The sequence below is a fragment of the Acanthaster planci genome, linkage group LG10, assembly GCF_054643075.1.
Source record: "Acanthaster planci isolate LZ-2023a linkage group LG10, COTS_SCS, whole genome shotgun sequence".
Classification (NCBI taxonomy): domain Eukaryota; kingdom Metazoa; phylum Echinodermata; class Asteroidea; order Valvatida; family Acanthasteridae; genus Acanthaster; species Acanthaster planci.
Genome location: NC_141786.1, coordinates 16439311 through 16580228, shown reverse-complemented (window position 1 = coordinate 16580228; position 140918 = coordinate 16439311). Strand labels below are relative to the sequence as shown.

At 42.6% G+C, this 140918-nt stretch overlaps 6 protein-coding genes and 3 long non-coding RNA genes across 10 annotated transcripts; 5 read left to right on the top strand and 4 right to left on the bottom strand.

Annotated features, from left to right (window-relative positions):
- The first annotated feature begins 1322 nt into the window (after positions 1-1322).
- LOC110988193 (ATP synthase F(0) complex subunit g, mitochondrial-like) lies at positions 1323-10186 on the top strand. Its single transcript, XM_022251499.2, has 3 exons — positions 1323-1461; positions 4042-4202; positions 8816-10186. Exons 1-3 carry the CDS (start codon positions 1377-1379, stop codon positions 8942-8944), a joined length of 375 nt encoding a protein of 124 aa, XP_022107191.1. The 5' UTR covers positions 1323-1376; the 3' UTR covers positions 8945-10186.
- Positions 10187-11091: 905 nt separating this feature from the next.
- Positions 11092-17002, bottom strand: LOC110988188 (uncharacterized). 2 transcript variants are annotated; one of them, XR_015426888.1, is made up of 6 exons: positions 16763-17002; positions 16232-16322; positions 15665-15751; positions 12812-14495; positions 12164-12229; positions 11092-11462 (listed from the first exon to the last, which is right to left on the bottom strand). XR_015426888.1 is itself a non-coding variant. In XM_022251492.2 (4 exons), exons 1-4 carry the CDS (start codon positions 16862-16864, stop codon positions 14269-14271), a joined length of 507 nt encoding a protein of 168 aa, XP_022107184.2. In that variant the 5' UTR covers positions 16865-17002; the 3' UTR covers positions 12609-14268. The 2 variants fall into 2 exon arrangements, 1 of the variants encoding a protein (XP_022107184.2); XM_022251492.2 differs by lacking the exons at positions 11092-11462; positions 12164-12229 and having other exon boundaries at positions 12609-14495.
- A 7174-nt stretch (positions 17003-24176) lies between these two features.
- Positions 24177-40755, bottom strand: LOC110988187 (uncharacterized). The gene is made up of 3 exons (XM_022251490.2): positions 39422-40755; positions 27239-27684; positions 24177-26478 (listed from the first exon to the last, which is right to left on the bottom strand). The coding sequence occupies exons 1-3, from the start codon at positions 39831-39833 to the stop codon at positions 26263-26265; spliced, it is 1074 nt and encodes a 357-aa protein (XP_022107182.2). The 5' UTR covers positions 39834-40755; the 3' UTR covers positions 24177-26262.
- Positions 40756-51956: 11201 nt separating this feature from the next.
- LOC110988178 (uncharacterized) lies at positions 51957-68396 on the bottom strand. Its single transcript, XM_022251472.2, has 15 exons — positions 68220-68396; positions 67227-67586; positions 66680-67057; positions 65030-65365; positions 61983-62102; positions 61522-61558; positions 60979-61031; positions 59941-60177; positions 59455-59565; positions 58742-58920; positions 58176-58298; positions 57008-57119; positions 56736-56832; positions 55939-56038; positions 51957-54931 (listed from the first exon to the last, which is right to left on the bottom strand). The coding sequence occupies exons 1-15, from the start codon at positions 68269-68271 to the stop codon at positions 54848-54850; spliced, it is 2379 nt and encodes a 792-aa protein (XP_022107164.2). The 5' UTR covers positions 68272-68396; the 3' UTR covers positions 51957-54847.
- A 3046-nt stretch (positions 68397-71442) lies between these two features.
- Positions 71443-86261, top strand: LOC110988186 (uncharacterized). The gene is made up of 5 exons (XM_022251489.2): positions 71443-71573; positions 73596-73739; positions 75200-75361; positions 78644-78877; positions 79530-86261. Exons 2-5 carry the CDS (start codon positions 73634-73636, stop codon positions 81326-81328), a joined length of 2301 nt encoding a protein of 766 aa, XP_022107181.2. The 5' UTR covers positions 71443-71573; positions 73596-73633; the 3' UTR covers positions 81329-86261.
- Positions 86262-88774: 2513 nt separating this feature from the next.
- Positions 88775-107987, top strand: LOC110988191 (uncharacterized). Its single transcript, XM_022251498.2, has 8 exons — positions 88775-89151; positions 89447-89537; positions 90915-90971; positions 91511-91570; positions 96910-96966; positions 97528-97587; positions 105816-105890; positions 107225-107987. Exons 2-8 carry the CDS (start codon positions 89462-89464, stop codon positions 107314-107316), a joined length of 477 nt encoding a protein of 158 aa, XP_022107190.2. The 5' UTR covers positions 88775-89151; positions 89447-89461; the 3' UTR covers positions 107317-107987.
- Positions 99656-105217, bottom strand: LOC110988192 (uncharacterized). The gene is made up of 4 exons (XR_002599387.2): positions 104944-105217; positions 104404-104494; positions 102415-102489; positions 99656-101251 (listed from the first exon to the last, which is right to left on the bottom strand). It is a non-coding gene; the product is annotated as an uncharacterized LOC110988192 (long non-coding RNA).
- Positions 107988-112701: 4714 nt separating the features above from the next.
- Positions 112702-118887, top strand: LOC147797873 (uncharacterized). The gene is made up of 6 exons (XR_015426829.1): positions 112702-112862; positions 113077-113164; positions 113886-113942; positions 114244-114297; positions 116175-116286; positions 118115-118887. It is a non-coding gene; the product is annotated as an uncharacterized LOC147797873 (long non-coding RNA).
- Positions 118888-121101: 2214 nt separating this feature from the next.
- LOC147797872 (uncharacterized) lies at positions 121102-131847 on the top strand. Its single transcript, XR_015426834.1, has 3 exons — positions 121102-121334; positions 128423-128547; positions 131672-131847. It is a non-coding gene; the product is annotated as an uncharacterized LOC147797872 (long non-coding RNA).
- Positions 131848-140918: the final 9071 nt, after the last annotated feature.

Sequence of the window (140918 nt, the reverse complement as noted above, 5' to 3'; positions counted from 1 at the left end):
GTTTCGCAAAGGTTAATCTCTAAAATTTCATACGGAGTATGTCAAAATTTACAGTTTGTATTTTGTTTGACGCTCCCTGCAATTGAAAAAAAAAACAACTGTAAAAAGAGGGGAGTTGTTTGTCCCCGAGCGCTAAAATGTGGCAAACCATTGAAGAATTAAAAGTAATATATGTATGAAAAGATAAAACTGGAGCAAACCCGAAATTACAGGCAGAAAGGCAGTCTGAGGAAAGATTCGATGAACCCGATACTAAGTGAGGATTGAGGAGCCAGGGTACCGTTTGCCTGCTTACAGGAAGGATTGAGCATCGGAACCTTGTTTGAAACCCCATGTAAAGGGTAACCATTGTCCGGAGTCGATGCCACAATTTCAGAACCTTTTAGCCTTGTGGATATTTACATTTACTTTTTTGTTTCTTTCCGAGAAAATTCTTTTTCTGGAAACCAATTACATATAAAAAAAACCCAAGCTGGAACCCTTGGCCCACGTGCCACGTGCTCAGACTTCAGCATTTAGTAACTTATTGTGGACGTGTAGTGTAATTCGTATGGAGCGTCAAACGTTGTCAACCTCATTTTCTGCTAGCAGATTTTCGGGATTTTGGACTTTGCCTAAAGCATTTTCAAAAAACGCAATTTTCCGCTAGGAGAAATTTGGATTTTACTTTAACAACTCTTCGTGGCGCGTCAAAAGTGGACAACTAAAAACTTCAAATTCCCACTTCTGGCAAAATTACTGTCATGCTCCAAAAGTGGACAAGACCATTTTCTCATTTTTTGCTAGTAGATTTTGGGTTTGGGGAATTCATAAAACCCTATTTTCTGCTGGCAGAAATTTGGATTTTACTTTGCCGACGGCGGGGTGGTCCAAAAGCGGACAAGTTGAAAACTGAAAACTGGGATTTATGAAAAGGGGTGGTGCAACTTCAAAAACCCGAACATCTATATGTACTTGCAGAAAATGAGAAAATAGGGTTGTCCTCTTTGGGAGCATCAAATAAAATTTGCTAGTGAAAATTTGAAGTTTTTACTTGTCCACTTTTCTCCTAGCGGAAAATTGCGTTTTTTGAGTAAAAATCTACTCACTGAAAATGAGGTTGTCCACTTTTGGTCTCCATAAGTAGGGACCTACGTGTATCTCCATCGCTGCAGAAAATTGCGGCTACAAACGGACTGGTGGCGACTTTATTGAAATAACACACTGCACGGGTACCAGTGTACACGTACATCGTTTAGAGTGATATTGCATGTACGGTATGCGTTACCAGCAAAAATTGCATTACGACGGTGTTTCCAAATTCCTACGTATGTCAGGGCTTGTCGCGCACAAACGGTACCCGGTAGGAAACCCATTAACGTTTACCGGCATCCAAGATGGCGAAGGCGTTGCAGAAAATCGTTGGATTGGGGCAAAGATTGGGAACTTCAGTGGTCACGCAGGGACCCAAAGTAGCAGGAGGTAAGATGTTGTCCATCCTGACTCAATAGACATAATGATAGTGAAGGTTTTAAGAGGGATTTGTTTTGTTTAAAGTGTTGTTTGTTGTACGCTTACGATGTTTTTCGTCAGGCCTGCGTAGGCCTACATGTGCTGATGTACATCATGTATGTCGAGTTGTCCGACATCTGATCTGGATGTACCTGTATATGATGTACTCATGTACTACATGATGTAGGATGTCGGACAACTCGACCGTTTGCCAACTCGAATTCGGATAGCCCCACTAGTGTGGCATGGACTCTCGCTACCGATCCATCCTCAGCTAAACATCCGTTTGTACGCAATTTGCGTGTCGGCGTGGTGAAAAATTTCGGCGCATTTCTTTTGCACACAGAAATGATCCTTGACCTCTCCGCATTCTAATTACATGTACCATTTAGGCCTAGGGCCTATTGAATGATTTCGCTCACGTTGAACAGGTATTTTCCAGTCTTTTTGCCTTCATCCATTTAATCTCACAGTTTCCGTTCTCATCACAGTCGCCACCTTGAAAATAAGGTCGTTGAACATTACGTCACTTGACCCCTAATCTTCTCGATGGCTGTTCCATGTCAAGACATATTACAACTGCTGCCCAAGTTTTGGAAGAGCCTGTTAGTATATGTATTATCTTATCGCACAGTCCTTGTATTAGATACAGGTATGTCTTGACATGGAACAGCCGTCGAGAAGATAAGGGGTCAAGTGACGTAATGTTCAACGACCTTATTTTAAAGATGGTGACTGTGAGCGCGTGCCCATGAGATTGAATGGGCGAAGGCACAAGACTGGAAAATACCTGATCAACGTGAGTGAAATCATTCAATAACTGGTTTTTAGAAAGCGGAGAGGTCAAGGATCATTTCTGTGTGCAAAAGATATTGCGCCTATGATGATAAGTGAGTGCGCCGAAATCTTTCACCACAATGACACACAAATTGCGTTTATGGATATATGGCTAAGGATGCAGCGATAGCAAGAGTCCTTGCCACTCTAGGGGGGCTAGACTTCGGACAACTCAACAGTTGAGACAACTCGACCATTTGCCAAGTTGTCCATTAGGACAACTTGACTTTGACAGAGAGACAACTCGACCAGTGAGATCTCTTCACATAATACAGTCGTTCTCCCAGTTCAAGATAGTGAAATTATTCAGTCAGATTGCAGCTCTATAAAAATCCTCAAATTCCAGTGAAATGTGGTCACCGTCCACCTTGTGTGATAAAAATACCACTGTTAACACCAATTCAGTTTCAAATTTTAAACTTTTAATTCGGACGTACAGGATCAACAAAAGTGGTGACACTTTTCCTCAGTCTGGATCTGTTTCCGGAAAGTAACCACGCGAGCGGCAAATCTATTTTCAGCCAGAACCATTTTAAAAATCTTATTTTCTAATGAAAAATTCCTCAATTCAGAAAACTTGGTTCATAAATAAGAATTCGTATGAATTTTTTAAAAATTGGATCTTGTGTAAATTTCGACTCAACTCTTTCAGCTGAACAGCGCGAGCCATCAACAATACTACTTTGTGTCGCACAGCTGACGAACCCATTGTGTCACCCACATTTCTGCAACGTCCGTATCTAGCGAGATGAGTTTGCAAAGTAGATTGCGTGCATACACTTAATGCGTGATCCAAAACTAGGAAACAATATGCATTCAGTTTTCAGCCAGTTTTAATAAAATGCAACTTTGAAAGTCATTTTGATTAAACAGACATGAGATGCAAGAGTTTACACGTATATGACTGTTGAGTATGAGAAAAAGGATTTGGGATCACTCGCAGTGAGTGACATATATCGCTCTAGACTATTCGTCATTTTTCCCCACACCGTTCCAAAATGTCAAAGTGCGAATCAGAATTCTGGCCAAAATTTTCCGAGAGCAAGTTTTGTTCAAGAAGAAGTTTACATTTCACTTCAAACCCAAACCTGTCTGAGAATGCAGAACTGAAGGACAACTCCAAGGAGGTAGGTTTTCATTTCAAGCTACCATGACTGTAATACATATCATACTGGCCATATACGTGCAGCGGGGGGTGCAAGATCGGTTGACTGCGCAAAGAATGACTTAATACCGACGACTTGTCTCAACGGTCGCACAACAATCCTGAATTCTCATTATATCTATGTACAGGTATATTTAGCATTATGTTTGCAAATCTCCAGTAGCCACGCCCTTACGTTCCATATTAGGCCAATGATGTCATCAATGGCCGTGCAAAAAGTTTGATTGGATACTGATCAGAGTAGGACTCATGCTCGCTCAATAAGGCAACTCCTGCACATGTACATGTACACGTACCGGTACATGTACTCCAAGCACACTCTAAATGTACATATACATACATGTACATTTACATGTATACATGTACCTCATAACATGTACGTGTACATGTACACTGTACATACATGTGTGTACTGTTTATATACATGTACATGTAGGTCTACATGTGTTGGCATGTACGTGTAAGGGTTAACTGCTTGACATGTATGTTTTTGTGTGGAATCGTCCTACATGCATATGACAGTTTTTGTCTCTGACCTCAATACGCAGATGCGGTGCAGTGGACAAGGCCCCGCCTGTCCAAGTTCTGGTACTACGCCCGGGTGGAGCTAGTCCCTCCCATGCCGTCCGAGATCCCCGCCATCCAGAAGGGCTTCAGCGAGGTGGTGGCTAGCGCACGCTCAGGGAAATTTATGAACCTCACCACAAGGGTAAATAGTTTTCCGGACTATAGGCAACGGGTGAATAGTCAATATTAGTGACCCAGGGTATTGGAAGTTGACAAACTATGTGAAGAGTTTATTTCTAAAATGCGGTAGGTGCCAATTTGGTATCCTTCAGAATCTTACCCTCTCTTAGTTGCCGGCCATCAGTTTCTGCAGCGTTTAGACAGCGCAACATAACTTTAATGAGTCTGTACAGTTACGAAGACGTTTAAGGATAAATGGTACACTGCTAAGCTCTTCGATCTTTCATAATTGTGGTAAAATTGCATGTTTTTCAAATGGATATATCTCATTTTGGAATTAAACCCTTCATGTGTTAGTTTACTTCGCTTTGCGTTTGAAACTATGCATACATAGTTTTATCAGCTTCCAATATGGTGGAGAGCCTAAATCGACTGTCCACCCAAAATGAAACAAAGTTATACAGTTTGCGCTCGTTATAACAAAGTTGCCAGGACCAATAGATCACTTTGTTATAACCAGGAACTTTGATGTACATGTACATGTTGTTAGATGATTGGAAAAGCAAAGAAGAATCCAAGAAATTGAGATTCTCGACATTCTTTGTAACAGTGGTTTTATTATGAGAGTTGACTGTATTTTGTGTCACTGTAATTCAGACTCAGCTGCCATTTCAATAGACCTAAAACACAATAAAGTAACGCAGTGTTTACTGTGGTGCATTGTGGGTGAAAGGTGGGGACAACAGTACACGTGTTATTGCTAGAACTTCATGCGCATGGAAAATTGTGAACAAGATCCTTAGATTGAGAAGGCCTGTGTTTTCCAAAATAGTTCCGTGTTAACTTGAGTGTGCCATTTTGTGTATCAAACTCACGGCGAATGCCAGGGCTTCACAAGACTGCAAGTTTGCTCCGTCTAACGTCAGGCAAAGGCTCGCATGGCTGACTGTCATGTCCGCCATCTTTGATTTCACCCACAATGCGCTGCAGTAAACATTGCGTTCATGTACAGTGGAACGCCGCTATAATAAACACGACGGGGTCCACGCTAAATGTTCGGTACAACAGTCATTCGGTATAGCAAAATTTACTGCTGAACGTTTCGATGCCATGTTGAATAGTGCCCTCTCTTGTCTAACTGAAGTGCGCCCTCGTGTGATACTGTGATTTGCTGTTTTCATGATGTTTTGCCGTTGCATTCACGTTTGAGGTTTCTAGAAATGTATCTGTTAATTATTTTTGTTTTTTATTAAATCTTGAGTTACAAAACTGAGATTTAGTTTATCCTAAAACTCATGAAGCTACCGCTCAGGATCGATCTCTGATACTGTACATGTACATGCTGTGGCAAATCTCGGTTGATTTGCAAAGAACTGCATAATGTTCGATAGGTTTTGTGCACAAAATATTGGGAGCCAAGGACAATGTTCGGTATAGCCGAATGTTCGATATTGCGGTGTTCGGCATAGCGACATTCCACTGTACATGTACCGGTATGTGCGCCATTATGTTTTAGGTCAATTGCAGGAGTGAAGGAACGGCATCATGTACATGTACAATGTACCGCAGTGTCAGTGTAACACAGCTACGGTACATGTACATGTAGGGCAATGCTCGTGCATGGGCACACTCACGTAACATGGTGGTAACTCGCGTTAAATGGTGGTAACTCGCGTTACATGGTGGTAACTCACGTTACATGCTAATTCGTGTTAAACTTTTTCTTGACATTTTTGTAAACTGATGGCACTGTATATTTTGGCAAACATCTTGCTCAGAGAATCAAGGTGTGATAAGTTTAGAAATTACCAAAGCCAATAAATTACCTCTCATAATTTTTCTGAATGAAAAAAAATTATTGTTTGGTGCAATGTAACTTGCGTTACATGGCCAAAATGCATACATGTACTGTACATGTAAATCTTTGTGTGATGATGAAATATTTTTGGAAGGTGGTGTGGAAATTTCCTCATAAGGGACTGAAGTACATGTACATTTACATGTAGACCCATTTTGCTTCTCTAAATTGAAATATAGAACTGCTGGCTTTTTTTTTTTCTATTTTCAAAAATACAAATTCAGTTAAGCATATACTGTAATTTAGCAGTTTGGATGACTAAAAAAATTCCTTCAGCATTTATAACTGTATTTTGCAAAATATTCCACCGATTGATGTACATGTAATTCCTTTGTTTCTTTGACTTTAACCCACATGGGTAAAACCTAAGTACAGGTACATGTACTCCTTTCTTTTGCCTTGTGATAAACTTGACATTTTATTGTCAAGTCTACCTTCCCATGGAATTGCCCTTCAGCTATCTGAAGTCGGAAATGGCCACTCTATGGTATAAATATGATCACATTAGGAAAAATGGGTTGCTTTTGTCACTGATTTAGGCGCTATTTAAAGCATTGGATGAACAAACAATTGATGATTTGACATGTAGCTGCAATGAATTTTTATCTTTGTACTCTTCTTCATTGTATGAAACTCTTACACACTCCTATTTGGTTAATTGCACTGAGAAGTGGATGCTTTTAAACAATGAAAATTATCCATGCTTTTCCGGACAACTGAGGGCGCTCTTGCTGTGAAATCATCTAAGGAAGACATGGTTCAGTGCATACATACATACATGTAGGTGTTTCTGTTCAAATTGTGAACTCGGAATTTACTAACTGAATACTGAAAACATTTCTGATAGAGGGGTTGATGCTTTCTTATTGCTATGCACATTTATAAACAACAGTGAATCAGCAAAGAAGAGAAAGTTTAGTCCAGGAAAATGACTTTTTTGTGTACAAACTAATTTAACATTAAGGCCTCTTCCTGAGATGACATCACAGTTTTGCTCATGAATATGGAAATGCTCATTAACAGAAAACCCAGAAGGCTTTAAAATACCATTTGAACTCATGAAACAAAGGTTGAAATAAGGTAAACTGAGGCACAAAAGTGCAATTCAGAGGTTTGTAATCACAAAAATTGATCACAGCTACATGTACCCTTTAATAGAGCATATCCAGCATTGGTGTTACTTGAGTCGAGGCGCTGCATCATTAATACCCCCAGCTCAGCTGGCTCATAAATACCACTGAGAACATCTCGGCTGCCCTTGCAGCGCAGCTCAACGCTGCCAGTTTGGGCAAAACGCAACTAATCCAACACAACCATCTCCTCCCTCATGGGTACCCACTTTACAGCCCTGGTCGGTGAGACGGACGAGGATAAACTGATCTAACATGTCTAACCAAAGTTGCAGCACGTAAACCAGGTGCCGGATTTGAGCCCCGGACCCAGCATGTACCGGTACATGTACATTGTACAGTGGAACTCTGTTAGAACAAGATCCTTGGAACTTCACAAATTACATGTACATGTAGTTACAGTAGTTTTGATACATGTACATGTACATGAAGTTACAGTAGTTTTGATACATGTACATGTAGTTACAGTAGTTTTGATACATATGTACATGTAGTTACAGTAGTTTTGATACATGTACATGAAAATACAGTAGTTTTGATACATGTACATGTAGTTACAGTAGTTTTGATACATGTACATGTAGTTACAGTAGTTTTGATACATGTACATGTAGTTACAGTAGTTTTGATACATGTACATGTAGTTACAGTAGTTTTGATACATGTACATGTACATGTAGTTACAGTAGTTTTGATACATGTACATGTAGTTACAGTAGTTTTGATACATGTACATGTAGTTACAGTAGTTTTGATACATGTACATGTAGTTACAGTAGTTTTGATACATGTACATGTAGTTACAGTACATGTACCTTACATGTACATGTATGTTATCAGTAATGGAAAACAAAGACGAACAAAGAATTGGGACCTAAAATTGTCCTTGTTAAACATGTGTACCGGTAAATATGACCTTGTATAATATGTAACAGTGCTCTTCTTACATGTACATGTACATGTATGTTCGACTGTACATGGGTAAATCCTGAATTTAGGCGTCCAAAAGTGTGACATGTTGGCATCCCAGTTACATCTGACCTTTGTTATTTGACATCTAAATATCATTGGAATCAATTTCAAATTATTGCTGCCCTGCATTTGTTTGGCAGGTAGTTTTCATTAATTCATCACTCTTGGAAATTAGAAAATGTGTTCTGAAATTACAAAATCACATGCCAGATGTGAAAAGGGCTCACGAAAAAAGATGGACACCTACATGTACATCTAATTTCTGGAATTGCCCACATGTACATGTATATTCAGCATGTTCAGGAGTAAGAGATCCAAATCTCTGGGCCTCATCCTTACTACAGGATCATGTACATGATCTTTATTTACTGATTTATGAGTATTTCTATTAATTTATTTTAGTTTATTTAACACCAATCACAGAATGAAATGGCAGTTGAGAAGACAGTGAAGAAATGTTAAGTTTTAGAAGAGTGAGGGAAACCTGGATAAATATTTCAGGAAAAACCCACGGAATCAGGCAGGTACTGAAAACTCAATCCACGTGGTGAGTTGCTGACCTTGGTGGGATTCGAACCGTGGCCGCAGGGGTGAAAGGAGAGGAAAAACCCACTGCACCAACCGTACTGTCATTACACATCTCATCTTGATCTTTTTTTTAATATATATCACCAGGAGGCATTCCGTAACACCCTTGTCTGCGTGGAGGTGGCGTTCTGGTTCTTCGTGGGCGAGCAGATCGGGAGGCGGAGTATCATCGGCTACAACGTCAAGTCTGACCACCCGGAGCCCAAGTACATTTAACGACAGCTGACAGCTGAAGCCTGCCAGTTCCAAGCCCAAATTTGTGCCGGATCACCCAGCACCCCTCTTTTAATAGTGGTGCTTCTGGGCGGTTTGCACGTTGAAGTGTGATTTAGGTTATTTTTCTTTTCTTGAAAGTTTGAGCAAAACAATTTGAGAAAGTAAAATTTAAATGATTGCATGTGTTTCGTATTTAAGACTGGTTTTTATTTAAAGAGAAATCTTTAGTGGCTTCGTTTTCAGTAAATTAATTGATGAACACTGTTTACCCTAACCCTTCTGGAGTATTTTGGCAAGAAACCTTGCTAGACAAATCGGCCTAGCCTGTGTCTCTTGTCAAAGTGCATGTAACTTCCCTGCCCAGTGTAGCAAGATCCAACAGGTCAACTCTCCCCAAGGCCAAGCAGCCTAGGAGTCTGTGGTTGCCAGACACCGCAAGATCCAGCAGTGGCATTGTTCCACGGGACTAGCTCCTATTGTCTCGACATCGCCAGTTTCACCGGCTGCTGTCGATTGCCTAGGGCATCAAAGCACGTCAGACTTTTACACCTGCTGCACTATGCTGTGTCTGGCAGGGCTAGGGTTAAGGAAGGATAAATTAGGCTTTTGATTTTATTTCCAACATAAATAAATACCGTTTCCTACGTGTACACGGTATGGCTATGACAGAAGTGGAGATGGAAATGACGTGTGTGGCTTTGCAAGTCATAACTCATTGACTCATTGCGTAGTGGCTGAAGACACATACATGTACATTGTACATGTATACTGTGTGTACATTTTAGCCACAGTCGGTTCATTCAGACATAGCCGTTGTGTTTGCCACACAGGAAGGCGGTGTCCACTTTTGTTGCCTACAGCAACAAGAAGTACACAAATGTGCGTAAGGTGTAAGCCACATGTAGTCGTGGCTTCATGCATTCTCCATACGTGTAGGTGCACTGATTACATCTAGCCACAGCCAAACCACTCAGACGCGGCGTTATACGTGTACGTCTCCCAGCCTTTACGGAAGAGTCCTAAAGACTACTGGTGTTTAGTCTTATTACTGCCCCCGACTCGACCTTATGTGGACAGCTTCCCAGTCTAGGCTTACCATGTATGGTAATCCGATTATTGCCTCTATGCATCAATACCTTTATTTCCAACACCATTTACTTTTTAGCATCAAGCGCATAGGTTGTGTTCCACGAATCCATTTGTGAATAAATTACTGTTGTTTAGAAAGTTGTTAATTTGAAACCTTTGAAGTTGAATTCAGTGTTGAGATTATTTCATGTTCAAGAATTGTGACGTGTTGCAGGGTGCTTTAAAGAGACATAATGTGACATGACTAAACATTACTGACAAAATAAATGAACAAGAGCCATAACCAAAGTCCACCCACATCCCCATACATGTACATGTGCATTAAGCATGTAGGCTTTCATGTGCCCTTTATACACAGAGTTGAGTGCAAGTGCGTGACTTCTTGTTTTAATGTTCAACAAAGTTATTACCAGATACATGTATTTCAAATTTACCAGAACCACACATACAAGAGAAATATTTTACATTGTGCTACCGAAAACCCATCACCTTTCCGTCAAATTTGCACTTAAATGCAGTCCCACAAACTACCAAAATAAATACATGTAATCAAAGGTATTTTACAGAACTTGTACTGCTTCGTATAGAACAGGGTTTTTTTGCAGGTGTATAATTATGACCTAATGACTAAATCAAATACAGGTGATTTATTGTTAGGGACCAGATAACTGTGGTCGTCGAGACATCACAAGACCGGACTGAAGACCACACACCAGACTTCACAAGACAAGTCGCAAGTAACAGTATGAACAGTCGCAAAGGAATGCTTTTGTTGCAGTTCAGGTGTAGCTTGTGACTTGAACTCAGACTAGAGGTCTTGTGTTGGTCTTGTTTCAATATTTTTTCAAGGTAGGTAATCGATGAATTTGAACTGTGAAGGGTGGTTGGTTGCTATACATGATATCAGAAATGGTTTACAACTCGATTTGTCAGTATTTTCTTTCGCAGCTTGTGGTTTCCCGTGGAGGATTGGACTTTGCAGCTGTCCCTTTGGTAGAGTCCTTTCTGAGAAATGAATGGACTACCGTGCTTATCTCCATGAGCAGCTAGGCCATCAACACGGGCCTTCATCGGGATAACTTTGTCGAAAAAGGGGGACCTGACTTCATAGATAAATGTATTTAATTGATATGTACTTGGTTGGTCTTAGACGTCGTTCCAGACCAGTTCGGGAGGGTGGATGCTTGTGGTGGCTCCAGCCAAAGGTGAGGGATGTTATCCGTGTGCGTTCTCCGGAGCCAGTCTTTAACGTCCAAGGCCAGTCCGGAAATATTCCCTACATTAGCCAAGTTGCTAGCAACGAGCTAGCCGCCGTTTAATGTTTCGTACACGGGCTGCAATTCGTCGGTAGGCGGTGTTAGTTGCCGTTCGAGTCTTGCGTCCGACTCCCCGTTGTGCTGGTCTGAAGACTGTTGGTTGTTTCCCGTATCTAAATAAAATGAAAAGTCGTGAATATTCAGACACTGTCGAACTATCATACAGATACGTGTAGGTCTATAGAACAGGCGCGGTTCTATCTACGGGGTGCAAGGGCGACTTTGTCTCCCCCCACCCCACTACCAAGAAAATGGGTATAGAACCCCCTGGTGTAGAGCAAAAACCCGGGGCTTGCTTCAACGCTATAATTGCGATTAATATAAGTTAAGCTTTGACTGGCTGAAACAGTAACACGGAGCAAGTAGTGGCATAATTTAAAATCTTTGAATAATCTCCGGTGTAGTGCAGCTGCAACTTATTCTCTAGAAGTGCCCCCCCTCCTGAAAATAATGTGTGCCCCCCTCATTGACCTCCACCCCCGGAAATTCGGCCCAAGTTACCGCATTGAGTGCAAGTGTCCTGCGACATCCCGGTACCATGCTGGAACCCATTGATATTATGCCAGTCATTTTTTAATGATACATATGGATGTAGGCCTAGATCCCAGTATAACAAACTATTCGTTTAAGAAAATGAATTAAAAAGGAAAATCCTCCCCCTGATACATTTAGCCAGGACGCTCTCATGTTAAAAAAATTGACAATTGATATATTTGATTTAAACGGTTTCCTCTCCAAGAAATCCAAGAAGTGTTCTCCTTTAAAACAGACTACAGTTTTTTAAAGCAAAACTTGAGTCGCGATCCATCCTCACCGGCAAGTTTCTTCTTTCTGCGCGTGCGGCATTTCCAAATCACGCCACCGCCGAATAACAGCCCCACTGTGAAAGGAAAAGCGTTGTTATAACGTTTGACAAAACAGAGAAGTGAAAAAAAAGTCAAACGCCTCTACTTTCACAGTCTCCTATTTCTGTCACACGTACGTGTACTTAGTATCCCCAGAAAAATATCCCCCTCCCTCGCCAGCTTCATCCCCGCCCCCAAAAGTCTAGTCTAGTGTGATGGCTTTTCACATAATCCAGTGGGCGACTTTGAGACGCTTAGTGGCGGCAGACAAGCCGGCCGTTTTCCCCAGTTGCGTGTGCGTGCTCGGAACTACGTGGAACCACAACCCTTGGCCCTTTTAGTTAAAATAATAAAAGCAACATAGCTCCTTGAATCACCCCAACAAATAAAATAAAGAAACAAACGCCACAGCAAAAAGAAGCAAACAGAAGTAACACCCCTAGCTCCCCAAGAGACGAGACAAAAAAGCTCATAAAACATATGAAAACCCACCTTCAAATAACACCCCAAAACAACCCCAAACAAATAACAAAACACCCCGACAGACACCTCGACAAGAGAGCAAAGATAAGGTAGATCCAGCAGAGGCAAACACCAACGACAATAACAAAACTTACAAACTACCACGAACGCCGACACGATTCCCGTAGCCAAGTTCACAATCGCTTCCGCGCCATGTCCGGGTTCGTTTCTTGGTCTTACAGCCAGCCTGAAAACCACGTTTATTTTCACATCCAAACCGTGACTATTAAACATGTAAGTCTGATCTTCTGTGATGTTATTAACTTCAAGCGCACAGAAAGTGGGCCTGTCAGGGGATTGTTGGGTGATGTTTCGCATTCACTGCCGCCATTTCCAAGGAATCGATCCCGGATTTGCTTCACTGGAAATTCCCAAACTTAACTGTACCAGGCATGGCACGAAAAGGGGTAGAAGGGTACCCCCCAACAAGTCCAATCCCTATACACACTCCAGCCTGTTGTCACTTTAACCCCCCCCCCAATGTCTGAAAAGAATTCGTGAGATACCAGTATAACTATGACCAACACAGAGGCGGGGGTCTCTCTGTCCCATGGCTGGCTTCATAATGTACCAAACACTGCCGAAGGGAAAGTTGTCATCAAAAGCCGACATGACAATAGTATCGCAACCAAACCGAGCTTGAAGAGGTCTTTGAAAGCACCCGTTTCTCATTTTACAGAGAAACGGGACTTCGAGTGTGACCGAAGTGTATGACGTAGGAACATGACTCCGTTTTGTTAAAAAGAGGGGCCGAGTGGGGGAGAGGACCTTCGACCTGAACATCGAACTAAATGCGGCACTAGGCCTAGTTGTAGCATTCAGGATCTTTTCGGCGCAAAACGGCTGAATCAACCACAGTAACTATCTCTGCCCCAGCTCACAGGGTACCGGTACCCAATTACTCCTGGGTGGAGAGAGGCAATGAGTGACAAGGTGCCTTGTCCAAGGGCACACTACCTATAAACAAAATGAGGTAACCTCCTGTCAAATCAGTTTTCACCCAATTTGTTGAATGATGATACGTAGCAGAAACAAGTTGTCTGCGGCTGTTTCGCTTTCTTTCAAGAAGAACCAGTGAAAATAGAATATGGCATTTTTTTGTGAAAGCAACCTGCTGTACTTTTTCAAAGTTGCTGGCCTGAACTATCTTACTTTGATGATTGGTTGCTGTGTAGATACCTAGCAATAAACTAATGAACAACCCTTTACAGGAATGTTTTCTATGAGCTAAATAATCTTGGTTTTACAGCTTTCATGAAAAACGTATTTAAAACGAACATGGTCGTCCATTCCCAGCAATAGCGCCCTCAGTAGTCAGGAAAAATCATTAATGTAAAATATAATATAAAAATGCACTTTCCGATACTTTCACCTCAATGTTTTTTTCATTTAGTTTTAATACAGCAAAGAGTATCCAAAAGTAGAGAAAAGTGCGTGGTAGAGAGTTGAAAGAAGTCTTTGTTGAAAATCTATCAGCACTTTAATTCCATTGCTATAAAGACCGGGATTCCAAGAGCTTCCCACATGTAAGAGGCCACTGTCGCTGAACAGCCTACGCCTGCTGGGGTAAGCAGTAAAGTGTTTGCAGACCGTTGATCTTCTCGTTGGCGAAGTGCGTGTCCATGCTGACGGTGACCACCGGATGGGAACAATCCCCTGGCACGCTGAGGGCGCTGAAGTCGTTGTCCATGCAGAGGGCGGCGCGCATGGGCAGCGGCAGCTCTGGGGTGGAGGACACCCGGACTTCTTTGCAGACACGGAAGGGCTCCGATGGATCGTCTGGAGAGTGGCAGAAACAAGATAACTACAGACGACGCCTTTTTCTAGACCTCTTGTTTAGCTCTAGAGAAAATGTTCAGCCGAACAGGTTTAACAGACTAGATGCTGTGCATCTTAGTTTTATTATAATGTCCCGCCCCTGACTAACGTGTCAGTTCGATTTTCCAACAGCGCATGCCCCAAATGAAGCGCGTCTGAGGTCGTTAGGACGCACGTGCTAGATCTGCCCTATCAGCGCAGCTTATGTGGACTGGCGCATATTGTGCCTTGTTTCTCAGTGACCGTGCTTTTTGAAATACTTAATTAACTAACCTGTTTCTGGCTTTCTACTTAAGAGCTCTGTAAAACCATGCCCTTGTCATGGAATATGCAAAAGTGCCAACTCCGGGCTGTAAAAACGGGAACATGTTTGCCACACTTTCCAACATAGATTCTTGAATGATTGTAGATAGTGGTGACGCAGGAAAAAAAATACACGTAAAGTGTCCCCACTTTTACATTGGTTCCGACAGGTTATGACCCTCATGATGTTTGGCAATGTAAATTAGCCGCCATCTTGCTCCCTCCGTTGGCAGCATCCAAGACCGGCTTGCGAAGCGTGATGACCAATCAAACGCTCCCGTGTATCCCTTACCCACATAAATCTGGTTCCCAGACCAGTAGATACCAGCTATTTAGTATAATAGGTCTGGCATCTGCCATGACAAAATTGGAACTCCAATCCTTTTCAAAAAATATCCGAAAACTGGCCATAGCTTGATGAACCAGGTGATTTCGGGATGTTATTGTTAATGTACTGGTCCTTTTTTCGATTTGTTTCGATTGGATATTATTTCTACTACTGTGTATCGTTTTTAAGTGGTTATTCTCAAAACCTTAAGAGGACACGCACTCTATTTATCCCAGACATAACGTCATAAATCTTCCACTGCTAAGTTTTCTGTATTTGTCAATTCAGGCTACCCACGCTGTACGTCAGGGAACCGTTGGATCCGCGCACCAGATACTTAAAGCTATAATCAGACGCATCGTGTGGTCTTAACGTCCACTCGTACGAACGCTTGCATGAAGAATTCCAGTGCTTAATTCCTGTAGGTCAAGACGCCTTTCCACAAATGCGTCAGTCTTAATATCCTTGCGTTCAAATAACCCCGAATTTAAGCAGTTACCTTGGACGAACGTCCAGTACCAATCCTGGACGCCGTCTTGGATGCTCGCTTCAAATTTGTAAGGCGCTGAAGTGTACTCAAACACATCTGAAAAAAAAAATCAAATATTCTGAATAGTATCTACGTAGAATATCAACTGCATCACGTTCCTGACAAGCCCAATGGATACCAATATAGAAATATTGTGTACATGTTCGCGTTTCTTGAAGTACAACAAGATAGAAACTGCGCTGCTGACCGATGAATTAAACGGGAAAATTAGGACGTCCAGTATGCAGAGAAATACGGTCTTGTAGTGCATGCATAGGAGACTGAAATCTATTAGAAAGTACTGGAAAAGTGCTTATAAAGTATCCCTTAATCAAAAACTCAGCTCCTGTAATAAAGTGATGTCTAATTTACAAAGAAGTCAACATTTATCTGGTATTGTTTGCGTGTGGAACCTTGTTCAAAACAGTCAGAAGTGCTTTCGTTAGTTCCCTAGCTTAATTGTTTGGAAATCGTGCCCTCCAAGTCGTACAAAGAGCTGGTGTCCATTATGGAAAACTTCCTGAGGGTATACCGTACTTAGATACACCAGACCGTGGCTACGAGCAGAGTAGCAATGGCCGCAGGCAGATCTGTTGTCGCTACAAATCATGTTCACCGCGACGAACCCCTGAAAATGTCAGAAACAAAACCAAACTAACCTCTAAAAACTAAACCTTATGTACGCGTACTTGCCCAGCCTGTGAGTCATGCGTCATAGTGAAGTTACAAATCATGTTTTTTTTTATTGTAATATTATCAAACGGCTGTTTGTGAAACTACGATTCTTAATCCTTCTGTTTGTTCACGTGGGACAGCATCCTATTGTAACTTTAACTCACAATTAAAGAAAGGCAAATTAAGTTTGCATTTTGGCCATCGATGGTTAATTAAAAATATCACTGATGTGTAGACTTGTCACCAGTCGTATTTCATTGTCCATAAAACCCAAAAGTTTGTAAAGTTTTTGCCATCTTTCTCCCACTAGCATCGCCTACCACTTTTAGCCAACTATTGAAATACAGTTCCCGAGGCTTTCAAGGCAGCAAACAGATTTCCAACTTTCCTTACCAAGTGCGAGTGATCAGGATCCCGACTTCCGTCGCCCCAGTTGGCCTCGGCTGTTCCAAAGAGCAACAAATACAGCAAACACAAAAAGGAAACCCTAAGCATGATGGCCTTGTTTTGTTTTGTTTTGTTTTGTTTGTTTGTTTTTTAAACGAAAACTTCCGGCTGAGTACAAGTCCTTCTTTAAGCCCAGCAGCCTAGAGCGATGGTATCCTAAGACGGTCTGGCGAATGGTGCTTTTTGTCAAGCATTGGACGACAATAAAATGAGGAGAAATGCATTATATGCATAAACACGTGTCTGCCCTGTCCTTCATGAATAATGTAACCCTCTAGTAGAACAGACCATCTTCAATCCACGCATATTAATATCAAGATGAGTTCATTACAGTCAACTGGAAGGAACGTTTTTGTAATAGATACCATTTGGAATCATTTCGATACAAGGACCAGTTTAAATATTCTTCGTTGCCCTGAAGACCGGGTAGGGAAAAATACAGACTGGGTAAAAACAATTTTGTTGAGTCTTCAATCCAATCCACGCAAAACTAAACTGACAACTAACGCTTATAACTAAACCACCCCCCCCCCCTAAAAAAATAAATCAACCTTAATCCAGACCAGACAAGAACATGCAAATGTACCTACAAAATGAACCCCCTCCATTTTTTATTGATTTGTTGTTTATTGATTTGTTTGTTGTTGGGGTGTTTATTGTCTGTTTGTTGGTTGTGGTGGGGTTTTTCGTTCTTTTGTCTGTACGTTGTTGCTTATCCGTTTGTTTTGTACTCTACAATGGCAGCTATACAGGAAAAATAGGTCCTCTCATGCAAGTGAGGTTATTTATTGCAAGAATATCTGGGACGTTTGATTTCAATTCTAAACACAGCCTCTGTTGTTTTGGCCACTCGAGGTTGAAGGCGTTGAAAGTCTCTGCTTGCTACCACTGAGTAAGTAAAACTAGAAAAGGAGCTTAACATTGGAATTTCAGGCTATTCGTGGTGAAAGACTGCAGTAAGTGGAAAGGCTTGCGGTAACACCATGCGAAGGAATGTATCTCTTATGAGTACGTGTGGTTCTGAGTATCATCCCGGTTCTTTTCAGAACCACACATACTCATAACAGATACATTCCTTCGCATGGTGCTACGATCCCGCAACCTTTCAACTTATAAGCTTAACATTTTGGAGGAAGTGTCTCTGATAAGATGAAAATGGCATGTCCGATTTGTGTAAGCTATTGGCGCCAAAATGATTACAAGACATCACTGCCGCAAAACAGCTTGACGGCTCAGTACATTTTTTTTCCTTTTTTACTGCAACAATATTGGAGAAGATGTTTGGGTAGTTCTGCCTCTGGCTCATACAGGATTGACCCTGTAATGAGCAGGTTTTTGGTATGTCCTAAAGCCCTGCGTACATTGATAATTATCCCATTAACCATATTCCAAATACGATCGACTGTAAAATCACTAATTAAGATGCAAGGCCTTTATTCAAGCGTGGTGATCCACTTACGGAAGTCACCATGCCGAATTGTATTTTAATTTGCATACCATGAATAATTCCACTATCATGAATAGTGCTATTACCATTACACATTACATAACACGTTTAGATTTGGGGGCCTACTCAGAAGGATTGTGACCCGTTACCATCCATTATTAGATTATGCAAATGAAACGTAGAATACATTCAATAGTATCTAGTACAATTAACAATTTAAATTAGCTCGTGGGACTGCTAATAAATGCAACCATATGGCTTTAAGGATAATCTTAAAACCATGCGCGTGTTGCAATGAGCCTCGAGCCGGACCAAGAGAGGGTGCAGTTTTTATTTTAGCTACTGAAGCTCCTTTGGTGGGAATTGAAGTTCGCTGGTTCACGAACGAGTTTCAAACGCACGCGTTTACGGTCGCATCGCTACCAACAATTAACACTCCTGACCAACGTGGCTCTTTTCAACCGATGAGGGGGAGCTTCTGATCGAGGCGGATAACCAGTCTTAATGCTATCATGATCAGCCTCGTGGGGTTGCCTTGTAATCGGTCTGACACACACACGCAAACAAAATCGCTGGAACATCCACAAGTAATCCGCTTTAGGGGCGGATCCAAGACCTCTTTCTTAGGGTTTCGGAAAAGTTTTATTTGAACAGGGTGTTACTACACGGACTTGTTACCGTTGGTGAAGCCATTTCATCTCTTTGTTTTGTCCGTATCCGCACAAGCAAATGAGACAATAGTAACTTTTAGACGTACCCCCCCCCCATGGCAATAAGAGAGGGAACTGACTTTTAAACCTCCTCGGATCCACGCCTCATTCTAGGATCCACGCCTGCGCTGACCACAGGGACTATCTGCAAAACACACGAGCCTGCTTAATTCTGGAGGAAAACAGCGAGTTTAAGTGCTTCCGCCAGTTCCAGTGTTGTTATTGATGAACTTGTAATAGTAATGACCGCGACGCCGCTCCAATTGGAGAATACCGCCTTAATTCGATAAGGTGGTAATTGAGATGAGCGCGGCCGGGCCCCCCGCCGGCCCTGCGGGCCGCGGCACGGAGAACTGGCCCCGACCCCGGCCCGTCCGCTGATTGGTCCTGACACGTTCAGGTGCCGCGCTGATTGGGAATTAGTCACCAATTGGCTGAGTGTGAGACACTCGAGCCGAGCCAATCACTATAGGAAGAGGGCTTCGTTGGCGGTAGGGGGACACAACGGCTGTTGCGTGGTCTGACGGTCAGCGCCGCCCGTGCGCAAGAGGAAAAGGCGATCAGCTGGTGGCGCTATCCACCGTGTGTAATTTGACCTAAAATTGTAGGTATTATTGTCAACTCACACGTGTTCTTTGCTTCGGCATGTAAACAGGCGGAACCTCTGGGCTCAGTGGCATATGGGGGGGGGAGCGACGCAGGAGGCAACCTTCCCCCACTTTTTGTTTAATTACTTCATAGGTGAGTAGGAAAGAAAGTAATCAGTATACTGTGTCTAATATAATTACTTTTCTTTTATCGTAGGTAGGGTTAGAGGCGTCTGTCCCCGGGAAAGATCGAGACATCACCGATGCCAGCAGGGTTAGGTTCTCCCTGTTGGCAGGGCAGACGTATCCCCATACTGCGGTTTGGGTACTAGCGCGGTGACATTCATTCGTTTATCCTTATTCATGTATCCTTATCCTTTCATTTCTTAAATTAATTAATTTTTACGTTACCTTGTACTGCGCCGTTGATCATTTTTTTATGGAAACGACGCATTATATTTTTTTCAATTATTATTACTATTATTTTATCAAATATTAGCACCAAAAGCCGTAGACAACAACAACACGGGAAAAAAAAGATGTCGGGACCGTAAGGCTTTTGATTATTTTTCTCCTCAACATCATGTTGAAAGAGTACAAAACCGCATTCGCTTTTGAATTTGACCCTCGTGACCAAAAGCTGGACGAAATGGCACAAGTGACCACACTGTAAGTGACCACTAATGACCTTAACCGCGGTTAGTAAACTTCGTGATATGTCTTTTAAGAGGGTAAACTTTCGAGGCATTTATAGAAAAAGGTTGATGAGTAGTCTTTTTCAAGCTCGAGTTTGTCATGTCAATAGAGTGTCCTATTTTACTGTATTTCAGTTTTATTGTCGAAAAATCCGACCAAGGATTGTTCATCTATTGTCAACATTTATTGTCAAAAATTAGGGACGGGGCATGCCCCCCTCAGTTGAAAAAGAGTGGGCCTCTGGCCCTCGAACTGTCTCTAAATAGACTGAGTTCCCAGCCGAGTTCACAGCCGTTCGACATTCGGACACGCAACAACCGTCGGCCCGGCCAACCTCGACCCCCGCGAACCTGTTGCGAGCAGTGTTACCGCGCCTGTCAGCGGCCGGAACCGTTTCAGCTGTTGGCTTGTTTTCCCTACCCGACACCGGATCCTGAGCGCGAGAGCCTGGCCTTTCTCTGGGATCGTTGACAACTGCTCTCTTCCCCTTTTTTTTCTTTCCCCTTCGAGCCTCGTTTTCCCGTGCCTAATTTGTTGCTGTTTCTGGTTGGTGGTTTGGAAAATGTGTTTGTGCAGCTGTCGTGGTTGACCCACTTTTTTTGTAACTCTCAGAGTTTGGAGAAAAAATAATGATGGTGGAGAGAAGCAAACTCAAGTCCGGAGCTTCTTCTTTAAAGATTGTATATTACTCTGTTGCGCAGGGATTGAAGCTTTTATGCGAAATCTCTCTTCAATTTCTTTAATTTCGTTTCAGATAATGCCAACGTGTGAAAGTTCTCACACAATCAAAGTTGGGGCCATGAAGACTGGGGAGTGGGGTTAAGGATCAAAGGCTCAAGGATTTCAATGTAATTAGTGTTTTATGCTTCAGGTTTTAATAAATTGGGGATTTGTAGACGCTGGAAATCGTAACAGAAAGGGAGTAATCATATTGTTGCATTAAAGTAAAAATGAACAGGCGAAGGAAATCGGCCTTTGGGGATAGATCTCTAAATGCTCTCCCCACACCTGTAGAAAATGTTGAAAAGCGTCGACAGAGTCTGCGGCTGTACCCATCACGTCCTGCTGGTGTGCAGTGGAAAGTGCCCAGGTCGACAATTCCAGGTGCTCCTCAGGAACATGCGCTTATTACGTCATCGATCAAAGCTGCCGGCAACCTCTTCAGTTTTGACCGGGAAACATGGCCATTTGACTGGGAGGCCCAACGTTAGTTGATATTCAAGCACTGCAGTTATCCATTCCGAAACCTAAGCTTTTGAAATTAAGTCTACCAGACCCAAAGCCGTGTTTTTTTTTGTTTTTGTTTTTTTTTACCTAGAACCAAGAATCGATGTGTGACCGGCTGGACCGAACATCTGTGACATTTCGCTCTGTCTGATGGGCCTAAATGGAGAACAGTGACCATGGAAGTGAGCAAGACTATTGAAAGGGTGTTTGTGAAATGATCGTGTAGTTCTTGTAATGTTTGGCCCAGGCGTGTGCTTGAAAGTGAATTAACAGGTTTCTCAGAACAAGCAGGAGTACAAATGTACTTCTCCCAGAATGGAGAGGCGTGGATATGCTTTTTCCTGTCGAAAGTATTTCGGTCACAATGAATGCATCATACCCTTGACCGGGGTGTTTGACGTTGACGGGCAGGAGCATGCGTGTCTCATGTCAGCCGGACAGTAATTACGCGGGGCTTGATTCTAAGCATCACCGCTGCTCGTCATGACCTGGAATTCCGACTGGGTCGGGCCGAGAACGGAGGGCAAAAAAATGACGACTTCGCCTTGGACCAATTCGCAACAACGCGAAAGGGAAATTGTAAAACGTTCGGGCTAGAATCCTGCGCCGTGGGGCTCACCGAGGTCGGGTGATGTTCCCGTCAGCGCGGCCGGCGATATGCGAACTGACTCGGCCGCGATGGAAGAACGGCAAAGACCTAAACGTGAAGCGTCACTGCCTAATTTGCCCTCCATATTCATTTCATAGATTTAGTAGATGCTGTGTAATTTGGTAAACAAACACGAGGCGAGTGCTCTAGATTGCTCCAAATGTCATAACGGGGAAGATTTGTAAGCCAAGCCCCGTCTACCTTGGAGCCATTGTGGACGATACTTAAAGATTGTCAGCGTCGTTTAAGGGAGGGTTTGATGGTAACAGGATAACGACACACTTTAATACGTTAATAAAGTCAAAGTTCTTTATGGCCTTCCCCACATTGTGTTAAAACGAGTCATGTTCTAAAAATGGTATTCCTCAGAGTAAAATCCCAAAGAGCCTTTTGTTTTCTACAAAGACCACAAAGCTCAAAAATCACTATACCGGCGAGAATAATAAATGTTGAAGTTTATTGTTTTTAATAAATAAGCAGGCATTTACTCACAGGAATGGAAGTTGGAACTTGACGTCAAGTTTCATATTTGGAATTGTTAGGCCTAGTGATGTAATATAAATATTGCAATGATTAATTGCAGGTATACGTTTGAGCACCAACATGGGAATTTCAGTTTGATTCTAAATTCTCAAGTCTTCCAGGTTCGAGTTGAGTCGAATCGGTTCAAATCGCCTCTGATTGAAATCGAATCAATAGAAAAGGACATGTCTTTTCCCCTGTACGCTGTCCTATCTGTATTAGGGAAGAATTTTTCATGGACTCTGCAGTGCAGCTCTGGAATATATAAACCAACGGAAACATCCCTCGCGGACACACTATTACCACAGCGAAGAGAAAATGTGAAAAGATTTATCATTCGGTGGTATAAAGGGTTTGCTTGACTGCCATCTTGCAGGCCAGTGCCTTTGTTTCACAGGATACGCACAAAGGAGGTTTCGCTGTGGAACAAAAGAACGGCCCTGCAAGATGGCTCCACGCCAAGGTTCTATTGACATCAGAAGTGATCCAATGACTCTCATGTCCAATACACCCATAGCTCGAAGAGGGCAGAGGGTTTTCATATCACGCCAGCTTCATGCTTCTTCCCGACAAAGACACTCAAGTGATGTGCGAAAAAGTTGTTTACTTACGCAGTGGTAAAACGTGAATCGCGACGGCAGGATGTTATGATTTTTTTTTTATATTAAAGAGAAGGTGGTATATGTGCCACACACAAAAGGCATAACACAGTCGTTACGGCCGTGGACAAATAATTCGATTTGGCCAAGCAATAAGTCCACAGCTTAAGGTTAATCTAATAGAGGGGCGCTTGACACACTTCCGTGCGTTGGGTCACGAAGCAAGGTCCATTGTCTGCCGGTGTCGAAGAGCACCTTTTTCAATTCCCCCCTCCGTGTGTTTTAAAATACAACCAGTGGAGGCAGATCTGGTGAAAGGACCGAGCTTAGAACACAGCAGAGGCGGGCAAAGAGAGTACTTTGAATCGGTTCAATTGCTGGCACATTTTCCAAATTCTGAACAGCCAGTCCCCTAAAACACGCAACAGGGTTTGAATTCGATATCTCTTGAAAAAGCTCACATATTGTTTTTACATGCCCTATCTGCCTCGAGCAGAAGCGCCCCCTATCGGTTGAAAAGAGTCGCGTTGGTTGAGGGTGGTCATCTTGTTGGCAGCGATGGGAGCGTGAAGAATGCATTTCTTGAGAAAATAGAGCTCTCTCTTGTCCCAGCTCGAGGCATATTATGCGGGCATTCCTTCGTTGCTGAGAGTTAAGCAACTCCGAGTGGGCAATTTTACTCTTTTTACGTCCACAGTAACAATTTTTCCGTCAAGTTGATTTTTTTTGTTGATAATATGACTGTCCCCCTTTGTTTTGCGACTAAATATAAATTCTAACCTAAGGTTGCATCCAAAACCGAAGTTTATAGAGTTAAAACACTGTATGGGCTTGGAAGTCCACGCAAGTCTTTGAAACCATCGACTGGTTTTGTTATACGTCCGCATCAGGTTTGTAAAACAAACTCAAATCAGCATGCAGAACTTTATTTATGGCAGAAAGTCAAAGACGACAAAGAAAATATCCAGAATTTGGTTACGGCTGTTGGTTCTCCCAGTTTGCATAAACTGTACACACCAGAAAAACAACAAATATTGGGCTCCAACCTCCGAGTTTCACACAAAAGCTGGAGAGTTTTTAATTAAGAAAATACTTTTCTTCTAACTGGCTCGACGGTGTTGGGTTACCTTCTGAATGTAACCGGTGAAATTTAATACCGTACATAATACGGACGTTTCACAACAGTGCGCCTCCAAGAGTTTGCATAGCGTTGGCCAATCACAGTGCGCGAAATCTGTCGACCCAGTACGCATTTGGAAAGGGTCGACAAATTTTGCGCGTTTTGATTGGCCAACACACTGCAAACTCTTGAAGGCGCAGTACTGTGAATCGCCCGTAATATGTGATACAGCGTCAGCGTACCAAGGTCAGATCCAGGAGAGAGGGGCAATATGGGACCCCCCCGGCAGATAAAATGGAACATAAATCAAAACCAAATATTTGCCTTATTTCGTTTCCCTATCACTCAAAAGTATATGTAATGAAAACGAAAATGTACCCTAATTCATCAGAAATGTTATAAAAGGCTACAAGAGAAACTTCCAATGGGGGAGGGGCGGCAAACTTGGCCCTTGAAATTGTTATTTGATCCGTAATTGCAACGTGTATTTCTCTGGTTTATCATTTTAATAATTCCCCCTAAAGCCGGTGTTTTTACCATTCCCGGGGGAGAGTTTGTCTCCATTCGAAATCTCGGTGGTCCAATGCCAAATTAATGTTTTCTTTCAATCTTGAAGTTAAACACAAGAATACGGTACATAATTGTGTTGGGTACATGTGTGAAGTTTCCGTTCAGTCAGCCACCACATAGGCATTTATTCTCATAGACTAATCCAACTAGACGCCCCAACTGCGGCGGCACCGCGCTCACACGCACATTCCTCAACTTGACGCGCGCGTGCACTTGGCAAATCACGACACCCTATTGGTCAAAGAGGCGTGTAAAACGCGCGCGTACCATCTGTCCACGAGCGTCGTGCCTGCCGCAGTAATGGCTTCTATTTCTGGTGGTCGAACTTCACTACAGTGAATTGAACTGAATGGAAAAGGTAAAAAGCTTCAGGTGACTGCCTTTAAAATGGATATTTTCACCAAGTGTCCAGTCTCAGAAAAAAGACGTCAAAATGATTACAAGAAATTACCAAAAAATGTTCTTGTCAGAAGAAGCCACTGTGATGAAATCGGACAGAATTTCGAGAATGGGGGTTCCTCTGGGCGTTTTAGGGTTAATTCTAAAGCACACCCTTAATTTCTACTTACGCCTGGTTTTTAATGGCTGTGTATGAAGTTTCCTTATGATGTAATACCTGCTAAGTTTGGGGGAATGGGTGTTTTACAAACATTCGCAATCATTATTACCACATATCAAAACTTATTCATAATTTATACATTTAAAATATTTACAATTGCTGAGTGCTATAAAGAAGACAAAATACGAAAAAGAAAATAACCCAAGCATGGCAAATGATACGAAGGATTTCATGTACGTAGAGTACAGAAGAAAATCAAATCCAAACTGCCGTAGTGACAAATGAGATCATCGAAACTGGTTGATGTACATAAGAATGCAATAATGTTCTTCTCGATATTGAAATCCGTCTTTTTCGCACTCTCTGTTTTGCATAAAAGCTTACACGTGTAGGGACAGACATGCCAGCAATCATCTGGAACGTTTTCCGTCTGGAACAGCTGAGAGTGTGCCCAGTCACTGGTTATCGTTCCGAGAAAACTCAACAGAAATATGAACGTTCCGAGAAAACTCATCTGAAATATCAAATAATGTATCTTCCTTTGGGGGAACGTTTCACATTTCCCTGAGGTATGCGGTTTGAGAACTCTGCACGAATGAGACAATCTCACCTCCTCTAAATTAGGGTTGTTAAGTGTTTCTCTGAATGAAGAAGAGGAAATTGTGCCCCAGTTAAGGAGGCTTTTATGAAACAAACAACTCTGTAATTGTTCGTAGTACAGACTTCGATCTATCCGCTCCTGTTAGGCCTAATATTTTTACTAGTCCGCCAATGGCGTGAGTGCACATTCGACCTGCGCGTGCGCACCATGGGACAGGTCGCTCGGTGATTCGCTACAGCAAGATGACGTAGGCGAGGCAGGCGGTGACGCAGGCGGCGACGTCATGGAGGGTGACGTCACGTGGTCCTGGAAGTCGGTCTTTTTAGGCCGACCTTTGGGCTTGGTGGGCGCTTCCTGGCTGCCGCCTTGAAGAACCTGCCGGGCGCAAAAATCAAAGACACAAATTGGAAACAGTTTCTTGATGATGTACAAAATCTGAAGGGGTGAAATAAAAGAAAAATCAAAAAAAAAAAAAAAAAACAGATAAGCCCTGAAACAAAAGGGCTTTTGGTTCCAAGCCTTTCACCGTGAGCCCAGAGCTGGACCAAGAGAAGGCACAATTTTCCCCGCAACGGAGGCTCGTTTGGTGGGAACAGCACTTTGCGGACTTGCATCGCCTCGCTACCAGCAGTTATGAACACTCCCGACCAACATGGCTCTTTTCAACAGATGAGGGGGTGATTCTGCTCAAGGCGGATACATGACTTGAATTTGCGTTTGTACATACAACAGCGTATACACAGAGCACTTGTACTGGAACATAGACCCCCCCCCCGGTACTCCGTGGACACCGGGCCGAGACACACCAATTTCATAGAGTCGTGTGTGTTGGGGCATTCCATTTCATTTTGATTAGAAGTTCTAGGACAGAATTTGTATCAAAAGTCCAACGAGAGACATTGAGCGTTATTTAACCTTGTTCGTGGTTGTTGGTGTTGTCACGAGTAGTGAACTTTAATGACAGACTGTGGGATTTTCGTAGGTCATCAATTCCATTGGTGGGTCCCAGGCACAAAATGCCTAAAGTCCTTATTGGATAACCTTGTGCTGTTTCAATACAATTTGCTAATAGACGTCAACACTTTTATCAGCACGGGAAGCGAGTATTCGAATGCATCTTGGGGTTAATCCTTACCTGCTTTTTCCATTTCATCCGGCGGTTCTGATACCACGTCTTGACCTGTAACTGACTCAGTCCAAGGGTGTCCGCCAGCTCCAGCCGGTCAGGCGTGGACAGGTACTTCTGCCGCTCGAAGCGCTTCTCCAGCCCCATCAGCTGCAGCTCGGTGAAGACGGTGCGGCTCCGCCGACACTTCTTGGCCGAGCGGCCAGCGGCGCCAGCCAGGCCGCCGGCGGCGGCGCCACCGGGGCCGGCCGACGGGTCGTGCGGCGAGCCGCCGGGGGATTTGCCCCGCAGGTAGACCGGCACTGGCACGGGCACGCTGAGGGCGGCGGCGTGCGAGAGCGGGGTGTGGTGGTGGTGGTGGCCGGGCGCTGAGCCGTAGACACCCCCGGTGCTGCCGATTGCAGGGTGGTGGTGACTGTGGTAAGCACTTGGGGTGAAGTGGTGTTGAAGGGGATCTACAAGGAGCACGGAAACACCAAAATCATATGCTTTCATCAATTATAGAATTACTAGCAAGCGACTGATAGGAACAATAACTTCATGGACAAATGATTTTTGTTCGTGTTCAAAACTTGTAAAATCTGTCATTTGTTTCACTCTCTGCAAACCAAGAACATTCAGAAAAAGAGCGCACACTTCAATACGAGAATAAATGTTAACTTTAATTCATTTAATTCAACATTTTTTTTTTCAATTCAACATGAACAAGGACTATAGCAACACCACTGTGAAAATAAAAGTAAAGCCAGAAACGATTTAAACAAGAAGAGTTCGCGGAGTTGGATCTATCAAGGTGGAATCGGTTAGTGTTTTGACCTTCAAACTCTGTGACTTGTTTATTTTGCGTAACTATTTATGCACCACGAACTTGCACCTTGCTGCCGCCCTTGCCTGTCTCGTGGCATCGGCGTAACAGTTGGACCGAATTAACTGACAAAATTGTCTGTGTTATAAACAACATTCACATCGTTTCCGCTTGTCAGAAACACAGTCAGCTCCCCCCAAAAAATATTTATACAAGCTGGACCCCAAACAGGTTTGCTGGCTCCCTCAAAACGCATTATTGTCAGGAGCGATTCTCGTCTGGACCGTCCCAGGGCCATTAAAAAACAATAAGTGCAGCCCGCTACCGATCTGCTACTGAGGAGAGAGAGAAAAGCCGCCCCCCCTCCCCCCCAAAAAAAAGTCCGGCCGCACGCTGACTGCTCCATCCACCGTGAGTTGACGGCCGGACCACCGGGGGAAAAACAGCGCGACAGGCCCGGGCGGCTTTGCGGTCCGCGATCCCGCTGACGGGTGGCGACGCGTGCAGGGCGCGCTCTCTGCCGAGGCCTTTACAAGGGGAAACAATGTCCCGGGTGAACCATCAGGATAGTGTCGGCCTACCAGAGTGCTGGTGACCCGAACAGGTTTATTTTTGAAGAAGGTCGACAGTTTCTTGTAGAAGTGTGTAATGGAACATTTGGTTCGAATCTGAGCCATTCTGTACCCAGTTAAGGGACCCTTGTGTAACACCTCCGATTATTAACGAACCTAGGAGGGGTTGTCGGAAGCACGTCTAGCCACTCCACAGCGCACTGTCACTATGTCAACTTAACTCGTCAATTCCTTTGGATATGAACCACACTTCTATAAACTCTGTCCAACAAAGTTCCCCTAATCACTCCAGTCGATGGAATGTACTTTAATTAAAAACAGCCAAAAACGACCCATTGCTGCACGTCCTGTTTAGTGTGCAGACGTTTATTTACGACAGCTATGAAACGCTTCCCACCGTAAGACTCATAACTCATAAATTTGACTGACCTAACACAAAGAGCTCATTTATTATGAGCTATCTTTTAAAAATATTTGTTTTCTTGTTTGTTTCTGTTGTCAAAACCGAACCATGGAACATTTTATGATTTGATGTTGATGTAGTTATCGTTATCAAATATCTTATGGCGTGCCTTGTTGTTACTGTAGTGTGATCTCCCCCCAAAAAGAACATTTTCTTTTATTTGACATTTGTATGTGGTTTTTATGTTTTAGTGATGGCTACTTCAATCAAAACTCCCTAACACTTATTTCTTGATGCAGCCGACAAACTTGTTACTGGAACATGCACCATGCGTTTAGCTTGTTTGTGAAAATTAAATGATTTTAGGGACCCCTTTTCCTATATGAAAAACTCATTCTGCCCCCCCCAAAAAAACCAGACTGATTTTTTCCGGTTTTGTTTGTTTATTCCGGGGGGGTCTTTGTTTTATTTTGTCTTCGTTGTTGTTTTATTGTGTCTTTTTCTACTCTTTTGTTTCCACAGTTAGTGGTTTTTTTGGGGGTTGTTTTATTTTTAACATGCTTGTTTCTGTTCCTTTGTTTGCCTGATTTGTATTTGATAACTCTGAGCAGTCAATTCATTCAATTTCGCTTTTGAAAAATTTACTTGAGTAAGTGTTTGGTAATAAATTACATCACTGAAAATGAAAACTTTAAACTTGAAGCCCCCCCAAAAAAAATTATTGAAAATTTCTGGAATTGTTTTGAGCATAATAGGAACGATACAGGGATAAGAACATAAAGACCAGCTTTGTGTGTTTAGGTGTCAATACATTTGTTGTTTGTCGTGCAGATTTCTCGCCTTGCGGAGAAAGCCCTTTCGCCATCGGTGCTGTAGCTTTTGAAAGCCGAATGTAAGCGGCCGTTGGCACATGCGCGGATTACCTGCACGACAAGCTCGTCCCGCTGTCTTCTCTCGCCCAGCCCCGGCCGGCCCGGCTCGACCCCTTCCCGAGGTGAAGGCCAGATTGTCTCGGGCGACCCGCATCGTGAAGGCTGGGTCAAATTATCGCCCTCTTACCGAGGGAAGAAAAAAACATCGGGAGCGCGCGGTGAAAAAAAAAAAACAATCGCTCTCTCACGCAGAGATAGTTGCGTTCAAAAAAAGTGTCCCAGAGAGGAAGATGGAATTGCTGATGTCATTGTGGCTTGCTGATCAGCAAGGACGACAAAAAAGCTGGTACGGGCGATATAACCAATCTGAAATGATGGTTGGGAACAGCCACATCGTTTAGCTTGTTAGAAAGTACTTATCGACTTGTCTTTGACCCAGCAATCACGCAGTGTCAGTAAGTGATCGCTAGAGGATTTAGCATATTGGGGTCCAGCTAGTTCTGTCTGAACGATCATCGCTGGCAAGCCGCGCACTGTTCACTTCGACGGACGAATAAAATCAACCAGATTCAGGTAAATTGAAACAAAAATCACAGAAAAACACAGCGGCAGGACATAGCATAAGAACGGAGACACTACATTTTGAAAAAGTAATGATGGATAAAGTGTTAAGCACTTTTTTTTACAGATTAGCGGAAGGAAATAACTAGTACATGCACAAGTTGCTAGGGCCAACATTGGCACAGAAGACTTCTATTTGACATCGGTAAATAAGCCTTTTGCGAGTTAAATTTGAATAAAATCTGGAACACTGACTTCTTTTTATTCACGTGAACATAATTTGAAATCTCCATACTAAATACACTGTTGCTATGCCTCATGATTCGGGCAAGCTTTTGCTTAGTTACATAAGAGATGCCTGGAGATTCGGGCAAGCCTTTACATTAATAAACTGTTTTTAATTAATGGATAAGAGGGGCACAAAGGAACCAGTCCATTCCAGAGATGGGGGTCGCAATGCTAAAGCTTGCCCCGAATCACGAGGTAGGGCAACAGTGTCTTTAGTCTGGGGAATTCAAATTGTTACGTTTATATGGAATCAGATAAACTCAGTGTACCAGATTTCATTCAAATTTAAGTCGAAAAAGGGCTTATTGAATGCATCTCGTGACTTTTACTTCTTGGTGCAAGATCATGCAAATAGGCTCAGAGATAAAGCAATGTTATAAAGTTGGCCTTGATGGTCTCCGCTTGTACAAACAGTTTCCAATGAATGCCGTAGACCACGCCAACAGTGCGCACCGGCGGGACAGCTCCGCCCGGCACTTAGCGCGCTGCGCGTCCGTGCTGGGCGGGCAGGCGGGACGCTCATAATCGAAGGCACTCCATTAAAATTGCTGGAGAGTCGCACCCCCGACCGGGGCTTGGAATTCCGGCCGACAACCCGATCCTTCAGCGAGTGCGATTAATGCGTCTTAATGGAGGAAGTTATTTATGCGGAGCTCAGTGTTTCCGTTTGTCAGATATCTGCAGTCTTCATTTTAATCGGTCTTCGACCCATCTCTACAACGCGCTGCATTCAACTTTGCCATTTGAGAAGACGAAACAGAATAATACCGATCACCGATTGTGACACTGTTGTGCCACGAGTTTCAATTCGGCTTTCAATTTCAATTCTGGCATATTCTTCTTTCAGTTTCACAGGCAGATGGAAGACGCATAGACTCAAAATCTTGTTTAAAACAGTAAAGAGAATGCGGAAATGTGGAACTTGTTGCAAAATTCAGAAATTTCGACGTAAATTCTCTCTACCCAGATCACCGATGGCGCCTTGCAGGCAGAGCCAGTATTACACTAAATTTTGAACATCAATAAAAAGACTAAATGGTGATGAAAATAATCCAGAAATGAATAGCATTTTTTAAAACCCTAAGCTATAGACTAATCTGATTAGACGCCATAGCCGGGGTAGCACCGTGCTCACACGCGCATTCTTCTGCTGGACGCGCGCGTGCATTTAGCAAATCGCGACACCCTATTGGTCGAAGAGGCATGTAACGCGCGCGTACCACCTGTCCACGAGCCCCGTGCCACAGCAGTAATGGTTTCTAATTCTGGTTGTCGAACTACACTGTAAGAGACGGGTTTTATCAGACCATAATTTCACTGCCTGGAAATGGGAGGGGGCAGATTCCACCCCTCTCCTTAGAATGTGGTCTTCCTGAAACTCGGTATGCATGTACAATCACCCTGAATAATAATCGTCTCTCGTCAAGTTCAATTGTCATAATTTCAGTAAGCACTTTTATGTACCGGTATCCACCTTGAGCAGAAGCACCCCCTCATCGCTTGAAAAGAGTCGTGATGGTTGGGAGTTTTCATCTTGCTGCTAGAAATAGGCTGTAACGCGTCACATTTGGACGCGCCGTTCTCGTAACATGCGACATGCTTGAGGTGCAGAAGATCTGCACGTGAAGAAGCCCAAACATTTCGCCTCATTCCTAAGAAAAGTCTTGGAGTAAAGTCATTTCCAAAAAATACCCACAAATTTACCCTCGGCGAAAATATTTTTGTATCCCTGGAATGGACTGGTTCCTTTATGCCCTCCTTATCCATTGAGAACAGTGTATTGTTGCAAGGCGTCTCTTATGTAACTAAGCAAAAGCTTGCCCCGAATCACGAGGTATAGCAACAGTGGTTTTAGTAAGGGGAATTCAAGTTGTTATGCTCACGTGAATTTAATGAACTCACTGTGCCAGATTTGGGTCAAAGTTAACTCTCAAAAGGCTTATTTGCAGCAGCCCAAATTACAAAAGTGTCGAAGTATTCTCGGCAACATTGCTTTACGTTTGGAATATGTGCAGCTTTTTCGAATTAAGCGCGCGATTTTCTGGTTTTGCTTTTTTGTCTTGCATGACCCGCTTCGCACCGAGCATAAGGAAGCCCTCAGTTTGAGCTGGTGCCCATCGAAAGTGAAAAAAACCAGATCTACAATCACAAAAATGGAAAGAAGAGGAGCCACAAATTGAACATAAATTTCAAATATAAGTCAAGAGAGACAAGTGCTAGTATTTTTTTTTCATATTTCTGATTCCAATCTAAATAAGAATCCAGAACTGTATGCTAGACATCTCTTTCTCGTTTATATGAACGCTGTTGGTTTTATGTTGGCTTTGAAACAGTAAATTGTGCTATACATGTATATGCATTTACATGTATAACAGCCTGTAACAATTGTGCAATAAAGGACTCAGGGGACATTCCCCTCTTTTGGATGGTCGGTTTGCTGCCCCCAGCTGTAAAGTGGGAGAATGTTATACCACAGGAAGAAACGGAAACATATTCTTCCGCGGTCTCTCCATTGGAATGACAGGTCAAAGTGAAACCTTCCCCGTGTTAGTCATGCGCAGGTATTTTAAACTTCGCTCGTGGCACCAAAAATAACCAGTGCCAAACGGTCCTCCTTTGTTTCGTGGAAACTCGGTGACCGTCTGTTTCCCCATTGCCACCGCGCGCACCGGAAAGTACGGCTAAACTTCCTGGCCAAATAGCCCTTAGCTTTGAGGGAAACGTGCCAATCCGGAAACAGGAATGCGCAATGAAATATCGTCAGAATAACAGTCACAACGTCTATTTATAGGCGTTGTTTAAACTAAGGTCTTTTTTTCTCGTAGTTGAGGATATTTCCCTCGGGTGTACACGGTGTTTGCTTGTAGGCACCCGTCCCAAAAATGGCACCTGGCCTTTCGTAGTCGGTTACAGATATCTTAGTGGATATCAGAGCATCACTTCTACATTCCACATGAGACTGGATACTTAAAAAATCTCACTGTTTGAAACTTGAAGTCGGTGATATTTGGAGAGCTTGTCACATTCTCCATAAGATGCGCAAGGTTCCCCACAGTATTCGTTATATTGTGCCCATTTCTGTGTGTGTTTCTTTCCTTTATGACAAGATCTCACCAAAAACAATATAAGGATTATTTCGTTCATATTTTTGTTTGCTTTAGAAAAAAACACAAAACCCTTTATTTTCATTGATTGTTTAAATCTGAATCCCTGTGCTAACTTCAAGTGATTGGAAACGACTAGCGTTGACTCTCGATATAAAGAGAGATGTTTCAACACAGTATTGTTATAGAGAGAGAGCAAAGTTTCAGAATCCCAATTTTCTTGAATGATTTAGTTTTTAATTGTTTTCCGTTCCTTTTATAGCAGTTGACTTTTATAGAGTTGACTGTAATGCCTATTCGATTTCAGTTCGAATTTTTTTTTCTCGGAACCCTGTGGCCGTTGAGTGGTTTAGCCAATCACAGACTAGCACTCTACCAAATTTAGCATTCTAGCAGGTGGCTGAGAGGACCAGTGTGAAAGTTCACAGCACGCGGCCGTCATGCACGTTACAAACGTCGCGTGCGTGCGTAAATTTTAAAACTTACTTGCTATTAGTGCGACTTATCTGAAAACCAAACCCAACTAACTAAGTGTAAGATATCTGCATCGTCTGACAAGGCCATAGATCTTCTTGCCCGTCCTCCATCGAGGGTCGCAACTGTAACAACATTAGACTCTCTGATTTCATTTTCACACGTAACCGGAGCCACTGTGGATATTTATAATCAGCGCCGGTTTCTGTTGTGCTTTCGGTCCCGATTATTCACCCAAATCTCTGCTCACCCCCGCAAATAAATTTCGCGAGCACCCAGGGCGCCAGTGTTTTACTCGAGTCCGTCACAGGTCCCTGCAAGTCCCTTAAAGTCCATCACAAGTCCACAAGTTATTCAGTCTTCAGCCAATTCACAGGCTATTCAAATGAGCTGTGACAAAAGCATTACTTTGTCGTTGTTCACCCTGTTATTAAAGGACTGACCCTGTGAAGGGACTTGTGAAGGGGCTTGTGACTGGTCTTGTGAAGGGACATTTGAAGGGACCTGTGATGGACTCGAATACATCACTGCACTGTGCAGTTGTGAACTTTGACGATGGAGTAAATGATTCCCTTATCTGACACGTGATCCCTTCCTGATCCCTCTGAGGACATTGTGAGTTTCCGATAAAACTTACTAATCGGCGCTGTGTTGCAACTCACCCCCCCCTTATAGCGACGCTCGAGCAAACACAGTGAAACCAGTTAACCATTCATCAAGTATGCTTGATCACGATTCCCGTTACACTCTTATTAAGGGTTTGCATGGCCGCCATCTTGCAGGCCGGTACTTTTGTCCCAAAGGGTGTGCACAAAGGAGACTTCCCTGAGAAACAAAAAACTACCCTGCAAGATGGATACCACGCAAAGACACGTATAGTGGGAGCAGAAATTTTAAAGGATTCGACTGCTGTGGCGACATCACGACGGAAAAACGATGAAGGATCAACTGTCGAAACACGTAACCTTGAATGCGTCCCTTGTTTGTCGGTAACTTTGTTTCCTTCAAATTTTGAGTCGACAGATTAATGATGTGATACCGTATCTCACTGCAGGATTGCATCAGTAAGGATGCTCGATGTAAGAACCGGGGATATATTTGTTCGCGTACAATCTGTTGCCAAGATTTCCGTGAAGAACCCCTTGCTTTTAAATTGAGATGTCATGCAAGGTACACCGTACGCATGTAATCCGCTCAGTTTCCAAAGAATACCGTTACGTGAGAATCTGCTATAATTTTAATAGTCTGATTCTATAAAATTCCGGTGAGTTTACGCACAGCCTAATGACACCATCGCATCAATCTTTCTTAGACCACTGAGAAAGCTGGATTTCCTCTGGCCCACAACTAAGTTACAGTGACACACAGTTGACATTTTTAGTATCGCTCAAAGTTTCCTCAATCTACTAACACCATTCAAATACACGAAAGTTATAATTGACACAGCATCAAAAGCCCACTGTGATTGGTCCAAGTGCTGCTCCTTTACCGCGACGCTAGACGCCCGCTGAATTGTCCAAGCAGGGATCACGTGGCCCAGGCCCAGTTATTTCAGGTGCGTCGTGTTCCCATCTCTTCTTCTTCTTTAGGCGCTCTCTGCTCACGCCACTGCTGTCGAGTCAAAGCAGGTACCTCGGCCCGAATTAGGCTGCGTTTGCCCCCAAACCCTGACCGGCTCGACAAAGGCGCCGCTGCGCGGTCATCGTCTCGCGCGGCACGAGACAACCTCGGGTTGTTTTATTGCCGAAATCGATCCTGATTTAAAATAAAATAGTGATTAAAAAATATATTGCTCCGCCGTCACAGGCCTATTGTTTCAGGGTCACCATTGTCCTGCGTGCTGGAAGCGCTAATGAGATTAATTAATCATTGTTTCGGGACGCGTGACAGGAGGGTAAGATTGAGAAACACCTGTTCACTCTTACCTCGGGGGTTCGAGTAAAGAAAAATCCGCTTCCCGGCGGAGCAAATTAATCACAATTTCTGACGACTCCAGGCCTGAGGTTTTCCCAACACGAAGTGAGCACGCGTGCTCCGAACAGCCGACCAATAGTGAAAAGGCACTGGTGAGAAAACATGGTCAGAGAATTTCACGTGACCTAAAATGTAGTACTAAGGTGGGACACGAACTTAATCTGGATTTTTTTAATCAGTTTTCTTAGCTATAACTTTTTAATTGCATTCCCTAATATAACAAAGATTTGACCAATGGTAGAGCTCGCATAATAAATGATATAAGGAGTTTGGATGCAGTTGAAGAAGGTAGCATCTCGCCAGTTGAAAATGAATCACTGTTATACTCGCAGACAAATGCTTTCTTAACATCGGCTGAAATCTGCCCAAAATAACCAAACAGTCGTGGTTATTAAACGCTACCTTTCCTTTAACAACAAAGCCCGAATATTTCCCTTATTCGTGGTTGGAATCTCGCTTCCCTCTGACTCCAAGAGTTGAATTACAATAAGACTTGGCCAAATCTTGGCAATTTTTCTGCTATCCGTTGCTGATCGGCCAGAACATCCATTTTAGTTACATTAGCCTGTAAATAAAACACTAGGGGTAGATTTTCTTCATTAATCCGATATAGAAAAGATACGGCTTGCAGGAATACATGTAGATTGTCCCATTTGCACGTATGTTATCATTGCCCGTGAGCGAGTTGGACCACAATAATTGCACGAGTCTCCACCATACAGCTTTTGCAAGCCGCGCTATAACACGATACTTCAATAATTCGAAAATCAGCGGCCGTATTTTGCGCATGTCTCCCAGCTTCAGCGAAAAGAGGCCGGAATTCGCAGAGGTCCGATCGTTCCATGACACCGACAAAAAGTTTGGGAAGTCACCGGTTCGAAATCAGCTCCCTGAATGATTTGTATTTTTTTTTTAAAGTTGAGCTGACAAACTGAATTTTTGAACTTTCTTTTTCAATTCCAGACAAAAGTTAACGTCACAATCAGCATTTGCTTTTCTGAACCGAAGGGAGAATTGACAGTAGGGGCGCTTTCAATGTTCAGTGCGCCTCATTTGCGACATGGCTGTCACCTATTCTCCAAAATTAGTTTTTGATTTGAGAAACAATCCGGAACACCTCTACACAAATCCTGCATCAGGTTTTGCTGCCAATACTGTGACTCAGGTTAGGGACGCCGTTTTGTGGGGTAAAGTTGATGCGGAGTGCATTTGACGAAATCAGTCAGACCTCTCTCAGCAGGGATTGTAAGTCGCTTTGTCCGTTAGAATTGAATAGCAGTTTCGACGTCAGGCTGTTTTCTGAGTCCCTAAACTAAATTATGCAAAATGAAGTAACGGGAATGAAACTGAAGTATCGAAGCTGTGTTACCTGAGTTACGTAGAAGACTGCGGGACTTGGGACACAATTGGCCTTATTACAAAAATATGGGAAATCCCTCTGTCATGCATGGCTTATTTGGTTTTGTTTTGCGCGTCCTTTTCGTGACTCAGAGTGCGCCATTTACTCTCAAAACAAAAGCCCAGTTACTCAAACGAAACATTTTATTCAAATTTTACTATTTTGGTAGACCTGTCGCCCGGACTCGTACTACAAACCCTCATGCCTTTCTTTGAGATGATTGGTGGGTTCTTCTGTGTAACGACCGAGTTGCACTTCGTACTTCCTTTCTTTATGTTTGGAGCTTCATGATTCGTCGTTCTCTAAAGACGAAATCACGCCAAAAAATATCGGACATACAATATTTTAAGAATGGACACTACTTTAGTTTGTTTGACTTTTTTTCATCATCTATTGTAAAAAACATGACACACGTAGGAAATACAAACGTAAGAAAGACCCTTCAGTTTGACACTATTCCACTTTAAATCGATGATAATCACTTTGAATTTAAGTAAGGCAAACATTTTCAATTCGCTCCAAAATTTCTTTTCAAGTGTTGTCATTCGAGGGGGCCAACAATATGGTATAATTTCTGATAATCTTCCAATTATTGAGTTGAATAGTGCTGCAGTTTTCCCGAACCTTCTTTCGTTTTCGGTGTGCGTCATCGGATGACCGATTCAAACCCTTCGGAAATTTCTGGGGCGAGTTGGCCGCCACGATAGTTAAAGTGTCTTCCTCCCGTGTGAGACCCCCATGCCCTTAAAAGGAAAGACCCTTTGAGAGTGCTCATGAATGTATGTACGCCTTGCCGGTATCATAGTCCTAACGACTTGTGACACTTCGCCCCACGGGAGGCTCATGTTGAATGAGGACTCAAGGACATAAAATTTCCCCAAGAATGCACGATTACCTTTACACGCTACGGTTCAATTTTCGTACAAGCCTCCGCAGAACGCAGCCCGAAATCCAGGTCTTCTCGAAAAGGAAATGTCACGCAGTTGTACATCAACTTCGATGTATTTGTTGAAAGATTCTTCCAACATTTAATCTAGTATTTCGCACTAATAAACCAAGAACATTTGCTCTCTGCAATCCAAGCAGTATACTTGCATTTTCAAGCGAGACCTTAAACTTTTTTGTGACTAGAGGAGATGGTATTGTGTGAAACGGCAAATCTATGTAGCACTTTGCAGAAAAAAATTATCAAAGGAAGTTTCCCGGTAGTTTGCACGACTTCAAACCATCAGTGTGTGTTTCTCTGAAACAAAAACGCAGGATATGACATTACCACTGTATACATTCGACCAATTTGACTTAGTTGTCGGTTCAAGTTTTCTGGGCTTAGTTGTCGACTGATTTTTGAACAAGAGGTCGAGTGCACACTGCTATAGAGTGAGGTAGTACATTCCTTGTAAACACTTTCCGCTTTGACATCCTTGATATACATGTCTCGAGTCCCTGGTTTATCCCACTACACATTCGAGAACAGATTTGGATTTGTAATAGCAATTATGACAGACGATTATCATCACAAGTATCCTACAGCAATCGTTGTCAAATTGGAAAGTTTGCTATGATTTTTGATGTTTGGATACTAATTTAACCCAACATCTTCAACCCTCCAATTCCAATCTGATTTTACATACACCTTAGGGGGTAAGGCTGATGTTAGTAATGGAGGTCGATTCACGGCCTCGACAAAGTGAAATGTCGAAATAACAAGCTATCACTAAAAGAATGACAACAGTTCTTTACCATTAAGACGAAAGAACGTTCGTGCGGCTGACGTTTGTAGTAACCTCGGTGATAAGATGCACTTGGCTCCCTCTGAGGCGGCGCCGTGCTTGGGTGTGTTCTCCCGGCGGACTCGCCGGCTGTCACCGCTGCCGGCGCTCGCTCCCGGCTCCCTGGAGGACGGATGATGCTGCAGAATGTCCTCGATGGAAAACCCGGTCCTCTTGGCCGAGGACGCGGCCGACGATGCGGCGGGGAGGAGCGCGGAAGCGGACGGCGGTGATCTCCGCTGCGCTCCGCTGGAGAGATGTGGCAATCCCACCGGGTAGGCGGCAGGCAAGAGCAGCGGATTGCCCCGCGCCGTGTCCATGAGCGCCACGCCGAACGGTCCCGCACGACCGGTGAAGTCGTACATGCTCGCTACAGCGTTCATATCACCCTTAATTCTCCACAAAGTCCGTAGTTTCACGGAGTCTCCTCTAAGTTTGTATGTGATATCAGCTACTACCACATAGAAATCTTGAAAGACTGTCGCTTCCAGAGCCAAGCAAAGATATGAAAATAGTGAAAATAAGTCGATTGTACGAACTAGGCTTATCAAATTGATCTTTCGACGGAATTTCTATCTTCACGAAAGGAAACACGCAATGAATTTGCAGTTCAAAGGAGTACAATTGGGCACGGCGATCATCCTGAAACGCAAATTATCACAGCTGAAGCGGCTCTGGGTAGGAAGTCAGTTACACCACTCTGCTCGAAGTGCAGCCTTCCTTTATCTGCAATGAGTTTTGTGAAGCGAGCGTGTGAAGTTTCTTGCCTAAGTGTGCACTTGGAACAATTGTGAGAAGAGCGCATGTAGAGTTCCAGGTCTAACAGTGGTGTGCGCTGGGGCAAAATAACTGAGCACACCGCATACTGTCGCAATCTCGCCGGGGAGAAGACCCCCACCGCTCCGGTAGCTACACTCGACACTTAACGGCACCGATTATGCGACCCGGAATGGAGACGCGAACGGTTCGATTCGCGAAACCCTGCTTACAAGCTTCGACTACGGCCCGCTACCTGCTAAGCACCGAATTCGTACTTATTGTTATCCGGCAGTCAGTGTATAGCAGCTGTAGCCATAAGCTGTGACCACTTTCCGCTTAGCGACTCTCTCCAAGAAGGCCTCCCGTGGTGGGCTGGTCGTGGTCACCACTCCTAACACTCCAATCAAGAGACCAATCATCGGCTACTTATCCACCCTGGCGACTGGGCTGGCATATTTTCCCAGCACAACTTCAAGGAGAACATTCTCCAGACCTGTGAGACCGTGAGCAAATCTTGGGGGCGCGCTTCAAGATGGAAGCTTACTTTCAAAACCCGGCAGTAGAATTAAGGTTGGATTCTTTAAGTGCGGGAAGGAATTTTACATAATGGCGAGTGCGTTTTCCTGTACTCGAACCAAATCATGAAAAGAATAAAAATCATCACCAGTCGGTTTATACTTTTCATAAGATGAACCCCGATGGAACGCCTCAATTTTTCACGTGTGGTAGCTTGTGAGTGAACGTTGTGGCAGGAAATTTTAAACTAGTGGCGTATCCAGTGGGGGGAGGGTGTCTGGGCCGCTGTATTCGCTTCCAATTCCACCTCCACACCTAAAGCAGGATATGCCGCTGGTGTTAAGTCAATTTGACGGACCTCTTACGGTTATAATAACTAATGTTCGGACAGGTCTCTTTCATCACAGAGCTGAAAAGCGTCCAACAACTAGAAGGAAGTTTTTTTATATTTCTTTTAATCAAATAGCCAACCTTATGTTTTGAAAGCGACTGAGCTGCTTCTTCCAGTCCGCATGTTCCAGTTGATCTTCAATCAATTCTGAAACTCTGTAGAAAGATGTTAGGCAAAAGTCCTTGTCCAGAGTTTACTAGATTTATACATGATTTATTCGCGACGTTGATGGCTGTAACTGCTTTAATCATTAGTGCTAGTCTCTAAACTTTTGAAAACTATCAGAGGGCAAAATTGGAAGAGCGGACAACTTAAGGGCTTCGCAGGACGAACGGACCGCACAGCCCCGCCTCGCTTGTTTTCACAGGTGGGAAGTCTCACGCCGGGGGAAGGCCGAGCAAGAGCGCGATTTGGCCCGGCCCCGCTGAAGACTTCGCGCGGCGGGACCGGGGCCCCGGTATCGATGGCCGCAGAACACCACGGGGGAGGGAGGGGGCATGTGCTTGGAAACAGTTGACTTATCCCAGGAAAAAAATCCTCGGGGAAATCTCTATCAGTTTGAAGATACAGGCCGCTCTAAGCACAAAAACTTTCTCTGCATAGACATTAGGAAAGTAAGAGTTGTTACCCGACACAGAAAAAAAAGACTCATATTTTTTCGAGAAGAGCTATATCCAAACTACGTTCCATGCTACAAAACGCATTTAGTATTAATTTAATGACATTTTACTCTGCGTGAATGTCCCAATTGACGAAAATAAACAGCTAAACAACGTTACCTATCACAGCTAAGAGCCATCCATACATGTGAATTTCAAAGGGTCCTGAAATATGATACTTTGGGGGGAAAAGGTCTAGTGACTGACGTTTGATTAGGCTATGTTTTTGGAATGTGGACAAAGTACTCGAAGATGACGCGACAGTTCGGTACTTTTTCTTCTTTTTTTAAACTATACCCCTGTTTAGCATTACCTCTCCAGAGTGATCAGCTACCCGGTCAAGGAGAGATCCTTGCTTTCAGGAACCTCTTTTTTTTCTTTACAGTCAAAATGTTGAGAATTTCTCCATGTAATCTTAAGTGTTTGACCTTTCCGGGGCGTGGCTGTATTTTGGGGGCACACACTTTGAGAATGAAGGAAAATGGTACCGTCCCACAAATAGCCTATCTATTAATTAATGCACATTTCGAGGGACCATAGACCTCTATCATGACGCTGCCATGTTTGTCTTGTTCCCTGTGGACTCATCGTCAATAGTAGTACAATCTCACATATTGATAAAGGGAACAGACTACTTCTCTCTTCCAGCAGCCTCAGTTTGTTTACATTGGTTTGCGTGGTGCAAGATCAAGATGGCTGCCCCATGACAGTTGTCTATGGCCTGCGTTGTCTTGTCCCCTGAATCCCCCCATGGGTTTGAACAGTCCGTCTGTTGCATACTTCCCCACCTGAGACATGGCTGCCCTTTCTTTCTTCATTTTATGACAACCAATAGATCACCTGGAGTGGTTTAAAATTTGCTGCGTACACAACGATCCCACGTTAGCACGTGCCACTGAGTTACACCATAACCTTATTAATGATCCTGTGAGATGTCACAGAAATCTTGAAATATCAAAATTTTTCGACCTGCTACATGAATATTCATTGCCCCGGCATTAGCTATTCTGGAAGCGTCAAAATCAGCTGACTGTGATTCCTCTTTGATTTCCAGAGCAATCAACCAATGATGTACCCCATCTCCTTTTAACGAGCCCGTAAATAGACCGCAAGCTGACATTTCTCACACCAGGCACCGGCACTGATTCAATCAGGGGTCCCCGGGACCCGTTTGCAGCGGGAACAGGCGATGCGATTTGACGGCGGCCCCCTGCCGACCTTCCCCCGTACACCTGAGCCGGTGGAGCAACGCCTCGAGGCCCCTTAGCACTGCTCAGGCTGCCTCGCTCCAGTTTCCTTGTTTTTAAGGGGGGGGGGAGTTGCTCACCTCCATTAAAAATCCCAAATTTCTCTACGGCAGTTGAGTTGTACATTTCTATTAATATAAAAAGGATGTAGAATGTTTGGATTTAAAACTGCGACAACGGGTCCTCTCTTACTTCAAGTAATGTAACTAAGGTCTCTACGATTTCATTCTAAAATTTGAACTAAACATGCTTCGTCGAAAACAAGACTTAAAGATGCAAACTGAATCAAATAAAACGCCAACGAAGGGGTACTTTTCAGTGGCAAATAAATTTCTATGGACATCCAATTTTTCAGTCTCAACTTAATTGATTTTATGAATTGGTTGTAAGGATCAAACAAGAACCAGAATTGGATCAAAAGTTGACGTCTTGCCGGGCGACCTATGGAATATCATTCTTTTCAGCAATACCTTCCAACAAACAGTCCATATAAAGACTCGGCTTGACCGGCCTTTGAAGAATGAATTATCCAATTACAAGGGCCAGTGAATGAAAGAATTGGGGAACATTACGTCCTTGTTCTTATTCTATAATTAAACATTTTGCTTTCTTTCAATTTTAAGCTGGCTTTAAGAAAGAAACACAGAGAGCCGCAAAGGGAAACTAATTGCCGGTCAAGTTGAAATGCGATCTTCCCGTCCCAGCGGGAGGCGCCGCTGGCCACCAATCACACTTGTACACCAAACTCCACCGCTGGCCTCGGAAGTCGGCCTGCACAGCGCAAATAACACAAGCGCTCACCTGTGCGTGTAACCCCCCAGGAAAAACAACACCCGGGGCCAGCCCTCGCCTCCTTTTTTTATTTTTAATATTAGGAAAAAAAGATATTATGATATTGCGAAGGCCGTGTATTTTGATTTGGGCGGCACCTCTGTTGGCGCGGGGTGTACAGCATTCTGCGGGGGTTACAACAATATTGGGATTTAATTTGGCTGTTGGAGACGCCGCGACTGCTACACGTGCTTGTTCAGCAGGTTAATTGCTACACGGTACTGGGCTCACGGTGAGGGAAGGTACCTGGTGCCTCGTTGTTGTAAGGTCCCGAGCGACCATTGGGTGTTTAATTTTTTGAAATTGTTATTTTTGGTCTTAGGATTATGATTTTGTAGTTTTGTTTTTTTTTAGATTGTGTCTCTGTTTTTGTCTTACTTTTAATTATAATTTCTGCTTTTTTGTTTGGTTTGGTTTTAGGTTTTTCGTGATTTTTGTTTTTTGTCAAGAAAAGTTTGTAGCTAATTTCACAGTCCTTCGTTGTATCATATTTCTCGGGACAGTCCAATTTCCATTAAGCCTAACTTAACTCAAAGCAGAAAACAGAACAAATCAACGGAACAGGTTTCAGTTCGGTTCGTCGTTGTAATCAGTGGCAATTTGATGTCACTTGCGCCGCTAGAGGATTCCTTCTGGTGGAGCTATCATGCCCCTTACCCAAAAGTTAGTTTGTAGGCAAAATCCCCCTACCGCCCTCAATTAGGAACGGACATGGACGGGGGAGCTTACGCAAGTGCCACGTCGGGGAGCCAGACTACAGTCACGATCATGAAGCCTGTCGACGGGCTGTCGGGAAATGTCGCACCCCTCCCATTAAAGTGGCCTGGCGACGCCCATTTTGGATTGCATCAGTACCATAGCGAAACGACCGTGGAGCTATAATTTATGTTAGTGATACCCGCATGTAAACTGAAAAAAAAATAAATAAATCAGCTCAGTTTTCTCTGCTCTTGCAAAAGTTGAACCCAATCAACAATGCACTGTCTAATACGGGCGACTCACACAATAGTGCGCCTCTGAAATCTGTCGACCCGAGGCGCATTTGGAAAGGATCTACAGACTTTGCCAGTTGTGATCGGCCAACGCGTTGCAAACTCTTGAAGGCACACTGTTGTGAATCGCCGGCACTGAAAAAAAAGAAAGAAAAATCAGCTCCGTTTCCTATGCCCGTGCAACACTAGAACCCAATCATCAACGCAGTTTCTAATTATGTTAGACACTACTGCACACTACATCGAGCGAAGAAGGCTTCTTCTCATGTCCAAGACAAAAAGAGGAATTTTAAGATTGGTCTGCAGTCCGTGTCTGAAAGTTGATCTATTTAAAACGTACGATAATTGTAGCGTAACAGTATCGTACAAAACAATACTACCGACATCTGATACTAATTGAATTCACTTTTAAATGAAAAAGGAGTATCGGAAGGCATCCCATCATGAATAATTCATGAGACTTGGCACAATGGACTGCGTCAGAAGCATAGCCAAAATTTGCATAATAATCACTAAAAAATATGTTTACGCAATGCATGCTTTCAATATCATTGAAGAATCACTGACGGAGTACAACAGTGTGGTTTAACTGAAATATCTTGCCTGTAGTACGTCGTCTGTTTGGACAAAAACATGTTGCCTCTACATTATTCTCATAAAATTCAAAGTGTGAAAAAAACAGGTGACAGGTCCGAGTAACATTTTGTTTTGGGAGGGTCCTTTCACGTTTAGTAAAATCCGAAAGAAAGCAATGGACAACCCTTTCAAAAAGTACCATTTTCCTTGCCCTCCGTCTACAAAACTTTGCATTTTACCGCACAAGAACCAGTTTCACATGTTCAACCAGTGAAACAGTGTTTGATGCACCAAATTACTTGTCTAGGAGCGGTAAGATATTTTATTTGAATTCTATGTGAAAACCTTTGGGTTTATTTTGTCAATGGATGTTTAGCGTAGTAGCCATCTTGCAGGGCAGTCCTGTTGTTCCTAGGGAAATATCCTTTGTGCATACCCTGTGAATCAAATACACTGGCCTGCAAGATGGTCGCCATACAAACCCTCTATATATATATGGATGTACGTGCTGATCCTTTGATTTCCCCCAAACAAACCCGGTCCTTTGTATTGAAGTGAAACCCACAGGCAACGGTCGTCTGCGCTGGGCTAGACCTCACCGCGTGCAAAGTACATCTCACCTTGTCCTCTTCACACCTGAATTTTTCCCCTTTACTTCCAGCTCACGGATGAGAAAAAAACAGGGCATTTCTGCCAGGGAGTTTAAAGCCTGTGTGGTCGGCCGCTGCTCGGTTGGCACGGCTGGGCGTCCCCCCTTAACTTCCCATTAGCGGCTCGGTAAGTACGGGGCCACTTCCCCTCCGCGCCGTGCGCGCTAAACCGTGGTCCTCGGCCTACCGCCGCGGCCGGGCTCCCGCGTCCCCTCGACCGCCACTCGCTTCAGTCACAACATCTATTCATTAGCCGGGGCAAATTGAATTTCCAAGCAAATGTTTTTCTCCGGAATTGCGACCGGCAGCGCGTCGTGGTAACGACGCAGGAAAAAAAAGTCAGCGAAAGAGAGCAGGGAATAAAAGTGTCCCTCCATTTTATGAAATTGAATTTATTGGTTTATCAAGCTGCTGCGCTGCGGCAAAGCACTTGAAGAAGCAGACCTGATTCCGGACCACCCTCTCATATATGCCTGCCTTAAATCATGGGACTAGTCTGGAAAACGGGACCTCACAAGTGCGTTGCAGATCGAGGGAGAGAAAAAGTGTTGATCTAAAGTGCATTTGATCGAGGCTCGGGTTAAATGTCCTCCCCAAATTATGTTTTGATGACGAAATTGCTCAACGAGAAAAATTATCTCCCGGAAAATTGCCCAATTTGAGTAAAGACAACCTCACGAAAAAATGCAACCAGCCACAGGGCTCTCGTGACGTACATCTGGGCTTAAAGGAACAGTAGAAACTTAGATCGGTAAGCGTTGGGTCTCTGGTCATCTTCAACACACTAACAAATTAGGATCTGTGTTGTATTCGAGTCCATCACAAGTCCTTGTAAGTCCGTCACAAGTCCATCACAGGTCATTCCGTCTTAAGCCAATTCACAAGCTATTCAAATGAGCTGTGACAAAAGCATTCCTTTGTCATTGTTCACCCCGTTGCTTATGACTGGCCTCATGACGTGAGGGGCTTGTGATTGAACTTTTGAAGGGACGTGGGATGCACTCGACTGCAACACTGATAAGGACCAAAGCATGTGCCTAATTTACCAAGTTTCTATCAGAACAGATGGATTATAGCCTTAAATAGCTTAGCATATTAGACCTCACGGGTCTGTGCATTTAATTAAAGGTTTGCCCGAGTTACGATTAATTAACGAGGTGTGATGGGTAGGAACAGAAGGGATTCCGGATACCGTAGAATCGCCACACCTCACTGAAGCAGCTGACGCGAATAGAAACTTAATTGTCAACTGGAACTTGCACTATTTTGGAGTTGTTTTTTCACTGTTTTGGAGTGGTTATAAAAAGGACTCGCTCTTTCTGAGTGTGGGTTTTTCACACTGTTGCATTTATAGAGCAGGTCTTTGGATTTCAAGAGAAATGTGTCATCATTTTCAGTACCCCGTTTAAAGGGAAACAACGCAATAAGGGACGTCCGAACAGGTGTTCAATAGTCCAAACAATTTCCAGAGCTTTTAACCTCCTGGATAACATGACGTTCAGTTGCAATGTATTTGTAAATCTTGTAAGTCTATCCCTGGTTTATATTGTGAGAAATGCTCTGTCGTTCGTTTGCAATTGTGCGGTTCCTTTAAGTCTACCAAACATTTAAATCCAAGTGTAATGCGGCTGGCCAGAGAGTGAGCTTGGCACGCATCAAACCCGGCTGTCGATATATAAGCTGGCATATATCGGGGGCAATCGGTTTCAAATCTCCGGCCCATCCGAGCGTCGTCACGGGGCCCGCGGCTTTTCCCTGCCGCCCGTTGTGGGCCTCTCTCGTTGTGCCGGGCCCGGAGATTCACAGGAGACGAAGATTTGTCAGTTTTGCTTTGGCTCGGGGTAGACGTGAAGATGGTGGTCTGGTGACCGCGGGTCGGCTTTCTCGTCTTTCCTTCGCGCAACCCCGTCGGCAAAACACCAAGAATTTACTTGCATGTCAAACAAAAATCCTTCATATTTATCTGTTTCGTTCAATAAAGAGGGAATCTAGGGCATTCCACGGCTGGACTTTATCATCAACGTGTCATCCATTGCTAATATGACATTCGGAGGTTCTAGTTCTGGGAAGGTGTATTTGTTGTAAAAATCTTTTTTTTTTGGTTAGGTTTAATTTACAGAATACAGATACGAAGCAATAATAAGACAATTTCTCATTCTGGACTTTCAGTTTCATATCTGTAACACAGCATTCGAAATTCTCGTTTCCTGTCCATGGTCTGTTCTGTCAGCACTCACGATTCGGTCCATTTCCGATCCCAATTTTGCTTCTCCCAGCGTTTCGGTATGTGTCCATCATTTCGCAGGTCCACTGTTACATATGCGTCATATAGTCTTTGGACCCCAGACCCAACCAGTATATTTTCGCGGCTCACCTCTAAAGTCAAGCTAGAGAGAAGCGGGTCTTACACACCTCCACACTGTTTTTGCGAAAACAAGGTACTCAGCAGCTTTAGATTTTCCCTTGTTTATCCCCCTCTTGCAAAGTGATCTTCAGTTGGGCCGACGACTTTAGCTCCTGTGTCTTTCGGTGAATGAAGATTTCAGACTCATCAAATTGTACCAAAATCAGTTAGTTACAAGATATTGTTATGGTGGCCCTGGAGGGACGTCAGACATTGCAAACAGCTTTGCAAATATGTGCTTAAAAAATTGCGATGTCGCACGTTCTAGCCTCCGTTTGTTCTGTGCGTGTGTACGGGTATTTGTAGTCTGGTACTGAGCGGACGCATGCACATTAATACACTGAATCGAAGATATAAATTAAATTTGGCGCGATTAACTGGCGGCGCCGCTGACGCTTACCCTGAACATATAAAAAGTTGTTGAGATCAAGATGAACTTGGAAGATTTCTTACTTCTTGGCCCATACCAAACGTACCAGACTACAAATTCCCGTACACGCACAAACAAAACGGAGGCTAGAATCTAAACAACTCCTCTACCCCCAGGCTCTTGACAAAACAGCCGAAAACAAATACATGTAAGCAAACTATGCGACAAGGTATGCAATACAATGTGCAACATCGCAAATTTTATCGCAATTATTTGGAAAGATATTTGCGATGTTTGATGTCCCTCCAGGGCCACCATACATTGTGCTTTTATTTTGCAGTTGGAAAAAAACTGATTTTCTCATAGGGCGCAGCCAGGATTTTTTTTTGGAGAGGGGGAGCAACTCCCTATTTTCTACGGGAATTCCAAAGGGGACAAATCTAAAAACCATTTTTAGTGGAATGGGTCAACTCTTTCACTTTTTAAGCAAATGCAGAATATTTTTGTGACAAATGAGGGTCAGAGCAAACGTTGACTGAAAGGCAAAAAGTGTATAAGTTACACTGTGCGATGTGACAGACCCGCTTCAATGTCATAATGTCTCTCACGCATATTTTGTTTTGGACTTTACTCAAGAAATCCGGCCATTTTAGATCGTGTTCCCTGAATCCACATCGTTTATTGAAAACCCTGAAATAGCAGGGAGCCTGGCTTTGTAGCTATAATGGGAGGTATAGACTCCTCATTTTTTAAAAATTTGCTTGTATTTTTTGTCTTCATTTGGAAAAAGAAGGTGACATGACTTTTTATCCATAATTTGGAAGTACTCATCGAAGTACAAGGTTAGAAAGAAGTTGTCCATAGTGAATGACATCAGGACGAGTAACTGACCAGTAGGACACTGCTCCAGGCCCTGTCCCGACCACAAGCAACAACTGACCGATGGAAAGAGACAAAGATGGTCATCGTCCCGGCGTGACGTCTGAATGGCTCTGACAGGCTGTAGTCCCCGTTAGGCTTGAGAGCCTCGCTCTCGCTGTTTATTGCCCTCTCGTGCTCCAACATTCGGAATTCCTGCCGAGGTCGATGGCTGATGCGAGTACAAGCAGTCGCTTTGGTACAAGTATAATACTTAATGTGTTTTCATATTAAGTTTATTTTTGATTTGTATATACAAATCAGATTAATCAGAGTGAAGTTTGAAATCGTGTGAATCAACTCTTCCTTTATTTGGTTGTTGAGATTTTTGTTATTCTTTATTATTTACTCTGGTTTGTGTTTGTTTTGGGAGGGTTTCCTGTTCAGCCTTATTCTTTTTTGGGTTTGGTTTGATACTAGGTTTCGTTAGGTTTGGTTGGGCTTAGTTAGGTTTGGTTTACGAGTAAATATTACTGGTCGTTTATTATTGCATCATTGCATTATCTGGAGGCTGACATCGCCCTCTGACTGCAGCATGTCGAAGGTCGATCACATTCGAACATGCACAGCACGACTCTTGTCAACCTGTCAGAAATGTTTCTACACGCCGCAGCGCAAGTTCGTTCATATCATGCACCGCTGCACCGTGTCCAAATGTCGCTTCACCGAAACACATCCACCTGCATTATCTTGACGCGGTGTGCCACCAATCATGTGTCATGTACTCGACTCTGCACCGATGCACAACGCAATAAACCACTTGAGGCCGTCATGAGTTAGCACAGCGCCACGGTTCACTCGTCAAAGAGTCGCCGATGAGGACCCGCCCGCAGGGACGCTAACCCGAGACAACACCAACAGTAGCCGCTTCCCACGTTGGTTGGCTGACTCACGACGACTGATTTATGTCCAATCGGTACTCTCAATTCTGAACAAATTAAATGCCAAACGAGCAGTCATAAGTCGTACCTTTTCTACATTGAGCAAGAGGAATCAAATTTAACATTTCCCAAATTAATTTAATTAATTAAGCTGTGTAGCATTTCATGAAAAGAATACAATGCTGAATTGTAATTATGTATAACATCAGATATTTTATATTGTCGCTTTCTTAAGCCCATGTTTTGCCAAAGCATTTGTTTGTATATTCTGCTGAGAGTTGGCTAAACAGTTACGGATGAAATAGGTATGTGCGTTTGAAACGAGGTTCCTACACTCATTATGCCGAGTAAGAACAAATCCAGTGGTTCATGGTCGAATTGTAAACAGAAAATTGACCCGAGGGGACGTCTGTAGTAGTCGCTGACGAATCTTCCCCGATATTAATGAAGATCGTTGTAGACCTATGGACTTATTTCTCTTCTAAGGTCTGCATGGTCTGCCTGCAAGCTGCAAATTAGCGTTTGCTAGTTGTCAGCACTCGTAGCAACCAGAACCAAAAACATGGAATATCACAATCTGAGTTACGACAAAAAAAGTATACTCACAATCCCGCTGTTGAATAACTTCAAGAGTCTTTGCTTATTAACTTATAATTACTCCCAGGACCTTTGGTTTATTATGAAAAGGCAATAAAATGAAGGTCTTCATGTCACGCAGAGAGCAGAGAATTACTTGAAAATGTTTTAAAACTGGAGACGTTGAGGTTTAGGGTATTACGCACTGTCTGTGTACAAGTTGTTTTCTGTTTCAAAGTTTTGCTCTTTGTCAAACTAACACCATAATCAAAGGCTTGTGGTTCGATGTTATTAAGTATATTGTGTTAGATCCCTACGGTAAAAGTTTCAAGCCTTTATCAAAATTTCATGATTCCATTTTACATTATACTTTTGGTTTTGGTGTGTGATTACAGGACTTTTTTCTTTCTTTTTAATAATTAAGTTACATTGAACATTTCTCGCAATTAGCAGCCGACAAAGGAACGGAAACATTCCTCTGTAGGTATGAATCCTTGAAAAGCCCCTTGGGTGCCTTTCCGCCCTTCCATTTGCAAATAATTTTCTCAAGCACACGCTTCACAGGCGAATGGAAAATCAATCTTCCGGCCTTCGTCGGAATCGTGCCGCGAACCTGATACGAATTACCGGGAACGCGAGTCCCGGCCGGGCTATCTACCGCAGTACCGGGGGACATGCCCCGCGGGCCCCGCCGGCTCGTGCCCTTCCACGCGCTCGGCTCAGCAGCGCCGTGTGCTCACCCCCCAATACCCAGGCGGGGGAGGGACCTTGCTCGGCCCGGGGAACTGTTGACGAGTCATTGAGCGGGTGTTAATTGTTATTATTCTTCCCTAATTTCTTGTTGACGGAAGAAGGGCGACGGCCGGTGCTTGTAGCCGGCCGAGTTTATTCACCTCCTATCAGGGAGAAACAAAGACAAACGAACCCGCCTGTACCTGTTACGCCGCAGTTTAGCGTCCGGTGCTTTACACTCTTCAACGACTGCCCGTGAAATGTATGTACTCAGGAATAAAAGTGTTTCTCTTTCAGGAAGTAGGCTACCGGTACTTTGTAACATCATAAGGCAATTATCAAGATCACAAGTATTGCTTCGCAGAGGCGATTGAAATCAGCAAGCTACGAGCATACTGTTCACCGGATTTCTGTTTCGAAGTTTTAAAATGAATGCCTCAATCAAGGACGGAGCATGAGAGGCACCAGTGTTCATTACTGACTATCTTTCAGGAATCTAAGCTCCCACCGCGGGAGATAAATTTCCTAAAATAATGTCACCTGCGAAATGAAAACAATATCAAAATGCTAAACTGTTGTGTTTAGCAAACGTTAGGAGCCATGTAAGAAATTATATCGCCCCTAATGTCTGTTTATGTAGGCAAGGATAGTACTTTTATTCGTAAGAGTTTCACAACATGAATGCAATATGTAAAGCACCATACAATTATGGAACAATTATTGTACACGTTACAAGGTATAGCCTACTTTTAAAACTATCGAGAAATCGTTGATAAAATTTTTAAGTGCTTATTATAACTTGCATTATTATCCAAAGCACAAGTCAAATTGATTGACGTAATATTTACGTACAAGTGGTACGTGTGAGTTTAGCCTGAACTAGCATTCGCCGTCACTACGTTCGAAATCAGGAGGAACGAGTTAACGCCGGTTCATACTACGGGCGAGTGTGAAAGCGAAGCAATTTTTGACGTCACAAAAAATTGCAGCGATTTTTCGTTCGAGTTCAAACGTGTTGAACTTTTGCAAAATGTTTGATCTGACGTCACAAACTCGCTGTTCAGTTCGCTTTTGCGCCAAGTATTGGCCGGTCTCTATGCATGTTACAGTTTGCAGTCCTTTTTTTCACAGTGATTGCAATGCAACTTGCTTGCGATCGGTGTCATGATACAAAGGGTGGAAAATGACAACCAGGGGATGTTGAACATTCGACCTCAGCTGTGTTACAAAACAAGCGATATCCTTGTCGTCTTCTCTCGCTACAAGTGTCTTGGAACAGGGAGCAACAGTGCTGACTGCCTGTAGGTTGTGCCCTACACTTGTACGTACAGTGCCATTCAGTGTCGAGCAAGACCTGAGCTCGAGAAACCATTGGGCCTGTCGACGCAATGACCTACCGGTACAGAGCCAGAGTGTTCACGAGGTAGAGAGGGTATACGCATTGTTAACGCTCCCGAGTTACAGCAAAGGTCATCCCTCCAAACACTGTCATTCATTCATTTCCTCATTCAGTCAGTAAGGTCTATTGAGACACTTTCTTCGCGGCCAAAAGCGGAATTGCTAAACTTAACAAAAATCGTACATTCTGAATCATAATCAAAAATACAATATAGCAATTATCATGCACATGAAATGAAATTAGATTCGTATGGTGAGAATATTCTTTTTCCTGTGATTTCTGGTGCTGCTCAACAAGAGGATGGAGCTTATTACACCGAGATAATTTGAATGTGTGCCGGATCAGACACTAAATAATGTACGGAGTCTGAAACATGACAAGAATTACAATGTGCAGTTAACATAATTATTTATGCATATAGGATCCACAATTATTTGTAAACCCCAAAGAATTATTTATACAGAAGTCATTTCTATTGCACTGGTAGCTTATCCAGAGGATGTAATCGCAAAAGTGATACACAATCAACAACTTTTGATTTAATCGTGCCAATTGTAACATGGTATCGAAATCAGAAAATGAAGATCGTGTTTACGAGAAACTTTATTTAAAGCCTACTGGCCGACGGGGGAGATATAAGCTGAGGCGTTGAAGCGCCTGATTCCTCAGAGCCAGAAAAGTCTGACCGTGAAAGGACCATTCCTACAAATGTTGTCCTTTAAAAGTGCGCAGCAAAGAAAACGTTAATGAGTGAAAAATAAAAATTACAGCAGTGCTCACCGGAAGGTAACTCTGCTTTCGCTTTACAACTGTCGATAGACCCTTAAACGTAGTGCTAAAGGAAAAACAAACGCATTAACACAAACATAACAAAGGAAAACACATATTTATGGCAGTGTTTTCGTGCCGAGGGTATTATGTAGTTGGTATTGCATAATCCAGAAAGGTGGCCAGAAGCATTCATTTGTACACGCATAGCTTGAAACAATGAGCAAGCTCGAGCGACAACTATAGTTAACTATATACATGTAGTTCGACTAACACCGCCCGAGCGTTGAGTGGTTTTGACTGTCTAGTCGACCATTTGGGACCAGGCCGAAGGGTACGGTCGCAATATCAATAGCCGATTTCATTTATCATTGCAGAGAGAACCATAGGCCTACATATGAAAATAACTGCAGTAGAAGTGTTTCTATTCCGAATTCCCTGAAACCTAAGAAGCCCTGAGCGGGACCAAGGGCTGGAGGGCGCACATTACCGGGCAGCAGAGGCTCCTGCTGTGGTAACATGCGGTCTCCTTGCTACCAGGATAAGGAACAGTCTCCAGCAATATGTCTCTTTTCAACCAACGAGGGGGTGCTTCTGCTCAAGGGGAATAGCCAATGGAACAAAGCAACAGTTATGTGAACACTCTGTTTGAGGTCAAATGTACTATTTGCATACAGCATCTAAATACCAGTGATTTTGACAAAACTGCCGTCCCCATGCCTTCTACTTTAAATCTTCTCGTGGTGGTTGCTATCAAAGCCAGTAGGCAACAGATACAGACCTTCCTCGTAAAGCCCAACGTCAATATAGTCCTGTCGAAAAAAATACAGCGAAGCAAACAGACTGTAAAGTAGGAGTGGAGACTAGAACACGACTAAAAGTAAGGCCGTTTCAGAATCATCTATTTGGGAGCTGCTTTGGCCAATGGGAGGCTGCTACAAACAACGTCTTGACTTCCATGGACACTTATAGAGGGATCCAAATAGGACGCTTTTAGCATCGATCTGCGTGGTTACAACTGAAGTGTCACACTTACGAACAGGATACTGCATGTACTGTGTCGACTCCGCGAGCGCGCGCGATAAAGTTCAACACAGAGAGCCTCGGTTTCGATGCGGATATGGGCAGAAGGCGCTAATGTGAAGTCCCTCTATTGTCTTAGTTCAAGCTGAAGCAAACCATTGCGGCATTGGACAAGACTGATTCTTCAAACAACTTTGCGGAGGTTGGCGATATCTAACTATTGCCTTTACAGCAACTTCAGCAAAAAAGGATCCATTTTTCTTCGACGAGTCGGAAGCAGGAGCTTCGACTCTTCCCATTGTGACTAAACGTTAAAGGCTTTTAACAGGATGCAAAGGCTGGTGTTGTCACAGACAAATACAGGTGATAATACAGTGCAGGTTTGCAAGGGGCGCCATTTTGTTCAAGTTTAAGGTCGACTTCCCACAATTTGCACAAGTGGAAATCAGCACAAAACCTGACGAAAGTTTTGATAGATGGTTGTATTTGGAATATTAACGGAAAGAAGAAAGGATTTATTAAAACCTATTCTCAACGCGCACTTACGAATCTTCTACTGAGACGAATACCGGGAAAATCAGGAATAAGTAAGGTTTCTAAGCGCAGCTAACGAAAGTGTCGACATAGCTTATGTCGACAGTTTTCCTTTTAGGCCATTCCTTAGCATACCGATTGGCGGTGCTGTCTATTGTGGTTTGACCGGATTGAGATCCGAATTTGTCGCAACTTTGAATTTGTCTGTATACGGCTGTGACCATGACTCAACTCTGGAGGGTCGTCAAGTGGTATAACGTACCGCTTCTGTTTCCAAGAATTTCTCCAGCGAATTCAGTAGGTCTTCGAAGCAAGGCCGACGATCCGGCTCCACGTCCCAGCATGACATCATTAGGTTGTATCTTTAGAGCAGATGGGAACGAGAGCAAGGTATGATCTTTGCCAGTTAAGTGGTGCATGAATGTCGTATGTTATGAGCTTTGTTTTCCACGTTATCACCTTGTCTTCATTTACCCAGACCCAGTGCCTTTGTTGGGATGACGGTTTATGGACAGTTAGAGACAGGTTCCTGTGTTATTCGTAGCCCACTTTTGTGAGCAATGGAAGAATTGCAACGAAGTTGCAGAAAAAACTATGCGTCATTCATGATAAAATTTCCAACATAAGGGAGACATCGGTCATTAGGGAGACATTTCAATGTCTCCCTAGGCTCCAACTACCAAAAGGAGGAAAATTGTTATTGTCCACATTTTGAGAGATAATAGATTAGGATCTGAAAGGAAAACATGCAAAGTTTGGTTAAGATCAGATTAGGGAATATTGAATTATGGGACGGTAAAGTTTGAAAAATTTCCTATGGGAATGTCTCCCAAGTGACCCATCTTCGGTGAATCTAATAACATTGATCATAATTTTACTAAAATTTCTTGGTATGTACTAAGCTTTATTGAACGCTGACAATACACAGCTCATGACAGAAGAGGGACTATCTGCCAACGAAAGCCTGGCTAAAATCTTTTTTAAAGAATTCTGGGAACCGAAAAAGCAAAAACGGAAAAAAATACAAAGTACGAAATTTTGCAAATGACCACGACGTACAGTTTGTCATCACAGTGCTTCGGTTTAGGCATTCGGTAACCTTCTCGAAGTTTGCTTATGACGTCACGGACTGTCATACTGGGGAACGGCTGGGCACCTTAAAGCCGTAAAACAAACAAAAAAGGTTCAGTTAGAAAAAGGTATAATGTTAAGATTGTGTAAAAATGAATAAAATCACTGAAAATGAATTTTAATCTTTTCAATTCATAATTTATGTTCTTTAAATAAAGGTACTAATTTTCGTTGAGGAATTTACTCTAAAATAGGAATACCAAAAGTGACAATTTCCCAGAGGACGATTCCAAACGACCAGACGTCGCTCTTAGTCGAGAAGATATCCTTGTCAATTGACTCAAGGGCCATCCAACGCAGTGGTAGAGCATTCTGCCATTAAATTAACAGTTAGATGAACTATATGAACTTGAGTGTGCGACATGAAAAAGCCTTTTGTACTGATGAAGTTTTTACCCCAGTGCATGGTGGGATAGAATGGTGGTCATCCGATGTAGACATCGCTCAGCGCTGCAATGGTCATACGCTTCACGAGGATGTTTCTAAAAGGCACGTTTTCTGTAACCATCGTTCAAATCTTCTGGGGCTAGGGTTAACGCTTTAATAACATATCTCCCGCAACTGGATGCAGCAAAACAGCACCCTAAACCTTCCCTGTGATCGACTTGTAACTCGCATGTCTGCCGTTTCCCATAACCATAGCATGCGGCAGCCGAGTAGACTGCACTTCATGACCCTTATTCAATCCCATCATTCACTGCGGTAAACACTGTGATACGTCATTGGGCCGTGGAGATATTTCTATTAAGTCATTTTTAAATCAACGCATCGGTACAATTCAGATTTAGCTGTAGCAGATAGAATGGTTTGGGAGTTGAGCTGGGTTCGGCTCGACTGATCAGTACTAATTGGAGTTTGGTCAGGCTGAGTTGTTGGCTAATGCTCGGGCAGATCAGGCTGTGCGCGTCTGGGGCTTTTGCCATGATGTATCGGGATGCGTTGGCGGTTGTTGCTATTTGCTGTCGTTACTGTTGTAGCCTTTGTTGACGCTGGTGGTATATTTGCTGCTGTTCTTGTTATTCGTGTTGTGACTTTTGGGGTTGTTGAGGTTGTTGCGGGTACCTTTGTTGCTGTCGTCGTTGTAGTTGCGTTGTTGCTGTCGTTGTGTTGCTGCTGTCGTTGTTGTAGTTGTGTTGTAGTTGTCGTTGGTTTGTTTGTGCTGTTGCTGTCGTTGTAGTTGTGTTGCTGCTGTCGTTGTTGTAGTTGTGTTGGTAGCTGCTTTTTTGTTGTAATGCCGTCACATTTGTACGCGAGGACGATATTGAATCTAATCTTGTTAGGCCTAACTAATGTTGTTGCGGTTGTTTGGTTCCAAGAGTTCTTTAGTTGCTTTGATGCCAATTTTGTTTCATACATATGATTACTCACATTGGTGCGTTTTTGTGACGCACGAGAGTTTCTGATCTCCTCGGCGAGACCAAAGTCAGATATCTTGCAGGCTCCGTCGGCAGTAACGAGCACATTACGGGCTGCCAGATCCCGATGAATGCACTTGAAGTCCACACAACAGAAAGATTAAAAAAAAACCGAAAAATCTCAAGCGCTAACAATTGTTTTTTTCCCGAAAAACCACAACCTCAAAGTATCCCAGATTGATATACAGTTCATTACAATATTGTATTCAGTAGTTACATTACAGCTTTAACATTGAGCTCAGATAGATCGAGCACGGCTCCAAAAGTGTTTATTGATGGATTGGAAATAGCACGAGTACTTTTACTGAATCAACTTGCCAGTGAGTGCTGCTTGCTACTTTCCCAAGACAGCCATTATCAATTGAAACACCACCTTCATCTGTGCCCCAAAGGTATGGCTGCGGCTTCAGACGTACGCGGGCGAAGGAAAGTCAGTCAATAGTGGCTGCAGTAACTCCGTTACAGTGCGTGTCTAGTCCCAGCTGCAGTTAGTGCATCCGGTGCAAAGGCCTCACATACCTTGTTGGCTGACAGGAACGCCATGCCCTTGGCAATGTCCCTCGCAAACTTCATCAGGTCGGTGCCGCCGAGGGCCTCGTTGAGCACGTCAATGTACGTGTAGTCCTGGGAGCGGTTCTGCCGCAGGTACTGCTGTAGGTTGCCGTTGGAGAGGTACTCAAATATTACATACAGTGGATCTAAGCGAAACAAGGACAGTGGGAAGTCAAATATATGCTAAAAGAAGCAAAACATAATTGTGTGTTGGACTCATTGTTTCAAGTGGCAACAATAGAGGGCGTGCTTTCATGTAGCACCAACGCTCTTCGGTGATAACTCGCTACGCATGGACAACCGATTTCTGTTTGTGCACAGTTTAAGCATGCGTGCTGCCCATGTGCACGAGGACGGCTGAAATGTAGGGGCGGAGTGACAGATGAAAAACGACTGAGAAGGAACACGTCTGCGACATTTGCCACGATGCTTTTTCACGCACCCAAATACTTGAGGATTCAGCATCTTTTACAGAAAATTCTGAGCAGAGACGAATCATTTATGAAGTGGTGTTGCTCTTTCCTTGCGAACTTTGCAAGCCTGGTTTGAAGCCCAAAGCTCCGCCCTTGCACGAACTAATGCTCAATATCTGGTAACAGAAAACAAAAAACTTTTACATCGTGGATGAGCGTCTCAGACAAAGGGTCCGTAAACCAATTTTCCGAAGGAACACACATCACCTTTCTCCAAGCAGCTGCCAAGGTAACGCACCACGTTAGGGTGCGATGACATTCGGTTTAGGAGGTCTACTTCCCGGAAGAGATTTTCGATGACATCCTTCCCGGCGTTTTCTGAAGAACAGGGAAGAATAGATGAATATTCCTCAACTTTGCTTCTAGACAAGAGACACAAACCACACTGGCCCCCAAGAAATGTCTACCAGTGGCCCTTTGAGGTGTTTTGCGGGAGTTAGGGAGGTACAGTGCATGCTTTCTGTTGTTATTGATCGGAGTTCTATGCATTACACGTGACTTCACGTCACTTGAAAGATCCTGCGTACAAAAAATGCTTGATCGGTTTGTAGGGAAAATTGAATGAATCCTGAGCATTTATGACGGTTGAAGTCAAACAAGCATTGAAGGGGTGAATATACTCAACTTACATTGGAAAACAAAAACCACAGAGGTGACCTTCATGCAAACAGAAACAGAGGCAAAGACACTCGCCTTTCAAGGTCTTCAGGGCAACATAGGTCTGGTTCCCTGTGCTGAGGATATCGGTGGCAGACGCCAGGTAGACCACACTGAAGTTGCCCTGACCAATCACGTTCAGGATGGTCAGCTTGGAGCGGGGGAAGGGCTGGGTGGCGGGCAGGGCGGCGTAGCGGGAATTGCCGTCGGTGGTGTCGGGGTATATGCGCGGCCGCTCGCTGACAGGAGGACCGATACAGGTGGAGAGGTGAGCTGGTCTCGGCAAAGTGCATGCGAAGCGTAAAGATGTGAGCTTTGCCTAGAATTTTATAACAGGGTGTCTGGGTACCAAACAGACTCACGGATCTTGCCAACAACTCCTTTGCTTCTTTCTCGATGCAGTGGGCAATGTCATTTATTGACAATCAACTGCAAACATGTTTTTCCTAATTTTTGTCTTTGTGTTGTGCTAACAACTCAGTCAGCCATCACTTGTAATACCTTAATAACTCTTAACTCCTAAACTAGTTCCGTTGTGTTTTCTCCTCATGGCACGTCCAGTGCAGGATTATAATTGATTTCTTATGCTGACGTGGACTAGGTCTTCCAGCCTCGATTCCGTAAGTAGAAAACTCAATAACATCAAATTATTATGCTGTGGTTCGCAAGTTTTGTCCTCCCAAAGAGTCAGTGTACAATTTTTTAGTCTGTGCCGTTTAATGTTATTGACATGAACCTGAAAATAAAGCCATAAGTACAGTGGACATTTTGATTGATCAGCTATATAAGAGGAATTAATGGTTGGTCTTGTAACTTTCAATTAAACACGTTCAGCCTATTTTTGCGTAAGCTTTAGTCCACAGCTGTATAACAGTGGGAGACTTTGAGATGCTGGTGGCAATAGACATACCGGTCCTTCTTCACAGTATTGCGCGTGCTCATAACTATGCATGCCTGCTGAGAACTGGTTAATTTGTTAATTTGAAAAAAAGACCGTTATGTTTGCCGCCACCAAGTGTCTCAAAGTCTCTCATTAATTAAAGGTAAAAGAAACAAGAAGGCTTTGAAGCTCACCGCACGAGTCGCTGGATACATCGCATAGTTTGGGAGCAGGTGGTATTTGAATCCTTGGGCAAAGAGAAGAAAATAATGCAAAATATACATTTCTATGACAATGATCATGCCCAAATAGCACCAAGTTAGGTACACATAAAAATGTGATGAATTTGGTACCGGAAACAGTTACACGTTACTAAGTTACAAATGGAAAAGGACACAGTGTGCCTGAATTTCCTGTTTAACGGATAACGGTTCTAGTATAAGCAGACACATCATCCTTTTTTTCCTGAAATGACTAATGTTGTGTATAATTTCAATGGACCGTCCTCAAAGTATCCATGCGCCGATTTCACCAGGTGACGTCGTGTGTAGTATTTTAATTAAGTGTCTGTGTCTTGTTGTTACAGTTAATTTAATAAACTGTACATGAACTGTCGAATCGTGGTACTTTTGGAGCTGGGCAAACAGACATCAGAGCAGGACACTTATACCAAAGGATTGAATGCATCTACTTGATCAAACAAAATCGAAATCATTTCTTGGCGTTGTTATACTGACCTGCTGTCCAGACGTATGAATGATACTGGCTCGTCCACTGAAATAAAAAAGAACAAGTGTTAATTATCAGTGCAAAACCTATTCCTATGCACGCATTGACACTTTGTATACCACGCGAGTTACCTATGACTAACTGACTTTAAGTCTAACCTCGTGCCCAGTGTTATGGGCACATTCATTCTTCAACCGGAACCGTTTGTGGAACCGTTTAATGGGGAAACCGATGGCGTCTCCGAGGTCGTACCCAGAGCCATGGGGGGGGGCTCACGTAACCTTTTATGGCCTTTTTTAGTGATAAGGTTACATATTTGAGGTTTTTGGATGCTTTTTGATATGTATAACAGCCCCAAAAGGTCGCCTTTCATTGTTTTCTGGATGACGATTTTTCACTCACTGGTAAGAAAAGCAGTGGAATTTTGTCCTAGGAAACACCGCTCACTTTAATCCACAATTCCAGCTACCTTCAGGTCTGTTTCGAGTTTTCTTCCTCTTCCTGACGACAACGAGGGCGACGAGAGAGAATGCTACACAGCCCAAGACGCCAAAGATCACACCGACGATGACCCACGCAGACAAAGCTCCTTAAAAAAACCACACACACACACACACTTAGAGGTTGGAAGACATGCTATCTGCCTTGGTTGAAAACAGCCAATGGTGGGCGGTAGTGCTCACTTTGTTGGTAGCGATGCAACAGTAACGTTTGCATTTCATAGGCACTGTGAACCAGCAAAGTGATGTTCCTACCAAGGAGCAGGCGTTGCTAGGAAAATTGCACCCTCTCGGGTCAGGCTCGAGGCGCATAGAGTCCGCCATAAGAGTGGCATAAACATACCACACGGCGAACAAAGGTATTGCCTTTTTCACCTCTTTGCGACCTGCAGCTCGTACGAAACAATCTTCCATCTTTGGTTCTTGGTTTACACCTGCCACACAAACTTAAGTCAACAGTTTTCTGAATATTAGGTTTAACCATGTACGGAATGACATCTTTATTACCTACAAATTAGTTACAACGCCAGCCAGTCATCACGTTTGAGTATCTATTTCTTTGTCACACTGTGTAAATTTGGCGGCGGCGTTGCACTTGTCAAATAGGGAAATAAATGTGCGCTTTCTGGTAATAAATGTTCGTTTCACATTGGATCAAGAGGATGGATTGCGGTATTCCCCAAGCTGAAGGCAATGGATATACTTGGATATAATGAATAGTCTTTCCTCTTTGCCTGGCCCTTAAACCGTCCGATCCTACTACCCACCACTACTTATAAGTGCAGCGAAATAGCCTGCAAGAACTGTGATGTTAATACATTTTCGTATGACACAATACCATAGGCAAACTTACAAGTGAGGCAAGTCAGCGTCACGAAAGTTTGCAAGCAGAAGGCTCGAACAAGCCTCAAAACTAACCTACTGTATTGCATCATACGGTAATATATTAGCATCAAAGTTGGAGAGTGGCTGTTTTGCTGCACAGGCCTCACTTGGCGATGGGTAGTCGGATCGGGTAAACAAAGCATACAAAACAACTTTTCAAAATTAAAGATTTCCAACGATATTGTTTAACAACTTTACTTCAATTTTGTTCAAGAGCAATTTAACCTACTTTTCGGTTTGTTTTTCTTGAGAGTGTTCGTGAACAGTTTCCTCATATAGAGAATGATGCCCGAGTGATGCGCACTTTGTAAGATTGGGCACAGCAAGCCGGTGTTTCACCAAACGTTTAAGACTGGCCACGTGACAGGTTCATGACCAATATAGCAATGGTTAACATGTCATACGTATTCTCGGATGTGAAATTGTGACGTAGAACAGTTTTCTTTCATTGCCACTGCTTTTCAGTTTTGCACTTCTTATGTGAAGCATTTTTCTTCATATAGTTATGGTGTAAGGAACCGAATTATCAATTATGTGGTACGAGTAAACTTTGCCTCCTCTGCAATGCTTGCATCTAGCTTGATCAGTTTGTTTTTTGTCATAAATTTTAAACATGCTACTCTGCCAAAACCGCAGGAAACGCAATGCACCGCATTCGCCACAAAGTGTCACTTGATTCCAGTTTGGTTCTATGCATAAACCAATTCTTTTAAAAGCCAAGATAGAACTCGACTGTACCCAGTGGAAAGCGTATATAGATTGTTCCACCTTAAAGGAAGACAGCGCATGCCCGTTATCACAGGGTGCAAAACCCAGTTAGGATTGAACGATTTGCCAGTAGTACGTTGTCTTTTTGTTCATTTTTTGTGATATTTTGGCAGTGTGGATAACAAACAGGTGAAATGAGCTCACGACTTTTGAAACTGAAGGGTACAAGATTAATGATTACAGAAACGACAGAAGATGACTACGTTAATTGCCATAGCGACTTCAAGAGTCCACCAAGACAAACAGTCATGCGATAAATTACTGTCAGTAACGAGAGTACACCGCCCTCCCTCTCCATAGCTGGAGCGCTTAATGTCACAGTCTTGATTACATCGTTTTGACCAATTCGTCTTTGTGACGTTTAACGACGTTGTACCACAGCCCACTATGACTGATGTCAGTGATGCATCCGGTACCTTTTTCATTAAGCCTTCTAAGAGGTCTGTAGATTGCATTCTGTCTCTTTCATGTCGTTGACACCTCTTCAGTTTTTGCTCATTAATTAAATGTCGGCCGATTTGTAGTGTGCAAATAAATTTACAAAGTGGACTTAAGGCATTAAGAATAAAGGGAAATTATTGTACACGATGTGAGTTTAACTGATATTCAACACAAAAGCCATAGTAAACGCTCAAAGTGTGTTCTAAAGTAATGCAACCATATTTTGACTGATAACTAATGCCGTATGCAATGTGATGTTTCATATGTACACTCATGTAGCGTGCATTTTATTGACTTACCACAGACCTCCATCATGCAAAGCAGCATCACCAAAGGGAGGCTGGATAGGAAATGGTATGTTCCCTTTCATAAATACGTGAAATTGAATGACAATACCCGATGGGTTTACGGGGAACACGATAGCCATGGCAGCATCATGAATAAGGTCTTTACATGTATAATTACACAACCTCGGACGACCGCAGGTACGGGGCTGAAGCATCGAACTACACCAGTCATTGCGTGACGCAATGCCTAACGAGACCGCTGATTGGCTCAGGATTTGTAAACACTCTTGTAGTCGAGATCACCACAACACCGTCCACAAGACCAGACATAATGTCGTACAAGAGACTAGCCACAAGTAACGGGCGACAAGAACACGGGAATACTTTCGTTGCAGTTTGTTTGACTAGCGTGCGACTTGAATTCTGGCTGGAGATGTTATGTCGATGTTGTTATGGTCTGAAGGGGTCTTTCAATGGTTAAGAGGTCTCGACCCCAACCTAGGTTTTAACGGCATAGATACATTGTCCTCTGGTGCGGTTGTCCGTTGTCAACTTGAACAGTCAAACAGGAAACCAAAGTGTTGGATTTTTTCATTAATATAACAACGACCCTCCCAAGATAAATCCCCACCTACCTTTCTTCAGTACCAAGGACACTTCAATGGTCGACCCCTGTTTCATGCCGAGCGTCTTGGCGTCACAGACCAGCTTCTCTAAGTCCATATCCTCCTTCACAGCTAGTTCCAATGTCCCAGTGGTGTTGTACAGTCCCCCAGAGGCCTCCACCGCCTCCACCTCGTCACTATTGTGACGGGAATTTGCCAGGATCCAGGTAATGTCTGCGGCGGGCCGGGTGCCGGTAGCGCGACAGCGGACCGTCTCGTACTTGTCACTCCGCACTGACAGGACGTCACCGGAGTGGTATTCCTTTCCACTGTGCAAGATTGCGAGTTCCTTTGCATGTGCATGTACTGTGAGGGGCAAATCAATCATCATGGAATATTTCAGACAATAACCAATACCTTCTCATTGTCTTGTCCGTCGCAACAAGTCCCTCCACGAGTCTTTGAACAAGACCAACGATGAGTTAAGAGAAGGAATGAACAGTGACAAAATCGATGTCTTTTCACAGTTCTCAGCAGATTTACGGGCCATTTAGAATGACGTGCGCCACCAAGAGGTTGCCACAGCGGGACTTTTTGCGGTGCATTGAGGGAAAACGGGAGATAAAAGTTCTTTGCGCGGAAACTTCCGCTGATTCGGAAGTGCTCAAGGCGCTGTTTTATATGCACGTTTTTGTGTTTCAAGGCGTACACGATGAGATCACGCGCTTTGCTTTCACGAACACAAAACTCGACTCCATTAACATAACACACGTACGTGTGCGTACGCGTTGGGCCGGGAAAATTGCCCTGGGAGTGATTTTGACGGATACATAATGCTTGGCGTCAGTGCTGACATATGGAAAGACACTTTTTACTCGATTGAAAGAGTGTTTTTGTACAGCATGGAAAGCCCCGATTAATCACAATTATCTCACTTTCCTCAAATTGTCTATTGGGATTTGCTCTTGAAATGCAAATCGCGGCAGGTCGACCATTTTCTGTCGACCATATTAACTTGACCATACTAACCGCTTGGTGGCGCACTGTATCGTGAATCCCCCCGTATTGAGTCTGTAAAGGAATTATTTGTCGTTTTGTATCACTTCTTAATTTAAGCTTGATGTTTTTGCTTCCACTTCTGCTGGTAGGTTGGAGAACAAACCATAGAGGCTGGCGTGCTTCTTTGTAGAGCTGCCATATTTTTGGTCGTGTTTTATCGGTTTTGGATATTGTTTCTGTGTACAGTGTGTAAATGTATGTGATGCACTGCCGGCTTGGTGTATATTACTGGTCTCTACATTACTACATATCACGAAGAGCAATCAGTAGTAAATATGCATGCACAGACCAATGCGTATCTGTGAGAGCCAGGGCTGTACGCCCCCAAAGAAGTTGAGTCTAACTGTATAAAAAAAATGAGTTACCCTTGCAAAGATACTTGTTTTGCCTACCACTATTCATGGGTACATTTTATGTTTTTTAAATTAATGACTTATTTTGAGGAATCTGTTCTATTTTGCTAATATTAACTAAACTTAACATTCATCAATTATTTCCTCTGCGGGTTCTTGCTGTTGTCACCAGAAAACAAAGGCAGGCGATCTGTTATGAAAAGGCTTGTGTGGATCATAGGTTATTTTCTCGGCACCAAGTATGAAATTATCCGAAAACGTTACTCACCATTTACATCCAACCTGAAGCCCACCACCAGCCCTCCAGTGGCATAGCCCCGATTGGACGCATTGCAGGAGAGCGTCAGGTGGTGGTCCGACGGCGCGGGCTCAAACACAAGCCGGCTGGTGCTCACAAGCAAGCCCGTCTGCGGGCACGCCTTGTCCGAGCTCGCCTCGACAGGGAGCTGGCGGTCCCCCACGGCCCACTGGAAGACGGCCGCTGGCCGGATGCAACTGAGCGTCACACAGGTGAGCTCGACAGCTGTGCCACTGACCACTGTCAAGTCGACGTCAGCATCTTCTTCACTGTCAGGACTGTCTCCGCTAACGCACTGGCTAGAGCCGCTAGATTCTTTGCGACAGAGCTGCACTTCGCGGAGAATATCTGCAATGAAAAATAAAGAAACAAAAACAAACAAACAGTGCATAGAAAACCTAACAAAAACAGACCCAAAAAAGGTCGGTTCGAATCAAATAGCGGCTACACTTGTTTGGGAAGTGTAGCGCCTGATACATTTGTCTTTTACATAGTGGAATCTCTGAACTCTGCTTACTGTTTATCACAGGCTTCACGCAACCGTTCGAATACGACTGGTGAAAGCCTTGTTGATAGGAGAACTGTCCATCGAAGCAGAAGTCAATCTCATCGTCCAGTGACACGTCGTGTATCGTCAACGAGCCATCGGTGGTGTCCAGCACATACCGACTGTCCCGGTAGCCCGGACAGTAGTTTGGGCCAGAATTGTAACCGCCGGATACGATGAGATCTCCGTTTAGGGAGTTCTTGTGCCAACTTATCCTTATGATCGACAGGTTGGCGTCGGGCGAGTACTTGGCGCGAAGCAGCAGGGCGCAGTTCTCCCCCAACCAAACCTCGCAGGGGACAGCCTCCACGTTGTTGCTGTAACAGACAACTACATGCGAGAACACATTAGACAACAATGAGAAACTCATCCTCACTTTACCTTTCAGTGGGGAAGAACTGTACATAAAAGTACTTCTATTAATCATTAGATATTGTGACCATATACTGCGCTGCACCTGTCTTCCAATTAGGTACCTTGCCACCTCAAGAGCCAACCTGTTTGATTGGAAAGGGAAAGAGGGTTCTGTGGGTTGGGATGTACAATAGCAAATCCTGTTGAACATGCAAGTCTCATTTTGGTTCAGGTTGAAGTTGAAGAGGCCAACTTAAAGCAAAAAACTAAATCTTCATAGCCCAGCAGCTGTTGAAAGGTTGTCAATTAGTACATGCAGAGGGGAAGAACAGGCAGAGAGTGAGTGCGATACGCTATTAAACAGTGTGAGGTAAATTGTCTGATTCCTATATAGGCTCTAATGCGTTGTTACGAGTTTATGTCTTGCTGTATCACTTCAGAGGGAAACTTTGCAGCGTGTTACTAACTTTGCTAAAACAAAATACGTATAATATTTAAACGTTTTGAATTGTAAATAAATCCTTCGTCCTTGAATGTTCCATACTGGTATTAATTTTACACGGTGTTTTTTGCACAGATGCAATATAGCAAAGAGAGAAATATACACACCTTGATACTGCAGTAGCATAACAGCCGAGATCGCAACCCTGACAGAAATCATGTTGACGACATCAGCGGGCAATGGTCCTCCGGCTCAACACCGACACGATGCGAGCCCTTTTAATTTCTCTGATGAAATGGGCCGATATCTCTGTCCTTCGCCGAAGCGGTGGCTACTCGCTGACGTGGGCAGGTGGTGATGCATTACTCTCCTTGCCCGCTCTGCAATCGCCCCAATCCTGTCCCGTACCAAACATGGGCGTTGCCAGGTTTTTTTCCCGGAGGGGACCATTTTTTTCCCAGGGGGTCACCAACGTGATGCAGAGTTATCAGCTAGAGGAGGTCAATTTTGATATTATTCAAAGCAAATTGGTACTTTTCATCCCCATTCATGTATTTCTTTTCTTTTGCCCCACCCCCCCCCGTTTTTTTTTCCATTTTTTAATCTCTCATTTGTTCCTGAGTCAAACGCTGCTGTGTCTCCCCGATGACCAAGGTAGTAAATCCGTCATAAATCAAGTAAATTTAATAACAGGTGGAACTCCTGTCAAGAAATGACATGTTATTAATCAGTTGCATCCGCTGATTTTGTGTGTGTGTGATTTACTACTTTAATTGAAGCTCGCCATCGGTCAGTCTGCCTGGGTTTTGACTACTACATAGCCATTAAGAACTGCTATCTGTTGTGGTCCAAACGATGCGGCTCTTTTGTTGGTGTTTAGCACCCATCCCAAGATTTGACAAGCCGCTGCTAAGTGATGTTAATCGCACGTTTCGTAGACACTTAAAATAATGTTATGTTATGCTACGTTATATGTTAAGTTATTCCACCATAGGAACAACCCCAAGCCTTAGGAGGGCTAGAGCAATACGGGTTTAACACAGTCTGGATTGCATGGCGACGTTTTTAGTAAGAGCATGAGAGCTATGTCATACTTGATAATTTGCCTCTCCGTAGCGTTATTTCGCGAAAAATATATATTGTTACTTTCGTCGACGGATGACATTAAGAAACTGATCATTTTTAGTCCAATCATTAAAAGTACACACATTTTGATGAAAAGGTCCTTTTCTCAAAATAGGCCCTATCCATTTCAGCTTGTTCTTTGATAGTTTTTCGTTTTGTATTTTAATGGATGTTTGCGGTCTTTTATTAATTTTGGTTAATGATACTAGTAACTTCGATTAATCATGCTTATCGTTAATGTTAGATACTTGAAACTTCCCGCACGTCTGATTAATTCATCTTATCCGGTCATTCATCTGTCTATTCCATTTAGAAAATGGCATGACTATCCACGTTTTGTGTTCTTAAATTGACTTACCTTGCACAACTCGAAAGTTCAGAACATGTGTGAAGATATCGCACGGCATTTGAGATGACAAATAAAAACATTTCATCCATCCTATATTTAGTGCAAATTTTTCTATCCTGATAAAATTTATATCTGACCGAAAAAAAAACCCAGAAACAGGAGTGTTAAAGGTTATATACAACCTTGTGAAGATAGTTTCTTTCTTTGGGGCATTTTAATAAAATTTTGGACTGTAAGGAAGAAGGAAAGTAATTAAAAAGTGCGTAATTTTCTTGGATAAAGTACAAACAGAGAGAGTGCGCAGTCAGGGTGCTTTTTTCGGGTGAGGGGTGGGACAGAATTTTTTCTGATTTGTTTAGTCTTAAATCTAATGCTCTGAAGCAACTGTTTTTCGGTTTCTTTTTTTTTTAACTTGCACGGTACGCTCAAGACGCACATTCAGACAGCACGTGATGGAGTTTAGACGCAGATTCTGGCACGGTTTGGACGAATGCAAGATACAGTTCTCCCCTCTGCCATTAAGGTTGATCAGAGCTGTACCCACAATTATCCAATTAGACGACATAACTGCGTAGGGACCGCACTTACATGCACATTCTTCAGCTTGACGCGCACGTGCATTTGGCAAAATCACGACACCCTATTGGTCGAATACGCATGTCGCGCGCGCGTGTCATCTGTCTACGAGCTTTGTGCCAGCGCAGTGACGGTTTCTTGTTCTGGCTGTCGAATAACACTATAGAGAAGCGCCAACTTTAGACCTTGGAACCAAAACGGCTGTTCATATATTCAATAAGCCTTTTGCGAATTAACTTTGACCCAAATCTTTTACACTGAGTGAAAATCACAACTTGAATTCTCCTTACTAAAACCACTGTTGCTATACCTCATGATTCGGGGCAAGCTTTTGCTTAGTTACATAAGAGACGCCTTGCAACAATACACTGTTCGCAATGGATAACAAGGGCACAAAAGGAACCAGTCCATTCCAGAGATGGCGGTCGCTATTCGAAAGCTTGCTCCGAATCACGAGGTATAACAACAGCGTCTTTAGTCTGGGGAATTTATATTTTATTTTATTTTATTCACAATTTAACTCGCAAATGGCTTATTATTGTACAGTAAGCATGCAGCTACTGTGGGCACTGACGCATATGGAACCAATTTGGTTCCAACAATTTTAAGACACTCATGTCGTAACTCTGTCTGTTCAAAACAACCATGAGTGTGACGGGGTGAAGGCGACCTCTGGCGTCCATGCACCCCGTGAACTCCTTCCAAGAATTATTTGGAAGGGTCGTTTTCGGATGCTGTCAATCGTCTCTTCCTTTTTCTTTGCGACACCCCCCCCCCACCCATAAGGGAGTGCGGGTACCAAAATCCATTACAGGTCAGGCGATGCCGCGGTTGAGGGTCAGTTGGTGGTAAATTGTGGCGTGTCGCGGGCGTCGTAAGATGTACCGAACACTACTGGCTTACACAATCATGAAATATCCAGCAGTTTGACTACGTCATTATACTCGAGGGCCCAATCGTTGAATTTGAGGACAGTTGGTGTCGTTTTCTGATTAGTTTTTTCCCACTGACGCTAAGGTGTTGGCGTTATCGAATCAAGAAATCTTCATGCTGTTATCGGAAATAAAATCAAGTGTATCTGCACATAATAATGATCCCTTTCACACATGTTTATCGTCTGGACAATTTTGGTAAATCTCAAGAGATCGGCTGAAATCGTGTTTTTCTTTGTCGGCGTCCCATGATTTTGAGTGCGTGTGGGAAAATACACGTACACTGGCAACTGTTTACCTCATAAAGTAATGAGAGATCGAGATCGAGTTTTGTGCACTCACTACATCAGACAATGTACTAGCGTGCAGTGACACATTGCAATCTTGGAACAACAGAGGGCGCCAAAAGACAGACGACAACCAGACAATCAACAACAAACCAATTCTCGGCACGTCGTCGGGTGTCTGGTAACATTTGTCCGCACGAGTCTAGTTGCGACAGAAATTTGACGGCGTCTCGGCAACACAACGAAACTTGGGTAAGGTTTAATTCTGGTCCTTATGCTGGACAATAACAAGAACATTCAAATTATGGACTTCCGAGCACTTTTGTGTTGAGACAAGTTTTATTTGAAGCTTTGAACTAGGCCTAAGTGACTCTTGAAGTTGAAAGTCAACGTTTGGTTTAGCCAGGCCAGGTTGTCGTGGTCGTGTAACTTACCGGTCGTTCATGTTTACCAGGGCCTAGGTACGAAAAATGGTGTCCTTTTTTGTTTTTGTATTAACTACGTGTTCACATTGCACGGTAAGGCGTACAAAGAGTTTGTGTGCAGCATATACAAGTACATGTCTGCTCAACTACATTACATGTAATTAGGGTTGTTACGCCCCAACCAGGCCTACAGCATCAGTCCCAACTACCTGTAGTATAAAACATGTACATGTAGTTGGCCCGTCCCAACTAGAGTGTTATAGTTGGGCCAGCCCAACTACAGCACAGGGGTCCAGTATGCATGTGCCCAAGTTATGCTGTTGTTTACAATGTCATGTCATAGATGAAGTGCCATATTTTTAGATGAATTGTGTCAAGTTTAAGATGCATAAACTTTAATAACGTTTAAGAAAATTTCTCCATAAATTGGTCAACAATAGTTGGGCCAGCTCAACTGCAGCACTGCAGTTGGGACTGTCCCAGCTATAGTTGGGACTAACGCTATAGTTGGAGCATAACAAGGTTCATCTTGTTTGTCGTTGCCAGTCGCTGGGTTGCTGGATTTGTCTAGAGTCAAGTGTGATGTTTGTGCCCTGTTGTATTGTACGTCTGGCATGTCTGAGGGTACAAGTACATGTACAAGATAATGTGATATTTGAGTGCAAACGAGCATAGAGGGTCTGTGAAGAGTGCCCTCCCAGAGGACATGTTTGTTACGTGTATTTAGATTTAATGACAATGAATGCGCAAAATCCTAGAAGAAGAAAGAAATGCCCTCCAACGGGATGATAAACGGAGAGGGTCTATTGGCAAGGTTCAAGGGGGCAAGATGCCATGAGCCTGTGTTGAATAGTACATACATGTACCTGACCCTAGAACTATCAATATCCCAGGATTCCTCGTTCCACATCTCCAAGGGGCATCTCAAGGAGCCCCTGCCAGTAAGTTCCAGGGGTTGTCTGCATAACATACATGTACATATAGGCCCCCTGTGTATTTCTCAGTATAGATGTACCGGAACATCGTGGTCTGAACTGTGTGTTTGTGGTTGAGGGGGGTGATTTCAGTTCAGTGGCGTACATGTAAATGTACATGTATGTCACATGTTGGCGAGGGGGCAGGGCAAGAGAACATGAATTTCCCCCCCCCTAAAAAAAAACAAATTACAAATTTTTGAAGAATCGTCACCTCCCAAAGGATGGTGCATGTACAAGGATATGCGGTAGGCCATATCCTTTCGAAAATAGTCCCTGAAATTGAAATTTAAAAAAAGGAACAAAAATAGAACATGTCAGAGATTTACAGGTATGATGCTGTTTCCTGGAACTTTGTTAGGAATTTACATGCAGGAATAAAAAGGAACTGTACATGATGTTTACATGGACATTTGCTCATTTTACTTGGTTTTTCTACCCTGTAAACAAAAACGTTTCTATTGCATTTCTTATTCATGTACATTGCCATCTACACTGTACGTGTGCCTCCTAGCACATGTTTATACATGTAAGTTGAGCTGCAGTCGGCCAAACCAAAGAAATCACTGTTTTTGCATTCCCTGACTAGAGGGCTTCCAATGTTTACAGCTGCATGTATCAAATCCGACGACCAAAAACAGAAGCCATTACTACGGGGCCATCCTGTTTGCACGCAGGTGGCACGCCCGTGAGATATTCCCCCTTAACCAATAGGTTCATGTTGTAATTAGTTGGCAAAGTGCAGATGCGCTTAGGTTGAGACCGCCGTGGGAGTCTCATTGCCCCTCGTAAAGGCATCTCATCAGATTTGTCTATGTATGCTCTCGCTTTCCCCATTTTAGTTTTTAAATTTTTATTTCAATTGATCTATTTAGACACCAGCTGACGGGAAACATGCAGTAAGCATGATACCATGACAACAGCCAAACGACAAGGTGAGCAGCTCTCTGACGTCGGTGTTTATGAGAAGGACAGGCCTCCTGAGGTGAAGGCACACAGTGACCTGCTGTCAAAATCAGGTTCGTTAGGACCTCGTTAGGGCTGTGACGAGTGACCAGGATATATCCGATACCCAACCAAAAAGAGTGGGTTAGTCGGTGCCCTCTGTTGTGGTAGTTGGCGCTGTCATGTACAATTCCCCACACAATTCAAGTCACGAGACCAGTCATGCTTTTGTCACAGTTCATTTGTACCGCTTGCGACTCGGCTTAACACTGGATGACATGTGATGGACTTGAGGTGGCCTTGCAGGGACTTGTGATGGACTCGATCACAATGCCGCTGTTTTAAGGTTCATTACCAAAAACCATACTTGCAAAACGTCTGCAACAATATACATGTACATTTATAGCTGAAAACAGAGTCTAAATGTTCATCGCTCAGTAACAATTGCTCCCTCTCAAACCTGTTCAGAATTCGTCCAAGTGACACAGTGTACAAACTTTCCTGTGTGTATGAAAGGAATGTTTGCGAGCTTGTTAAGAATACTTTTGTGAGGTGACAGATCAAATGGAATATTTAATTAGGCAACAAAAAAAAATGATTATTTCTACTGAACAAAAATGAAATTTTCAATGTTTGATGTAAAGCCTCAATGATATTGAAAAACTCCCTTGGTTTGGTTCACCTAAAAATTCAGATATTTTCAGGCTCTCGTTGATTAATTGTGTTTATTTTTAGTAAATAGTGATCTTTATGAATGGAGCAGTCTGAACAATATCATCAAGTGATAAATGGAATGTACTGTTCCCCGAGGCAAAGCTTTATGAAATTGAGCATTATGTCTATTGTCCAATGAACTTATTCTCTCCATTGCAGTGGTGAAACAAGAATTAATTTTTTCTTCTTGTACAAAATTGCTGAAGATTTGCACATACTGTAAATTACCCATTAATTAAACATTTTAATCTGGTGTAAAATTGCACGTCAAAGTTACGAAGTCCTGATTCAGGTCATACTTCAAAAGACGTTCCTTCTTATTTGATAAATTGTGTTGATCTTTTGACAGCACATTTTATTTGTCTCTCTCTGTTAGCATAAATACATTCACATGGAAAAGAACAGAAATTTCTTGATGTCATGATGGGCCAATGTGGCATAATATGCATGTTAATCATACCAGTCCAGGTGTGCATGCATTTTATGAGAGAACCGTACACAAGACCAGTCCTACGTTAGATTAGACAGCTCTTGTGACTTGAATTTAGACTAGAGGTTGTGTGATTTTCTTTCGGGGTCTCATGATGGTCATACAGGGACCACAAGATTTGCACAGCTTTGTGAGCTTCTTTTGTGCATACTGGTAGCTTGGCAGAAGTGTCCGTAGGTCGGCAGAAGTGTCCAAAAAGCCTGATAGAGAAAGCTTGGCACGTACAATGTACATGTATATTAGCCACTAAAGTAGTTGAGTTTATTATGTCGAGCAGAGCTGCAAAAAATAGGCTTAAGTCTCACTTCTTCATCTTCCCCTAAACTCCAGGTCTTACCATGTCCGGGGATGAGCAGGCATCGTCGTCAATACCCACAGCTGGTGGCGACCCTCACCGACACAGGAGAAAGAGAAATCGCCCCGTCCAGTACCGCCCAACAGATAGCTTTGATGTGGTTCAGCCAAGCATAGCTACTGGAGGCTCCACTCATGGTAAGATTTCTCTTTCCAGCGATATGATTAGTTAGCACACAAGCACAAGTGGCACACAGGATAATGTAGTGTGTCTGTGTCCCGTATACCAGGAGGCCAAAGGCACTACCATTGGAACATAATTCCATATTCTAGGAGAACGAGTGCGATTTATGAATTTAAATCCTCGAGCAAGCTTCTGGCACAGTAAAGATATAACATGCCACCTTTGAATTTACAGTAAATTTTGCAGATGTGTGTTTTGCCTTGAGCATGAATATAGCAGAGTGCATTGAGTTAGAATAGCACATTATGCGGGGTTTGATATGAACTGTGCAATACAGTTACATCACACTGTTGCCGTGCATCAACCGATCATAATTGAGAATTCAATTTTGCTCGAAGATAATGTTAAAATGTGGCACCTGAAGCACTGCATAATACTTTGTGGTCAAAACGCTTACAGGCGACACGTAAATACTATTTATAAAGATAAATTTCTGAGAATCCCAATTTCCTGAATTCTTGTGTTTTCTTTGTGTTTCCACTCCTGTTATAACCAGGACCTTGTTATAACAAAGTCCTGGTTATGACAATGTTACATGGTTTTCTCTAGTTCCTTATCTTCATTGTACATGTAAGAAGAGTTCACTGTAAATACAGTTGTTAAAACTCCACGTGTTCCAGGCTGCGATGATTTTCTGTAGCTGATCAATAAAGCACGTACTACTGGAATGGGAAGCCAGTCTGTGCAGTAATTCCATGGCTTCAGAAAAGAATTGTAGCCAAGAAAAGGTCAAGTCTTATCCTCCTCGAGCAGAAACATCCCCTCATTTGAAAAGAGCTGCATTTGTCGGAAGTGGTTTTTTTTGTTGGTAGGGACGCGACTGCAATGCTTGCATTTCCTAGTCATTCATGAACTACATGTAGCGATGTGCACTTAGTGCCAAAAGGAGCCTCTGTTGCTAAGGAAATAGTGCCCTCTGTTGGTGCAGTTCACTGTACTTTACTTTAGACTTACATGTAACTGACTGTACCTGTACTAGACTAGACTGTATTGTACTTTAGATTGGTTGCTTCCTCCTCCTATTGCACCATGTTCAAGCATTGGATACAGGAAGCAGATCATCAGTCCTTCTCGGAAAATCCTCCATTGCCACATGTATGAAGCCATCCTAAAAAAGAAACAAGGCATCTGTGGTAATTAAACATAGTATATGATTGAAGAAAAGAAAAAGAAAACAAGGAATGATCAACTACAAAAATTCATGATCACAGGATTGAACCCGGGACTACTTAGTTCCATAATTTGGAACAATGGAATACCTGGATGATTTTAAAACAACTCTATTTGGGAAATGTGGAGTTTTACCTCAGTAGCCCAAAGCCCCCATGGTGCTTTAGAAACAGTTCCCATCCTAACACATTTCAACAGATACAAGCAGTGTAACCTTTTGCGCTGCAGATCGTCAAACAGTGTGACTCAGCAATGACACGCACCAAGATTAGGGCCATTTTCCAATGATCAACTTCGTCTCAGGCTTCGTCCCCGAAATCAATCCCCGATTGTGGGCCTGACGCATTTAAATAAAATTAGATTTTCCGTAATTTTTGGCTCTCTTGCATCCTATTTGATGTTTTGTGGCACTATTAGACAAAATATCGCACTTCCAGCTTCAAAGTCAGGTAGAAAAAAAACAGCTGAAGCCTGAGACGGAGTCGCAGTTGAGTATTGGAAAACAAATTGAAATCAAATAATGTCCGTTACATGTACATGTACATGTAACTCAAATGTCACTTTATTTGCTGGAATGACGTGGCAAGCTTGGGTGGCAATACAATAACAAAGTCTGAGGTCGGATGATAATAATCTGTGATTCAGTTATGACCAGATGACTTCAATCAAATAGTAGCACAGAAACACAGCAGCGTGGCATCGTAGAGTAGCAGTAGTAGTTGAGTTTCACAGTAGGAAGCTGCTGTGCTGGTGGTGGTAGTGACGGTGACAATGGCTGTGATGACAATGGTGACAGTAGTGACAGTGATGGTGTTTCAGTTTGCTGAGCTGGCAAGGTTTTCACCCAGCACCCTGCACTTGTGAACAAAACAAAATACAAAAACGACATTCTGGCCGCTTCATGCAGGTGGGTCACTGTACTTAGTAGCACATGACTGGACAGAACCCATGAAATGAATCAAAACAGTTAGAGTATGAGTCATTTGGTACGGAAGGGTGACTTATGCGGTGGTGGTACCAAACTTTACAAAATTAAGCAAAGTCCAACATTCGGTTCCACTGGCCAGTCACTTTACATAATGACCACTTGTGTGTTCCCAGTCCAAATCTCACACCTTCACACTGCGCCCATGTTCTTCAGTCCAACAAAGTTCAACAAGTTCATGATAATCAGCCACCATTTGACAAAACTGCTTAGATTTGAGGGGCTTGGAATAATTAAGGTTGAAGTGCAGCTGCAATAAATTTTTCTTAGACACAGTTTTTCTTCAATTTTGCATCCTTCTTCAATACAGTACAATGTATATGAAAACTCGTTTACATGTTCTTTCCTGTTTGGTTTAATGCTTTGAAAATGGCATGCTTTTAAACAATTAAAATTCATGGTTTCCTGGACAACTGAGGGCACTGTTGGTGTGAGGTTACATGTAAAGGAAGAAATGATTGAGTGCATGGGTGTTTCTGTTCAAATTGGGAACCCAGAATTTACTAACTGAAAGCAATTCTGAGAGAGGGAAGGATGTTTTTGTTGCTATGTATGTACATGTGTTTAAACCCTGACTCAGCAAAGAAGGGAAAACTGAGTCCAGGAAAATCTACAAAAATGCACGACTGTTTTTGTACAAGCCATTGTAACATTGAGGCTTCTCCCTGAGATGACTTCACAGTTTTGCACATGAATATTGGAATACTCATTAGCGTTAAAAAAAACAAAAAGGCAGTTAAATCCCCTTTGGAATATTGTAAAAAGCTGAAAATAGGTTAACTGAGACGCAAAGGTTCATTTGGAGGTTTGTATTGAAAAGAAATTATAACAACTACTCTTTACATGTAAGTTTGATATAGGGTGGGTGAGTCAGGCACTGATGTCGGTAGTTGCAAAAAGTGTGATTGGTTTATTTTCTTTGGACCATACCTGCAGTTTTTCCCAAAAGACCGGAGGATATGATTAATTTTGATTAAAACAAAACTGTGTCCAACTGATACTAAAACGTGGACTTTTGTTTTTCGTTGTTTGTTTCTTGTTGTTTGAACATACTCTTTGGTGGATGTCTTCCATTCACTAGGTTTATCAACACCACCATCAAACTTCCAACACCACTGCATTACATTACCCTCTGAGATAACATCGACCATACGCCAAGCAAAGAAGCCTGGATCAGGAGTTAATGATCAGGGGTGTGAGGGCACAGTGCCCTCTGTTGATGACCCTGACCCAGCGAAACCAGTAAACCTGATGGGCATTATGGACATCCACAAGACAATAGCTAGGCAGCTTGAACAAGCGTCTTCGTTTGCAAGTATGTATACATCCCAGGTACTCAATGCCATTAAGGAAGTGACCCGGTATTACGGATTCTGTTCCACCACGCTGGAAATGGTTTATATAGCCAGTTAACGTCAGATTAAAGGCTGCTCGGACGGGTTTGTTTACCCGCAAATTCTTCAACCTTGCTATTGTACCTTAACCCAGCCGAGCACGACGCATTAATATGGTACATTAACCGCAGAAATTAGAAAGGAATTCTTAAACGAGTGTACACGTCCTCTGTGGAACAAATAAGGAAAGTTGTGTGTCTTTTCACATCATCCTGTGTCAGGTGCTTAAAAAGCCCCCACATTTTTGTCAGCAGATTTTTATACCTCTCTTCCCAAACAAATCTCGGTTTTTCCTTGTCGAAATTTATTCCAGGAAAATGAATTGACTTTATTTGTTATAATCTGAAAGCTACATATACATTAGCTTGAGTTTGGGTTCCACAATTAAATAAACCAGAACATGCAATAAGCTATATTTAATGTCACTGAAGTCAATTTTTACAAGTTCACACTGTGTATTCCTGTGTGTGCATTTGTGTGGTATTGATTATTTGACAAAAACTGCCACACTGCTTAATACAAGTTGATCAATTTGTCTTGTAATCCATTGACATGTACTTTCTAAACTTGCAGACAGTGAGCATCAGCCCTGCCCCTTCTGCTCCTACGTCTTCAGTAGCGTTGCTTTCCTTGCCAGACATCTCAAATACAGACATGGGATCAACTTGGAGATGCAGGTTGACTTGCCACCAGATACCACAGAACCATCTGGCCAGACTCCGTATCAGCCTACCCCAAATGCTGACCAGGATCCTAGCCTGAACCTTGTTTCTGCCTCTGCTAGCTTAAACTGCTCAAACAGAGGTCAGAGAAACACTGAAGAACTACTTCAACCCTCTCTAATGAATGGTGATGGTAACATAGAATCGTGGAGCAATCTCTCAATTCACACACCCGAAGTTAGTAAATCAGAGGTCAAGGGTCAGAGGTCAGAGATCTCAAACAAGTTGCTGGACCGACTTGGGCCACCAATGTTCAGGCAGGTCGCTGTGGACAGCCAGCCTGGGCAGCCTATCATTGTCTGCGACAAGTGTACCCGGGCTTTCACTACCCAGGAAGACCTGGAGCAGCACCAGCAGGTCCACAACGTGGCTAAGGCCTACCAGTGCCAGCATTGCCACAAGCTCTTCCAGAACCCAAGCAGCCTCAAGAAACACACCAGGCTGCACACCGACGGCAAGATCTACGCCTGTGAGTACTGCGACAAGTCATTTGCCGCCGCTGCCTACCTCAAAACCCACCTGCGACTCCACACCAAGCAGAAGCCATTTGTCTGCAGACACTGTGGAAAGGCATTTGCTGCCAGCGGTACCCTCATCAGTCACGAGAGAATCCACATCAATGATAAGCCTTATGGCTGTGAGTTTTGTGGGAAACGCTTTAGGCAAGGTAGCCATCTCAACAGGCACAAAATCATCCACACCAACCTTAAACCCCACGTGTGCAGTAAGTGCAGCAGAGCCTTCGCCGATGTGGCAAACCTCCGCCGCCACGAGCGGATCCACAACCAGGACAATCCCAACGTCTGCGCGGAGTGCGGCAAGAGCTTCATTAACCTGAGCAGCCTCAAGAAGCACGAGCGACTCCACACGAACGAAAAGCCCTATGTCTGCCGGCACTGCAGCAAGCCCTTTGCCTCTAGTGGGAACCTCATCAGCCACGAGCGCACTCATACCAATGAGCGACCCTACGTCTGCAAGGAGTGCGGAAAAGCCTTCACCCAGAGCAGCCACCTGAAGGCTCACATGGGGACCCACTCCATGGACACCCTCTACGTTTGCAAGCACTGCGGACGGGGCTTCACCCAGCGCAGCACCCTTTGTGTTCACGAGCGCATCCACCTAAATAAGAAGCCCTACACCTGCAAAATCTGCGACAGGGCTTTCACCCAGAGCAGCACCCTAAAGGCGCACATCCGCACCCATACCAAGGAGAAGGCGCATATCTGCAAAGTCTGCGGAAAGGCCTTCTCTGCCAGAGGCAATCTGAGAACTCACGAGCTCATCCACACTGATGAGAAACCATTCAAATGTGAGATGTGCACTAAGGCTTTCAAACAGGGAAGCACCCTCCGTGCCCATGAGCGTACCCACACAAATGAAAGACCCTACGTGTGCCGAGCGTGTGGGAAAACTTTTGCTGATGGAAGCAACTTAAAGGCTCACATATTAAGGATTCACTCCAGGGGTAATAGCCCTGGTCTTGGACTTGTCCCTGGAGGTTCCTCCTTGGTACAAACAGATAATGAAACTACCAACACAGAAGATCCATGTTTAACAAATCAGTTCCTTGGTCTCAGTGCAGACCTTAATGCTTCGCAGTCCCCATTCGGAATCAATACCACAAAAACTTCAGGATTACTTCAGCATTAAGAGTCAACCCGGGTGGAAACAATTCTTAAAAAGTGATTCAGTTAACAATGTATCGCGAGTGGATTGTTCAACGGATTTGAGAGGAGAAGCAGACCCGAATGATCATCAGAACTCTGCAGGTATTGTGCTTGATCTTTCAAGAGGGCTGGAAATCCTGAGCAAAATCCTGAGTGAGGTGAATGCTGTTGTCCGAGCTACACATAGCAAACTTGCACCCAAGGGTGATGGATCAGTCGATCACTCAAACACTTTGCGAGCTCAGGAAGCTTTCCGTGGCACAGGAGAGCATGCCAACTTCAGGCAGAGTCTCGTAGACGACCTTGAGCTTTCAAGAATTTTACCACTGAACTGAGGGCCTTTGTCAATTTCGGTCAATTTTTCTATGTCAGTCCCCAGTTTCATCCGTATGTGTTTACCCTTTTGTTAACGGATGGCCTTTAATTAAGAGGAAGAACGAAAACTTGTACTGTACAAGTACGTGCTTAATGTTAATCGTAGAGTGCCTGCCGTACATTACGTGTGTACCCGAAAGGGGTCTTTACATATGAAAGGCACAATAAAGTCGGATTATCATCTAGAAAGCACGTACATGTAGAGCGCCCTCAAGTGGTTACAGTAGCTATATATTTTACGCCCTCGTGGTAGGGCCTAAAGTAATCTGGCTAAAATTTAGGATCGAAAAGTGTCTATATGTATTTTAAAACTGTCATTGGATGGCGCTCTGCTGTTCTGGAGTTTCTTTATTTCCTAGTCGCTAAAACATTTTCACCATTTGACCCACACGACTGAGTCTCTCAACAGAGGGGAGAATTAATGGGGCGTGTTTCATAACGACAAGGCAACACCATGTTGTAAAGTTGACATCTCTGTGATACAGACATCTGTCATGCGTATGATCCGCCCACTTTTATTGAACCTGCACGGTATTGTTGTCGTCATACGTGTACCTTTCTGAATATGACACTGTGAATGATTACGATTGGTTAGAGGTTTTGGGTGGAGAGTGCACGAGAAGCGAGGTCGGTGCAGTGGTTCGTTCCTCGCATTCCAACTCTGTGGATTGGGTTTTTAGTCCCTATCGTATTCCGTGAGTTTTACCTGGAATATTCCTCTACATGGGGGTTTCCTCCCACCTCTTAAAGTGTGATTGCTTCTCATAGTGTCCTCTCTACAGGTTTTGGTTTTTTTTTGTTGTTGTCGAGGTCGCTTTTCAGGAATCCTTGGTGTCATTACCAGAAAACGATTCATGATTTTAATAAATGTTGTGCAACCATTTAGGATTCAAAATGGATACAAGGCGTTGTGTGCCAAAATTAAATTGTTTTCAGCGCAGGAATTGCTTTAAATGCTCTTGTGTTAGTCGACACTAATACAAGGCGATGCTACAAAGTGCTAATGTATTTGAGGTTATCACCCTTCGCTCAACCACCGTCTTCACGGGCGGATCCAGGACTTTTCCTGGGGGATTAGGCCGTAGATTTTCCTTTTTGCGGACTAAAGACTCCTATTTGTATTAACACTCACCTTGTACACATTAAGAATCTATGGAATACTATATTGTTTTACCTTCTTTTTTATTGATATTTTTAAAAATTATGTTCCCTATTTTTGTTTTTCCTTCTTTTGTCACTCCATCCGAGCCTGATCTCTTACCCGTTATTGAAGCAGCAGTTTAAGCGATCAGTTTGAAATGAATGGCTGGAACTGTTTTACTCATTTGTGCCCATTGGTGTTGGTATCTTGGTACGTCCACTGCTGAGGAGGGGGTCTGTAGTTCGTGACAGAAGGTCCCAGTGATGGTTTCACTCACGTCTAATCGTCGACTGTCACGAGAGTGCGATCCTATCAGCCATCATTTTGTGCATTAAGAAGGCTTCATTGTCACTTGGGCCTTTACTCAAGGCGCACCTGTCTACCTGGACACACGACGCACACTCTGGCTGCTCACGTGCCATGGCAGTCTCCCCTGAATGAGAGAGAGGGGGGTGAGAATGAGAAAACGCATTCGTAAACCAAACGAGAGGGAGGCAGTAATTCGGGCTTTAAGTGTTTAAGCTTAATATTCGTTTGTTTGTTTGTTCTGTTTGTTTGTTTTTAGGGTTTTTTGTGTGCGTGTTTGTTTGTTGTTTGTTTTTTCCTTTTCTTTCATTTACAAAATGGATGAAGTTCTTTTCACTGTGAAAGTTTTGAAAGGAGGCCCTTTCAAAACTTGGCTATGTTCACCGTAACATGCTAGAAAAACGTTCTTTTATGTGTGTGGTTTGAGATTTTTTGGCACTGCATCCCAGCCAATCATAACCGTTGAGCAGAAAGGCCGTAAAACTGCAAATCGAAAGCAGTCATGATCAGGGATGAGTGTATTTAGTTTACCGGTCATAACCTAGAGTCGGTTTCGTTGTTTCTGTCCGATAAATTTTATAAACCGCTTCGAGGATTTGACTGCAAGATCATCACGTGAAAATCTCCCGCGAAGAACGACCGGTCCTCTCTTTTATTATGACCGCCAAAACGCATCCCCAGCTGACCCTTTCGTTCACCCATACCTGTTTTACAAACAAAGTGTGGACATTAATTTATTCTCTTGTGGCTGAGGAAACTTGAGGAAAATGCTGCTTTTTCTCCAAACTGGGATAACTCCTTCGAGCTGCATTTTAATGGTGATTTCCTAGACTGGTCCTCTTCATTTTGCCACAGATGACCTTGACCCAAAAATGCCTCTGAAACTGTTTTTCTGAGAGGGTAAAAATTGTGTGGACCTGTGTGAGTCCACACAACGTCATCATACTCTACATTATGTGGACTTCCTTTGTGCAGAGGTCCACACAGTGTATGTCACGCTTGTACGACCACGTGTGTAGAATGGGCCTCGAGTGTTCAGGCGTCCTGTCATGCCTTCGGGTTGACAGTGTTGTAGCTGGGTGCTTGACGAGCCAGTCCTGCGGCCTCCGTTAAAAATGGTTAGCCCCGAAATAAAAATAAATATAAAACTGAAATAAATACAGTCTGTATTCTATGCACCCCAAATGCACTACGTGGCTTGAAGGTGGTTTAGTCCCGATCAAGAGTGCATTCGCCCCCTCTTAGCTTTGGATGATCATGTAGACCAATGAGTGGTTGAAATCATTTTATAACCTCCAATAGACCTTTATCATGATGCTGCCATATTTGTCTTGTTCTTTATAGACCCGTTGGCAATGGTAATACAACTTCACTTATTGACAAAAGGGAACGGACAATTTTTTTCATCTAGCCTCACTTTTGTTGCGTTGCTTTGAATGGTAGATACAACTAAAACATCTCGTTTTGTCTGTAGATTGCCGATGTGGCCGTCGCATCACTGTCAAATTCAAAAGTCTTCATTCAGCTGCGAGTTTCAACTGAGGCACTGCATATCCAATCATAATTGCAAGGAATACCATTCCTCACGAAGCACAGCGGGGATTAAATTTCAGGGCAGCCCTGTTTTCCAGACAATTTGCTTACGGATTCTAGTAACTAGTTACTTGTGACCATACTTTCAAGGTCATTTTATCGTCAAGCTTCAGAAGGGCCGCGAGACACTCGACAACGAGAGACTTTGAGACGCTGATGGCAGCAGACATACCGGTCCTTTTTTAAGATATTGTGCGTGCTCAGAACAACGCGCGCATGATCAGAACTGATACAAAGACCGGTATGTTTTTCGCCACCCAGTGTCTTAAAGTCTCCCATTGAATATCATCACTTTTACTCTGATTTTACCTTTTTAGCATCGCCAAAGTTGCCAACTTCATGATTGCAAAAGAATGCAGGTGTTTATCCAAAACTGTCCTCCATAATCAATTTCAACCAATACCTCTCCACGGGACTCGGAAAACCGGGATTTTGTTTTGCTGCTGCTGTTGTTTTGTTTTTGTTTGATAGTTGGGTTAATTGTTTGTTTTGCTTTAGATGACATTTGAAGCAAGATATGGGACGGAGAGACCCCCCCCCCCGCCTTTGTGTTGGTCATTGTTTGATAGGAATCTCAGGATTTCTTTACAGAGTTCTAGGGGGGATGTGTTTAGGTAACAAAAGTACGGTGTGCGTATAGGGATTGGACAGGTAAGGGGGGTACCCCTCCGTCCTATATCTTGCCTTGTATATTCGATGGAGCTTGGAAACTCCTGTGAAAGTATGTAAGCAAATCACGGGTACATTTCCTCTGTCCGCCATTTTCTTGTTTACCACCGATATCGGGTCCCTCTAGCCTCAGGTCTATAAATTCCGTTCCAAACATCCCAAGCAAGTCTTGTGACAGATTGACTTTCCAAATTACCGCACAGCGACTGTAATTCTTTTTTTACGAAGAGACAGTTGGGAAGAACTCCGCACAAATATGCATGCAGTGTATTGTTCGTTTGGCATGCGTGAGTGTATTTTGCATTGTTCAGTGAGTTCAAAAGCAAAATGAGATTTTGCTTCCACACTTGGCATTTCGTGATTTACTGCAGCCACGATACCGTCAAGGTTGATTACCTGACGGCATTGATCTTTGCAATTCACTACAGACCTGTTTTTAGTTTGGTAAAGACGCAGCATGCAACGAAGTATTTATTGTCGTGAGACAATTTATTTCAGATACGAAGCGACTGAATAGGGTTACTGACTTTATGGGCTATTGTATTTCAAAGACCGATCAGTCTGGCATTCTGTTTTTTGCAGTTATCCTCAAGCGTATAGATCGACGTGTTGGTCGTCGATTCTGTCATAGGTTCGCTTGTAGGGGATCAGCATTTTGCTAAAGTACCAAAGGGATGTATTTGTAATGCACCCTGCCGGTTCGAGCTCGGTAGTGGTGCTTGTTGTAGTGAAAACTGTTTTGATTTTTTGTAGTTTTCGGTCAGGTTTTCTTTTTCAGGACTGGGAGAAACGTCGGGCGTACAACGAATAAAGATCGATACACTTATTCTCATTTGGTCTTTTCCTAATTTCCAGATCTGCAAATTTACGAATTTGTACGGTGATGCATACAAACTATTTCGGAGGGACAATCGGAAAACATTTTCCTTGGAAATCAATCTGTTATCGACGTGTGTAAACAAAACAAGTGTAAATCTCCTACATCGCATCAAACCACCGCGGTGTAGTTGAAAGTTGAAACAAACTGTTCAACTGTTTTATTGTTTACTGCCATTTGGTCCAGCTAGCCAGAATTTGAAATTCCATTCACAACGTCTAGAGCATATCATGCCTTGTGGGTCTTTGTTGTAATGGACAACCAGAATTCTCAGCCACAAGACGAACTGCTGGTTCAAACTCATTGTTCTTTTGGAATGCATGGGTTCAGTCCCTGGATATGGCTATAACTACCAACCACTTTCAAAATGGACGTTTTGACATCTCATAAATTAGCCTTCGGCGTTCGACACCGTGGATACCCATCCAGTAGCACAAAAACATCATTGCGTGCGGCGATGCCATTCAAACATAAAAAAAAGACACCAGTGTGAGTAGGGAGCTACTCCGTGTTTATTTTTTAAGTTATAAGCGCTGCAGCAGGCGGCGCGGTTAGTTATGCAAACATTCAAATGCCGCCACTTCGTGCGCATTAACTCGGCGCGCAGCACGCGCACGCGTAACTAGTCCATGTTGATTGGGTATCATCATTCCATGCGTGCGCAGAAATGCTCAACCAGTGATTCAATGCAAGATATCAACGTTCCCCTTCGCCCTCCTCGCGAGTGAGTGTGACGGCAAAATTGTTTCAGGGAAATTCTGCATTCATTGGATTATATCCACAACATGTAATGCATTGTTCAAAACAATTTCTCTACCAAATCGGCAGAAATGTGGAAAGAAAAATAGAAGTATATTCTATATGATATAGTAAAGCTGGTCGTGGCTTCGCCAATCAAAATTGCCTTTTACGTGTTACTTCTTACCTGGTACTACTATCTGGAATGTCATTCGTGCCTTGAATGAAGACTACACAAACTGTTGGATCAAGATTGATTCACTTTGCTGTCTGGTGGATTGCAAATCACAGACAGACTGGCGCCTTGCCCAAGGGATCATCTTAACTCCAGCATCGCATGACGGTCAGAATAAGAGAAGTTGAAATGGATAAAATAAATTGATACTGAGAACTGATGTCAACGCTCTGTAGGTGTTCTTGGCCAATTTCGGAAAATGCGCTGTTCAATTTGTAAAATAAAACTTCAATTTGGCGTGGATTTTGAAAACGACTTAAACCCTGGTTTCATATTCGCAATACGAGCATTGGACTTCGTTTTTAGAGGTTACATGTAAGTTTTACTTCATTTAAGGGGTTACAAATAAGTGATTAGGATTTCGATTTGACGTATTCTTTGCCAATTGCGACCGATGGGTAATCTTATTCACCAAAAAAATCTGTCTTTTACCGTAAACTGTCGGGTTATGAGTTTTCATTTTCATTTGCTGTAAGTCGAATTCACAAAATTTCAGTTCAGTTTGATAAGAAATATACAGGGTCACAGAAATCATGACACCGCTTTGATAATGAATACAGAGATAATGAAGGTGAAGTTACCCATGAAGGATTATGGCGTGTTTGTTATCAAACTGTATACACCAATCAATGTCTATGATTTTCCTGTGTTTTCCCGTTCAACCATTGCAGGAAGGCCATTTGTGAAGTTTTATGTGATTGTGGCAAAAACGTAGTAGGCCCTACAAGAAGGAAACCTGAGCGTCGGTGTTTGTGTAGGATTCGTACAATAGTCGGCACGGTTATAAAACATTAAAGCTCTATTTCAGTCACGAATATTCAAACATTTAACCATTTAACTAAAAACTTCTAATAATAACTTCTTAATATAACTTCTGTCAGCACAAAAACAAATTCCAATTCTTGATCAGGCATACTTTAAACACATACCGCGCAAAACTGCCTGCACAGTTTGCGAAATAGATTGAGTTCAAATTAAGATGAATGCAGGATTCCAGAGGTACATTCGATTTCGCACAAACGACATGAATGTTAACATTCTAAACTTGTACATCATCGAGAACTGAACGCTGACTTTAGACGACGCAATGCACCCGCACTGAAACAGAATTTGTATTTGTTAAATAGAAACTGGGTTCGAATGTTCGTTCCATTTCGCTTAAAAAACGAATGCTGCCATTGCTAATTCCTTTACACAGTTTTTCGAAATTGGCCGGGAAAACCTACAGTAGCTGATATACCCAGCAAGAAATGAGACCGAGGGGTACCCCCCCCAACATGTCCAATCCCTATACACATTCCAGACTATTGTTACTTAACACCCCCCCCCAAGATGTCTGAAAGGAATTCCCCAGATTCCTGCGAGACAATGACCAACACAAAGCAGGGGGAGTTCTCTCCGTCTCATACCACGCTGCATTTGGTAGCTGAAGGATAAAGAGGTGTTTAAAGTAGGGCACAGACGAGCCATGCAACATTGTAGCTATTGGCGCGTTTCAGACACAACACGACAAAGCAGGGATTATTGGAGGCCGCCGACATTTTCGTGCTATTGTATTGCAGACAACAAAGATGAAGTATTTTGCATTTTTTCCAAGTGTATATCTTGCTGTTAGGCAGAAGGGCTTTTTAGGGTTCGTCTGTTCTCGGTTTGTTTGAGTGTAAAGGTTGCCTGCCAAGCGAAAAGAATTAAGGGTCGATTTGTTGGGTCAAATTGGCCCGGTTACCTGCACTGCAGTGCCGTACGTGAGGCAACTGTGCCGTTAAGACCAGTATACGTGTACGCCAAACACGCATCCGATCTGCTGACTTGGCATCGATAGGAACAACGTGAACCTAGCCCTGAAGGATTAAGGAAGTTCGAAGCTCTCATGTGAGTTTGCAAATGCCTGTGCATAGTCGTCTTTCATGGTATCTCCGTGTTACTTAATATAATACTAACTAATAATAATACAAGGTTTTGGAAGTTGTAACCTGTCGTTGTACTTCCACCCCTTACGGATCGAACATGGTAGTCATTTCCAGCTCTGCTAACTTCTAGAGGTGACCATGGAGCTAAAGTATAATATGATGCACTTTGCATGGCCCCTGGCTTCAAGCTTGGGGATGGTCTCCCGGAAGCTTGTTTGAATACAGATTGCTTTCTTCTTTGTTTCTCATATTCTCAGTCTACTGCAGCAACCATGGAGGGTTACACCACTCTTATTTTGCTGATATGCCTTGGTTGTGTCTGCGCGTATGACTTTAACAAGCTATCAGGTAAGCATTCGATTCTTTTGCAACAGTTTCGAGCCTGTTGCGCCCATCCGGAAACCTCCTGCAGTCACGAGATTCTGAATCATACCTCAGCGGGGTCAATATTAGAGGCTTTGCATGGTAGCCATCATGAAGGGCAGTTCCTTTTGTTCTACGGAGAAACCTCCTCTGTGCATACCCTGTGGAACAGAAAAGCATTGGCCTGTAAGATGGCAGCTCTGCTAACCCTCTATATGCCTGTACACGCACAAGTCAGTTCCAAAGTGTCTTTTTTCATCTAACCGACATACCCACCCCTTTTGAAGATAGCAGAATTTTCGGATTCCAGTGGTTAAAGCTGTACAACCTATCCCAAAACAAAATTCTTTTTTTTTTTTTACACAGAATTAGATCATTTTTTCTGGGCGCAACTAATGCATTCGAGAAATGGGAGGTTTTTTTGTCATTGTTTTCACGATAGGATAGAATGCCAAAACTTACAATAAACTTCGATTTCGAGTGTTGTTTTTTCACAACTTCAGTTTATATTTTTATCAAACATTTCCATGAGACCTAAGTAAATCAAAGAAGTTTCAAAATAAAGCAGTTGTTTTACTTTATTCACGATCTTGTCAGGAAAGAGACTTTATTCATGGGTCGGCTATATTGAAATCGAAAACGAGGTTAACTCTTCATTTCAAACTTTAAGAGTAGAAATGAAAGTAATAACATGAGATATGTTCACGGCAAAATAGTATCTGCCTATACTCTGATTAATAATTTCATATTTGTGAATAAAAACTACGAAACTGTGGCTTAGTGTTTGCATTAAGGTTTGAAAAATACTGCAAGGAAGGCTTGCGACGCATGCAAATCAGAAAATAGGCTGGTGCCATCCTAATCGACAGTTCGCAATTCATCGGACTGATTCAGGCATAAGATCTTAAATGGCGTCTGCGTGAATAAGGTCCATTACTCGGTGTGTAAATCAAGAGACGATCTGGGGCGCCTGCTCACCATAATTGTGCAACTTAATGGCAGACGGTAGCATATGCAGTATTTATTCGTATTTGGTTAACACGAAGGAAGTTAAAAATCTATCTTTTCACTTGTCTAAAATCTTAAAAAATAAGTCATTTCACAACGAATCATTGATGTATTATGCAGTTTTCTTTTTTTTATTTAGTGTTATTTGCTCATTTTTTTCATCCATTATTTGTGTAATTACTTTTACAAACCGCCGTTCCTTAGAGACCAAAAGACTTAATACCCACAGCATTAAAAAGGAAACACCCACTCTCAAAATTTGTGTGCCCATCGCATCCAAGACGGCGGGTCACAGGTCTCCGAACTAAAGCTGACATTTACCGGCATGTGTCACAAATGGCCTTTTTTTTCAAGGTGAGGAGAGAAGGCTGGCTCTTCGCAATGAGATATACAAGTTGGTGGACGACCACGGTGAGCATTTCGTGTCAGTAAAAATAATCAATGGGTTTCACACATTCTTGTGGGGTATTTCTGTTGTTTAAGTGTAAACTAAAGATTTAGTATGTGAAGCGCAGTTTCCGAATCGAACCAGATTGCTTTTCCTGAGTTGACATTTCAACCATTTGTCCTGATGTAAAAAAAAAATCAATTTGTGACAATACACCTTGCAAATTCCTCCTTTTTTGGGGTAAATCCACAAATGTTTTTCATGAAATTCTTGTGTTGTATCGTTAGTACCTTGCAAGGGCAACGGATGTACTTATGAAGGTACTGTAAAGACTCTCACACCAGTGTGTCTTTGCCTGCAATAGGGGGCCCCAAGTTTTTCCTCGCTTGTTCTTTTGCTTTGAAGACCTCTCGTATGTTTTGTGCTTCACGATTGTCAGTGGGAAACCCTGAGTCGAATCGGAACCCTTTACCCTCTTTTAATCGGCCCCCTCCCCCACTTGATGGCAAAAACCAAACACGCTCACACACAGAAAATAATGCTTGGTCATCATTCGATGCAGAGAATCGAAGAGGCAAGGCGCCCGCACCGCAGGAGCTAGAGAGAGGGACCGACCAACGTGGTAAGCTGAACACATTTCCTCTGCTTGTTTGCGTTACAGTGGGAAGCAACAGGCACTACATTGGATTTTAGTGAAAGTGTGTCTTCAATTATTTTGTTCGTAAATGTAGTCCATGCTGGCATATAAACCCGAGCAAGGCACGAATTGCACGTGAATTTTGAAAGCTTTTAGCCTGCCGGCCCTTTTGGGAATACCGATGAAGGAGTAATTGGAAATTGGAAATACTCCAAATCGATTTTAACGTAAGCAACAAATTCAATGTACAGAGTTCCGCCCCTGGAATTCAGAGCTGTGGACGTAAATAAAGAGATCAGGCACTGTTCGGGGAACTGAACAAGTCTGTAATTTTGCAATGAACTCAAGCAGACATGCTGATTTGTTTAACGGTCATTTGGAGTTTAAGAAAATGTGCATGCCAACCCATGTGCTTTGATATTGTAGGGATCTGGGAATTCCCCATTTAATTTAGCGAATTGTGTGATCTTTGAAGCTTGTGCACGTCTTCAAGGCGTGATTGGCCCACGTGGGTGCACAGAATGTACAGTACAAGTATTTTCTGTAAGTCTTGCCTGTCGGCCGGAAGTGGCCTACAATGTGATACTTTTTGGCGGCACTGAAGTTGGGCGAGTTTCCAAGTTTTTTGGGGAAGAGCGGGGTGTGCTGTGTGAGTCGACTGGGTGGATGGACGTTGTTATGGCTCGGCCGGGAATCACATAGATTAGCACCGGTTTAATTATCCAAGCAGTTGTGATTATAATAGAAATCCAGTCCGCTTGAACACCCAAGTCTTTCAGTGTCTGCTGAACTTTTCTTTTTGCCTGCCTGGCCTCCAATTCCCCCTTCAGTGGCGGACGGACCGCCGCCCCCGAGCGATCGGCCAGGGGGCCGGACCGCTACAAAAATGGCGTCGTAGACAGGATGGAGGCTACTGTTTTGGCAGGCATGTGTGCTTCATGTCCCACCCTGCCTGATGTCTTGGACAGTTACGGTGGCTTCGTAGTGAGGTTACACGATTTTGACCATGGAGGTTCTTCCGAATCATCAGTCCGGACAGTCCCCGATGTCCATGTTACGGCTGCTTTGGTGTTGCATAGCTGTGGACGGGAAGGAGACACGAGGCTGTAGTTTTTCCGGTCTTTGCCGTTTGTAGTTGGCGGTGATCAAGCCCAGCTAAGTTGAACTTCAAGCTAAATATTGGACTGGAACACCCCGGGAAGCCGGAGTCTGCAGCAATGGTCAGGAACCAGGAGATTCCCCTTCTGACGGAGTTCTCGTCTGTAACACTCAAGTTCGAACTCATAAATATTGTAGTTCTTGTTAAGCTGTGCACGAGTACTTATTTAGCCTACAACTGTTATTAGTTTAAAGGAAAATTCCGTCTTACTTGTTATTTGTGAATTTCAAGATAAGCTTTGTGACAATGTCATGATTTATTCCTTGTATTTTGGGGAAGATTTGTGAAGTTTTTCAATGTGCTATCCATGTAGGTCTAGGGCTTTTGCTTTAGGCTGTTTTTTGTATTGCCATATGTTTAATGGCGTATGTTGAGCACATTTTTAGAAGTGCCTTAATGTTAGATTTGCACTTAATTTCCCCATTTCTTGTCATGGCGGTTAGCATTTTACACTCCAGTACTGTGCTTGCCTTATCAGTTTATATTTATAGAATAAGGTCCTTGTGTGAGTAGCCTATGTACATCATGTATTACCAGTGTGTGCAGTATGTTAGCATGTATTCCCTTATTGACGGCCTTGTTGGTTGGGCCATTGTACCCTGCATGTGAAGTTTGACTTCACCTTTGTAATCATGGCTGCACTTACAGTGCTTAAAGATGCACTTGCCATTCGTAATGAAAGGCTTGTGGCAACAGTGGTCCATGCAGTCAAAGATTTTGCTGTAGAAGCCACAGTTGGGAATTTGTCAACTCATTCTGAAGTTGATTTTGATAAGGTCATGGGGGACATTTTAGGCATATTTGCTGATACTAATAAGTTAATTATTGAGAACATGTGCCCCCTATTTGAGCAAGAAGTTGCAACTGTTATACCCACTCCAGCTCTCAGTGAGCCATGTGATAACCATGAGGTTTTGGAGTGTAACGTTGATCTGTCCACTGTAGAGTTTTTTAGAGATGATGATTTTGAGAATGTGTCTTTTGAGGGAGATCGTTCTGAGGACGAATTTGAAGATTCTCCTGTGTCTCGTGATATTTCAGAGGAGGGGTGTAGTGTTGTATCTCCCTGTCCTCGTTCTGTTGTTGAAGAGGGAAACAGTAGTACTGAAGACCCTCATTGTTTCGAGAAAGAGAGTACAGTTATTGTTGAATGTCCTCAGATTGTTGTTACTCCCATTGTTTCTGAATTCGATGGTGTCGTTTTTCAGAGTGCACCCTGTGAGTTGCAAAATAGTGCACCTTCTTGTGAAGACACAAAATGTTTCGCATCTCTAGAGCTTACTGCAGATGGGCATAAGTGTTGCAGTGAGGTTTCACCTGTCAAGGTGGTGAACCAATCGTGTTGGCCACAGTTTTCAGTAGGATCAGTGGATTCCAGTTATGTTCTGTCATGCACAGACACTGAGGTATGGATACCTTCCCTTGAGGATAGGACCCAGGAAAAAGCAGGGAAGTGGTATCCTGGGTGGCCAAATGCTATAACTTAATCCCTGGCCTGACAAGGGCTGCCTGTATAGCAGGACATGGTGATGACCTCCCTTTGTCAGTGCTGTGTAGAGTTGTGATTGAAAACCGAGTTGTGTTGTACTATCACTTTACTTGTTTGAACTTTAATATGTGTAGCAAATATCCATCTGTTTGAAAATTGTGTGGGTTTGAAGTATTTATCTCCCATAAGTCAATTTTGAACAACTTTCGTGGTTACCACACGTAATATACAGTGTAATGGAGAAATGTCGCTAAATACTTGCAAGTCCTTACTGTCACTGTTATTAGGAATGGGAATCACTTGACATTTTCCTCTTTTGACCCTACGTACTGTAAGTGACCGGTTTTTGCATTGAGGTGAATTGTATGCCATTATTTGTGCAGTTGGTAAATTCCAGCTCACTTTCCTCACTTTTAAATAAGGGGTTGTTTACATTCCCTAGTCTGATGTGAGACTTTGTTTGGCTTGTCACCATCTTTTTATAATGCCAGTTAAGGAAATGTCTTATTTCCCTATTCCATTTGTCCATTATTTAACCCTGTGTGCTATTAGTGGCAGATGTTCCAGGAGTGCTCCAGTGCAAAGTGCAAAATTATGTTTTATCTGAACAGTTGATGAGTTCAGCTTGCTTCTTATTATTGAGCAAGATTTGCAATGTTCTCCTTGTATGAGAGACTGCCACACAGTACCGTTGGTTGAACATTTTTGGGGTGAGCGGGATTGTTTGCTAGTTTCTCCATCTCATTGTTTGTCATGTGTATTAAAGCACTTTTCATAACCCTGTAATTACTAGGATTGGGACCACTCGGGTCGCGTGGTCTTCAAGCAGGGAACATGTAGGGATCTGGGAATTCCCCATTTAATTTAGCGAATTGTGTGATCTTTGAAGCTTGTGCACGTCTTCAAGGCGTGATTGGCCCACGTGGGTGCACAGAATGTACAGTACAAGTATTTTCTGTAAGTCTTGCCTGTCGGCCGGAAGTGGCCTACAATGTGATACTTTTTGGCGGCACTGAAGTTGGGCGAGTTTCCAAGTTTTTTGGGGAAGAGCGGGGTGTGCTGTGTGAGTCGACTGGGTGGATGGACGTTGTTATGGCTCGGCCGGGAATCACATAGATTAGCACCGGTTTAATTATCCAAGCAGTTGTGATTATAATAGAAATCCAGTCCGCTTGAACACCCAAGTCTTTCAGTGTCTGCTGAACTTTTCTTTTTGCCTGCCTGGCCTCCAATTCCCCCTTCAGTGGCGGACGGACCGCCGCCCCCGAGCGATCGGCCAGGGGGCCGGACCGCTACAATATGGTATCAAAACGACCGTACAAATTTCCTTAAAAACTCTTAAAGGTTCGGTACCTGGAAAAACGAGATTCTGAATCATACCTCGGCGGGGTCAATATTAGAGGCTTTGCATGGTAGCCATCATGAAGGGCAGTTCCTTTTGTTCTACAGAGGAACCTCCTCTGTGCATACCCTGTGGAACCAAAAAGCATTGGCCTGTAAGATGGCAGCTCTGCTAACCCTCTATATATATGTACACGCACACGTCAGTTCCAAAGTATCTTTTTTCGTCTAACCGACATACCCAGCCCTTTTGAAGATAGCAGACTTTTCGGATTCCAGTGGTTAAAGCTGTACAACCTATCCCTATTTATTTTTTATCTATTTTTTTTTTACACGGAATTAGATCATTTTTTCTGGGCGCAACTAATGCATTCGAGAAATGGGAGTTTTATTTTGTCATTGTTTTCACGACGTGATAAAATGCCAAAACCTACACAAAACGTTTCCATTTCGAGTGTTGTTTTTTCACAACTTCAGTTTATATTTTTATCAAACATTTTCATGAGACCTAAGTAAATCAAAGAAGTTTCGAAATAAAGCAGTTGTTTTACTTTATTCACGATCTTGTCAGGGAAGAGACTTTATTCATGGGTCGGCTATATTGAAATCGAAAACGAGGTTAACTCTTCATTTCAAACTTTGAGAGTATAAATGAAAGTAATAACATGAGATGTTCACAGCAAAATAGTATCTGCCTATACTCTGATGAATAATTTCATATTTGTGAATAAAAACTACGAAACTGTGGCTTAGTGTTTGCAGCAAAGTTTGGAAAATACCGCAAGGGAGGCTTGCGACGCATGCAAATCATAAAACAGGCTGGTGCCATCCTAAACGACAGTTCGCAATTCATCGGACTGATTCAGGCATAAGATCTTAAATGGCGTCTGCGTGAATAAGGTCCATTACTCGCTGCGTAGATCAAGAGACGATCTAGGGCGCCTGCTCACCATAATTGTGCAAATTTATGGCAAACAGTATCATATGCAGTATTTATTCGTTCTGGGTTAACACAAAGGAAGTTAAAAATTTATCTTTTCACTTGTCTAAAATCTTAAAAACAAAAGTCATTTCACAACGAATCATTGATGTATTATGCAGTTTTCTTTTTTTATTTAGTGTTATTTGCTCATTATGTTTTTCATCCATTATTTGTGTAATTGCTTTTACAAACCGCCGTTCCTTAGAGACCAAAAGACTTAATATCCACAGAATTAAAAAGGACACACCCACTCTCAAAATTTGTGTGCCCATCGCATCCAAGACCGCGGGTCATAGGTCTCCAAACTAAAGTTGATATTTACCGGCTTGTGTCACAAATGGCCTTTTTTCAAGGTGAGGAGAGAAGGCTGGCTATTCGCAATGAGATATACAAGTTGGTGGACGACCACGGTGAGCATTTCGAGTCAGTAAAAATAATCAATGGGTTTCACACATTCCTGTGGGGTATTTGTGTTGTTTAAGTGTAAACTAACAATTTAGCATGTGAAGCGCAGTTTCCGAATCGAACCAGATTGCTTTTTCTGAGTCAACACTTCAACCATTTGTCCTGATGTAAAACAAAAATTAATTTGTGACAATACACCTTGCAAATTCCTCTTTTTTAGGGGGGGGGGTAAATCCCAAATATTTATTTCATGAAATTCTTGTGTTGTGTTTTTAGTACCTCGTAAGGGCAACGGATGTACTTCCTATTTAGGTACCCATGAAGGTACTGTAAAGACTCTCACACCAGTGTGCCTTTGCCTGCAATAGGGGGCCCCAAGTTTTTCCTCGCTTGTTCTTTTGCTTTGAAGACCTCTCGTATGTTTTGTGCTTCACGATTGTCAGTGGGAAACCCTGAGTCGAATGGGAACCCTTTACCCTCTTTCAATCGGCCCCCTCCCCCACTTGATGGCAAAAACCAAACACGCTCACACACAGAAAATAATGCTTGGTCATCATTCGATGCAGAGAATCGAAGAGGCAAGGCGCCCGCACCGCAGGAGCTAGAGAGAGGGACCGACCAACGTGGTAAGCTGAACACATTTCCTCTGCTTGTTTGTGTTACAGTGGGAAGCAACAGGCACTACATTGGATTTTAGTGAAAGTGTGTCTTCAATTATTTTGTTCATAAATGTAGTCCATGCTGGCATATAAACCCGAGCAAGGCACGAATTGCAGGTGAATTTTGAAAGCTTTTAGCCTGCCGGCCCTTTTGGGAATACCGATGAAGGAGTAATTGGAAATTGGAAATACTCCAAATCGATTTTAACGTTAGCAACAAATTCAATGTACAGAGTTCCACCCCTGCAATTCAGAGCTGTGGAAGTAAATAAAGAGATCAGGCACTGTTCGGGGAACTGAACAAGTCTGTAATTTTGCAATGAACTCAAGCAGACACATTGTTTTGTTTAACGGTCATTTGGAGTTTAAGAAAATGTACATGCCAACCCTTGTGCTTTGAGCACCGCAGTGGAAAAAGTAAAATCTTCAGCTGACGGGTCTCGGAAAAATTGGAGATGAGCAAGAACGGTGTTTGATTTTTACCAATATGGTATCAAAACGACGGTACAGATTTAAAAACTAAGTACCTGAAAAAATGCCCTGCAGCGATATCTGAAGAAAAGGTGAGGGGCGCAATGTATTAACATTAATCAACACTTGAAGTTAATCCATACAAATTCTCTGTTTATAAAGAGTGACTCAACTTTGAAAATTGTTTTCTCGGCTGTTTGTGGCATCACAATGCAGCATATCCTCCTCGTGTTTCAGTTCTTGTGAAAGAAAATCCTTGTTTCAAAGAATCGTAAAAAAATAAAAATCCGTTGAAAATATGTTGAATTGGGTTCTGCAAACAATATTGTTTGAGGGAAACCTACTGAGATTAAGCGCATAAAGTGACAAAGTGACAAAAACCGATAAGCGGTTGCTTTCACTGAATTCTGGGCTTAAATTCACGCTTTCTTTGGTGATCACTAATAGACAAGAGCATCATCTCCAAGAGTTCGTTCCTGCAAATCACTACCGTAACCCTCCGGCAATAATTGAATGTAGTGCATTGAAATTATTGAATTAATTCGACAAAAAGTTCAACAATCTTGGCTGTCTTCTGTAGCCTATGTTAGCATTGATTAGTTTAGACATTATTGGCTCGGGAAAATGGCCACCACACGAACTCTGGTGGCTTCAACCAATCAGGAGATTGGTTACCGTGAATAATTGCGCATGCGCGCCAGAAGGGTGCCAATCTGCATGGCCCACGGGATTCAGCAGTGCGCATACTCAGTAATCCATAGTAACTTGAGCAAGTCAGGTGTGCTCGGAATTTTTTGGGTTAGCCTGCCAGATTTTACAAGACTGGTTTTGTGGCAGTTCGTCTGTTGTGAATTTAGAGCCCTCTACTGGTACTGTTATTTAGCTGTACTCGCTAGCGCATGTCGCCTGCAAGGTGCACCGGCCAAAACAGTAAAACCAGTCTGGGGTCAAGACTTCTACAATTCCTTAGAACACAACGAGGCATGGGTAAACACTTTCTTTTGTTCTGATACTGAATTCGTTTAATGCATGAGCCAGTCACCAGGGAAGATATTTCAATTATTTGAAATTAAATGACTGTGGAATAATGTGCACAATCTGGAAACTAAACATCTCGTAAGTCTTCATTTATATGCCTCGTAGCTTTAAGTCTACTAATGCTTACGCCACTGCACGTGAACAACGCGCTCCCTCAGAATGAACCAAGTTGCGGTTTGTCAGCACTTCATTCCATCTTAATGCATGTACAAACAGTTAGGCACCGCCTTCCTCTATCAACTCCTCCACAATTTAAGATTTTTTGTTTAAATTTCGTCAAAGACATTTTGTAATCTTGGCCAATAAAGACGAGGTGGATGGTGTTATTCCACTCCGACCTGTCGGTGCTATTTAAACCTCTGAACATCGTTTGGAGAGGAATGGTTTGGCATGCCTTCTTGTCGATTTTTGCACCATCCAGACTGACAGATTTCCATTTGTATAATTTGGGAAAAGCTTGGTGTCATCTGTGTCCTGTACCATCATACATTTTACAACACACAATAAGGCAAAGACACAGACTTCGTTTTGCTTTGATTTCGACATTACTTTAATGTATATACCATCACCAAAAACATTTCCGATAATACGGGCTATTCGCAGTAGTGCGCCGCCAGGAGTTTGAAACACGTTAGCCAATCACAACGCGCGAAATCTGTCGACCCTTTCCAAACGCACTGCCAACTCTTGGAGGCGCACTAAATCAAATGACGGTGGAATAGTGTGCATTGTCAAAGTACCCTTCAATAATACTTAAACGAAAATATGCAAAGTTCAGAAATGACTCGTGCGTACCTTAAACTTGACTAGTTTGACTGCAAGAGGAGACTTGACTGGCAAATATACACCAACAAAGCTTCTTCATCGTTTTACCATAAAAAAGCCATAAAGAGGGAACGATTTTCAGAGCAAACTAAATATTCACCAAGCAAGTAAATAACACCTATCGCAGTTGGTCTATTGTATTCACGTGACGTGACGTGACGTGACGTGACCTGTAGTCACGCGACCTATAGTGGGTATCAAGCATCAACAACATGGCGTCCTTCTTTTTCATAAGTGTTGTTTAGCGCAAATAGTGCAGGTGACTTAGCGGGTACAATCGGTCATTTGTGCTTGAGCCATTAGGCCTTTGTGCCATTTAGAGGTTGATTTCAGCGGAAGCTATCATGGCAATGTGTTTAGCATTTCAAACATTTAAAAAAAATCGCACTTCCAAAAAATATCCAGCCTTATCTACCTATATGCATCATTACTAAACTAAAGAAGTCGGTAATAGTTTGAAAGGCTTGCGGTAGCACCATGCGAAGGAATATATCTCTTATGAGTATGTATGGTTCTAAAGAGAACCGGGAGTATACGCAACGTCTATACTTCTCCAGAACCACACAAATTCGTAAGAGATATATTCCTTCGGATGGTGCTACCAGAAGCCTTTCCACCTATTGCTGTCGTTCGCCATGAATAGCCTGAAATTCCAAACTAAAGAAACATCAATTTAACATATTTTTCACTTCAACTTAATGTTCCGATGCCAATTCGGTCGTCAACACTGCAGGGTTACCATCCTACTCAGGAACAACTTTATACAGTACGGAAACCTTCGAATGACTCCTTGAAAGGCAAACGTTTACATCAACCAGTAATTAAAAGAAACATGGTTGTCAGTTAGCCAAAGTTAATTGGCAGAGATGCTCGTCTTTCGGGAAAAAGGAAAACTCACGTTGTCCTACAATTTGGCCCTTGTCTTCAACGTGTATAGGGAAGATGCACGCAAGCGTACTCGCCCTAAGCCATAAATTTAGAGCAGGTATGTCTCTGTGAAAGCAAAAAACGCCAGCGAATTAAAGACCAACTACCTACAAATAAAATACGCAAGAAGCTGCCAACATGATATGGAGCCCAATGTGGGATAACCCACTCTCTATGCTGAATAGGAATAGTTTTATTAGTTTTTGAACTTGTCTCTTGGCCTCTCGCCATTTATTTCCAGTTGGAGGGGTTTTGTGGTGATGTGTCTACCGTCCTTTTCCGTATCATGCACAAAACGAACTACCATCCGGCTGCCAGTTGCAGATTAAACCGGCTGAGCAGTACCGATTCCCGCCACAGTGCTCCCCACCTAAAAAAAACCCAAAAAACAAAAAACGGAACACCTCCATTAGAGATGCATGCATGGGAATTCGGATGATTAAGTTTACTCATTTGAGGGACACTTGACGTTTTGTTTGAAGACTGCCGTAACAGTCTCGTTTTGAGCATTAGAGAATAAGTGGAATTCTCATTTATGTTTGTAACACTTAACTGTGTTAAGTACACAAACAGTGTAACAACAACCACTGTTAAATATTGAAGGCACACATATTTTACAGGTACACAGAACCTTTCAACACATCAAAGTGATTAATAAACACCATTACAATGAATGATAAGAGCGATATCAATACTAACACTTTCATTGGAGAAAGGAAAGCAAACAGAAACAACAAACAACAGAAAATAAACCCTTTTCGTTCATGCTTTCCAAATCGTGGCGTGAGTAACAAGATTAATGGCTCCTAATGGGAAATCAGTGGCGGGGCAATTGTTCACGATACAGATGTTTATCTCATGTAAATTGTAGACGCCGTTATTAACCTTTGTAACGGTAGGGTGAAAGGTTTTTTCTTTATTTCGGAACAAATTTCAGTTCTCTGGTCTGTTGTTTTGGAGATCAGTACCACCTCTCTTTTTTTTTTCCACGAAAGGAATAAACCTAGTCAATAATGGTACACGATTATGCATTCAATTCCTCCTAACTTAAGCCCAAGATTACAAATTTAATGTAATGAGTCATTGTTTGTTTGTTTTTTCTGTGTTTTTTGAGGCAATACCATCGATTGACAATAGTGTGCCTCCAATACAATATGCATATACAACACGTTGGCCAATCACGACGCGCGAAATTAGTCGACCCAATGCTCGTTTGGAAAGGGTCGACAGATTTCGCGCGTCGTGATTGGCCAACGCGTTCCAAACGCTTGGAGGCGCACTATTGTGAATCGCTCGTATTCAATCACGTCGTTGCCAACCTCATTATTAAATGAAAACAGTTACCATGCTAAGTAAAGTGGAAAATTAATAAACCTCGCCGCTGAACGCAATACGTTACCTATTCAGCAACAATCTGCACAACGAAATATATCGATGCTGTTGACATGAATTTCGGACGATATGATGGCAATAACAAAGTCCCTTGCACTGGGATTAATTTTAAAGAGCAGAAACGCCTATCACAAAACTCACGTTTTTGATCCTGGGATTCGAACTCGGTCAGGACTTTGTGCAGGAGCTCCCGAAGAGTCAGGTCCTTATCCTCTCCTGAAAGTTAAGAATGACACCAATAAAATGGCATCACGCTATATATTGTCTGAACGCGGTGTTTATATTTGATGTTACAATCAAGTGATAATCCACTCTGAATCCATATAAAGGGTGCGTTCGACTGGCTTACACGTGTAAGTCAAACTTACACGAGGGCGTTCGTTTAGCCATCACGTGATCTTTGTGCCTGCCCTAGTGCCAGTAGGCGGGCGGGTCTTTGGAAGCTGCCCAGGTGTAATGACGTCACGGATGGACCGTTCGAGCATGGACATCAAAGAACGAACGTGGAAGGGCTTTGATCTTTTTCCCAGCTTGCCTTGAAGAATACGCTGCAGCTTTTGATTATCCTCATTTCGAGGCTTCCCTGCGTGTATCACTGTTGTGTTCAGGGAAGCTAATCGAACGCATCCATTATAGAGAGTGTCAGCTTCAATTATCCACTTACAACATGAGATTTGAATTTCATCAACACAAAAGAGTGTTGGTATAATCAAATGGGGTTATTTTTCATTTCATAGGAGGCATGTGGCCTCGTGGTTTGGATTTGCAGCCTCTGATCATAGGTCGGGGGTTCGAATCCACCTGGTGGCAGCATCGTGTGATCGTGGGCAAGTCACTTTACCTGGATTATTATTTTGTTTATCCTTATGATAAACACTTTGTTGAACACGTTCATGTGTCAAAACGCACTGCCTGTTGAAACGTATTATGCGTTTAGTTTATAAACACGTTCTTGGGTTTTGCAGCGTGCACACGGGTGGTAACACTTCGGCGGCAAGGTGGCTATTCGACCACGCTAATCTCTTAATGGCTCCCCTGAACAGATTCAACAAAACGACGTGGAAAAGAGCACTGACTTGATTGACAATAACAAAATTATAATTTCTGGTTTGGGGGCAGACATCAAATGAAACTGGCTATTTGAACAAATCCAACTCGGAAATACAGTTCTCAATTTTACAGTAATCATTGGTCTACGGTCTGGTTTAGCTAATTTAGCAGATTTTAGTCCCAGGGTTTTAAAAATGCTTGTCAATGAAATCGTTCCGCTTGCATTGTCAAAAAAGGTTTCCCGAATATGGTCGGCCAGAACTCCGAATACACAAATAATATTTTTCTCGTCACGTAGCGGAGATAAGCCACGGTACGTCACTCCATCGAAAGACCCGATCGTCATTGGAATGGAGAAGACAATTTACAAGAGATCGGGGGTACCTCGAGGGGGTATTCTAGCATTGGGCGACCTCGGCTGAAACCTTGCCTTAAATTTTGCAGTGTGCGTGCGTGACCATTTGTGTCGTTCCGTTCCCGTTGGGGGAAACAGCTACAGAATTCTATGCCATTCTGGAAGGCTTCATTGTTAATATTCTGCCCTGGTTCGGATGACAGATCGCACTTAGGTTGCAATTTGACCTACTTTATCAAAAACAGCAACAACAACAACAAATATATATAGCAGAAAGTCGAGGGGTCCGTTCAGGCTGAAAACCCTGCCGTTGGAATTAAATTGGCTCATTCCATCCAGCACCAAAAGATTTACGGAAAGTAAAGGCTATCTCTCCTCAACTTAAAGGGTGCCTGCTCTCCTCACAAAGGACCTTTTCTATGAGCAATGGGCTTCGTCCAGGCAAATATGTAGTCCCTATTAGTCACAAAAGAGCGAAGGGTTTTTCCCACAAAAAAGTGTAGGTCTCCCATCTCCCCATTTATTGCGATTTAGAAACACCCGTGTCGAGAACTTGAACCAAAGCCCCATTTTCTGTCCCAGTATGGGCTGGAAATTTTTCTGACACTCTTCACAGAACTCTCATCGTGCATCCAATACAACAGTGACTATTGAACATGGTGTTTAGATCATGAAGAATTCTTCAAATTCATACCAGAGTCTGGAAATCAAAACGAAATGCCTACCCGCGTGGTCGTTGTAGGCAGAGGCGCAGTAGGTCATGCACACCAGCAGTACAAGGACAGCGTAGGTCTTCATTGTTTTTGTAAAGCTTTGCTGTTGGAAAGGAAAATAAGTACAATTGTGAGAATACAGTCACCTCGGGAAGAGAACAGAAGTACTTTTGGAAGGTTTTGAGTACAAAATACTTAATATTACATGCTTGAGATGATGGCGTATTTTACGGTGTGAGGGAAACGTTCCATACTCAGCCATCACAAATATTTCTACCCTACCTTTCAACGAAGAGTATTTCCCTGGCTGCTAAGCCCTTCTTCACAAATCTAAATTAACCTTTCCCCGTGTTTTTTTTTATCTAGTTGGTTTTTATGACTGTCAAGTTGTTATGTTTTTGTGAAGTTGAAGAACTCAGTGTACCAGATTTTATTCATATTTAACTTGAAAAAGGCTTATTGAAACGCACTTCCAGGTCACTAACAACTTAAAAGCATAACAACTTTTCTCCCATGAAATGAAAGAAAGAAAATGACACTTTCGGAACTCACTCGCACAGTTAACGAAAAAGACAAAATAGTCCGTCCCCTTCGAAGCAGAGCTGTTCCTCTTGGACCGATGGCTCTGGAGCAATTGACCTAAAAGCAAGTCGCATGAAGGTTTAAGGCCTAACCAAGAACCTACGTTTGTACTTACTGGTTGAATGCACTAAAGCTATGTGCGCAAATTATGCGTATTTGGTAATGTCAGACCTCTATGCAAATTGGACAGGGTCAACACAGCGTATGTCTGTCATCTCCAACTCCATTTTGCTTATTTTGTTCACTGTTCACTTCGATGCTTCAGTGGTAGGCATTTTGAGGTATGCATTTGTCATTCAATGAAAACCTTAAAAGGTATTTGCTGAGAACTATAGCCAATTGTAAAAAAGAAGAACATGTCGCGTATGCCGTCAGTGGCTGGTTGTCTGGCTGGCCAGCCGGCCAGCTGGCTGACTGGTCGACTGACCGACTCGCTGGTCGGCTGGCTTCAAATTGCAAGAACTTCTTTGATGAGACAGAGGTAAAGAATGACAAATAGTGTGCTTCATCAGACGCTACCAATCTGCTAGGCAGACTGTTCTTAGGTTCTGCAGCCTGTAAACAACAGAACACAACAGAGCCAAGGCCTTCCCATCCGGCAATAGCTTCGAGAAGTATCTTGAGTCAAGACCTCGTGTTTGTGCTGTTCAACTTCCGTGCATCTTCTTGACAAGACTAGTCTCGATGCCTTTGCCCAGTTTGCACTTTAAAACTGTGACACAGCAATTTTAATTTTTGACAAATCTTTAACAGTTTTGGGTCAAAGATGAATAGAACCGTATATGTCGTGAGCCTCGTCTTAGTGTAACGGCGTTGTCTATTTTCTTTTTCTTCACATGCAGGAGAGGACAAGGACCTGACTCTTCGGGAGCTCATGTACAAAGTCCTGGACAAGTTGGAGTCCCCGACTCAAAAACGTAAGCTCTTTGATGAGCGTTTTGAGTTTTCGTGCCTTTCTAACTATAATTCCTTGTTATCGCCACTATGCATCTCACAAATACATTCGCTACGTAGATTCCTTTCGGAATTAGTCTGTTTATTGTTCTCAACCCCTCCAATCAATCAGCAGTGCATGACTTTTATTGCAGTTTTCGTCAAGGATGTCTTGTAGCAACGGGAGTAATGCCTAAAAGATTATCCATTGGGCCTACAAAGTGTCATAGGTAGTTTCCCTTTTTGAGCAAAACGTTAGGGTAGCACCCGTAACAAAACCCATGTATTTTGGACAAGTATAATATTGTTTGACATCCATTTTTAAAACTTCCAATGAAGGACGATTACTGCTCATTTTTCTGAGCTGTTTCGTGATTATGTTGAGTGTTTCCCCACCCCCAATTTATCCCATTAAATGTGTTCTACAAAATAGGGGTCTGAGCAAGTCACATATTTCGTATTTCTCACTTAAATTTATTTTTCTCCTATCATTCAACTTATATTTACAAACAGGTCAGTTGGGAGACATTTTGTGGTAAACTTTTCAGCATTAGGGAGACATTGGCTTTCAGGGAGACATTTCAGTGTCTCCCTGTTTTCAAACTACCAGAAGGAGGCCGAATGTTACCGTCCAAATTTTGAGAGATAATGGATTAGGGTCTAAATTGAAAACATACAAAGTTTGGTTCAGATCAGATTAGGGAATATTGAATTATGGGACAGTAAAGTTGGGAAAAAAATTGTACACGTTCTTATGGGAATGTCTCCCTAAAGACCCATTGGCGGTAATTATTATACCGTTTTTATTTATTTTCGTCATTATTTGATCTGTTTCTAGACACATTTTAAATTAACGTGATAATTGGTCACGTTGTTGCCGATCGCATTTGGTAAATTATGTTCAAGAGACGCCATTCTTTTTTGTTGAAGTGGAAGTAACTAACAGTATCATTTTCCGTTTCTTTGAATTCTCATATTAGAGCAAACCTGTTTTGTAACTGATCATTGACGCTTAAAAGTTCTACATGTTATGTTTATTTTGTAAACATGCTTTAAAAAAGATAGATTAAAGTGTTTTATAGAGTTTTTGCACTTCATGTTTTTCAATGGTTCCCTGCCATGTTAATGGAACTATTACCAAGTACCAGCTCTAAGGGGTCTGCTGAACATATGCTTTTAGAGGAAGAGGAATCACGAATTGCTTACAAGGGAAATGTAAGGTATCTGCCCCTACTCGCTACTGTTGTCAGCTTTCCAGATATCTGGCGTCCGTCATGTGTATTTAATAAAGCTGTCCAATTTCCTTTCTTTATTTCAGGTGGAGTGTACTGTAACGGGCATTACTGCTCGGGTGAGGATGAAGTCTGCAGGACTCGTCCGGGTGGTGGTCAGTATTGCAGCAGGGACTAGACAGAGCCTCGAATGACCAGTGAACCACTGAAAACGGAGAAAGGACAAGAGCGATTGACAAGTTTAAATAAAACCTTTTCTTTTAAATGTGGTTGAAGTTTACTCGAATTCTGCATACTTTTTTGTGGTACCTTGGGTAGTTTGTAGTTGGTTAGCGTACAATTACTTAATCCTTTCACCTCCTGAGTACGTTGACAACTTGGCGTCCATAATTATGAGACTGACCAGAAACAAAAGTGGCTTTGGATGCGTGTTTAATTGGTGGCCTGATAACTGACTAAGTAGACTGTGATGCTTGGTAAATTTAGATAAAGTTGAATAAAGTGTGGAAATTTTTTGCAGTGTTTATTCCTGAAGATGTTGCTTTCACAGACTCTCCACAAAACGGTCATTAGATTGCACCATGCCTCTGACTCAAGAAACAGTCGATACTTATCCATTAAAATTAGTGTTGCGCTGAACAGCTCTTCCTTGTTTGAGTTATCGCGAAATAGAGATCTGAAGACGCGTTGAAATGTCGTTTCCTGGTGTATAATAACATCAAACACTTTGGTCTCGTGTTCAAATAGTTCTCTTTAAAGCTTGCATGGTGGATTCGTTTAAATGTAATACAGTGATACCTTTGATGCACATTAATCTCCTGTTATTAAATTCCCATTCCTGAAAAATAATGTCGCCTCTGCTGGTGATTGCTTTGTAGCATAGATTCTTACTCCTGAGGGTGTGTGCGTGAACTCATATAGGAATCAGAGGAGGTCGCCATGTTCATTGCTGTCAAAGAAAAACAGCCTGTCTGTGTGTTATTCTGTCACTTAGTGAACAGTTGATTTTAGATCTAGATGACACAAGATCTTTACAAGATCATAAAGGCCCGTATCTTCTTAGTAAGGGATGGTACAAAATGGGTAAGCAGGTAAGTAAAACCAGTCTTTTCGAAGGAATGTCGAAGTTTAATGTGCATAGGCAAGTTTTGCTGATTTCTATGGACAGGGATGGTATTCCTGGCCCATTATCACAAGTTTAACAGGATTATCACATGACGACAGTTAATAGGTGCCAAGTTATGGCTGTTTACACACTGCTCCCTTCTGTAGCTACTACACTGTACTAGGGGCTTTGGAAACTGTTACTTTTTTCTATTCACAAATATCTACGTAGGTTTGAGCACTGTGATTCTGTTTGGACCCTGTTTGTAATATACGTGACCTTTGGATCAGTACAAGCGGAGGGATGGTTATAACTCTCCAGCTGCCTGTCATTTTGTTAATCACTGTTGAGAGGTAATGTTTCTTCCATTAAGGGGTCCTAAACTCTCCTTGGAAGGTGTGCAAGCCAAACGACAGATTACATTGTTTTTGGACAGACAAGCTGAATAATGCTCCCGTGATATAACTCATAATTAAATCTTCTGATGAATCAAATTACTTCGGTTAATGCTGACGAAAAAAAGCCAAAAATCCTCCCTTCACACCTGCCCTCATCCATAATTAATCAATGTAAACAGGAAATGATCTCACCAACTGTTGCATTCTTGCATGGGTGGTGTCCTGTTTTTTTTAACCAACCATGGTGGTATTCACCACCCCAACACCGTGGTGATAAGACATGCAGACAACTTTATCAGAAAACTGGTTACCCTAATCATGAAGGAAGCAGCCTTAACTTCATATCCTCCGTGAGGAGGGGGCCCCATGCGGGTTGCGTTCACGGAAACTTCTGCGTATATATACGGATCTTGGAGCGGTGGATAAACTTAGCACCGGCTATATACGCTTTGTGTGGTAGCCATCTTGGAAGGCAGCACGGTTTGTTCAGCTGGGAAACTTCATTTTGTGTACACCCTTGAACAAAAGCACTGTCTGCAATATGGAAGCAATGCAACACCTCTATAGACCTTGTTCACAAAGAAGTCATTTGTAATCTTAATCCCTGAATCAGCTTTTATTAAGTGCTGATTTGGATTGCACCAGACTATGTTATGATAGCATGCGTTCCTCTCTTTCAATAATTTGTTTTACGAAATCTGGCTTAATGCACCAAGGTGCGTTGAATACCACATTTGAAATTTATTCAATACGGGCGATTCACAATAGTGTGCATCTAAGAGTTTGCAACGTGTTGGCCAATCACAACGCGCGAAATTTGTCGATCCTTTCCAAACACGCATTGGGTCGACAAATTTCGCGCACTGTACTTGACCAACGTGTTGCAAATTCTTGGAGGCGCGCTTTTGTGAAACACCCGTATTGAGTAGCTGTACTTATTGTGTAATTTTAATGTCATTGCTTCCATTTCTTCTCTTAAGACCTCAAAATGAAGAGTTAAACTGGCTTTCAATTTCAATATGGCCGACCATGAATAAAGTCTATTCCCAGAAATACTCCACCCATACGCTGGGGCCTGGTCAGCACACGTCCCAGGGTGTAACCCCCACCCCCCACTCGGAAGAATTGGTTGCATCTGAATAGGCTCTGGTCTGGTGCCGATCACTTAATAGCCAACATGAAAAGATGGGGCATCGTAAACTCCAACCGCTGCATGTGTGGTCCAGTCCTGAGGCATGAACATGCCTTGGTATGTCATTACTGGACCTCCCCGCCCACTTTCCTAATCTAGCACAACCCAACTGTTGGACTATCCCTCCAACTGTCATTTTTTTCACAGAAGCCGTATAACCATAACATGTGAATAATGATCAAATGTCGCTCGGAAAATTAATCGATAATAAAATAGAAGGACGGTGTCACTCTAATCTTAATTAATTGAAAACAAATGTTATCTAGTCCTTATATCAGAAGCCGAGGCCACTTTTGAGGCAAGTTCGTATCAATGCCACGTACCTAATCTCTCCCACAGGGAGACTTTGAGACACGTGAGCTAATACACCCAGCTCAAAATGACGCAAGCAAATCCTTACCTGCCAAAACTATTTATCTTTCCCCGTATAGATCCATAATACTTGGTTTTGATACGTCGTTGGTTGATCCGTTATGCACAGATAGGTTATACTATCGATCAGATTTTTAATTACAACGGCGGCTACATGCACCAAGTGTATCCAAAATCTCAACGATTTCCCAGCTTACTAGGTTTTTGAGCGTACAGACGGTCAGACTATCAAAATAGACCAACCTTTCTGCATGGCCTGACATGACACGCGAAAATAGGTCATTGCATTATCGTCCGACCAGGTTCCCTTACTATTTGAAGAAAACATTCATTTGTGTACTAGGCCTACCTGTATCCTTGCTCGGTCGTGGCAAGCCGACGGTCAAGCAACAGCAGGGTTGTTAAAAGTATTTCCATTTCGTTAAAATTGATCAGTCAAACAGCGCTGTTTATTTACCAAGTGGTGCACACAATTGATGTGGTTGGATGCAAATGATCGGTTTTCAGACACGTCATTCTTTCTTTCTTTCTTTGTTTCTTTTTTTATCTTTTTTTTTGGTAGAAACTTCTCAGTGGACTTTTTCGCAAAGGCTCCAGTCTGTCTGGGGATTTAAAAAATGTCATTTTTGTTATGGATTTTTTTCCTTTTTTTCCCCTGAAAAATATCAATAAGTGCATGCGACCCTACATTTCACTGAACAGACTTCTTAAGTTTGAGACTTAATAGCATTTTAGTATGTCAACCATGAGCATAAATTTCCCTGGATATTTTGAATGGCATTCCAAGCAGAGGATAATGAGATCCTTTCCAGATTGTTGAATGCGAAAATGACAGATGGCCTGGAAGCTTATTGGAGCTTCCAACAGTACGCTGGCGCAGATCATGTGCAACGAAGGAAACCTCGGTTTTGCACTACCGATGTCGAAAGACAGCCTACCAGATATCAGAATGCAGCAGTGTTCTTCTGTTTGTGTGCAACAGAGATAAGAAAGCATTTCCACAACCTCCTACACAAAGGGCATCACGCCATCCCTGCTCTGGTTGAAGGTTCAGGCAAATCCCCTTGCCCTCCACCGTAATCCTTTCCAACACCAATATCGGGTCTGGCTGGAACGAGGCTTGGTATTCCGCTCAAAAACATCCACAGCACCTCGTGCCGTACACGAATGTTTTCCTAAGTATGCAGAGAAGTCTGTGTGCCCGGCAGATTCCTTGCTCAAAAGCGATCACAGATACCTCACCCCAACCGAGATTTTCAACGAAGAGGTAGTCATTTGGGGGGACAAAATAACTGAAGTTGTTGATGAATGCTTAAGTTCAGTCCAGAGATTTTTTTATTTATATCAACAACATGGGCGTAGATCCTGGGGATGGAGGTATATACATGTATCCTCCATACATTTTGAGGGGGAGAGAAATGGACTAGAGACTGGAAGTAAAAGGTTACGCAGTGAGCTTCAGGAACCCTGATACGGTCCGCCTATGGGGAGTTTACATTGGGCTGTCCTCTCACGTTCGATAATTTATGGAAGAATAATTCCTAACTGAAACCACCCTGTGAAACACTCATGTTGGAATTTACCTTTGTAGTCCTCAACTAATGTTTCGGAAAAGTCACCGGGAGATAGTAAAAAAACGAATTTCATCAACGACCTTTAATTTCCAGTAATATCGTACCTATAGGTCTCCTTGTTCATGCCATAAATGTGCCATTCTGATGTAAGATTCTGCATGACTTTGATGCACATTATAGATGTGCATCTTTATCATAAACATCGCCCCCATACGGTGTATACACTGTAAAAACTCGGGGTTAAAATCAACACGTTTGGGTGTTATCAGATGACCACATAGGGATGATGTTACTTTGCACACCTGTAAGTGTCACAGTGCACTAGAAGGTGTTACAAGTAACACCAAATAACACCAAAATTGTAACACCAGTGAATAGTGTTGGTGTAGTCTGCTGATAACACCGCGGGTGTTAAATTTAACACCCCAGTTTTTGCATTGTACGGTGTCGCCCCCCCATCCTTTCAAATGTCCACGGCCATCTCCCCTCCCCCATTTCCAACACAGATTTACGCCACTGATCAGCAGTTGCTTTGAAACTGAACTTTTCGACATCTCACCAAGGACTGCGCTCTGTTATGCCATCTGGATTTATAATCTCTCCTGTCAGGGTGAAAGATCTTTGAAAGGAAAAAAACTTTGCAATGAGTCAACGACACAGAACATAAACGAGAACCGGGTAAAGAGTTGGCCACAGAGCCCATTTCTTGAAATTGTAGGCACGAAGCCACTAACAAGCAGGCATTGTCACAGGCTACAGACTTTATGCACCATTATTTCAGACAGAGACCGAGTAGCTTGGCATTATATTACAAGTGAACTTTATTTGGCACCCACCCTTTAGATCGCTGGTTCCCTTGTTCTCTTTACATGTGAAAGTGTAGGCCCACTGCAAAGGCGAGCTGTTATTGGACCAAGTTATAGCTCACTCCCCTGGATCATATTTGGCTGCGTTGTCTGCACTGTAAGGCCGTAAGTCAAGTGTCTTTATAAGTTCTAACACCCCAACGAATATTCCATTGCCAGGCATTATATTGACAGGAACAACTTGTACTTCGCTAGGACGAAATCTCCACGCTCTCCTGTGAGTTTACAAATGTCTGATTTACCCTTCACGATATTTCCATACTTACTTTTAACAGTAACCTGTACCGTTCTCTGACGACATAAACTGTCCTTAGTCAGTTTCATTCTTTAACGATCCGGTTGTCTTCTTTATCCTTGGCTCAGTTTGGGAGATAAGCATGCGTTAGTCTTGTGAAAGTTGCTTCAGTGATCTCGTCTTTTCTCTTTCTCAGTATATTTCAGCAACCATGAGAGTTTACATTGCTCTTCTGCTTCTATGCCTGGGCTGTACCTGTGCATATGCCTACAACAGCCCAGCAGGTAAGCATTCTTCGGGAACATCTTGGAGTAGGATGTCCACATCTGGAGCTCTCTCCTGACTTCAGGAGATCACAAATCGTACTTTAGTGGCGTCAATATCAGGGTATACGGCGCGAGCGCTCGATCTCCGGGCGGGTTTAGATTTTAGTGCGCAGTGTCTTTACGGTTGGCTTCTGATCCCTAGAAGTAATATTGGGGCGCCCCATTTAAGCTTATTGTTTTAGTTTCCGACCAAGTTCGTGGCTAAAGTAGAAAACAAAAAAGCAATAAAAAGGTTGAGTGTTGATACCAAAAGACAATCCAGGGAGAGCTCACCAGCATTGTAAATCTTGGGATGGCACACATTGGCAAAAGGTGGCATATGCCGGGTGAAAATTAATTCTTCTCATTTTTTGGTGACTACAGGAAAATTTAAAAATGGATTTATAATTTTACTTGTCTAACATCTTAAGAAATAAAAAAGTCAATTTACATCAAATAAATAATATTTTCAACATTTAGCTTGATGTGTTCATCGTATTTGTCTGTTCATTTGGAGGCCAAGATCTCCAGTTTTTTTTTTTTTTACTAACTGACCCTCTTCCAAGAGACATGAGATCGAAAGACGCCCCAACAATAAAAAAATGTCCTTATCTTTATCCTAGAACGCGAGTCATAGGTCTGAGGCCCGTTGTGGTTGTTATTGATCGATTCTTGTCATAAATTGAACTTTTTTCTGAAGGAGAGGACAAGGAACTGGCTCTCCGTGAACTACTTTACAGGTTGCTGAGTGACCCTGGTAAGTATTCTTTGTCATTATCAGTTTCAGACACCAAAGACAAAGAAGAAAAAAGACACAAAATGCCATTTCGTCAGAATTAGTCATTGCATTTATAACGTTTTCCCATGACACCACCGGACGGACAAAAAAAGCTTTCCAGAGTGGAAAAGAAAAACCAAACAGAAAAAGCAATCTGTTTGATTGGATAGAACTGTGAAAATTCTACCAAGCACAAAACAGGCATCGTCTTCTGCCCGTGAATTGCCAACAAAAGCTTACACAAACAGGCACAATAATGTGTGATCATGTTTCCGTACAGAGACTCGCGGAGGCGAAGAGTACAAACCAATGGAACTCAACCGGGACGTTAATGGTGAGTTAACACACTGTATGCAATTTAAATTAAAGGGCCTATGAAATGTGTTTTTTATTAGTATGAATGGGAGATAATATATGTTTAAAAAAGACTTCCTGTCAGTAAAAGTTGCAGCCTTAATTATTAAGTATAAAAAAACCATTAGAAAGAGCTTTTCCGAGACAGCCCCGCCCCAAGAGAAGCAGCTTATTAGCATAGAAAATTTGCAAAAATGTGACGTACGTTTGAGATCCCACATCGGCCTGTGGTGCCGACGCTAGCCCTTTGTATATGTATATCAGTGCAGTTAGTGCGAAAACGCGATTTCGCCATCACCAAAAGTTTGCTAAAATCTCGTCAAATTTGTGGAGAATGCCAACCAGGTGCGTTGCTGCAGGTTGTGGCAACGGAAGTAATGTATTGTGGCGAAACAGTCTGTGGACTGACGCAAGTTTAGTAATACATGTCTGGTTCCCTGACGCGCGGCGCATCCATTGGCGCGTAGTCAGTAATTTGGTAGTTAGTTCGTCTCCAGACGTCGTGGTAGAAGCATCGCAGTGCAGATAGAGCGAAACGCTAATTCAGCCTCACACACAGCTGGCGGGTTGTGCAGCGCGGTGTTCGGCGATCTGTCGAGGGCAGCGAGCGGTGAGACCTCAGAATATTTGTCAGCAAGCTATCACTTATAATAAGTGGGATTGAGTGTCAGTTTGGTGGCTGTAGGTTGAGCAAGAGTGGTGTGAGACGTTTAGGCCTGTGTGGCTTGTGCAACAGTGTTCTCACTACGTGAGATTGGGTTGCTGGAAGCCTGTCGGCCTGGTCGCATGTGGTCACACTGAGGTTCACTCGGAGCTCCGTAACCTAAGCCGAAGCTTGCATGTCTTGGGGTTTGCTACGAGGTTACTCCTATGTTTATTGGGCTAGTGTGTGCAGTTGCATGACATTGTTACTGTTGATCATACTAGGTGCCACAGTGAGGGTTATTGTCGCTGTGGATTACTTGTGGTAATACACGAGGGTTATTACACAGTCTTTATGCTTATGTTCCATGATCACTTGCATAAATTGATTGCTGTGTTGAGGTTTATTAGTCACAGACCTGGATGCACAGTTGAAGCTTATACATGTACTGTGAGGTTGACTTGGGTCAATAAAACAGTTGTTGTTGCTGCTCTCTAAGACACTATGTGTACTGAGGTTTATTGAGATTTACCTGACTTGGTAGATTGGTAGCCACGTTGATTGTCATTCCTTTAGGGTTGGTATATTTCCAACAAACGGACAGGCCTAGAGTCCTCCGTTCGTGACATAATCCCCCCTCGTGTGTACATAGCCGCTCATGTGCATGTGAGGTTTATTAAATAATTTTGTGGGATTGCCCCGCCCGCTGTTGGTGGGTACTTCGGTGTTCGTCGACCGGCGGGCGACGGCGAGTGTCGCCGCCACAGTATTGTCACCCAACTCTGTGGAATATTGACTTCCCAAATTATCGTCATTCTCCATGTCTGATTACAAATGTGAATGCTTGCCCATCGGGACATCTGCGTGCGTTTTTACTCTCTCATAGATATTGTGTGTATAATGCAGATATCGCTTTCTTATTAGACGCATCGCCTCCATCGATTGAAAAGAGCCGTGGGATGTTTTCATTTCTGTTGGCCACATAGCCATTCCCTCCAACCACAGACATATAAACGCGGGGGGGGGGCTTTCACGAAGCTGGGTGCTCCTTCATTGAGATGAAATTCCTTAATCTCTTGCACCGATTCGTTGGAATCCTTTGGTCTGTAAGTATTTTCTTTTTTGAAACGTGTGCAAATATGAATAAGTATTTTCTTTTTTGAAACGTGTGCAAATGGTAAAAAGGGTTAACAAGTAAATCTTCGTCTACGCAGGATGGGGATGCAAGAAGCCATGTCCGCCTGAAAAACCACACTGCGCTCACTACCTCGGTATCTGCACAACCTACAAGTAGCAACGGCACGTGTCTCTAATCTGGATTTCGTGGTAATGAATAATTTTATTGTTATTACAGGTGGTGAACACAATTGGTAAAAATCCTCAAACCGGACTACCGTATAATCCTGAAATATCTTACTTGAAAGAAATGTAACAGCCTGAATCAGTCTGTACAACATTTCCGCCTAGAATGCTGTAGTTTCCGAGAAAACAGAAATTTCGTTCTCTTGTCTTACGATGTTTGGCCAACCATCGTATAAGAGTTCATTTCACTTTCCACAACACGTGCCTTTAACAGGCGCCGATTTTGTTGTATGTAGTGTTTGCAGATGTTGTGGGAGTCTTAAAAGCAGCTAAATATACCGACAGAAACGCACCAAAAAGCAATGAAATCATAGGAAGCTGAGTGCAAGGTGTAAAATGGAAAATAAATTGGATCAGTGTGAAGTTAAATTTTATTAAAGGAATTGGTTTCCTTAACGCAAAAACTTTGCAACTTTAAAATCACCCCGAGAGCATAATGGTATGATCCAAACATGGTGGCTGTTCAGAGGAGAATGGTGAAAGGGATTTTCGTCAACAAAATGTACGATTTCCTCACGTGAAATTTTCCATGTTGCAAGACATAATTTCTTCTTTGCTTATATACGCATGAGTGAATCAGCTAAGAATGAAGATTTTAGAATTTCGTTGACGTGTAAACTGACATGGAAATGCAGTCATTAAGTACCTGAGAAATAATAAATGATATGAATAAATAAATGAATGATCGTGCGTGTACGTGCACTGGGCCACATAAAAAATAGCTACGCATCAGCACCAGCCTCAAAAATTCTTGCCTCGTGTTTTTTTTTTTTTTTTCTTAATTTTTTTCTTTAAAAGTTGTCTTTTCTGATGTCTTTAACTGTCCACCGTAGTTTCTACCCACACAACCTCATGCATGCACAACGTGCGATCTATTAGTACTTACACAAAAATAATGTCATGTGCACTTTTGTGCAAGAATCTGAAGTTAACATGGTTCTTGCCTTCAGTGTCCAAGAATTAACCAAAACAAAAGTCCTCCCTCCTCGTTTTTTTGCAAATACAACTGGTACTAACCTATTTTTTTGTGTGGCCTACTCGTTCACGGACATGAATCGACTGCGTCCCTGGATGAATTTTTTTCAGGAATGCGCACTATGCTACATTGTCGAGGAGGCACATTACTCCAAAGTAAATCGACTGCTCCTAGCCGTTGAAAACTGATCCTTTTTAAGGGAAAGAGAACTTGCCATGGCTATTTCCCACCCTGATCCCGCGGACATTATTCGCTTACTACGAACGCCCTGTAATCCATAGATTTTATGCAAGATAAATAACAAGACCTTCAATATAAACGTTGAAAATGCCGTGCTGTTTTTCTCGATTTTTCACAAAGCAGCTGATTCAAATATGAAACACTGTGGAATGTAAGTTGCCGTGGATATTACGCACCGCAATCAGCTAATCTTGTGAAATTACGCCAAAAATGTATTGTGTTCACTCCCTTCAACAAAAAGAAAATCTGGTAATTAACTGAAGATTTGTGAGAAGAGGCGCCGGCAGGCAATGGAGCTGTTGGGTCTCACAAAAGAGTTAGTCTTAATTGTATCAAACTAAGTTATAAAACCATAACATAATTGACAATCAAAAGATTTCATTTCACATCTATTAACACGTCCGATCAAATTAACAAATATCTAATGATTGTTTTGTTTGAAATAATGTTTTATACGTCATTCTGTGTTTCATTCTTTTGTTTCTTTTCAGTTGCAACTGTATTATACTCACAATTTTAATGTCCATGTTTGCATAATAAAAATTCAGTAAGTTTTGTCTGTGCTTTTTTCCTCAGATTCTGATGTGGCAGATTATGATAAGTGGAAGTCTAAGAAGTTTATGGTTTGAGTTGTTCAGTAAAGCCTGATACTCGGTTAGGTTGTATTTTTTCATTTTTTTCTTTATTGTCCCATTTTCATTCTTCTCAAGGAAAATTGTCGGTAAACTTAGCCTTTATGCCAATTTTAATTCTTTTATAGTTAGAGAACTTGTCTGAACCCTTAGCCTTGCCTGAAAGCAAAAACGAAGCTAATAATTATGAGGTAAAATTATAAAGGTTGCAGATGCTGTTGGCCACAATATGTTTAATATCTTAAGTAAGTTAGCCCGGCTGGTTATTTCGTTGCCAAAAAAGAGATAGATGAGAAGCTAAGGAGAACCTTTTGTCAAGCACGATGTGCACTCCATCCAGTCAGTGACGTATCCAGGTCTTGAGGGTATTGAGCAAAAATGTTTATTTTTATCCATCACGAAATCATCACCTCACCCAAAGAAAGTTTGCAGAAGCGTTTCTAAACCACTTGCACTTTCACCCCTCCCCCGAAAAAGGCGACGTGTTTCATGGGGGAGGGTAACCACTCCTCCCCCCGCCCCCTGGATACCCACTGCATCAAGTGCTCGCTTTGAACGCGAGTCACAGTGAGTGAAAAAAAAATCAAATAACATAGTCAGGTTTCTAGCGTAAAGTCCCCGTTCTTTCTCTTATCCATCATTTTGATTTTAACTACATTAGTCTTTATTGGTGATTGGTTTAGAATTAAAGTAATAATTACAAAAACATGCAGCAAAACACAAAGTTTGAATGTACGTTTTCTTCTTGTTTTATTGTTGTTGTCATGTGGCAGAAATGCCTTTTGGTCCACGCAACGTAACTCTGCCGTACCCCCATCTTTAACTATGATCCACATACCTAGGCATCATTCTGCTAGATTTAGCTTAATTCTCTACTAATCCGTTATGGAATTTCGGCTTCATTGCTTTCATTTCTACTCTTCTTAAAAAAGTTCGGGTTCAATTCCAATATGGCCCCCTATGAATACCATTTATTCCAGAATTACTCCAGCCGTTCATAGATAGGGCCTACTTGATTAGCACTTGTCCCAGGCGGTACTATGATTTGGGTACAGCTAATTAGGCTTTGGTCTGCAGCCAGTCGCTTTGTAACCAACATGACAAAATCAGATGGGGCATTGTGAATCCCAACCCCTTTCCGCGTGCGGTCCAGTCCAGACACTCTGCATGCGCGCTGTAACTTACACACGATGGGAAATAAAACTCACCCGGGAAAGAAATCGACAGGCCTACTGAAATTGAGAGAAGAACCACTTTAATCTTGATTGATAACAAAAGTGAAGTCGAGACTCCAAGAGCCAGACTCACGATTGAGGCAAGTTCAATTCTAGGTACCTTTGCCCTGGTAATGGGAGGCTTTGTTGCAGTGACTTGAGCTGTCAGACCCTGTCTGCGCAAAATGACGCAGGCAAATCCTTACCTGACAAAAAATATTTTCCGTACACCTTTTACTAATATAACGATCCATGAGTTAATTTCAGCATGTTGTCGATTATAGGTTTTGTACCGTCGGATGGTACTTTGTCCACTTGATTTTTATTATTTAACGGCGGCAACATTAACACAAGGTTGACCGAGGATATCAAGAATTTACGGATTAACAGTTTTCGACTTTTTTAGACTATCAGAACAGAAAATCTTTCTTGGGCCTGACGCATGAAAATAGTCATTGTGCAGTCACGTTCCCTCACAATTTTCCAACGAAAGCATCCACGCATGTAGTAGGACATGCCTATATCGTTACTCGATTTTAGCAGGCGGTAGCCAGATAACAGCCGGGTCGTGGAAAGTTCTATTAGTCCTTTATAATCGGTTGGTCGAACAATGTCGTTTTCCCCGGGGCGCACATCTTTTTACACAATTGAAATGGTTGGAAGCAAAATCATCAATTTCCAGACTCTCCAGTATTTCCTTTGTAGAAACCGGTAGTTGACGTCTCCGTAAAGGTTCCAGTCTGTCTGGGGACTTTAAAAAAACATAAAAGGAAAAACTTTATTCTTCATGGTGAATTGTTAACATTCTTTCCTTAAAAATACCAATATGTGCACACGATCCTATTATTTCACTTGAACAACAGACTTGTCGAACCTAGGTTGAGTTTTGGTTATTGTTCCGGAATGTTAACCGTGAGCGCTATAAACTGCCCTCTGGATATTTCGAATGGCATCCCAACTACAGGATAGTGAGATCCTTTCCAGGTTGTTGAATGAAAAGAATGATAGATGACCAGGCGGCTCGTTTGAGCTTCACTGCTACCTGGAGTGTGCTCAACTAAGTTAGGTTTTTCAGGTTCTGTGATAATTATAGAACGACAGCCTACCAGAAATCTGAACAGACTACGAGGCTTTCTGTCTGTTTGCAACAGACCAGGTCTACACGGCCCTTTTTGCAATATTCTTCTTAGGTGCAGGCAATGTGGTTCCAGACTTTGTGATGTCATTCCGTGTCAATTCAACGTGCCTAATGTGGACCAGACAATCAGGGATCCAAACAAAATTTGGTGAGCTGAATGGATTCCTTGAAACCTCCAGAAATGCAATTTTTATGTCAACCTGTCTATTAAAGGCCGGTTCACACTTCAGGCGCGTGCAAAAACGAATCAAAGTTGACGTCACAAAAATTTTTGCACCGAAATTTCGCCCAAGTTGAAAATGTGTTTAACTTGTTACGAATTCGAACCGCGATGACAGCCTGAGGAACTACAACTTTAAAACAAAAAAAATACCAGTTTATTGAAATTTGTGTCCCGTTTCTAATTCAAAAAGTTTATTTAAATCAATTGGAAATGACCGATAGAAAAATTAACTTCGAAGTTTTGTTTTGTTTTTAAATTGTTTCGAATCATGTACGTTCCATTGTTCAAATACCAGGACTCTCCCTTTCATTGGAGCATGTCTTGGCCACCGTAGATTTCAAAGGGCGCCAGCTCGCTTCGTTGATCGGATGACAGTTGTACGCATGTGTACACATTTACACGCGGCCGATTCCACAAGGCGCTTTGCCACACCACACAGCCAGTGCTGCTTTAGACGTAGTATAGTAGACCTGTGTATAAAAAGAAGTGAGTTAACTTCGTAATGAAAGACTGTGAGTTGTAAAGTTCAAAATTACCTCCACGAACCTAAACTGCATAGCATTTTTCTGGAAATCCTGGTTCAGTACAGGTGAGCAGATTTTGCAGGATGGAGAGAGTCCGTGCCACGCTAGTGGGGCTAATACTAGTATTGGTGAGGCCTTCGAGTGAGGCTCGATCTGGCTCGAACGGGTACCGTTACCTGGACCAGGCATGGTGTACGTCTTTTGAATGTGTGGACGCACTTGTTTTGTAGATGAAGAAACTGTTCAGTAGGCCCCTCTGTACCTGTACATGTACGTACACTGCGATTACAATGACTACAGACTGCACTGTGAATCGAAATCGTAAGTAGCCATGACTGTACATGTATGTATGTATACCGGTAGGTCAACATGTACATGTAAATGATGTACATGTATAACTTGTATGTACATGTATGTTAAACCAATTATTCATTTAACCGCATCTACAGTCAAATGCATTATGCATGGCTTTCTGTCTGTGGCACGTGGTCTTGCCTGTTCTATTGTGAGCATAGGGAATTTCCGCCCTGTCAGGTTTTGCGATATCAACATTATACTTTGTCCCGTCATGCCCGTAGGCATCCTGCCAACATGTTTACAGGGCTTTGTATGATTGGACATTGCTAGGTTCATTTATTCCTGTTGCTAGGTAGTGGACCAATGGGAGCAGGCCAAATTACGCATCTCTGGGAGAAGGATGGCATCAAGTGCACTTTTGTTTTGCTGCTAAACGAGCGACTTTGCTTGCTTCTTTTTCTTTCCCACAATGCCTTTCTACTTGTGTAAAAACACCCATGTAGTAATTAGCGATAAGGCTTACTGCCCATGATGCAATTTATAACATGTACATGTATGTCACAACTTTCGTAATGGTAATGCCTTGGTACAAAACATGTACATGAACAAGTTCTACAGTAACATGGACAACACTTGATACCTCTGTCACGGTCCACAGTGCACCATATGCATGTACAAACTCCGTTTCAATGAAAATCAACAGAGGGCACCCTGTGAAAAGAGATTTTGCTCGCACGTGCTAAATTGAAAAGTTTGCATCGTGAAATTTATGAATGAATGTCTCCGCCCATCAACCGCCAATGTCCTGAAAATTTGCGTGATGATATTGTATAATATTGTTTTCATGTTGTCAAAAAATGAGCAAAAATTGGCTTCTTAATAAAAAAGATTGCAGTAATTGAATTTCAGTTTCAAAAATAAATTCAGAAAAATGTGAAATCTTCATTTTTTTGCCTAAATTCCAAAATAGGCAGATACTCAATTTTCCAGTGCTTTCAGGTAACCTTTCAACATCCCTCTACCAGCCCATACCAAGAAAAACAGGTGGCAGGGTGACCACTATGACCAAAAAATGTCAAAAATGATGCCTCTCCTGATGATCTTTTGACTCAAAGATGACGTCATACCTGTACATGTAGATGTTCATGCTCTTGAAAATCTTCTGATTTCGACCAAATGAATAAATTTTGGCAGAAAATTTTACGTTTTCTTTGAGGGTGGTATAGTTTTGCTGACAACCCCAAAGTCAGTCAATCCGATCGAAGTTCATCACCCGGTCATAAGATAATTTTACTACTTGAAGGTCATCTCATGTATCTCGGAACACGCAGATTTGCTGTGATGGAGGTTGGCTACAGCTGAACAAACCTCACCAATTTAGCCAAATCGATTGGATACTCACTTTGTTTGAACTTGTGAGGCAATTTGGAACATTTAACTTGATGTTTAAGCCCTATACTGGTGGTAAAATGAAGGTTATTTGGAACTGGCCAATATTTTTTAACTTTTGTTTGTTTGAAGTGTTATCAAGCACCTGTTTTGCTTTGAAATCCTTCCAATTCACTTATGGCCGATTCTTCCGCATACGCTTCCCGTGTGCTTTTTTCCAGTGGCGCATTTCATTCTCTGTCGGGATGTTCCTTTGTTTGGCACTTTTCAACTGCACCGAAATGACGTTTGCAGTCTACATGATGCACAAAAGTTTGTGATTTGTTCACCCTAAATTTGCTGATACAATAGGCCTACAAGTTTATGCAGCAGACATGGCAGAAGACAATATTTGATATATTCCTTAACCCCAACCCTTCTTAATCCTCCAAAATCCTTTGGGCGGTTTTGGAGAATTTTGGAGGATTGAGGGTGAATGGCAAAAGTGCGTGGCCGATTGTGAAGGATGCCATTAGTTAAGGTCATAAGTTAGACCTTGTGTTGTTCTTGCTCATTCATACATGAACTCGGCCCAATATTTGTTCTGAATCAACTGCATTGCTCAAGAGTGCCCTTCGCACTGCCTCACCATAATGAGAGGAATTGCCAGAAGAGTATGAAGGATTGAGGCAGTAGGGCAATTCCGCGGTAACGGAATTACATTTCAGAACAAATTTACTGTTATTTTCCGTGCTATGAATTAGTCCTGTGAACTACCTGACTACAATATCTTTAATAAGGTCTGGCTATAGCCCTACCATCATACATGTACCAGTAATAAAAGATTGAAACATACTACTTGTAGAAAGATGCAAGGACCAAAATGTTTCGGTAACGGAATTGCGTCAGAAAATGAAGAACTTTTTCAAACATAATTTGAAAAGGAAATTCTCTGAAATCTATAACATGAAGACCACAGCTACACACTTATCTGTTTTCCCTATGGTTTCAATTTTATTGTAGCAGAAGTTTCAGGGTATTGATATTTACAAATATTCCATACTCGGTCATTTTTCAAAAAGAGGCAGTAGTAACGGAATTACAGAAAACTGTAACGGAATTACACTTGTGAAATGCACCTTGAAAAATGCCAATTCTTGAAAAGCAGTTGTTTTTTATTACTCTTGGCATGTTTTTCAGCTGTAATCATATAAAATAAACCATAATTTAATACATCTGTATGCCTCGCTGAAAGATAATTCAATTTTTGTACCTAGCAACAAGAATTTACTGGAAAAGAACATGAAATTTCTAACTTGTGAACCCCGAGTTGTGATCAGAAACAAAGCCGTTGCTTCAAGAATATTTCTTGGCTTCAAACTTTTTAATCCTACTTCAGTTTGCGAGCTTACATACAACCAGGGTAAGAAAACTGCGAAAATCAGTTGGAATCCGAGGGCCTGCCTTACTCAAGGATTGTTAGAGCAGGCGCACATTCTCATGATGTTTACAAAGGCAGGAGTTGTGTGGTATGCCCCCTTGCAACTAGACTTGTGTTGGTCTGGGTTCAGCAAACGTGGAAAATGAAATGTGATGGGTTGGGTTTTCTTCCAGAAACATAGCATGGGCTTCTTTGAGTGTAGTGAGCATATAATGCTTCTGTACAGTCTGTTTTTCTTTCCCAGATGCTCGAATTATGTATGTGTCTTTCTGTCCAGGACACAACCATGATGTTGTCAAATAGAAATCAATTTTTCCTTTGTCTCATCACTAATGCAACGGTTCCCAGCACTACTCTCACCATCATCAATTCTTGTCATTTGTATGGTCTTGGAAGACAGCCCCGCATCAACAACGAGTGCTTCAACCACTGCTTTTCTTTTCCTCACAGAATGTGGCAAAACTTTCACCTTCTGCTTGACTTTTCCCAAGGCTTGAGGTGACCCGAATGGAACATGCACTAAATTCATAATTCAAATAATTGAATTTGACATGGAGTACGTGCACATTTTGCAGGAGGCAAAGACATCACCTTTTTCTCAGCACGATGTATTGCCACAGCTTTTTGATTTTGCTCTTTCTGCATGAGCTTTTCACACGGAGTCATTCTTGCACTTTTAGCAGACTTTCTGTTTCTGTCCTTCTCCCTCACCTGTTCAACTTTGTCAGGGTCCTGCTTTATACGCTCCCTGTATGCTCGCATCTTTTCTCTTGCTGTGAGAGGCATTTTACATGTACCTATGAACAAAGAAAAGATATTGGTCGGCTGTGTTATTTTGACTCAAACTTGTAGATTGAGCACATAGCCTATGCATGTACATACTCCCCTTCAAAAAGGCTGATATGAATGATGATTATTTTAACGAGCCCTCTTTATATAGGATTTCAAAAATAATTTTAAGTAATTACCTTGAGCTCATTACATTTACATGTATAATTACAAGTACCTCAAAAATTTTTATGTGATACTTTTTCAAGCATAGGCCTAAATAGTCAACAAAATCTGTTTACATAATTATTACACCCGGTGCCTTCATAGCATAATAAGCTCTTTAGACTAGAGTACATGTAATAACATCAAATAATATAATGCTGAAATAAACTATAATTATGTCCGAGTACATCAGTGCTGCACATGTCATACATGTACACTGCAAGTAAGCCTGTGTATGTACAGCATGCTTAAGTGACAGTGCAAAAGAATGCATTTTGTAATGAGTATGATCATTGATTCAAGTACTTTTTAAGTGATCACTTATTGAGATTACCATTGTGAAAAGAAACTGCTCCTGGGGATTTTAATGAATAGAATACTCACCCAATTTGTAGTCTTGTAGATGTATGTGCAATGTCTGGAGGGAGGTTACCATGTGCATATGCAAATAAGTCAGAAATTGCTGCCCTCTAGTGGTACATGTAAAACAAAGGAACATATTTGTGATTGCTGCCCTCTTTGACCAAACACAGCCTCAAGACATACACGATTCTGCAATGGAATTCTGTTACCCCATGTAATTCCGTTACCAGTGTTTCCATAGGAGTAAATATTTATATTTGAGAATTTAGTGTTTGAGATAATTAGTAGGCAGATTAAGGAAGAGAATTTACAATGGTGGAATAATTCTGAAAGAAATGAGGCCAGGAGAAAAACTTCTGCAACTTTTTGGTAACGGAATTACAGCTGACTTCAACCCAAATTTTGTAGTTTTCTCTCTCAAGTACCATATTCAGAGGAAGGAAGTGCCTCTGACACAAGCATCTATGGCTCCAAACCTTTGCAATTATACACTATTCAGAGGGATTAGTTAAGCATTTAGGATATGTTATAGTATTAAGCTTCAGGGGTCGTTATTATAAGCCAAAAAGAATATCAAATTTCAAATTCGATTGGGAAACCAAACATTATTTTCCAAAACGGTTTTTTGCTCCATGCCAGGTGTACATTTATTAGCACAGCACAGTCAATTTAATTTCTATTTGAGCAGCTTTAAAATTAGCCATTTTTCTCATTTCCCATACGGAATTGCCCAGTAGGCACACGCCCAAATAACATTTTCAAGAAATCTTCGGAGGATTTCGGAGGATCGAGGCTGATTTCATGCAATTTGTTCAGGTAGAAAATGGGATGATTTGGGAGGATTGAGGATGGTTCCTAGTAAAAAGGCCTAGGGGGTTGGGGTTAAGAGTACATGTATCTAATAAATAAAACCTGCAACTAGCGGTACATGTAACCCCTAATCTGCAAATACATGTACCTGTACAGCAGCGTTTTCTAGGTATACGAGGCATTCTGAATCCAAAATATACATGTAACCATGGTAACAGTAAAAACTGAACCAAAAGTCAAAGACGAAGGAGAGCACCGATAGTCCATGTAAAAGCACTTTGATCACGGAGGTCCCCTGATTCTAATGTGCTTTAACCCTCCTTTGGTTTTACGGCACAAATGTCCGCAAATACCCACACTCACTGGTGAGAATGTATTTTGTATATGGACAAAATGATGGAACTCAAACATGCACAGGTTCAATGTGTACATAGTAGGTTGTCAGCACAAAATGACCCAGGGTCTTTTGTGCAGTCCTCTTCACTGCATTTGGTTTACTGCACAATTATGCACATGAAACAGTGAAGCACAGTTGCTGGGCATATGCAGCCAGAAATGAGACGGCCAAATCCACACGGTCTTCCTTGTAGCACCGCTACACTGCTGCAGAACTGAGCATGCGCATTAACGAGCAAAAGTTCACAGGTACATGTACACTATGAAAGTATCACATATCCACGTATGTTTAGAACAGAACAGAACTGACTCACGTGTAGCACTGTGTAGCACCGGGTTTGTGCACAAGTTTATGGTGTAGGCACTTTTTGCTACACGACGCGGCCCCTTCCTTTTTCATTTTCCCATGTAGCACTGGGTAGCACTGGGTTTGTGCACAAGTCTATGGTGTAGCACTCTTTTGCTACACGCCGCGGCCCCTTACTTTTCTTGCGCCTTCGTCTTGCACTGTGTTGCATTAGTGTGCACTTGAAGGTCTGGTTCTTAGACCATCTGATCGGCTGTGCCTATATCCTATTGCATATCACCTGACTAAACATTCTGGGTAGCATGTAGCACTGCCACACACACAGAGGTCTTCTTTGGTCTCATTTCTGGCTGGGTATATCACTGGGCAGCACATAAGATCAATCTGATATTCCTGTGAGGGACTGTTGGTACAGTGCACAACACAACACAGCTGTGTTTCTTTGAGGTGTTCACCAATGACCCAAAGAGTGATATCAGCATAGGAGGGTTAATCAATCCTTTTCTTTGACAACAAAGCACCAGGGATGTTAAATATAATTATGAGTCCGGTAGAGGGTGCTATTTGAGATTGGACCTCCGCGCACCTTGCTGTCACACATTTCCTCAAGTTACTTAATGACATTTACTCCACGTGCTCAAACACAGTTACTGCAAGTGGGCCATGTTTTTGTCGACGCTGAAGTTGAAAAAGGCCTGAAAAAGACGTTGACAAAATTTGGAATCACTCGTATTAGACATGTACATATTTTGTTGTATTAATAATGAGATTCTCTGTCCTGTCTGGCTGTTACAGATGTCTTTGAGGATGGCACCAGTACAGTGGAATTGGTCCAGTTACGGTACATCGGTGGGCCTAATGCCTAGATATACATGTACGTGTAAGCAGCACCATATGCATATACATGGACATGTAGTTAGCGCAGTGTCCACCTTAGTCCTTGCAGTGTTCAATACTACTCAAGCAGGACATGTAGCGCTGCAGAGCAGCCAAAGCGCCAGAGGCTGAACACATGCATGTATGTTCAGTGGATAGTGCTCTTGACTGCCTGGAAGGTGGTTTCAACCTAAGGCTGTGAGATGGGCCAGATTAACCTGGCTCTTTTAGGGAATAAGACGATTACGGTACATGTATGTGTTGACCAATTGCCAAATCTGTTTCTGTCCAACTGTTTTTAGTCTCAAGAGCCAGCAGTAATAGATCAGTGTAGTACCTTCCTGGAGAGCATGAGCGTTGGCCAAAGGCAGTCAATCACAGCACTGTTGCCGACCACGGAGCAAGATCCCAACCATGCATCACCAAGGTTAGTTAAAAAGAAATGGTATTGATGGAGCTGTGGAGCTCATGGAACTGAGCCATGTGGCTAGATTCGTAGGTTGAGACTGTGTCAGTAGCAGGCAAGGGGGCTGGGGTGTTGTGAAATGGAACCGCTTGGTGCAGTGAACAAAGAAGTTGCAGCCAACAAGAGCACGGCACCTGTTGCAGTCATGGTAGACTGCAGGCTGTGGCAATTAATGCTTAGTGTCCCGTATTGTAGCTGTGTTTGACAATGATGTGTTCCAGAGCGGGGATATCTCCACGTGAACTTGGAGCATGAGGTGCTCCCCTCTAACAATTATTTAACACAAAGTGCCCATAGTCAATTACGTTAGGCTGATCTGGCTGAAAATGAATTTCTGTATGCTGCTCTTTTTGCAGTTTGTGCCCAAGGGCGTAGGCTGGACGGGTGCGGATCCAGGGCGTTATTTTATTAAGGTGAAAGTACATGGGTTTTCGATACACGATGACCGAAAAGTAAAATAGCAAATACCCGGGGAAGTCCGCTTTTCACATGCGCACTTGCCTTCCTCGTTACATGCTGGAAGTTTGAGTTCTGCTTTCTTGAAAATCGCACCCCCTCCCAGGGCCAAACTAGCCTACACCCCCGTGTAGGCCTACTGTGCCTGTACATTCACTCTCATTCCATTCCTCAAAATGGACCAATCTTGCATGCTGTGGCCTTCTTTGCCAGTCAGAGCAATGCAGAAGTGAACCACTCCATCAAAGTCTCAGACTTGAGATACTTCTTCTCCCTTCAAATCATTGCTTTTAATTTTGTCATGTGAGGTGGTAACAGCAAAAAAACCAAAAAAACTCTGATGGCTACTATTATCCTAATGAGCTACAAATGCTGTAGTTTGGATGCCTGGTCATTGGTCTTGTTCCCAAGACCTTCCTGTAGTTTATTTTGTGATGTGACCCATTACCAGACGAATTGCTACCGGTATTGCAGCGGACTGGAATGCATTTAAAGAGGGCGCTGTCACAGTCAATCGCATAATATATACGCCACACACTGCTCACATATCCGATCTTAGCGATCTTGGACCCCAGACTACCTGATCATATGCTTATCATTCTGAATCTGTGTATTTGCTCTATGGCACATGTAGGAGAAACCCTGGATCTTCAATCTGTCCTTTCCAGTCTTCTTGCAGCAAATGCAACATGTGAGTGAAACGAAATGCCGTTACACCATGGATCAATCTCTTTCTTGAGTATGTGTGGCTCTGAGAAAAACTGGGGAATAACTCGACGGTTCGAACCGTGTACTCTGTCCGTCTTCAGGAGACTGCAGGATTCTGACTGGGAGTGGATCCTGGTACTGCATGACCTGAGTGTGTGCCAAGGGTAGAGAAGACCCAAGGAGGGAACCTAACTGGGGAATCCTAGGGTATAGGAGACCCATTGGACTGGGATGTGAGGATGGGGTGCCAGATATCCTGATGCTGAAGCCAATGTCTTGGGGAACTGTGACATGCAATATGGTTGTGCATGTACATTGTATGTGTGTACATGTAGGACTTTGTAGTTTCACATTTGAGAGAGCACTGCCATTCGCCTTCATTTTCATTGATGCAACAATAGTGATTCATCTGCCAACCACACTCCGAATTTGTGCATCTTATCAGCTTGACTTCCCTGAACTATCACTCAGACTGACCATCATCCTCTAGGTTGTGGCACCGGTGATACCTTGCAGTTCTCCGTCATCTTTCAACTCGGCATCTTTGGCCGCTGCCGGCAATGGCCACTTCCTGCAGTTGGCATGCCAACCCAATTGAAGCCCAACCACACCTCAGCACTAAACTCTCAAGCCATTTTCTTTCTGTTCTGATGGCTTATCTGAGGAAAGAAAATCTGCAGGTGCGTCCCTTGTTTTACTGATGAATTACCTGCCTTTTGCTGCCAACAGTGTGCTATATTTGTTGTAAACTACTGACTAAATGTAGATCTTTATGGTTGGGCATTTTTCCATCTGCATGTACTTGTACTGACCCGGTGTCCATGTGTAGCCAAACTCCTGCTAAAAACTTCAAACAGTGTACTCTTGGGAAAGAGTTCCATATATGGACAACACTCGATGCCCCTATGCACAAACCTATGAGACTTGTCTGTTTTCAAAGTAAATGCTTCAGATTTGCTGAATTTCACTTTTTAGGACATGTTGTCACTTTCTGATGGCAATGGGAAGATTTTTAGGGAAGATGAGTGTTGTCTGTATGGAACCTTTCCTACCCTGATCATCCGCACTGTCGCCCTTGCATGTACATGTAGTTCATCCAATCTCGAAGAGGGCAGCCACATCTGTGGAATCCTCAAATCCATCTTTGAGTAGTTTCTCCACCAGCCCATGACCATGCTGCATCCGTCATTTGTTCATCAGAGAGACCATCCCCAATGCAACCTACATGTACATGTACGTGATGCATATCCGGAGTGACAGATATGCACAGACACTCCAAGATGTTCAAGCAGTACATGTACTTGATACGAGCACTTTTCATTCGTCACAGACGGCATACAGAATTTGCTCCACAACACGGCAGCATGTATATGCACAGTCATTTGGAAAAGTTTAGAACAACCCATACAAAATGCATTAACTTGAAGAAAAACCAAATTTACATTATGTTTATTTTCAGACTGTGTAACCCTCGTATCTTGGTTAAACAGCTATCTGACTACATTTCCATGATTTGAAATGTTAACAGTCTAATATTTAGTGTGCCGTCCTTTATTTCTGGTTACTGTCATGCAAGACCTGCCTTTGCAAAAGATTTAATTCCATTCAAATGGATATATAGCACTACACTGATGTTATGCACCACTGTCAGAACATGTTAAATAATCGTTCAGTGAGACAATGTAAGGCAGGCCCGGTGACGGAAATACATCTACCAGTGAAATTCCAGGTGGTCTTAAACTTTTGCAAATGACTCTACATGTATCTTTCATATCTCTCCAGTCAGAGAAGCTGAGTATAATTTGACTCGGCAGGAAAACTTGAGCCTTAATAATGCTAAGGTCAAGCTCATGACTGAAGGAAATTCTGTTCTGTGCAGCAAGATTATTGCCTGATCTTGAATTTCTCGTTACGTTCACAGCACTGATGCCTGACCGTTGCCTGCATTTAAACATCCCACATGGTGGAGTTTCTTCCCTCGTCAACTTCCGTGCCTGCAGTACAAGGGAATGTCCTGATGCTGACTCTGTACGGCACATGTTGGAATCACAGAACATGTACACGACAGATATGTACACTACCATTTGAGAGCAATGTCTATGGTGAGAATGTACTTGTACTCAGTGGTGTAAGCAGGGTTTAATTTGCAAGGGGCATTTGAGGTGCCCTCATTTTCTAGAGGGGGCACTCGGTGGGGTTCGGTCACAGTTAGAACACTGACCAAGACGGACAGTCAACAGATTTTTTCTTCTTTACTTTGTGATGAGGAGGGAGAACATAGGGGGCACGAGCCTGGGGACTCCCCCTTAGTAACGCTTCTGTTCTTGGCATCAAATTTCCTTCGATTTTTGCATTTCCATGAAGTACAGACTCAAAGACAGAGGATCTGACACTTCGAACTATCTACAAAAGCAGACGATATTGTTGATCTTTCACTGGTGAAGCTTTCCCAAGTTGTATTAGAGTAAAATTTGACATGACTGATTTATACATTTCCCCTTCTTTTTCCCCACCAGGATTCGTTGTTTTGCCTTCTATATGGTGCCGTTGACTTACCTTAAGTCACCGTAGATCCCTCATCAACTTTTTCAAGAATGATCGTCCAGTTGTTTCTACATTTCTGTAAGTATTACAGTAAAGAGCCCCCCCTGTATTACACTTTTTAGAAGCAAAGGAAAACAAAATATCTTGCTCATGGATACAAATGAACCAGCAGGTGAATGTGAGCCTCTAACACTATGAATCTCAACACCGTGAAAATATATTTTACACTTAATTCCCCATGAAACTTTCTTACATGGCAAAGTAAGCCCTTTGTCACGGTGCAAAATGAGCCTGCTTGGCGGGGGACTAGCTCGTTGTAGTTTCACAGTGTTTTTACATGAGCTACCAGGAGGCGAGGCACTCTATTGTTATACATAACGGTTCGGCCAATCCAGCTTCCCACCTGTGGGGGTGCTAAAACCCACAGATTAACAGTCTAATTGAGGGCGGGATTAGTGTAACTGACGGCCTCATCGGCCCATGCACCCAGCATGCACCAATATACTTCAATGTCGATACTGCCTCAGAGTATACGATACCCAAAGTAACGACATGCAGCAAATCTCTTGCCTTCAACTTTAGACCTCAATCGCTTACATCCTTGGATCAACCGATCCTTTTTTATCATGGTAAACTGTATGATCCCAATTGCATGCCCATTCACTGTTTACTTTTTGATGTGGTCATAGTGCTCCCGTTGACAACGCTTTTGGGGATATAACGCTCACGTTTTTTAGGCCCCGAGAACCACATAAAGCATTTAAAATAATTCTGGTTACAGTGCCCTTTACCTTGGAAAATTAGATTCTGTAATACTCAAAGCATACAAACCGCATCGCAAGGCCGCCTGGCTGCGACTTGCCGGCCCACCAGTAGATGTTTTTGTAATCACATAGAGTGCAGACATCCACACTATCCATGCAGTGCGATCGCGAGCACGTGCTCACCATGGTGAGCTGCTCCTGCGTGGCTTTCACACTTTTTATTTAATCTCTTGGTGTAGTTTGGGACACAATAATTAACACTGAGATACTACATGTAGTATTTTGTTACCTAAATTTCTCTCTCTACCGTTAAATATAATCAGCCGCTTAAATTGTGTGTCTTTGTTTAACAAATCCAGTCTTTTTGCCCATTGCGTTCAGCGTGATATATCAGATCTGTTTTTCAGTTGGGTTTTCTAATGACCTGTCACTTTCTGTGGTCACATGGTTATTGGAAAAATCAGCAATTAGACTGTCCATGAATTGGCATGCAGTAGCAGTCAGGATGTCGCGGTGGATGTAGATGCAGTTTGTGTACCGCGCGTGATGTCCAAATCACAGAGCTGTAAGCCGCGGCAGCCAGCGTAGATCGGTGGTCAAATCACAGAGCTGTAAGCCGCGGCAGCCAGCGTAGATCGGTGGTCAAATCACAGAGCTGTAAGCCGCGGCAGCCAGCGTAGATCGGTGGTCATTTCATACCGTAGCCAAGTGATTCGGACATGGCCAAAATCTTGTACATACATGTACATGTAGTATATGTACTGTACGTGCCACTGTGATTCATCGAATGCGCGGAGCATTTTTTGCCAAATTTCACATGCGCTGCCACTGCTTGAAAAAGCTCTCAGGATCTTGAAAAACAGAGACCCAACTTTATGTAAAATGTCGTAAGCACCCATCAGATCACATACCGGACCACAAAGATCCCACATTTAAGTTAAGAAATATTAGGAGGAAAAATGATACTTTGGTCCACTTGGTCCTTTCCAACAGCTGCAATATACAAATTTGGTTTTTTGGCCTCAAAATCCAGACCGGTCGCTCTAATTCCAGGAAACTTGACGTAAGATGCCGTAAGCACCCATTGGATCACATACTGCCCCACAAAGGTCCCACATTCAAGTTTACAAAAATTAGGAGGAAAATGATGTTTTGGTCTACTTGATCCTTTCCAACCAAAGACGTTTTCAAACAATGTACATGTACGTGTACAACACCATTGCACTTAATTCACGTGAACATTACACTGGAACATTAGTGTACATTGGTGTTTAATTAAAAAAAAGGTCCATTCTTGAAAGCTGCAAATCTTGGTGAAATATGTCAGTGTTTTCCGAATTAACAAGGTCTTGAATGCCATTTTATTTCTTCCGAGTGATTTGTCGGGGTGTACCACTGCCAGGGCTGATACTTGTGATAGGAATGTGTTGTCACCGACTGGCCAGGGACTATTGAAATTTGCTGAAAAATTATATCTGACAAAATACAAGTCACAATTGTATACCGCAATGGGGGACCGTCGTTCATGACACCCGGTACACGTTTACAGGTGTAAAAATGATCATGCGAGTGAAAAAAAATCTGTCGAAAAATGGTTATAATATCAACTTGAAAACAGCATTCGCTGGAGAAAGTGTTTGAGGAAACTTTTGGGAAAACAACGCAACGTACGTGGAAAGTTTCCTGTTCCCTTCATCCCCTCAGGCCACTGCAGACCTAAGATAGGAGCCTTTCAATCAAAATTTAATCAAAGACACGAAAAGCAAGACGAATGCACTGGCGCGGGGAAGGAATGCACAAACTGCTGGGCAGCCCGAAATCTATCTTAAAAAAATGCACAAGAATGGGCACAAGTTTCATTTTTGGACTTTTATTGGTCATTCAAGACTTTGGTGTTTTGGATCATTTCTAACAATTCTGCATAACAGGTTTTGCACCACGCGGTTGTTCCATCCTTGTGATCACGTGATCCTGTTTTCAGCGCAATCCGCTGCATGATTCATCCACTAGTTGGCTTATAACTAGTTTTGGGTATGAGTACCAGTATACTATGCCGTTACTGCATGTGATTAAAACAGTGAAGGGAAACGTGGTCAATAGGTTGTGCGTGCGAGCGGCCGTATCTTGTGCAATGTATTTCATTTGTAACATCGGGGGTTTTATAATTCTGATACCGAGCAGCAACTGGCAAGCACCGCCGAGTGGACAAAACTGAGGTTTATATTTTGATACCATTTTCCAAGAACTTTCTAAGCATAGTTGGACTTTTTGACACGGTTATTTTGGAAGTGCTGAATATGATGGACTTTTTTGACGCGGGGCCGAAATTTCATGAAAACTTTTAGCAGCCTTACGGTCGTTACGCCCAAGACAATAGAGTGCTGCCGTAGCTAACTCATCGGAGTTTAGTGAGTATCCACTTTGTAAGAAACTTTGGACTCATTGAAATATCCACATAGCCATGCAATTAAGATTGGCAGGCAAGCGTACACCTTTTATGAGGGATTAGGCCCGTAAAACCTGGGAATTGATCAAGAGATTAAGGCAACTGCAAAGTTAATAAGCTGGGCTTCTCGAGAGGCTTCACTGTGTTTTCACAGTCCTCACCGGGTCACGCAGGGGATTATTTCACGGTGATTTCAACTGATAATCTGCCCTGACATTGCCGTGAAAACAAGTTTCACGATAAATTCATTGCAAATTATATATTCACTCCAAATTCACGGTGTTGAGATTCATAGTGTAACCATCCAGGCTTGAGTGACCAATCCCAGCTCCAGTCTCAGCAACATGAACCAGCAGGTGAAGCTGAGTTTCTTGACATCCAGGCTTGAGTGACCAATCCCAGCTCGAGTCTCAGCAACATGAACCAGCAGGTAGACTTAATGAGCCTCAAACCCTCCAAGTTGGAGTGAACAATTTTAGCTCATATCTCAGGAACTTGAACCAGCTGATGAACTTAATCTTTGAATCATCCAGGCTTAATGGAAACCCTAGCTCTAGTCTGAGCAACGTCAGCCAGCAGGTGAACTTGAGCCTCTCAACACCCGGGCTTTTATGACCAATTCTAGTGCTAGTCTCAACAACAGTGAACTTCACCCTCAAACCGTCAATCTGGGCTGGAGTGACCAATGGTATCTATAGTCTCAGCAACATGAACCAGCGGGTGGACTTGAGCTTCTAACCATCCAGGCTTGACGGAAAGCTCAAATGAGCCGCATCAGCATTGAGCCTCTCAACATCAAGACTGGAGTGACCAATCCTAGTCTAGTCTCAGCAACAGTGAACTTCAGCCTCTAATCACACAGGCTGGAATGACCAATCCTAGATCTAGTCTCAGCAACATGAGTTAGCAGGTGGACTTCAGCCTTTTACTATCCAGGCTTGAGTGCCCAATACTATCTCTAGTCTCAGGTGCATGAACCAGCAGGTGGATCCGGGCATCTAACCATCCACGCTGGAGTGACCAATCTTAGCCTCTAGTCGTAGCAACGTAAGCAATCATGTGAACTTTAGCCTCTAACCATCCGGGCTTGAGTGACCAATCCCAGCTTTAGTCTTAGCAACATAAATCAGCAAGTCTAGTTGAGCTTCTAACCATCCAGGCTTGAGTGACCAATTCTAGCTTGCTCTAGTCTCAGCAACATCAACAAGCAGGCGGACTTGAGCCCCAAACCATTCGGGCTTGAGTGACCAATCGTACATGTATCTTTACTCTCAGCCAAATGAACCAGCAGGTCATATATACCCTCTAATCTTCCACGCTTCTGTGGACTATCCGAGCTCTAGTCTCAGCAGCATAAACCAGCAGGTCACATGTACCCTCTAATCTTCCAGGCTTCTCCAGACTATCCGAGCTCTAGTCTCAGCAGCCTAAACCAGCAGGTCACATATACCCTCTAATCTTCCAGGCTTCTGTGGACTATCCGAGCTCTAGTCTCAGCAGCATGAACGAGCAGGTCACATATACCCTCTTATCTTCCAGGCTTCTGTGGACTATCCGAGCTCTAGTCACAGCAGCATAAACCAGCAGGTCACATATACCCTCTAATCTTCCACGCTTCTGTGGACTATCCAAGCTCTAGTCTCAGCAGCATAAACTAGCAGGTAGACTTGGTGAGCATCAAACCATTCAGACTCAGGGATGAGCTTCTGCTGCTTTATGGCAGATTTCCATTTTTGGGACTTTGAAAATCCGCTCTTGCAAATAAATTCTGCCTTTTTAAACAGTCCGACATTGCATTAGTCGACTTAGAAATTCATCAAAAGCACATCAAAATCATATTGATCACAAAGGGCACTGTGTCGTGACATGTACCAGTATGCTGTACATTCATATGTAGTTTAGGCACACGAGGTCAACATACACGCACAGGTCCAAAACCAGGCTAGATTTGGGAGATAAGATAAAGCAAAACATTCCATTGGCTCTTTTCACAGACAAAAATGAGTGCTGACCAATAACCATCTCTGTAGGAAATGTATTCGTTTCCAGGTAACTGTCAGTGTCGCAGTTGCTCTGATAGGCTTATTTTCATGACGTATCTTCATATAAGCCAATGACTGTGCACTTCTCATGCTATTCACCACATGCACGAGTGTATAGACGACCACTCAAAGCCGCTACGCCTGGTAATCTGAATAATTTTTTGTGTGTAATCACAGAAAACCCGTACTGTCATGTGTGTTCAACGAACGTGTCTTACCGTTACATTGCCATCATCATGTCTGCCCATAAAGACATCATTCCTCAAGAAGGAAAGGTGAAGCACATCAACAAAGGGATTAGAATTCCTGGTGATGGGAGTGGGTTGAGGCCAAAAGAGGAGTAGTGTTCTTGTCCAAATTTATTTGGAAATTGACAAAACCTGGTAAGGCGGTGGTGCGATGTAGAAATTAATTACGCTTCCCAGGGCAAAAATGCCTCAACAGCATGTGCAGAATCGTTGAAATACGACAGTGAACTCAAACCACGGAAAACTAATTATCGTCTATCAGGTAAATGTATACAGGTTCTGTACATAATTGACATGGATTTTGAAGCACATGACAAACCATAAAACTTGGGGTGGATCTTTATAACACATATCAAGTGAACAAATACCCAGTGGGCACGAGATGCCGTTATGACGCCTTAAAGACATCAAATATTGACATCTTATTAATGTCTTTTTTGAGTCTTTTATGCAAAGCCAAAAGACGTTAGCATCCTGACAAGTAAACGACATCAGTAGTCTGACTAGAAAAAGACGTCAGTGTTTTGACGAGTAAAAGACGTCAACATTGCGACTAGTAAAAGACGTCAGCATGGGCCTATTTAGCAGTAAAAGACGTCAGCATTAAGACGTCTTTTACCCATCAAATATCAAGGAAAAAAGACGTCTGAATTGAACGAGTCATTTCTTTTTACTTATTTACGATAAAAAGACGTTCACATGCCCTAACACGCTGCCTGACTGTAAAATAAATTTTGACTAAAGCGACTGTTTAGAACTAATCATAATTTTTTTATTTGTCTAACTCGCATTCTTCACATTATAATAACCAGTTACCACACTTTCCTGAAAACGATGGTCTTCCCAAATATTATGTACCAATAACATTTCTGGTAAATTCAATGGCTTTTGACGGACCATTGCAGTTTCACCCAGCAGGATCAACGAGACGATGAAACGAGGTACCTGTACACTTAGCTACATAATGTGTTGCGTGCTTACACCTCCTGGGTAATAGTACTAGTAGTTAAAAGGTTTAATATTCTACATTTATGGACAAAACAAGAATGGAAACATAAATCACACAAGTAGTATAAGCCATGTAACCAAATATTTGGCAAAACAAAACATTTCCAACCAAGCATGACTAAGTAAAATACGTTTTACATGTACATGTAATGGCATTTATAAGAGGTAGAAAAACAGATCAGTTCATGAAAAGTTGCGTGCCCGTACTAATAGGAGACTTCAAAGCGAGTTGGATTAGAAATTAAAAATAAAATGGAATCATGGAACACGTGCTTGAGAAAATTTGATGTCATGGAGTGGTATGTCAAAGTTTTTAGAAAACAGACCTTTCTGGAACAGCCCCAGCAACGATCTAGTCATTTACAATCTAAATTTCTGTACGTGTTTCAGTGCTGCAAAATATTTTACCCATGCCCCCCAAAACAATCAGACGTGTAATTCTGTTATTACCGTACTTAAAACAGCTTTCATTTACTTCGACCTGAGGAAATAAACCCGAGGAAACTATGTACATGTACATATTTCACTTGAACAACAAAGGGCTTAAAGCGTCAAACAAGACCCAATACAAAATATAGACTTTTTGCTCATTAGTTAAATATCACTGAAACAGCCAGGAAACAGGCCATATGATGCATTAGACTGGTCGAACAGTTTTCCTGTGGGCATGCCTGCTGAATGACTCGGGGCTCTCGGTCTGTCTCTGGTAGAAATACTTTAGGTACTTTGTAATTCGTTGTCTTACTGCAGACACTGTTGTGTTGTGTGATGCAACAAAACTTTCTGCAGATGTTATACAAAAAAGACAACTTATTTATGTAAAAACTATAAGGACTTTGATGGCAGCAAATAAATCGGTTCTCTACCATCGTTTACACCACATCTGAGCTAAAGTGCACATGTTCAATGTGATTGAGAATGAAAAAGAACTTTCCTGCCACCAACTGCCTCTTAAATCTTTCGTTGAGTGGCGAATATTGTACATTGCATTACATACTGCCGATACAGTTGCACATTTATTTAGTCTCACCAATATGATGGTATAACTTTTAATCTTAAAAAAGTAAATGAGATTTGTTGACACTGCTTGTATTTGCCATATTTGTTGACGCTGAAGTATGGACACTGTGGCTCGCCCAGGTGCTCCTTACTGCACTGCCATGACTACGAGTATGCATGTACATGTACATGAATGAACACTGTCACGACTGTACTTATTGTCCATCCATGGAGGTGGGAAACAGCTGTGGCCAACCCGGTTGACAACTAAAATTGTGCATTTCAGCCTGACCTCTGCTTCACAAACAACATCCATATGTATAGCAGAACTACATTTTATAAGCCCTAACTTGTCTTACTCTTCTTTTAACGGACACACTGCTTGCAAAGTTGCAGTGATACTTGAACTTACTTCAATTCAAAGCACTGTCGAAAGCATGAAGTAGTCTGGTTCCCTGGTCTGAAGATCTTTACTCCCATCGGAAACACGTGTAGACGGAGACCGTATAGTTCTGGAAGCCCGTTTTGACTTTTGGACATGACCTCAGTCTTTGCCATCACTGGTTCCAGTCGGCATGCTCTGAGTCTCCTCGAAAGGCTGGAACCAGCTAAAAGACAAAGCCAAAGTAGCTCGGTACGCACACTTTAAGCCATTCGTTGCGAGCATGCAAGCAATTAAAGAAATTAGCCTCATCCATTCCAAATGTAGGGGTATTTGAATGTCCTGTCATTTTTAATCAGAAGAGGGGGTTAAGGGCAGTTCCACTGCAAATAATCATAATGCACATGCATGCGTACTAAAGCACACTCATGATTAATTCCTCTTGTGTTAAATTTCACTGTAAAATGGACATTCGCAATAGTATTCCTGTCTCACACACCCCTCTTTACGAATAGATGAGGCAAACAGAACAGTTGCCCACGGCCGCAGGCGGGATTTGGCAATATGCCAATTTTCTGGCAGGACTTGACCTTTCGCAGTAAAATTGAGCGAGAACGCGCAAAATCCGAGACAAACAAAAGTCACTGTGCAAAATCTTCATGAGGTTATCCAGACGTTTTTCTTTTTCTGCTGTACGTTGATGATTTGATAACGATTGTAAAATGACGTCGTTAA

What these genes read in the sequence shown, in the direction of transcription:
- LOC110988193 (XM_022251499.2), top strand. Translation starts at nt 1,377, where the DNA reads ATGGCGAAGGCGTTGCAGAAAATCGTTGGATTGGGGCAAAGATTGGGA. An exon ending in GGGACCCAAAGTAGCAGGAG is followed by an intron (nt 1,462 to 4,041) that starts GTAAGATGTTGT and finishes CTCAATACGCAG; the next exon opens with ATGCGGTGCAGTGGACAAGG. An exon ending in TTATGAACCTCACCACAAGG is followed by an intron (nt 4,203 to 8,815) that starts GTAAATAGTTTT and finishes ATATATCACCAG; the next exon opens with GAGGCATTCCGTAACACCCT.
- LOC110988188 (XM_022251492.2), bottom strand. Translation starts at nt 16,864, where the DNA reads ATGCTTAGGGTTTCCTTTTTGTGTTTGCTGTATTTGTTGCTCTTTGGA. An exon ending in CCACGGTCTGGTGTATCTAA is followed by an intron (nt 15,752 to 16,231) that starts GTACGGTATACC and finishes TTTTTTTTTCAG; the next exon opens with ATGTGTTTGAGTACACTTCA. An exon ending in GTACTGGACGTTCGTCCAAG is followed by an intron (nt 14,496 to 15,664) that starts GTAACTGCTTAA and finishes GCCACTCTCCAG; the next exon opens with ACGATCCATCGGAGCCCTTC.
- LOC110988187 (XM_022251490.2), bottom strand. Translation starts at nt 39,833, where the DNA reads ATGAACGCTGTAGCGAGCATGTACGACTTCACCGGTCGTGCGGGACCG. An exon ending in AACGTTCTTTCGTCTTAATG is followed by an intron (nt 27,685 to 39,421) that starts GTAAAGAACTGT and finishes TGCTCCTTGTAG; the next exon opens with ATCCCCTTCAACACCACTTC. An exon ending in GGATGAAATGGAAAAAGCAG is followed by an intron (nt 26,479 to 27,238) that starts GTAAGGATTAAC and finishes TGCGCCCGGCAG; the next exon opens with GTTCTTCAAGGCGGCAGCCA.
- LOC110988178 (XM_022251472.2), bottom strand. Translation starts at nt 68,271, where the DNA reads ATGATTTCTGTCAGGGTTGCGATCTCGGCTGTTATGCTACTGCAGTAT. An exon ending in GTCCTTGGTACTGAAGAAAG is followed by an intron (nt 62,103 to 65,029) that starts GTAGGTGGGGAT and finishes GGTTTTTTTAAG; the next exon opens with GAGCTTTGTCTGCGTGGGTC. An exon ending in CTGGGAAATTGTCACTTTTG is followed by an intron (nt 56,833 to 57,007) that starts GTATTCCTATTT and finishes TACGGCTTTAAG; the next exon opens with GTGCCCAGCCGTTCCCCAGT.
- LOC110988186 (XM_022251489.2), top strand. Translation starts at nt 73,634, where the DNA reads ATGACAACAGCCAAACGACAAGGTGAGCAGCTCTCTGACGTCGGTGTT. An exon ending in TGACCTGCTGTCAAAATCAG is followed by an intron (nt 73,740 to 75,199) that starts GTTCGTTAGGAC and finishes CCTAAACTCCAG; the next exon opens with GTCTTACCATGTCCGGGGAT. An exon ending in ACAAGCGTCTTCGTTTGCAA is followed by an intron (nt 78,878 to 79,529) that starts GTATGTATACAT and finishes CTAAACTTGCAG; the next exon opens with ACAGTGAGCATCAGCCCTGC.
- LOC110988191 (XM_022251498.2), top strand. Translation starts at nt 89,462, where the DNA reads ATGGAGGGTTACACCACTCTTATTTTGCTGATATGCCTTGGTTGTGTC. An exon ending in TGACTTTAACAAGCTATCAG is followed by an intron (nt 89,538 to 90,914) that starts GTAAGCATTCGA and finishes TTTTTTTTCAAG; the next exon opens with GTGAGGAGAGAAGGCTGGCT. An exon ending in CAAGTTGGTGGACGACCACG is followed by an intron (nt 90,972 to 91,510) that starts GTGAGCATTTCG and finishes CATTCGATGCAG; the next exon opens with AGAATCGAAGAGGCAAGGCG.